This window comes from Equus asinus, chromosome 13, assembly GCF_041296235.1.
Source record: "Equus asinus isolate D_3611 breed Donkey chromosome 13, EquAss-T2T_v2, whole genome shotgun sequence".
Classification (NCBI taxonomy): domain Eukaryota; kingdom Metazoa; phylum Chordata; class Mammalia; order Perissodactyla; family Equidae; genus Equus; species Equus asinus.
In genome coordinates, this window is record NC_091802.1 from 21,712,709 (window position 1) to 21,838,387 (window position 125,679).

Consider the following 125,679-nt stretch of genomic DNA (forward strand, 5'->3'; position numbering starts at 1 on the left):
GGTATTATTAACTAAACAAAAAGGAGTGAGGAAAGGCACCCCAGGTGGACAAAACTACGTGGGGAAGGGTATAAGGACTTGGAGATAGAACCATAAGTGGCTTGTTTAGGAAAGGGGGAACCTACAACTTTGACTGGAGAGGTAGGACTGAATTGTACATTGGGAGATGAAGTTAAAAGACGAGTAAGGGCCATGCAGTTCAGGTTAAGAAGCTCTGACGTGGTGCCGGCCCAGTGGCACAGCGGTTAAGTTCGCACGTTCTGTTTCCAGGGCCCAGATCTCAGGAGCTGACATGGCACCACTTAGCAAGCCATGCTGCGGCAGGTGTCCCACATATAAAAAAAAGTAGAGGAAGATGGGCATGGATGTTAGCTTAGGGCTAGATTTCCTCAGTAAAAAGAGGAGGATTGGCAGCAGATGTTAGCTCAGGGCTAATCTTCCTCAAAAAAAAAAACAGAAGAAGCTCTGACTTTAATGAATAGACATTGAAGATTTTTGCATGTGCAGTGATATTTGTTAAACAATGTTTTAGGAAGATAAATGATAGAGAGGTGGGACTTGGGTCTGTCTTAAGAAAAGGTAGAGGATGGCGTAGAGTAATAAATACATAGTCAATAAATATTTGTTCAGTGAAATGAATATACACAGGATGGATGGAGGAGAATAAATAAGAAAAAACCACATGGCATTAGTCCAGGTATGATATGACAGAGGCTTGAATTAGGATGTGGGCTTTTACAGAGGTTTGACAGTAAAATCAGGAGAAAAGTTGGTTAAGTGGTTCAAGGAATAGGAGGATTTAAGCACAGACTGAATCAGTAAAAAAAACCCAGGATTTATTAAATGTTCTTGGACATAGTGTGTTCTGTGTCCTCTCTAAAGCTAATTGAACATAATTGGATCCCACCCTGGGTGGCTTTACTACGTGAAATTTTAAAAAACTAAAAGGAAAACGTCCATAAAGCCAAGACACTAATCTTAGTCTTATTCACCTTTATTTTCTTGAACTACTAACTGATGAGAGGCAGGATATATGTATCTAATCTATACACACTATACAAAAATACAAAGAAAAATGAAGAAAATCTTGTGAAACTGCTTTCCCCGGCTTGAAATTTTGGGATGCATTGTTTTTAACTTTAGAGCACAAATTCCTAAAGAGTAAAAACTCTGGTTGATAACAGAGAGGAAGACTGATCTGAGGTGGCAATGACAGAAGCCAGCAGGCCATCAGACAGCGTTTTACAGAGCTGGTATGTCCATGGCATTACACTGGTCTAGAATTGACTTTTCAGTGTACTCACAGGTGAGCAGATTCAGGGGGACAGACTCCTCATGCTAGTAAGACTCACAAGAAACAAACAAAGCAACTTGCTAATTTATTTATTTACGATAAGAACATAATTGCCAAGAAAACTGTAACAGCTGGAAAGTCAAGTTGTAACCAGAGAGTTGTTTAGTAAACATGGATTAAGTCCAGAATACTTTGGTCATCCGCTTAGTAAAAGCTTCCTCTCTCCTCTCTTCAGCCTCTTCTCAGAAAGCTCCTAACTGTACTGAGCACAAACTGACAACTTTTTGCTCTCTGACTCCCCTTTATGCACACAATACTATTAACACATTATTTAGAATCACCTAGCTAGAACTAAGTAAATCTTAGGACTTAGTTTTTGAATAGCAACTCATACAAAGAAATACTGTCCAGCAACCAAAATAATTGAGATAATTCTAATCTTATGCCTCTTTTTTTTTTTTTTTTGGTGAGGCAGATTGGCCCTGAGCTACTCTCTGTTGTCAATTGTCCTCTTTTTGTTTGCGAAAGATTGTCACTGAGCTAATATCAGTGTCCATCTTTCTCTATTTTGTATGTGGGATGCTGCCACAGCATGGCCTGATGAGCAGTGTGTAGGTCTGTGCCTGGAATCTGAACCTGCGAACCCCAGGCCGCCCAAGCAGAGCGTGCAAACTTAACCACTATGCCACCAGGCCAGCCCCTTGACTTGTGCCTCTTAAAAGATTTTATATGCTACATATGCTATATATGTTTAAATTTTGAAAACTCAAATTTACAGAAATCTCAAACTTACAGAGAAGTTGCAGATACAGTGCAAATTTTTTTTTTTCCTGAATAAACCATTTGAGAGTAAATTGCTAATATCCTACAGGTACATTCTCCTGCAAACTAACAAAGCAACCATCAAAACCAGGAATTTAACATTGATACTTTATTACCATCTAACACTCAGACTCCCATTCAAGTTTAACCAATTGTCACAAGGATGCCCGTTACAGCCAACAGATCTAGTCCAGAATCATGTGTTGCATTAAATTGTTGTATCTCCTGACAGTCTCCATAAGTCATAGAAACTCTGCTCCATATCCTCTTCTCCACACCCATTCTCTTATTCCCCATTGGTGCTCTGGAGTTTCTCCTTCAATCCCTTCTTCCCTTCTCAACGCGAACCTCCTGATACCCAGCTTTCCCCTTCCCACCTGTCTCTTCAGTGCCTTCTCTCAGCTCTGTACCACAGAAGCTGGGGAGCCAGGTCGATAACTTGCAGAGGAGGAGGTGAAGGCAAAATTCTCCTTCGTTGGTAGGTTAGGGGACCAAGGGGCAAGGCTGATATTATACATATGTCCATACATTTTGTTTTGTCAGTCTTTCCTGAGTTTATCTCAATGGCCTCTTGATTTATTCAGAATGTTCCTAAATATCTTTAGTATATATTTACATCTTTTACATAGGTCATTAATATCTTGAGCCTCTCTCGTTTTCCTTCTTTTCCTTTGCCTTCCTTTCATCTTGTAGCCTTTAGGATACCTTCAGTTCAAGTTACAGAAAACCCAACTCAAACTACCTTAAACAATAAAGGGGATTCATTATCTAATACCAACTTTAGGGTTAGTTTGATTCAAAGGTCAGACTTCTGCAACTCTCTTCTCTCCCATTTATACCATTACCTTATTTTAAGGCTGTTTAATTTTATACACCTTCTGGAACGAGTAGAACTCCTTCCTGGACCTATATCAGTAGTAGAAACATGCTTATCTCCCAGGGGCACCCAGAATATCTCTTCGCTTGTCTTCTGGGCCCAAACTAGGTCACATGCCCACCTTTGGACCAATAACTGACTGTGGTCAGGAGGCTGGATTATGCAGATTAGTTTGGGTGGATCCAGAGCCAGGGGTAGAGCTAGCTTTCCCCAAGTATGCGGTTCAAGTAGGGGAAGTGTAGATACCAGAACAACAGTCATGGTTATCAAGAGAAGGGGATATAATATTGGAGAGAAAATGACATTTTCCACTTTTTCTCCGTGTACTGACTACAGTGTGTCATTGCAAAAAAGCACAGAGGTTGAAGTTGGAGACTTGGTTAAACACTAACTTTGGAAATCCCTCTGAGCTATAGTTTCTACTTCTGTAAATTGACAATAATGTAAATATCTTCCACAGGGCTGGTGTAAAGACTGAATAATATGGCCATGTAAAAGCACACATTCATTTACAAAAAGTTGAAAGAGGGGCCAGCCTGTGGCCAAGTGGTTAACTTTGCGCACTCTGCTTCTGCACCAGGGGTTCACCATTCAGATTCTGGGCGCAGACCTAGCACTGCTCATCAAGCCATGCTGTGGCAGTGTCCCACTTGGAGGAACTAGAGTGACCTACAACTAGAGTATACAACTATGTGCTGGGGATTTGAGGAGAAAAAAAAAGACGAATATTGGCAACAGATGTTAGCTCAGGGCCAATCTTCCTTAAAAAAAAATGTTAAAAAGTTTAAAGAGTACAAGGTATGTGTCTGGCTCTGTGCTAGGTGCTGGGAATCAAAATAGGAATGAGACCAAGGACCTGCCTTCTTAGTCCAGTGGAGGGAACACACACATATAAGCAGAAATCTATAATATAATGCAGTGAGTGCAATGAGTACAAGCAGAGACCTGCCACCTAATCCAGCCCAAGGCAAACTGGAAGGAAGAAGATATCAGGGAAAGTTTCTTGGAGAAGGTGAACCCTGAGCTGTCTTAACGCTCTTCTTGGATTGGCCACATATGCTTAAAACCCCTTCAAAATAACACTTTAAAACTGGATTAAGGTCAAGCAGAACAGTAGAGAACATAAAAGAGCACTAGAGAGTTCCACAAATTTTTGGAAGATGGAAAGTGAATGGAGGAATAGTAATTCCTCTAGCCAACTGATGGAAGTTATATCCTAAACTGCAAAGGTGAACCAATCAGAATTGGACCACTTTTGCCCGGAGATTTCTGAGAAAGTCAGGCTAGAAGGCCTCAGATCCATCCTTTTAAAATTTTTAGTCACTTAAAAAAATTGCAACCCCATCTAGACATTTCTTTCCTTATCCTACTTCCTGCATTATTTTCTCCTCAGCATTTATACCTCTCACCATATATTTTACTTATTTATCATTTTTATTACATGTCTCTTCCAACTAGAATATAAACTCTAAGAGGATAGGGATTTTGTCTGTTTTTCTTTTTAATAGCTGCTTTGTTCATAGCTGGGACATATCAGGCACTCAATAGTATTTACGGAACAAATGGATGGATGGATGGATGGACGGATGGATGGATGGATGGATGAATAGCATAGCATAGAATAGAATAGCATAGTTCATGAAGTATGGACTGAGAGAAGGAGACATCAGTTAAAATTAGAGTTGATATTCCAGGTCCATTGCCCTGTTCCATACATTTAGGTGACCCCTTCCCATTGCTTCTATGCAACTGCACAAGATATAACCACCCCTGCCCCCAAAGAGATTGGAGCAGAAGCTGAATGGTCCCAGAGAAAAGACCTCACCTATTAACCCTGGGAAGTTCCCCAGTGAAAATCCCAGCTCATCTCCTGATCATTCTACAGAAGAGCCCACTAATGAGTCTGAGAGAAATGAGTCTCTGAGCATTCTCTCTGTGTACTTCTCTCTTCTTCAGTTCTCTGTCCTGCAAACTCTAGCCCCCTTGCCTCCCTACACTCTGCTCCATCTCCTTAACTCAGGGAGTCCACAGGCTTTGCCTGGATTCCCACACCCTGCACCAGGACCTGGAAACTCTCTCAAGACAGTGAGCAGGGACAACTGTGACCACCCACAAAGCTAGTGTTTCATTGAGTAGTAAAATTAAGGTAGAAAATGGCCAGATTTATCAAAACCCAGTCACCTGGCTCAAGGATATTCTAGGAGGAGACAGTTATGTGAATTATGCTTGGAGTAAGGTAACATATCTGGGAAAAGACTTCTAAAGTGTATTTCTGAGGAAGTACTCATACATCCAGAACCAAACTTGGTACCTCAGCAACATCAACCTTGTCTTCTAGGAACTTCCAGAGAGTCAATGCAAAGCATCCCACATTATCTATAAATAAATGAAATACAATTAATCAGCGATCAAGAATTTCTCCCATATTTAGTTATTTAAAAAACCCAAACCAAAATAACAAAACTTAGAAGACTGAAGGTAGTGCAGTCTCCCTTCCTGAAAACCCTAACCGAGGGCTAAGAATTTTCAAAGAAAAAGTAATTACCGCTAATTTCATTGGAGAAATTTGTACTCTTTATGTTGTCAGGACAATAGCAAATACCATAAACATGGACACAGTTACGTCAATAGTTAAAATTAGTTTGCGTAACCCGACCTAACAAGGTGGCCTGCCGTTATTATTTAATATGTTGTTTCAGCTCCTGCATACCGTGCAGTTAAAACTATGCACTCAAACAAAATAAACATACTTTATATTTGTGCAATTACAACTTCAATGTAAAAAAAGTAAAGGTTAAACAACTTCATGAAAACAATGCAAATGATGTATGAGATTATCATTGCTACAAACCAGCGAACTACTGGCATCCTGCGACGGCTCAACACACGCCAACCAGCTGAGCCAAGGACCTCAGGCTGCTTGAGCGGACGAAATCCGTGGGAAGAAATGCCCCCCTTAGCTAAATTAAGGGTAAAGAATCGAAATCTGCGACCCCGAATGGGCGTATTTCGAGGCAGGACCCTTGCCAAAATAATATTTATTCTATGTGGGATGAATGTAACCAATTATTTCCTTTTCTGTATCCTTCAAATTTCCACTTTTAAATCGGGGCTAGCCTGGTGTCTCAAAAGTCTAGCGTTTTAATTCTGCTACCAAGAATTTAATACTTTAGTCAAATCATGTCCTCATCCGTGAAACTGGGGGTGAGGAGTTCGAATCTCCAAAATCCCCGCTAATTTTAAATTCCACGGTAAAGCAATCCCGCCTCCCGTAGGTTCGCCAAAGAAGTATTCTGGCCCTCTCGGCGTACCGTCCGCACAGCCTCCGGAAGCAATCCTTAGCCCCGCCCCCTGCGTTCAGGACGGCGCGAAAACCCAATTGACAAGAACTCCCTCCGAAGCCGGTGGGTCCGATCTGCGTTCGGCTTGCTTTCCCCACGGGAGCCCGGGTCCCAAGCGCTCAGCCTGGAGCGTCCGCCTCTGGGACACCCCGCGCCCACCCGCCGCCCCCCGGGGTCCTCGCTGCCCGCGCTTTCTCAGCGCCTCTTCCCGCGTTCGACTGGGCAGAGCTGGGCCCAGCCTCCGCCACCGCTCCGGGCGGGTGGGCGTGGGGGAGTCCGAGACCGACCCCACGGCCCAGCTCCTCGCTCCTGCAGGAGCCGGCCGCCTCCATGGCCTCCAGGCAGGCCGGGCCGGGCCGCGCAAGGTCCTAGGAACCGGGATTCCAGGAAGCAGGGATTATGGTGGGGGTCTTGGCCATGGCGGCGGCAGCTGCTCCCCCTCCGGTGAAGGACTACGAGATTGAGGTGAGCTTGAGTGTCTCCGTCTGTTGCGGGTGGGAGAAAGGTGATCCCGACTTTGAATCTGTGAGGGGAAAGGAGGGATATGGTGAGGCCCCGCAGTTGTGACATTGTGTGGACCAATTGCTGGAGTATGCCTTTTCTGAAAGTCTTGGTAGGTCCTGACAAACAGGATTGTGAGATGTTTGCGGAGCTAGCTAAGTCAGGGCTTACGATATCGCGACCAGCGCCCAGATCCTGAAATGTTGCTGGAAGTTGATGTTTTGGACTTGTGAAGTGTCATAGAGATCCCAGGGTCAAGTCTGGGTTCATGATAAGGAATCATAGAATTTTAGCGTTGAAAAGAATCTTTAAGTTGAATTAGTCCATCCATCTACCTGTTCTAGGACTACCGTTTAGATTGTCATTTCAGGAATCAAACAGGGTACTTAATTGAAAAATCGGCTTCTCACGGCTTTAGAGCTGAAGATACCGCAATTAGGAGCCTGCTGTTATTGTCATGTGTTCGTCAAGTTTCAGTGAAATGCACTAAGCAGTCATTATAAAGAGATTCTAATGCCATGAAGTAGTGCAGTGGCATTTTAAAGTGGACGATTGCTATATTTTTACACTTTTTCATCTCAAGGTAACGTTCTAACTGAAGTATGCATACTGGTGTCCTTACAGTGAGCCAAGATGTATGTCCACTTAGTTAACTGGGACTCTTTCTTACTTTTTAGGATTGAGTAACTTTTGTCTACTTGCTAATAGTTGTTATGCTGATGCTTGCTTCCTATATCAAGGCAGTTGCTCAGCTTGTCTCAGGTGTGAAGAAGGACTTTTGGTGCTTGAATTACACAGTTCTTGATTTTTGTGTGGTCAGTTTTATCAATCGTTTCGTTACAATTTCTACTTTTGGTGCCCTGCCAGCAGAGCCTATTTCATAGTAATAATACTGTATAGTATTTTAAGGGTAAAGGCCTTATACATGTTATTTTACTTAATATCAACTCTGCGATGAGTTATTATCTATATTCTCCAGATGAGACAGGAAGTTTAAAAAGTAATTAAAAGTAAGTTAAGTTAGAAAAAGTAAATTAGAGAGTTAAAAGTAATTTGCTTAAGGTCGCACACTAGTAGATGTCAGAGCTAGCGCTTGAACTTAGATCTGCCTGACTCCAGAGCCTATGGTATAGTGCCTCTGATACCATCTCAGGGTAATAGTAACACTGACAACTCGTTAGCATTTTCTTGTAATACATTTACTATTTCGTTTAAACATATAAAATTTTAATGTCTGTAATTTATTTTGCCTCATATTTATCCAGATGGTTAGAAATGTGCCCCAATACCATTTATTAATTACTTCTTTGTCCACTACTTGAATGCTCCTGTTATCATACACCTAGTTCTTAAATATATACTTAATGTCTTTTTCTGGTTTTCTGAGCCCTTCCATTAAGTTGCCTGCCTATTCATGCATCAGTACTGTGCTTTTAGTCATGATAGCTTTATATGTTTTCATTTTCTAGAAGTATAATTGCCCCATCCATTACTTATCTTTTGAAAAATTACCTTGTTATTCTGGCAAGTTTATTCTGACAAATGAACTGAGGGAAGTTAAAGAAAAACTGATAGAGCTTTTTGTAACTAATAAGCTTTTTCTATTATGTGTGGAGATGACTAAGAGAAACCTCGACCAAGTTGGAGTTGGAAGGCCTGGAGGGGAAATTCTCATACCCTATTATATATTGTCAATTACCCCAAACAGCAAAAGACCCCGGCTTGCATCTTTGACAGGAAGTAAAACTGCTTTACTACAGAGGGAAAATTTCTCTCCCCACCGCGGGTCAAGCCTGGCCAATGAGAAACACTGCAGCTCAGCCAATGGGGAGCCAGTTGTACCCTGAACTCTTACGTTGGCCCAATTGACTTTAGTTTTGAACAGCCCCTCCCTATTCCCCCTTTTTCTCTATAAAGGCAGCTCCCCTCCTTTGTTTTCTGGATTTGCCTATGGTTTGCCGTAGCCTGCACATCCTGAGTTGCAATTCTTTTGGCTATTCCTGAATAAGCTCATTTTGAGGATAAAATAACAGGCAGATTTGCTTTTTAAGTTGACCTATGTAAGTTACTAATTTATGGCCCAACAAAAATGTAACTTTTTAGCATTATAGTCACCTTGGTATTCTGAGGATAGTAAATAATGGAGGAGGCAGGCAGTAACTGTTTTAATAGCAAATTAAAACACTGGACAGTTTTATTTGTGCTAAATGTCCTTCACCACAATTTTTACTTGATAAGTAAGTTTTGAGATCCTAGGCTTATTCACTATGTACTTATTTCTAAGAAACAGTTAGAATACTTTGTTTATTTTTAACAGTAAAGTAAAAATGGAATAGAATTAATATTTGTAGAGTCCCTATGATGCATCAGACTTCACATATTTTTATGTAATGTGTTCATTACAAATTCTGTGGGGTGGGTGGTACTATTCAAAGGTTATAGAGTAAACAGAGGCCAACTGAAGTGAACACATTTATGCATAAGTATAGTAGACTTGAGACTTTATTGAAGTATAGTATATATGTAGTAAAGCACACAAATTATTAGTGTATAATTTGATGTGACATTGAGACTTGAATATAGGTTTAACTTTAAAGCTCTTTTTCTTTCTAATATATATCATGTTTGTCACCTAAGGGAGCCTTCCCTTTTTTTATCCAATTACATAAAATATTAGATCTGGGGCTGGCCTGGTGGCACAGCGGTTAAGTTCTCACGTTCCGCTTCAGCAGCCCAGGATTTGCTGGTTCGGATCCCGGATCCGGACATGGCACCGCTTGGCCTGCCATGCTGTGGCAGGCGTCCCACATATAAAGTAGAGGAAGATGGGCATGGGTGTTAGCTCAGGGCCAGTCTTCCTCAGCAAAAAGAGGATGATTGGCAGCAGATATTAGCTCAGGGCTAATCTTCCTCAAAAAAAAAAAAAGTAGATCCATGTTTAAAATTTATGTTTTGTATTATTTTGCTTGAAATAAGTGCTTTTTTTCTTCTTTTAAATTGATAGGCATGCAAAAAGCGAAGGAAAGATGACGACAGATCTTCCTGCGAAACAATTACAAAATATTTATCACCAATAGGGAAAACCGGAGACAGGGTTTTCTCTCCACCAAAATCCAGTAACATTCTGCATTATTTTAGAAAGACTTCACCCACAAAGGAGAAGACTCAATCAGCAAAAGACTGCGAGATCAAGTCATCTCCACCATTGCCTGCTAACAGTGGCAAAGACTGTAAATCACCTTTGCAAGTGTTCTCAAATACACAGTTTCAGAAGAGAGGAAAGAGAGTTAACTTAGCTCATCAACTAAATAATATTACAACTGAAAATGAATCTCCAATTGAAATTAGCAGTGATGACAGTAAAGAACACTCTAGTTTAAATAATGATTTTGTGGAGAGTAGTACTTCTGTTTTACTTGACAAAAAACATGTAGAGGTACTTACAGAAAGGATTCAAGATATCAAAAAGCAGTCAAGCACTATGGCCCCCAAAAAGAGTTCTAAGAAAGTAAATTCTAAACAAAGGACCACAAAAAATCATTGCAAAAAATTGAGAAAAAGGAAGTACAGGGATGTAATAGACCTATCAGAAAGTTCGCCCTTGGCAGAGGAACTAAATCTCCTTCAAAAAGATGTTAAAGACAGTAAATGCAGTATGCCTTCCCTAACTAATGAAGTGGAGAGGATTGCAAATGATGCAGACTCTGGAGCTCCTGTAACTAAAACAGCCCAGTTAACTGATGGTATGGTCACTGTCTCATATGAGGAATTTTTAAAAAGTCACAAGGAGAATAAAGTAGAACACACACCAGACTCTGCAATGTCAATTTGTACTCCTTCTGAAACTGTTGAAGACGCAGTCAAAAGTGATTGTATAAGTGACACAGAAACCTGTGAAATTACCCAACCTGTACGTTTTAAGACAGTTACCATTCTTGCACAAGTTCATCCTATCCCCCCAAAAAAGACAAGGAAAATACCCTCAATTTTCTTGAAACACAAGCAGTTAGAAATGGAAAATAGTCTGTCTGATCCTGAAAATGAACAGACAGGTCAGAAAAGAAAATCTAATGTTGTCATACAGGAGGAAGAATTAGAATTGGCAGTGTTAGAAGCTGGAAGTTCTGAAGCTGTGAAACCAAAATGCACTCTAGAAGAAAGGCAGCAGTTTATGAAAGCATTTAGGCAGCCAGTATCAGATGCACTTAAGAATGGAGTCAAAAAGTCTTCTGATAAGCAGAAAGAGCTCAATGAAAAACCTTTAAATGAGGATGGAAGAGACAGTAATTCCAAAAAAATCATGAGAAATCCTAGTGTCGAAATGGTTTCAAATAATGCCAGTTCACAGTCACACACTGATAAAGGAAGTTTTCCTAGGGAGAAAAGTAAAAAGCTGAGGAAAAAGGGTAAGAAAATGCTAGATAGTGGTGCTTCTCTAGGTGAAAATAGAGAGGGAAATACTCAAAAGCAAGAAACAACTTTTTCCTTTAAAGATAAACAAAATCAAAATAGGCTTAAAATGAGTTTAAGACAAAAGAAAACAGAAGGTTTCAAAAGGAACACATTATTTAACAGTGAAAGTCTTGTTTGTGAAGGTACAGCAAATGATAACCCTCTAACTATACCTTCTTTGTATAACAAGAAGACTTCGAGAAAAACCAGCGTGCCAGTTAAGGATAAGGTTACACATTCTAAAGCTGAAACTGAGGACAGCTTGGTAAATATTTCCACACCCAAATCAACTAGAAGATCTGTAAGAAATAGCAGCACGCCTACTGCAACAGTCATTAGAAGTACTGATTCTGAAGATGCACAAGATGGTAGTCCCATAAAGGCTTCCACTCCAAAAGCAGCCAACTTATCAGAAAAGCACAGCTTATATACAGCAGAATTAATAACAGTACCCTCCGATTCGGAGAGCCCTATTAGGTAAAGTTTTGTTTTTGTTCTGAAGTTCTAAGTATTCTGCATGTATTATTCGCTGGGAAGAAAAATACTTCAAGCATTGGAGAATATTGTTTTTTCTAGAACACAGCTGATTTATAAGAAAAAGAAAACGGCTTCAAAAATGCTGCTTATTTTCCACATTTAGTTTAAAGTCAGGCATGATTCCAGAAGAATTCTGGATGTATATTAGATGAATTCTAAACTTTTATTCATCACAGTTGCTAGCCCCTGGAGAAATATCCCTCAAATTTGAATTCTGTACATTTAACAAAACAGGAGATTAAAAATAAATTATAGAACTTTATTTCTTGGCTAAACTGAGCCGTATACTGTGAGGTATATATTTGATGCTGATTCTGACTAATATAAGAGTGATCTTAGGGGCTAATTTTCTGTAAAGCTTATGATTTCTAAAAGGAAACATTTTGTATTTTCTAAGAGTTTAACATTGAGTTTGGCTTACTTTTGAGTCAGTAGTTTGAAACTAATGGGGAGTGTTTTTGTTTTTTAAAACTGTCCAGAAATTGGAGCCCTGGTTGGTTTTATTCTGTATTTAATTGAAATTTTTACACACCATAATCATGAAAATGCTTCTGAATATCTGTTTTTTCTCCAGAATGAAATTCACCAGAATTAGTACTCCCAGAAAATCTAAGAAAAAATCAAAGAAAAGATCGGAGAAATCTGAAGCAACTGATGGAGATTTTACTTCTCAGACTAGAAAGGTAATTGAAATATTAGGGAGTCTTGTAAGTGGTATTCTCTTTCCTAAAACAGCAACAATTGCTAAGGGAAGTAATACACTAAAGGAAGATTCGCATATTTCATAGCTTGGTTATATTAACTTCAGCCCTAGATTACTTGTCACTATTTCATACCTTTAGTTTATTAAGAAATCAACCTATCTGGGGCTGGCCCCGTGGCCGAGTGGTTAAGTTTGCGCGCTCAGCTGCAGGCGGCCCAGTGTTTCATTGGTTCGAATCCTGGGCGCGGACATGGCACTGCTCATCAAGCCATGCTGAGGCAGCATCCCACATACCACAGCTAGAAGGACCCACAACGAAGAATATACAACTATGTACCAGAGGGGCTTTGGGGAGAAAAAGGAAAAAAATAAAAAAATCTTTAAAAAAAAAAAAAAAGAAATCAACCTATCTTATTGTGAGATGAGAGCAATTGATAAGAACAGTGTAATTTACTTAGAAAAAGTTTTGTTAGTGAGAGTTACCTTCCACTCATTTTCCTTAAGGCTGCTTATAGGTCATGATTGAATTTCTGGTTTATTTCTCTAGAATAGAGGCTGGAAAGTGGGGTCTTTCAACCCAGTACTGTTGACATTTTGGGCTGGATAATTCTTCGTTGTGGGAGACTGTCTTGTGTGTTATAGAATGTTTAGCAGTAGCTGGGGCCTCTGCCCATGGGATGCCAGTAGTACTCCAGCTCCCCTAGTTATGATAACCAAAAATGTCTCTAGACATTGCCAAGTATCTCCTCAAGGGAAAACATCACCCCCAGTTGAAAACCGCTACCATGAAGGGAGCGATGGGATATATAAGGATGGTTTAGCTGCTTTTGCAAAATAAGCTGCTTATCCCCATCACAAGAGAATTAGGTTCTCTCCAGGGTAGTAGGTAAAGGTATGTGTGTTTTGAAAAAGCCACCAAGGTGATAATAATCCTTGGCTGACAATCACTGCTACAGAAAGTTGGCATCTCTTCTGTTTTTTATTTAACAGCTATCATTTTTTCGACTGCTTATCACATACTATCTTATGCTTAGTACTCATATTGAGCTCATGAAGTAAATATTTAACTCTGTTTTGAAGGACAGTGGGGCAAAGGAGAAGAACGTTTTTAGGAGTGGCTGAAGTGGTGTACAGTGGAATCTAAGCTGGGTGGAGGGAAGCAGGGGCTGATAAATAGGGAGCGAGTAGAGAGCTGTGAGGACTGAAGTTTCTCATGTAGTCAGGAGTGACCAAGTCAGAGCTGGGAGGATAGGCAGCCAGGTCAGAAAGTAGGGTGTTGGAAATGACTATTTTTGAGGTGATAGGATTATGGTTAATTTTAATTTTCTTTATTTTTCTGTTTTTCTATAAATAAGAACTTTTAAAAACTTATCAGAAAACTATTAGGAAAAAACAGATTTCAAGTATAGTCATGCACCGCATAACGACGTTTTAGTCATTGACAGACTGCGTGTACAATGGTGGTCCCCTAACATTAGTAGTAGGCTATACTATCTAGGTGTGTGCAAGTATGCTCTATGATGTTTGCACAATGACGGAATCACATAACAATGCATTTCTCGGAACTATCCCCATCATAAAGTGACGCATGACTGTGATATCAGAACCGCTTGCCAAAATGTATATGTGTATGGTTTTTTTCACACATTCAGTAAAACATATCTCTTTGTACTAATAATTTGTTTCAATGATTGCGTTGTTAATTTAAATTTAGGTGGATTATTTTGAATACTAACTTTCTATAAGGTTCATCAGCCTGCCAAAAATTTTGCTAGCAGAACAAGAACAAAAATCTATCACTCTGCTCCTATAGGAGCAAATCCTTAACATTCCGAACCTTCTTCTGTATGTGTTGAATGTCTATGCCTATTCTTTTTAATGATTTTTTAAAAGATTTTAAAGGTCTTAAAAACCAGCAAACGTTTGTTTAAAAAACAAACAGAGAAGTATGTAAAATTAAAAGTGAAGGGGCTGGCCCAGTGGCGCAGTGGTTAAGTTCGCGTGTTCTGCTTCAGCAGCCCGGGGTTCACTGGTTCACATCCCAGGTATGAACCTATGCACTGCTTGTCAAGCCATGCTCTGAAAGGCATCCCACATATAAAGTAGAGGATGATGGGCATGGATATTGGCTCAGGGCCAGTCTTCCTTGGCAAAAAAGAGGAAGATTGGCAGCAGATGTTAGCTCAGGGCTAATCTTCCTCAAAAAAAAAAGAAAACTTTTTTTTTGTCTTCTCACTCCTACTGTCTATGGGTGACCCACTTTTAATAGTTACTTGTTTATCCTTCCAGACTTTCCTATGCTTAAATATATGAAAGATACTTTCATATATGCTTAAATAGATATATGCCCTTTTTAAAGGGGATCCTACAATTTACACTGTTCTGCAGCTTCCTTGCTGTGTATTTTTAATCTACACATAAAAACTTGTAGAACTCAGAGTAGGAAAAGCACATTATCTGGAAGATAATATTTAAATGCACAAGATCACTTAGTACATCAATGGCAGAGCCAGGCCTGAAAGCCAGCCTTTATTCTTATCTAGTGCTCTTTTCCATGCCTAATACCTTTTCAACCTCTCTCCAAAGGATTCAGCCTAAAGGACTAAAATCAAAGAACAGATGCCATGAAGATGGTGGGGAAATAACCAAGAATTCTAATCTCTGCAGACATCTAATACAGACATCTTTCTGGGTGTTTTTCACAAATGTAGTTATATTTATCTGAATAAATTTCAGTTAGAAATAAAGGCAAACTAAGTATAACTGGACACATTTTAATTTAAGTTCCTTGGTAAGATTTGAATAACCATTTCTTTGTCTTTTATTTAACGTGATTTGTGATTACATTTTTCTTTTATATATATTTTTTTAATGGACTTAATTTTTTAGAGCAGTTTTAGGATCACAGCAAAACTGAGTGGAAGGTACAGAGATTTCCATATGCGCCCTGCACCCACACATGCATAGCCTCTCATTATCAATAGCAGAAGAGTACATTTGTTACAATTGTCCTACATTAACACATCGTTGTCACCCAGAATCCATAGTTCTTGGTGTTGTGTATTCTGTGGGTTTAGACAAATGTGTAATGACATGTTTCCACCATTGTAGCGTCATGCAGAGTTGTTTCACTGCCTTAAAAATGCTTTATGTTCTGCCTATTCATCCCTCCATCTCCTTTAGTTCTTTGTAACTACTGATCTTTTTATTGTGTCCAAACTTTTGCCTTTTCTGTTTTCTTCTATTATTAAATATAAAATGTTTGCAAGTAACCTAAATTAATATTTCAAATTTTTGTTTAGGCAAGCAGAGCTTCAAAAAATGTATCAAAAGCAAAACAATTGGTTGAAAAAGCAAAAGCTTTACACATTAGTAGGTCAAAAGCTACTGAAGAAATAGTGACACCCTTAAGGCGTTCATCTAGACATCAGACACTTCCCGAAAGGAAGAAATTGTCAGAATCAGAAGTAAGTATTACAATATTTATTGGTATGAATTCCGTCTTCTTCTGCTGTTTGGAGTGGGAGAAGGAAACCAGTGTAAAGTTTTAAGGTAGAATTGTAAGATTGCCTTGAGGTGGTAGAAAGAATATCATTTTCAGTTCTGGTTTAAAAGCCTTTGGCTCTCTTTTGCCTACAGAATACAGTCTGAATCCTTATCGAGTCATTCAAGATCCTTCATAGGCTGAACTAGCTCTTTTCCTCAAAACAACTGCCTTCCTCATTTACACACTTTCTGTTCTAGGCATGCCAAATGATTCATTTCTCCCCAAATGGTGCAATTTTTACTTTTTTCAGTTTGTAGTCTCCACTTGAAATGTACTTTCCAGGTACCTGTTTCTATCTAAGAAATTCCTACTCAGTTTTATTACCATACAATTCTGCATTTAAAGTGTGCAATTCATTGGTTTTTAGTATATTCACAAGGTTGTGCATCCATCACCACAATCAGTTTTGGAACATTTTATCACCCCAGAAGAACCCCTATTCCCCTTAGCTGTCACCTCCCAATCTCCCCTCCCCCAGCCTTAGCCTACCACTAGTCTACTTTCTGTCTGTACGGACTTGCCTTTTCTGGACATTTAATATAAATAGTATCATACAATATGTGGTCCTTTATGTCTAGCTTCTTTCACTTAGCATAATGTTCATCCATGTTGTAGCATCAGTGTTTCATTTCTTTTTTATTGCCAAATAATACCCCATTGTATGGATATACTACATTTTCTTCACCCATTTATCAGTCGATGAACATTTGGGTTGTTTCTATTTTTTGGCTATTATGAATAATGTTATGAACATTCCGCTACCTCCTCTTGAAAGCTTTGCTGATGCCTTCAAGACAAATTATTTCCTTCCTTGTATGTACTTTACTTTCATATGTTTTTGGTATTTTAGTTAATATACTGTACTGTAACTAGTTAAACTCTCTACTCATGGACTCGCCCTCCCTCTGTCCCCTAAACCCAGGTGTAACCGTGAAGCCAGCTCTGGGGTTTCATTTGTCAGTGTATTCCCAGGGCCTGCTATATTGCCTGACACATGGTGGATGCTCAGTAAATGTATGCTGATCATGTAAAAACATATCAGACTTCATCTAATACATTTCTAGCATTATAAGTCTAATAGGGTGTAGCCAGAATTTTTATAACTTGGTCATATTGATTCTTTCATCTGGAAGATAGTCTCTTAGTTGCTTCTTTAAAAAAGAAAACCCGTGGTCATAATAAATCCACTCTGATCACTTGACCTTGTATGCTATAAGCACAGACTGCTGCCATTCGTATCATGTGTTCTCAGTGTCAGTCAGATAGTGTCTGATGGGGAGATACATGGAATTGCTAATGGAATTATCTTATCTATGGCTTCTAGTGCTATAATCTTTTTGAGATCTGAATATCATTAATTGCATGACATTTAAAATTTTTTTTCTTGTTCTTAGGACTCTGTAATAATAATAGATTCAAGTCCTACTTCTTTAAAGCATACAGAGAAAAATCAGAAGAAACTTCAGTGTCTGAATGATGTACTAGGAAAAAAACTTAAGACTCCTAAAAATGTACCAGGTAATTAGATTTGATAACATTTATGATGAATATTAGAATGTATGGGGTATGATTCTATTGTTCTGAATGCTCTCATTTTAATTTAATCTATGTCTTATAAAATATAAACTTATACTAAATATTATTTCTATGTTAATAAGTGAAGTTACAGTGTAATGTAGTGAAGAGTTTTACAGGGGTAACTGAGCATATTTTAAGTTATTGCATTTTTGTATATCTATTTAGCCTCAGCTGAGTTAATGGTTCCCAGACATGACTGATTATCAAAATCATCTGGGTAAATTTAAAAAATTTTAAATCTTCAGGTCTTCCCTAGACATGTGGACTAAAAATCTCTAGTGGTGTCTTGTGGGAATCTGTAGTTAAAAAAAAAAAAGCTCCTCAGGAGATTCTGATATTGATATTGTCAGGTTGAGAGACCAGATCATTATATAGAAATTTTTTTAGTTAAAAAAATTTAAAAATAGTTAATTTTTTTAAAAGTTTTAAAAGAGAGATATAATTTTGAAAGTAGCTGGAGATAAGTGGAGATGATAAACATTGATACTAACTTAAGTATTTATTTTCCTAAGGAAAAATGAAAATTGCTCCTTTATTTCTTACCAGAAAGGCTCAAAAAACAGCTGATCCTATCCTTGGTTTTGATGAAAGCAGGTCAGTTCAATACAGATTTGAAAATTTCAAAATATCTTTTGGAATGTATTTTGTATTTATTCATTTACTTAGAAAGCATGTAAGTTATCATTTAAAGCTTAATAAGTTCATTTTAAAAGATGGCAATATTGACACTACTGCAACTGCAATTTGAAGATCTCGGTCTTTTGCAAACATTTCATGCCCATCTCTAGACAAAATAGTGGAAAAATAAGCAAACCAAAAATACCAAAAAACTGATCATGAACTTGTTCAGTAAATCTTTAAATACCTACTATGTACCAGGCACTGTTTTTGTTACTGGGAATATTATGGGGAACAAAACAAGATGCATTCCCTGTAGTCATGAGGCTTACACTCTAGAGGGAAGACCATCTATGATGAAACATTAGTTGGACCAACAAAAGAAAAATTACAGTTGTGCTAAGAAGGAGAAGTACAAAGTTCTATTAAAGTTTATATTAAGTAGATTTGGTCTGGTCAGGAAAGGCTTTGCTGAGGAAATGACACCTGCACTGAAGGATCAGCAGGAGGTCATCAGGCGGAGGAACAACGTTCCAGCCGGAGGGACCTGTCTGTGCAGCGTCCTTGTAGCTAGAAGGAGCATGGTACATAGAGCAGGTTGAAAGGATGCCAGTGTGACTTGAGCACAGAGAGCAGAGGTGAGAGGAATGTGAGATTAAGCTGGAGAGGTGGATGCCAGCCCGTGTAGGACCTTTAGGCCATGTGAAAGAATTTTATTATGCTAACAGCAATAGGGAGCAATCAAAGGATTTTAAACGTGAGTGTGGACATAAACATTTGATTTTGAAAGTTTACTTATTTTATTTAATTTGACCAGCTGGCATTTCGGGTAGCTGATTAGATTTTTTCAAATTAAATTAGTGTGTTTACTTTATAGATAGTTTAGTTTTTTGAAGTGTTTATAACCTTAGCTCTCCTTTTTCACATCGTTTTCTTAAAAGTCAAGGTACATCTGAAAAGTCTCAGGATTGTGGTGTGCAGTTTAAAGCGAAGCGTGACTTTCTAATGAGTGGTTTGCCAGATTTGTTGAAACGAAAAATTGCGAAGAAAGCTGCCGCGTTAGATGTGTACAATGCAGCGAGTGCCAGTTTCCAGCGAGTCGTCCATGTCCAACAAAAAGATAACGGTGAGCTTAGCATTATGAAATATTTGTAAATGTTAGAAGTAATATGAAACTATGGAAGTTGGTTTAAGATGAGGCTAAGGTGCAAATATAATTCTTATGGGGATTTTAGTGGGAATTTAAAGTGTGTGTTTCATCCTCTTTTCCTCAGCCTTGAACTCATTTTACTGAGGATGAGCGGTGGGGGCGAGAAAGCCAAAGGCATCCTCAGCCCTTATGCCTTCCACCAGGGAGAGCAGGCATGTGTGTGGGGCCTTAAGTGAATGTTCTTCTCCGGAGAGGCATCGTGTTCTAAAAGGAAGGCAGTTCCCTTCACACTCAAAGCCTGTGTGTGAACAGATCATCCTTAAGAATTTCTCGGCAGCTCCAGCTTTGTCCTCGTCCAATTACTGTTGAAGGTTCGAGGAAATCTGTTTGCTTCCTTTCCAGAACAGCTTTTACTGTTTAGTGCCGTGAGTGTCTCTGGAATGGGTAACAGTGCTTCAGCGCTCTAGTTCCCCCTTTCTCACAGGCACCGTGCGCAAGAGTGAGCTGTTCGCACAAGCCTCTTTTACCGTGCTAGTAGCTTGATCAGAATCTATTTCTCTTTGGATTCAAATGCTATAGCAACCACAATCTTCCTGTACTTGCGTAGTTTTTAGTTATTGATAAGGTACAAAGCCTTATATCTTTATTTTGTTGTTCCTGCCTAGAGGTTTTTTTTTTGTTAGCACAAAAACAGTTATATTCTTCTCAGCTGACTTTGTGGTTTGGTTTAGTGCACTCCCTCTACTCATGAAATGGACACTGTGTTCTGTTCTCCTTTCTCTTCTTTTTGTGTTTCTGACCTTGGTGCTTGTTGAGTTTTGTTCGGCCTCTCTTTTGTATGGGCAACTTCCCAGCCAGTCTTTCTAATAATATTCTATTTTTCCTTTTTTCCCCATCTCTGCCACTGGCCATTTGGTTGATGAAGGCTTTCTTGTTATTTCACTAGTTCAGTTTTAGATAGCATTTTCTAACAGTATGTTTAACTATAGAGATTAGTTATGCTTTTCTTCCCTGAGTTTGATAAACACAATTTCACAAGAGTGCTACTGTAAAGCTTAGAGTATCTATTTGTAGATGAGCAGATGAGGCAAGCACAGAGAGAACCTCTCTCTTAGAACCTTAAGAGTTCTCGAACATTTGCTGTTGTCTGGCATTCTGCTGAGCACTTCATATGCATATCTAGTTTAATCCCCATAATAACTCTAAGAGATTGAGTACCATAATTGTCACCCCCATTTTACAGGTGAAGAAACTAAGGTTAAGGCTCTTGCCCATGCTCACCTGGCTAGTAAGTGGCAGAGTCTGGATTTGAATCCAGGTCTGACTTCAAAGTTTAAACTTTAAACCAGGATGCTAATTGCCCCTGAAATTTTTACCCTGAATAGCAAGGTTGATTTAAAAAGAAAAAAACTTTGCTAATGTTTGCTTGTTTTTAAGAATTGGGAGGAAGACTAGGTAATTTTTATTACTTGTATTTGTCGGAGGTAAGGATTTTGTTCCCTTTGTACTCACTTAAGTTTCAGTACTTTTGTGTTAACGGTGTAGTTGTTGTCCAGTCTTTTCATGTTTACATACTTGGCATTTGATAAATGGGTAGTATGAATGAAGGTAATTAAGAGAATTTTTCTGTTTTTCTTTAGGATGCCATTTGTGGCATTTGAAACCACCCACTTGTCCTCTCTTAACTAAACTTAAAGAACTGAATACTAAAGTAATGGATCTCTCAAAATGTGTTATTGCTCTTGGTGAATTTTCAACATTGAATTCAAATCCGAAAAGTAGTAATCCTGCTGTTGTGGTAAGTATTAGAGTACCCATCCATTGCAGGGTGTTTCCTTCACATCTTTCAGAGGAAAAAACATTTTGGATGTCTACTGTTGTAGCCTGAAGTTCATTTTTTCTTAGAGTCCAATTTTAAAAAATAAATCCCAGTTGAGGTACACATCTCTTTTAAATACCCCTGGAGCTTTAAAAACATTTTAAAAATTAATGACAGCCAGTTTCAAAAGAATTTTAGATTATATAGCACATTTAGATACTTTGTAAGTCAGCATTATAAAGTAAATTTAGTTGAAAGGGAGAAGAATAAGAATATGAACTAAGTCCTTCGAAAGCTGTGCAAGGCCACTTTGCCATCAAGGTTGTGTTTAGGGACGAAAGCTAATCCTACATTGATCTTAACTTACTATAGACAGAAAGTAGTTGGCATTATTGTGATCAATATTAATAGACAATGTCGGTCTGTTATTGACCATTTTATTCTTTATTGCAGTTTACAGGGAGAAGGAAAGATTTGACTGAAGAAGTAAGAAATCTTTTGCTGGAGGAAATTAGGTGGTCAAATCCTGAATTTTCTTTGAAGAAATATTTTCCTTTGCTTCTAAAAAAGCGAACTGAGCACCAGGTACTTTCTGAGTGTCGTTGTAAACAAGGTTAGTGATAATTAATATCGTTATGTTAACATTTCAGTTTTGAAAACACTAAGACTTAGCCATTGACTCTTGAGAGTGGTCACCACAGAGAGGACACTGCTTATGGCTGGCAGAGAAAATTGTTCAACTGAAGTAAAGCATCTTGTGCGATACAGTGTTGGTCCCTGCCAGCTTCCAGAGACTCTGACCCAAAGACAGCTTTAATTATGTTAAAATATTAATAATTCGTTGAAGGAAAGCCTTAGAACTTATGTAGCTTGTACAAAAGGTATTTATTATTTATTTATTTATTTATTTTGGTGAGGAAGATTGGCCCTGAGCTAACATCTGTGCCAATCTTCCTCTACTTTGTGTGTGGGGCACCACTACAGCATGGCTTGACAAGCGGTATGTAGGTCCACACCTGGGATCCAAACCCACGAACCCCAGGCCGCCAAAGTGGAACATGCAAACTTAGCCACTATGCCACTGGGCCGGCCCCAGAAGGTAGTTTAAATAACAACGTATCCAGCTTGCTTTAGGTATGCCATATTTGATTCTTGCCTTTTCTTTTTTTTTAAAGATTTTATTTTTTTCCTTTTTCTCCCCAAAGTCCCCCCAGTACATAGTTACATATTCTTCGTTGTGGGTCCTTCTAGTTGTGGCATGTGGAACCCCCCTCAGCGTGGCTTGATGAGCAGTGCCATGTCCGCGCCCAGGATTCGAGCCAACGAAACACTGGGCCTCCTGCAGCAGAGCGCGCAAACTTAACCACTCGGCCACGGGGCCAGCCCCTGCCTTGTCATTTCATAGTAATAAGGCTATTGGATATTTTGAAGTGATATTAAGATTATTGGGTATGAAAATTTGTTTTTTGTTGATTAGTAAGCTCATGTTTTCCTTAATCCCCTACATAGAAAGTCCACAACTAGAGCCCTGTGTCAATCAAAAAGAGACCAAAAGGAAAAGAGTGGAAACGGAGAATCATAAGTCAAAAAGAAAGAAACCAAATGAGTATTCAGAAAGTCCAAAAAAGATACGTGGGAAACCAGAAGAACTTGAGAAAAGAAACATCTCCACTGGGATAAAGCTAGACTCTTCCAAAGGTCCATCATCTAAAACACCCAGGAAGAAACAAACATGTAAAGTGGAAACAGAAGCAGTAGAAGATTCTGATATTCTGATAATAGATGATGACAAAGAGTCTACATCAGAAGTATCTTCTATTGTTGGTAAATTAGATCTCCCTCTGGTCCTAGAACTCTTGGTTTTTTAACCTCTCATTTTTCCCCTCTCTTAATATATGCTCATTGCAACATTCAAACAATATATATATGTATAAATAAGAAGTGGAAGCCTCACTGATTAGAGTCTTACAGATAACCACATTTAACAGATTGGTGTTTGGTCTTTGCTTTTTCTCTGCTTCTATAAATACATACACTTTTTTAAAAACCTGGGGTCATACTGTACATATTATTTTATACCTTTTTCATGTATCTCTGACATGGTCCCATTTGGTTTATCTAGCTTTTCCAAAGTATTCTATTGCATTGATTAATTCATCCTTTTGTATAGCTTTAGAGTATATTTTGATTTTTTTTTTTCCTGAGGAAGATTTGCCCTGAGCTAACATCTGTGCCAAATCTTCCTCTTTTTGTATGTGAGCTGCCACCACAGCATGGCCACTGACAGATGAGTGGTGTAGGTCCACGCCTGGGAACTGAACCTGAGCCACTGAAGCAGAATGTGCCAACGTTAACCACTAGACCACCAGGGCTGGCCCTATTTTGATTTTTTTACAGCAAGTCTCCTATCACTTTTTTAAACTATTTTCATGCATCTACTCTACTAAATGAACTATAAGATTCTTTTTTTTTTAATTTCATTTTTCCTTCTTCTCTCCAAAGCCCCTCAGTACATAGTTGTGTATTTTTCGTTATGGATCCTTCTAGTTGTGGCATGTGGGATGCCACCTCAGCATGGCTTGATGAACGCTGCCATGTCCACGCCCAGGATCTGAACTGGTGAAACCCTGGGCTGCCAAAGCGGAGCGTGGGAGCTCACCCATGGGGCCAGCCCCCAAATGAACAGTTAGATTCTTTTACCCCCACAAATCCCATGGGGGTTTGACTTTGTGGTAGTGTCTGGATTAATTCGGAGTGAACTGGCGTCTCTGCAGTGCTCAGTCTTCTCAGTGAGGAGTGTAGCGTCTCTCTCCCTTTCCCCAGGCTGGCTTAGTGGGACATCTTAATGTTTCTTTTCAGTGGTCAAAAGAGGCTCAACTAAAATTATGCTGATTTTGTTCTTCAGATTATTTTTTGTGGTAAAAATTATTTTTCGTATGTCCTGTTTCTTGAATGGTTATTACAAATTTAAATGTGTCCTTTTAAACCTTACTGTCACAGACTTTATGGTGGTTAGCTTCTAAGGGGGAAAGGTTTTGATGTGAAGAATTTTAAATGTAACGTTAAGTTTTGAAATTGCCTTTTTGGCATTTTATAAATATAAATATTTGTACAAATACTTACTGTTATGTGAAACAGTAATGTAAATGTCTAAGAATGTATGCTTATGTCAAGGAACAAATACTTTAGTATATATTTTTTGCTTTAGATCTTGGAACTGAAGACATGCTTTGGACAGAAAAGTACCAACCCCAGAACTCCGGTGAACTCATAGGCAATGAGCTAGCTATAAAGAAGTTGCATAGGTGGGTAAAATTTGTAAAGGAACTGAGAAATCGTTTATGAATCTATTTTTACTATTTAGTTTATTTATTACTAAAACCTAGAAATTATGAAGTATTGTAGATTACCTGTAAAATCTTTAAAAAAATTTTTTTAAGTGAAAGTTAAATATCCCTCTTTTCTTCCATTTCTATTCCCCAGAGGTAACCACTGTTAAATATTTCTTATAAAACCTTCCAGAACAAATTATACGCATATACTAGTTCCTTTCTTCCTAACAAACAGAATCATATTATAACTAATTCAGGTTCATAATCTTTTGTCTATAATTCCCACATCCAAAAAGTTCTGAAAACTGAAAGTTATTAACTTTATTATGTAAAGTTTATTATGGTCTTTATTGATCCCATTTAGTAGGAGTTCATACACTTTTTTAAATAGAAATATCGATTGATTATGGAAGTACCACCACAGATCCCATTAGGGGTATTGTTATATGTGTTGTATGTACCAAATTTCCTTTCTAATATCTGAAATCTTTTGAATTCTAAAACTCCTGTCCCAAAGGATTTTATATAAGGAATTGGGACCCATAAGAATAGTTATCACTTTGAGCTTAGCACTGTTCTAAGTATTTGCATTGTTCTTAGCTCATTTAATCCTTAGAACAATACCGTGAGGGTAAATACTGTTATCATCTCATAGGTGAGGAGTGAGGCCTAGAGAGGTTGGGTTATTTGTCAAGGCCACACAGCTAGAAAGTGGTGGAACTGGAATTCAAACTCAGGCAGTCTAGCTCCAGACTAGAACTTGATCTTTCTACTTTTGCTTAGCATTGTCCATTAGACATCTTTCATGTCATCACACAATCTACCTCAGTTCTTCGTGGTTGCTCTATGCTGGTTTCTGACGTGAGTGTACCATAATGTGTGGCACATTTCTCTTCCTGAGGTACTTCTGGGTTTTTCCTTTTGGAGGCTAGTATGAACAGTGTTGCAGTGAATATCCTTGCACGTATAGGCATGTGTATTTTGGCAAAAATTGCTTCATTTAAAAATATTCAGACCCATGTAAAAATATTTTACTGTTTGGTTGGTTCAGAAACACTGTGGAGTACTTAAAAACTAATGGTATGCCATAAATTCCCACCAGCAATCATTTTAACATATAGTCTAAGAGGTATCTATATTCTGTGAATTATTTTTATTAACATACATTTTCTTACGGCAGTTGGTTGAAAGACTGGAAAAGAAGAGCTGAATTGGAAGAAAGACAAAATTTGAAGGGAAAAAAAGATGAGAAACAAGAAGGTATTTTGAGTCATTTTTTCCATTTCACTGAACATTTTTAGAGTTAGATTAGCTAAAAATTTTTAGGAAATTTCTTAATGGTATTTTATATTTGATTTTTTAGTTTGGGGAAATTAAATTTCCAGCATTTATTGGCAAGGTGTTTGAGAGATTTGATCATTGGGTTTTGTGAGGTAGAGTTGCTGCCTGAGCAGTTATCATCTTACATGTGTTTGAATCATTTTCCAGATCTGTCGGATAGCATAGATTTCAAAGGCAGTTCCGACGATGAGGAAGAGAGTCGTCTTTGCAATACTGTTCTTATAACTGGGCCAACAGGAGTGGGAAAGACTGCTGCCGTCTATGCTTGTGCTCAAGAGCTCGGATTTAAGGTTAGTGAGAGCTATGACTGAAGAGTGTTAATCGAATAATTATCCTTGAGTTAAAAGAAAACATAAACCCTTCTGCCTTTTTCTATATATTCTTCTTTTAGATATTTGAAGTGAACGCCTCTTCTCAGCGCAGTGGTAGACAAATTCTTTCTCAACTTAAGGAAGCTACTCAGTCCCATCAAGTAGATAAGCAAGGTGTAAACTCACAAAAACCGTGCTTTTTTAATAGCTACAGCATAGGCAAGTCACCAAGTAAGTAAATTATTTTCCTTAAGTCATAACCTTTTGAAAGAAATCTAAAAGAATTTTAATAATCAGCTTTTTGTCATTGATTTTTTATCTTTTCCTACATATGTACATGCCTTTTTAATTTTTTCCTGAACTGTTTTAAAACAAATCTCAAGACCATCATATAATTTTATCCACATATACTTCAATAGCTTTCTCTCACTGATAAGGACTTTTTAATAAGCATAACCGCAGCATCGTAGTCAGACCTAACAAAATTAACTATGTACCTTAATTTGATTTAATACCCCGTCTATTTTCAGTTTTCTGTTGCTTCAAATGGTTTGTTCAAATCAGGATCCGAACAGGGTCAGTGTCTTACATTTGATTAATGTCTCTTAAGTTTCTTTTAATCTCTCTAACAATTCCTCACCCTTTTCATGTCATTTGTTTGTTGAAGAACATGAGTCGTTTGTCATAAAATTTCTCGCATTCTGGATTTGGCTGATTGTGTCTTGGCGGAATGTGTTAACGTGTTCCTCTTGCATGTATTTCTTATAAACTGGCAGTTAGATCTGTGGGCTTGATTAGATTCAGATTCCATTTGGGGCTGGCACGCATGCAGAGGCGGGGCTGTGTACTTCCTATAACATCGTAGCAGGAGATACGTAACGACTGGTTTTCCCACTTTTAGTGATATTAAAATTGATTGATGAGTTCAGTTGTTTTCAGTCTAATCCATCCATTATAAAGGTGCCCCATCAATCTCTTATCTAATGGTATTTTGCAGCCATTATTGATCTTTGTTTAGTAGACTCGTTATTTCATTAGGGCTTAAAAAATGGTGATTTTGTAATTCACTCAGCCTTTCTGAATTTAATAGTTTGAATTTTAAGAAGCAATATTCTTCATCAATTGTTAGGATACTTTGAAATACAGTCTGTATAGGAAAAGCATGAGAAATGCTTCATTTTTTCCTTCCTTTTATCAGGTCTTAGAGTTATGGTGCTCTAGTAATCTCCAAAGTTGACCAATGAATTTTTGTGTAGTTTTAATTTTTTTAGTATTATTATGAACTCATGGATTTGTATATATTTGATGTGTTTCAATTCTTTGTGTTCATTATTTGCTACTTTTAAGATTTTCTCTTTATCACTAGTTTTAAGCAGTTATGATTATGATGTTCGTTGGTGTAGTTTTCTTCATGTTTTATGTGCTTGGGGTTTGTTGAGTTTCTTGGAGGTATTGGTTTATACTTTTCGTCAAATTTGGGGAAATGTCAACCTTTTTTTAACTGAAATATATTTGACATGTAGTGTGTAAATTTAAGATGTACAACGTGGTAATTTGATACATTTCTGTATTGTACTATGTTTGCCATTATATCAACAATTAGCATCTCTAACATGTTACAATAATTATCGTTTCTTTTTAGTGATAGTTTCTTAATTTTGGAATAATTAAGTTATAATCTCTTAGGAAGTTTCTTGGTTATCATACAATATCATTGTCTATTTTCACTATACTGTCCATTAAATCTCTACGATTTATCTGCTACTCATTGCAAGTTTGAACCCTTGAACAACATCTGTCCTATTCCCCACCCACCCCCATGCCCTGGTAAGCACCATTTTACTCCCCATTTTTATGAGTTTGACTTTTTTAGATTCCACCTATAAGTGATATTGTACAGTACTTGTCTTTCTCTGTCTAAATTATCTCATTTAGCATAATGCGCTCAAGTTCCATCCATGTTGTCACAAATGGCAGGATGTCCTTCTTTCTCATGGCAGAATAATAGTCCATTGTGTGTGTGTGTGTGTGTGTGTCTTCTTCTTCATTCTTCATTCACCCATTGATGGGCACTTAGGTTGTTTCTATATCTTGGTTTTTGTGAATATGCTGCAATAAACATGGGAGTGCATGTATCTCTTTGATATCCTGTTTTCGTTTCCTTTGGATATATACCCAGAAGTGGAATTCCTGGATCATATGGTAGATCTATTTTTAATTTTTTGAGGAATCTCCATATTGTTTTCCATAGTGGCTGAACCAATTTACATTCCCACCAACAGTGTACAAAGGGTCCCTTTTCTCCACGTCCGTGCCAACACTTGTTATCTCTTCAAATATTTTTTCTGTCCTCCTCCCTTCCTTTGGAAACTCCAATTATGTATATTTTAGACCACTTGAAGTTGTCTTACAGCTCACTGATTGTATGTTCAGTTTTCAGTCTTTCATTTTTCTCTGTGTTTCATTTTGGGTAGTTTCTATTACTATTTAGTCAAATTCACAAATCTCATCTTCTGAAATATTTAGTATGCTGTCCATGCCATCTGGTGTATTTTTCATATCACATATAGTTTTCATTTCTAGAAGCTTGATTTGGGTCCTTTTTATATCTTCTGTGGAACCACGTCCAATCTTTCCTGTAGGCTTTTGAACGTATGAAATACAGTTATAATGACTGTTTTAGTGTTTTTGTCTACTAATTCTATCATCTGTGTCATTTCTGTGTTGGTGTCAATTGATGATATTTTTTTCCTCATTATGAATTTGTTTTCCTGCTTTTTTGGATGCCTGTTAATTTTGATTGGCTGTCAGACTTGGTGCAGTTTACCTTGTTGGGTGCTAGATATTTCTGTATTCCTGTAACTATACTTGAACTTTATTCTGGGATGCAGTTAAGTTACTTAAAAGCACTGATCTTTTCAGGTCTTTTATGCTGTATTAGGTGACACCATGGCAGCATAAGTCTAGGGCTAATTTTGCCCCATTACTTAAAAACGCTTCTGAGTACTCTGTCCAATGCCCCATTAATTATGAAGTTTGCCATTCTGTCTAGTGGGAAGAGGAACTAGTCCCAGCTATCTGTGAGCCTCAGAGATTATTTCCTTTCATCCTTCGCTGATCATTGCTCAGTTGAAGAGTTGCGGGGGACCCTCTGCAGATTTCCAGAGCTCTCTGTGTGGTTCTCTCCTCTTTGGTATTCTGCCCTGTGAACTCTGTCTGCCTTGGCCTCCCCAGACTACTAGTTCAGTCTCAACTCAGGGAGGCCTCTGAACTGCTTCCTCCTCCTCACTGTGGCCTGGACATTCTCTCAAGGCAATAAGCGAGGCAATCCTTAGGGTTCACCTTATTGCTTATCTCTCAGGTTTGACTGTCCTGTGTTGCATGATGTCCAAAGTCTTGAAAAGCACTGTTTCATATATCATATTCTATTTTTTGTTGTTATTTCAGATGGGTGGGTAAATCCAGTCTATCTTGGCTAGGAGCAGAACCTTGTCTTTTATCATTTCTTGCTCGTATTGTCCCATCTTGTCTGTCTCAACGGCTAGCAGGAAACGTTTTAATTGGTTTGTGTCCTTTTGACATAGCCCCAGTAATCTTAGATATTTTCCTTGCTTTCAGCCTGGGTAAGACGTCCCAGATCTAGAATTAGCTATTTCTCCAAGGAGCTCATTCTTTTGGTGGGAAATCTTTAAAAATATATATATTGATAAGATTTAGCCAAGTACTTATTGAGTATTTTAAAGTAAAAATTAGCATGTATTTTCTAACACCAATCTTTGGACTGATGCCAGTCCATGATCAAGCAATCCTTGGTCTATGACAAAATTTAAAAACTAGGGACAAAATAGCGAGTTTTTAAATAAACAAATCTACTCAATATAAAGAAAGATTTTTTATGATTATGCACCTCTTACCTTCTGGTGTTAAAATGCCCTATTTTTATGAAACGATAGTGAGATCGATGATAATTTTTTCAAACTCAAAATTTTCAGTAGTTTTTTGAACACCTATAATATGCAAAGAATATGATAAGATCTGTGGAGATAGGGGTGCAAAAAAAAGAGTAGGACAGAGTCTTGGAATTGTGTATACTTGATGGTACATGAAGAAGCTGCTCCAAGGCCATATGATAGTAAGTAGGACATGTAAGGACTGAGTCAGGGCTCTCAGAGGGGAGAAAAGGATGTGCTCTGGAATGAAAGCTGGGCACGGTCAGCTCCTGGAGGGTAGAGATCAACCATTTATTTTTTAACTTTGTATTTATCCCTCATAGCATTTCTAGAAAACCATATTATTTGCTTGCAATATCACTTTCTGATAGGGTTAAGCTGAAATTGGACAACAAAGTTACATAATGTGCTCACTGTACTGTTATCACTTTTCCTCAGCCTCTTCTGACCTCTAGCAGGTGTAGAGAAAGTGAATGGAGGGGTTATGAACATTGTTGCTTCAAGAATGTATGTTTCTTTGGAAAAGAGTGTCTTTTCCAAATGACTGATTTTACCCTCTCTACTGGTAGAATAACTGTAACAATACAGAGTATTAAATGTAAGAATGAAGGAAAATTTCTATGTCTTTGATTTTTAGCTGGTAAGAGTAGAAATATAGACTGCGGATAACTCAATCTTGCCATCTGTTCAATTTTTAGAATATTTAAGTGCAATTTTTTTTGGCAGAAAAATTAAGCTCCCCTAGGAAAGTTGTGACATCACCAAGGAAACTGCCTCCACCATCACCACAAAGTAGTGGACCAAAGCGAGCACTTCCACCTATAACTTTGGCAAATTATTTTAAAGCGTCTTCTAAGCCAAAAAATAGTGAAGAAATAGGAGTGCTTCTGGAAAACAATAAAGGTAAGACATTAAATTGACAAGATAAACTTGACGTCTTTTTAATACTAATGGCCCTGATAAATAGAAATCTGATCATATTTCATGAGTTCCTATTGTTCTTTATTAAACCTCAGCTACCCCAAAGGTCCACCATATAGGAGTTTTGATATTTTGTTTCAGTTTTAATAGGGGATTTCAGTTTGAGCTTATTCTGTGGAAATATCTAGTGTTCTATTAAAAGGTGATTTTTATCTAAAATATTAATATTTTATTTGTGCAGGAATCAAAAATTCGTTTGAACAGAAACAAATTATTCAGGCTAAACCTACAAACACAACTAATTCAAATGTCAAAGAATTTGGAGCTGAGGAACCCAACAGGAAAAATGCAACATCTCTCATTCTTTTTGAAGAGGTAGGCTTACAGAAGTAGACATTTTTGATATCTCGTGATAAAAACTTATTCTAAAGATTACTGTATGTGTTACTATGAAGTATTGTAAAATGGCCAAGAAAGTCAGGAATACTTGAATCTATTTGAAATTAAAGTGAATGAAACTGTCAATCATAGAATTTTTCAGGAAGAGGATTAATGCAACTCACACTTATTAATTATTGTTCAATGATTGTAGAAATTATTCTGACTTATACTTATCCAGTTATAGGTGCCTGCGTTTCTTTGGTTTTAATGTTTGATAATTTTTTTACTCTTTTAAGAGTGTAAGGCATTGTAAGCTTTCAGCCTGGGCTGAATTCATACTGTTCATAAATTCATAAATTTTGTCTCTAACAAACGTAGTGTGTATCTACTATGTATACAGAACTGATTTCCAGCAAGTATATTGTTACTTAATACAATTAATTTTCTAATAAATGTTCTTAGGTTGATGTCATTTTTGAAGAAGATGCTGGGTTTTTGAATGCAATCAAAACATTCATGGCAACAACTAAAAGACCTGTAATCCTTACTACAAGTGGTAGGTAACAATGATTTTACAATTAATAACTTTTGGTTAAAATATTTTGGGAAAGCTTCTAATTTTAGTTAGAAATGTTCCTTTAAAAGGAGCTAGTAAATTGTCTTTTTTTCTAAATTGAGGAGGCTCCTAGGTCATTTTTTAAATTAAGAACTATTCAAATTTGCAATTGATTTGCAGCCTTGAAACATTATAAAATTAATATATTACCTTGCAAATAGCAGTGACTTTAAAAATGGATACTACTTTGAATCACTGTGTTGGATTTTTGATATTTAGGAAGCTGACAACAGCCTCGAATGCCGATAGAGATTCATGAACTAACTGGGGAAGGGGTTTTGGTAGGGAAATAAAAGATCCTTCTTTTTGCCTCTTCCGCATACCTATAATTAGATCACCAAACCTCATTCACTGGTCCAAATTTTTTATGGAACTCAACTTTTTTGCAGTTCCTTAATATTGAACTTAGCCATTCCTCAACCCCTGATAACACTTATGGATTATTGCATATTTCAGGTAAAGTAAGCTGTCATCAACCTAACAATTGGTTCAGCTTCCCAATAATTAGCATTAAATGTTTAATTTTAAAACTCATACAATTTCTTTTTTTGTTATCAATTTTGTATTGTAATATCATTTTCTGGTATTTTCATTGCAAATATTCAGTGGAATATCTCTGCTATGGATTTCTATAGGAAAATGTCTTTTATGTTAAATTCCACTTAGAAATTAATGGCCCATTTGACAGTTAGTGATTGTACTATAAAAATATCAATAAAAATCATGTTCATCAAGTTACCATACCAAGTTAAATGGTAGTTTACGTAAAAGATCTTAGTAACTTTAGGTCAAGACAGAAATTCCATTCCTTGATGATTTATAATTTGCATGATATTTTATTTTTATTACTGATGAAATACAGAATGTTTTAATAGAAAAAGTATAACTGGAAAAAGTAATTTAGTAGTCTTAGTGTTATTAAAAAAGTATTTTTTTCCCCTGTAGATCCAACATTTAGTTTAATGTTTGATGGCAGCTTTGAAGAAATTAATTTCAATACTCCTTCGCTGGTAAGTTTTGAATTTTGACAATCATAAATTACATATCACAATTATATAAAAGATAGTTTATTATGATAGTTACAATTTAAAAATCTAGCTACTAAGGGATATGTTAAAGTTTTTGAGTTTTAGGAAACTTCTGATTATTATATTTATTTTTTTGCTTTAAAAATATTTTTTTCAAAATTCAAATACTCAAATTTTTACTATATTCCAGTGTTCATTAGGTTTTTTTAATAATAATAGAGCTGTATTGAGGTGAAATTTGCATACAGTTAAAATGCACTTAAGTATACAATTTGATAAATATTACCATGTATAAACATCCCTGTAACCATCACCCAGATCAAAATTTAGAACATTTCCATCACCTCCAAAAGTTCCCTTGGGCCCTTTTTAGTCAGCACTCCCCTACCCACCAGAGGTAACCACTACTTTAATGCATATCAACTTTAATATTATTGTCTATTCTGAAATTTCAAATAATAGGAAACATTATGTGTCTTTTTGTATCTGGTTTCTTCCACTTAATGTTTTGTTGATTTATCCATGCTATTCTATCAGTGAAATTGTTGAGTCATATGCGTTATGTTATGTGTTTAATTTTTTAAGAATCTGTCAGATAGGTCTCTAGTGCATGAGAATTCTGGCAGCTATTGTCAGTCTTTCTAACTTTAGCCACGGTAGTGATATCCATCTGTGTGTTTGTAATTGTACTTGTGTGTGTGTTTGCATTTTGTTAATTAGCTTTATCTGAGTATAATTTGTATATAGTAAAATTCACCCACTTTAAGTGTATAGTTCAATGAATTTTCACAAATGTTGATATAGAATGTGTCCATCAAGATAGAGAACATTTCGATTTCCTCAGAAAGTTCCCTTGGGCTCCATTGTCTTGTCCTTTCTCCTAAACCCTCGGCCCTGGCAACTACCAGTCTGTTTTCTGTCACTATAATTTTGCCTGTTGTAGAATTTCATGTAAATGAAATCTTATGTTAGCGTTTTTTATTTAGTTTCTTTTATACACCATAGTGCTTTTTCAGATTGATTGATATTACCTGTGTCAGTAGTTCTTTCCTTTTTATTAATGAGCAGTTTTCCATTGTATGGCTATACCTCACATACATGAATTTGTGTCTGTTGTCTTCACCCGTTGATAGACATTTGAGTTGTCTATGGTTAAACTATTATAAATAAAGCTGCTATGAATATTCGCATTAAAGGTTTTATCTGGACATATAGTTCCATTTCTTTTACTTAAATACTTACAGATGGAATTGTTGTTCTGATTAACATTATAAGAACCTGACAAACTGTTTCTGAAGTTTTCCAACGATTTGCATTCCCATCAGCAAAGTATGAGAGTCCAGTTGTTTTTCATATACTCACCAGGATTTGGAATTGTCCATTTATTTCATTTTGTCCATATTAATAATTATGTATTGATATCTCATTGTGGTTTTAATTTGCATTTCCTTAATGACTATTAGGTTGAGCAACTTTTCATGTGTCCATTTGCCACCTGTCTTTGTTCTTTGGTGAAGTATCTTCAAATCTTTTGCCCATTTTTTAAATTGGTTGTCTTCTTATTGAGTTTTAGCAGTTCTTTGTATATATTCTGGATACAAGTTTGTACTGGATATGTGTTTTGTAAATATTTTCTCCCAGTTTGTGGCTTACCTTTACATTTTTTTAATTGTAAAGAGTTTTGTTTTTAATTTTGATGAAGCCCAGTTAACCAAGTTTTTCTTTTATGGTTCATAGTTTTTAGGAAGTCTTTAGGGGCCGGCCCCATGGCCGAGTGGTTAAGTTTGCGTGCTCCACTTTGGTGGCCCAGGGTTTCACCGGTTCAAATCCTGGGTGAGGACATGGCACCACTCATCAAGCCATGCTGAGGCGGCATCCCACATGCCACAGCTGCAGGGACCCACAACTGAAAATACACTACTATGTACTGGGGGGCTTTGGGAGAAAAAGAAAAAAAATAAAATCTTAAAAAAAAAAAAGGAAATCTTTACCAAACTCCAGCTTACGAAGATTTTTTCTTAGAAGTTTTGTAGTTTTAGCTCTTGCATACAGATCTTTTATCTCTGTATAGTAAAGTTTTATAGGTAATGTGAGGTAAGACATAAGATTCATTTGTTTTCCACAGATATCCAGTTGTTCCAGCACTGCTTGTTGAAAAGACCATCTTTTTTCTATTGAATTACTTTCCAGTTTTGTCATAAATCGATAGACTGTGTATGTCTTACTGTGTTCTCTTTATCTGTGTGAAATACGGCATTGTCTTGATTACTCTAGCTCTTTAGCAAGTCTGGAAGTCAAGTAGTGTAAGTCCTCCAATTTTATTCTTTTGCAAAATTGTTTTGTCTATCATATCATTAATTTCTCTCTTAATTTTAGAAACAATTTGTCAGTTTTTACAGTTTATTTTGGTGTTTTGGTGGAAATTGCATTGAATCTGTGAGTCAATTTCAGGAGAACTGACATTTTAACAATATTGAGTTTTCTGATTCATGAACAGTTTTTTTAGGAGAGGGGTTTAACATTCAGCAGTGTTTTGTAGTTTTCATTGTAGAGACCTTGCGCATATTTTGTTAAATTTAGTCCTAAAGATTTAATGTTTTTTGATGTTATTGTGAATGGTATTTTTAAGATTTCAATTTCCAGTTGTTTATTGCTGGTATGTAGAAATACAATTGATTTTTGTATCCTGTGAGCTTGTTAACCTGGTTTATTAGTTCTAGTAGTAGATTGTCTTTAGAATTTTCTGTATTGATGGTCATGTAAGTTAAAACGACTTTTGGGGCCGGCCCCGTGGCCAAGTGGTTAAGATCTCGCTCTCTGCTTCGGCGGCCCAGGGTTTCGCCAGTTCAGACCCTGGGCCCAGACATGGCACCGCTCATCAGGCCACGTTGAGGCGTCCCACATGCCACAACTGGAGGGACCCACACTAAAAATATACAACTGTGTGCTGGGGGGATTTGGGGAGAAAAAGCAGAAAAAAAAAAAAAGATTGGCAACAGTTGTTAGCTCAGGTGCCAATCTTTAAAAAAAAGAAAAGTCTTTTATTTTTCCTTTTTAATCTGTACCTTAATTTCTTTTTGCCACATCCCAGTGGCTAATGCCGGTGTACCTTCAGTATGCTGTCTAATGCAAGGTAGAACAGACATCTCTGCCTAGCTCCTGATGTTGAGGGGGAAGCATTCATTCTTTGACCACTGAGTGGATATTAGCTGTGTATTTTCATAGATGCTCTTTATCAGTTAGCTGAAAGTTTTTATCGTGAATGGTGTTGACTTTTGCCAACTACTTTCTCTGTTTTTTAAGTCAATCATGTGGTTTATCTTTTTAATTCTATTAATATGGTGAATTGATTGATTTTTGAATGTCGGATCAGTCTTACAATTCTTGGGATGATATGGTCCTGATGTGTTATGTCCTTTACGTCTTTCTGGATTTGATTTGCTCATATTTTGTTATGGATTTTTTTCTTTACATTCATGAAAGATATTGGTGTGTAGTTTCTAGGCTACATGAAATGGATTAGGACGTATTTTTTATTAGTTTCTGTAGAGATTAAAATATATGTTCTTAGCTTTTCATAGTGTATTTAGCATTAATATTGAATGAATTTATGGAGAATTTGAGAACCTTGCAAAAGTATAAGTCCTTTTACTATCCTTCTATCCTTTATGGTTTAGTTTTCAAATGTTTTACATTTACATACATTATAAACTCTAACTATTCTATTTTTTTTGCTTTAGCCAGTCAAATATGTTTTAAAGAAATTAAGAGGGTAAAAAGTTGACTTTTATGTTTACTCATATAATTATGATTTCTGATGTTCTTCCTTCCTTTCCGAAGATCTCACTTTCTTTGCTTTTGTTTCTCTTCAGCCTGAAGAACTTCACTGGCAATTCTTATAGAGCAGGTCTGCTGACAAAGGATTATATTAAGTTGCTTTTACCTGAAAATGTCTTTATTTTATTTCATTCTCAAAGGATGTTTTCCCTCGATGTAGAAATCTGGGTTCTCAATTTTTCCATCAGTACTTTGACGAGGTCATCCCACTGTCTTTTGGTCACTCTTTTTTCTGATTATAAGTCAGCAGTCTTTTTTTGGTTTCATACGTAATATGTCATTTTTTTCTGGATGCCTTCAAGATATTCTCTTTAACTTTGTTTTCAGCAATTTGCCTGTGATGTGCTTAGGTGTTATTTTTCTTCATATTTATCCTGCCTGTGGTTCTTGGATATCTACAATTCTTAAATATATGTCATTCCTCCAATTAGGGAAGTTTTTAACATTTTTCAAATTTATTTTATGCCCATTTTCTCTCTTTTTCCTTCCTGAGAATTTAATTTCAGGTATGTTAGACATTTTACATTGTCCCACATGTCACTGAAGCATGCTGTTCATCCTCCCTGCCCCTAATTTTTTTTTGTTTATACTTCTTATTTGATCATTTATGTTGCTTTATCTTCGAGTTTGCTGACGCTTTTTTTTCTGCCACCTCCATTCTTACATGTGGCCCTTCCAGTGAAATTTTTGTTCTGATATTATCATTTTTAGTTTTACAATTTCTTTTTACTTTTTTATAATTTCTGTTTTTCTGCTGAGATTTCCTGTTTGTTTATTATGAGCATGTTTTCCGTAAGCATAGTTTTACTAGCTGTTTTAAAACTCTTTGCTAATTCCAACATCTTCGTCATCTTGTGGTCAGTCTCTATTGATTGTCCTGTCTCTGAGGTCTTGGTTACTTTTCCTATTTCTTTTGTGTGTTTAGCAATTTTAGATTTTTATCCCGTACCTTATGAATGATATGTTGTAGATACTCTGAATTCTGTTGTGTTCCTTTGAACAAGTATTCTCTTGTAGTATGTAGCAGCTAAAATCTCTGTTTAGTTCTTTTAGTTTTGGTTGGGCTGCTTTGAGACAGGCCCACATACATGAAGTTCAAGCATCAACCAATGATTGTGTTCTCTTTTATGGCTAGAATTTCCATTTCTCTACTTTCATGGACCTCCCCTCTAGCTTTCCAGCTGCTGCAGTCATCCCAAACTCTGTCCTCTGGTTCAAACCAGTATCACTGTGAGTTTCTGTTTGAGTTTTAACCACCACTGCTGCAGCCTGCCTTCAGCCAGAAATCACCTTGAGAAAAGGGAGAGGGGGTTGAGGTTCTGACTTAATTAGTCTGAGGGGCAGCTTGGGCCTCCAGAGTTATAAAGGCTCATCAGGTGATTATAATGTGTAGCCGAGGTTGGGAACCACTGCTCTAAATGTGCTCTAAGCCTGGAGTTAGACTTGCTATTGAAAAGCGGGAAGCAGAGACTTCGTATGTACTTTGGGCAAAGCTGCTAAAGATTTGAGTGACTTGGTAATGTGGCTCTCTACTCTCCTCCTTTTAATATGTATGATAGTAATTGAAAGCACATACTCTAGAGCAGTCTGCCTGGGTTTGATCCTGGCTCTACTGTGTAACCTTGCAAAAGTTGCTTAACCTGACTGTTGCTTAGTTTCTGCAACTGTAAAATGTGGAATTAAACTGTGTTTGCTGTGGTCTGAATGTTTGTGTCCCCACCCCAAATTCATATGTTGAAATCCTAATGCCTGATGTAATGGTACTAGTACTGGGGCCTTTGGGAGGTGCTTATGTGGTGAGGGTGGAGCCCTCAGGAACGGGATTAGTGCCTTACAAAGGAGTCTCTAGAGAGCTGCCAGCACCTTCCACCATGCGAGGATGCGGTGAGAAGGAACCAGCTTTGAACCAGAAACAGGGCCCTCATGAGAACGTGACCAATGCTGGCACCTTGATCTAGGTCCTCCATCTTCCAGAACTGTAAGAAATAAATTTCTCTTGTTTATGAACTAAAATAATTAATTAATTATTTTTAAAAAGGGAGAGGGGGCAATTCACTCGGGGCCATTTCCTTTGTCCAAGTGTGATTTCCTTCATTTGTCTTCTGCCTCTGGTTGCTCTCTTGTGCTTTCAGGTAGTTGGTTTTTTGTATTTATTTGCAGTTGATTATAGAGTTTATTGTTATCAATGGCAGGGTCTGTCTGATAGTAGGTACTCCTTTGTTGTTGAAAGCAGAATTCCCAGTTTGTGGGAGCAGAAGTTCCAGAAGTGTGCAGGAGTAATGTACATATATAGAATAAAGTCAGTGATTTCATAGGGGAAAACATTTTTTTAATTGTCTTGTTTAGTAAAGTAAAAATGCTAGTGGTCTTGTAAAACCTGTGAAACATAAATATAATTTTGTTTTAGCTTTTCAAGGTAAAAAGCTCTCTATAAACAACAATGGGAAGAGAATTGTATATGTTTTTCTGTTTTACAAAAAATATTAGAGCAATATTAGTGGAACGTTAAATAAAATGAAAAAATTTACTTGGTCCATTTATCCTCCAACAAATCATAGTTTTTTCATTTTTTCCCTTCTATTTATTGTTTGCATACATTTATGCTTTTCTGTATGCATTGGTTCAATTTTCTAACTCTGGTTTAAAAAAATCATATAAAGTATTTTTCAGGCTTATTATAGTATTCATCTTTATAATTTTAATGGCTGTAAAATATTCCATCAAGTTGTACCATTATGTCATCCTAAGGGGTTTTCTCAAGTTTTAATAAAATTGCCTCCAGGGTTCAGGTTGGAGAATGTCCCATAAGTTTCCTTGCTGTCTTAGACTATATACAGTTAATAAAAGAAGTATATGTAAATGCTTTTAATTTGGTAGTATATTCCTTTATATCTTTCTAGATCAGTTTCATTCTCAGAGCTTAAGATACTGTGAATTTTAGCAAAATCTGTCTTTCTTTTAGATATGTATTATTGATGTATTTCTGTTAACTATGCAACTGAACATGTTTCTTTCCTCTCCTCTGTCTCTCTCTGTCTCTCAGCTAAATGTTGCCAGCTACCTACAGATGATCTGCTTGACTGAAAATTTTAGAACCGATGTAAAAGACTTTGTAACATTGTTAACTGCCAATGCTTGTGATATCAGAAAAAGTATCCTTTATTTACAATTCTGGATTAGAAGTGGAGGTGGATTTTTAGAAGAAAGGCCTTTATCCCTTCGTCGTAAGTTGATCTGTTATAAAAGAAATTTCTATAATGAGACCCTATGTTAAAATATATGCTATATCAAAATATTTCAAAGAGTATAAACATTTTGAGCATCCAGGTATCATGTCAATCTTAAAAGTAAACATGCGTATGTCAACTTTGTTGATGAAAAGTTTTGTAAACATGAAATGTGAGTAAATAGAATTAAACTGCACCTGGAACAAATTTATACAAACTTATACATTTATAAACATATAGTTTCTTATAAAAAAATGTAATTATATTATTTAGAAACTTCCTTTTTTCACTTATTAAAAAACATTGGTGATTTTTCCATATATGTAAATTCTTTTTATATGACTGTATTATAAGTTCCCTTTCAGCTTCTTCAATAGTCTATAGTTCTATTTTTCCTAAGAACTTTATTATTTCAGAAATGCTGTATTTTATTTCTCATTGATCTTCAGTCATCGTAACCTAATTCAAGTCACAGACATTTATTGAGGACTTTCTCCATGCCAGGTCCTGTGTTTACATGAATAAGACATGGTTCCTTCTCTGAAGAAGTTCATAGTTTGTGGTTTCCATGCTCCATAGTCACAGTTCTGTAGTTACAGATCCTGCTCTGGGAAATACACAAATATTTAAATAAAACCAAGGTGAAGTTCTGTAATATTAATCCCCTATCAGTTTTTTTCTTTGATTAGTTCAAATTTTTAATATATTCTTTTTCAAAGTAGACAAACATATATTTAATTCAATGTAAGCTAGTAGCTTTATTTCTTAGAAGTAAATATGATAAGTAAGACATGGAATATATCCTGTTATAAAAAATTAGTTAATAACTATTGCCATACGACTGGATATAAAATGCTATACCAAGAACTTCAGAAGACAAAAACCAAGCATAACGTTGTTTCTTTTCTTGAAGATCTTATATGCATTTTATTCCTGTTGTTTTTAAAAAACACAGATACACACTCATTGGAAATTCAAACAGTGCAGATGGATAATAAAGTAAAAAAGTCAAAGATCTTCCCCACTTCTTAAAGGTAGCCACTGTTAGACTTTTTATCTATGCATATACAAATATTGCTACCTACTGACTTAGCAAAATTGACCAATACTATATATATTGTTAAACAATTTGGTTTTTTACTGAACAATTTATTGTCAGAGCATACTGTTTTATCTCTTTTTCACAGCTGTGTGCTAGAATGGATGTGACATAATTTAATTAACCATTGCCTATTAGGGGACTTTTAAGTTATCTTGAGTTTGTCATTAAAGTATGCGGTGAATATCTTTATACATATATCCTTGAGCACGTCTGTGAGTATTTCTGTCAGAATTCTAGAAGTGTGGTTGCTGGGCCAATGCTATATACATTTTACATTTTGATAGGCGTTGCCAGATTGCCCTCCAAGAAAATTGTATGGATTTATGCTCCTATGAATAGTTTCTTATGGCTCTTTTATGTGTACCTCTGACAAAACTAGGTTTTAGTTGTTTTAATTTTGCCAATTTAAAAGGTGAAAAATAAAGAATATCTTGTTTTAATTTGCGTTTCGTGATCACTAGTGAAATTGCACATCTTTTTGTGAGTTTATTGGACATTTATACGTCTTCTGTGACTTGCCCGTTCACAGTCCTTGCACTTTTTCCTGTTGGATTGCTTTATAAGCCCCTCCCCCACCCCCCCACTTAACCTGTGCACACTAGAAATCAGGTTTGTATTGTACTCTTTATGAATTACATACATATGTGGAGAAGAACAAAATGGGAGTATAGGTCCACAAAAGATGCCAAAGAATCTTAGATTTTAAATAATTGTTTGCTACAATTTGTTAAAAATATAGATAGCTAAATTTTCTTTTATTAATTTTGTAGGAGGAAACAGCAGAAATGTACAACCTGTTTGCTCTGAAGATGGCCCTGATTCCAAAAATAACACTAAAAATACTAAAAGGAATCCTACAGACCTTCCTAAATGTGACACAGGCTGTGTTGAGACCTTGTTTGGCCTTAAGAACATTTTTTCCCCTTCTGAAGACTTATTTTCATTTTTAAAGGTATTTTCAGTGTATGGTTTGGAATGTTAAATTTATATTCCTTTTCATCTTCTCAACCCTCACTCTATGTTTTGAATCTTAGGGTTAACTTAAATTTAATGCCTATAATTTTTATAGGCTTCAGATTTCTTATTTTAATACATTGTACCATTTTGACAAATGGTGCACAGGCATTGCTCTAAATGCACATCACAGGATTTAGAATAGAACTTAGAAATAGCTCAGATAAAAAAGACAATTTCAGGGGCTGGCCCTGTGGCATTGTGGTTAAGTTTGGCATGCTCCAGGTTCACAGGTTTGGATCCCAGGCGTGGACCTACACCACTCATCAGCATTGCTGTGGCAGTGACCCACATACAAAATAGAGGAAGACTGGCATAGATGTTAGCTCAGGGCTAATCTTCAATAAAAAAGAGGAAAATTGGCAACAGATGTTAGCTCAGTGCAAATCTTCCCCAGCAAAAAAAGGAGACAATTTCATAAAAGTAGTTTTTAAACAGATGAGCTTCTAATTATTGAACTGGAGTGTATACTGAATATCAGAGAATTATAATTCTTCAAATTAACAGTCTAAATTTATTTTTTAGACTCACAGTGCTATTTTGATGTATTAAGGGATTATAGGTTAATAAAATTATGAGTAGTGACTCATTACTTTGAGGATAGAATAGGGATGACACTATATTCATATGTGTAGAAAAATGTTGAGAGTATGTACTGTTATAACATTTCTTTACTCAAAATTATTTTTCAGCAGAAAATCAGAACAAAGGAAGAATGGCATAAGCTCATCCAGCTTCTTACAGAATTCCAAATGCGGAATGTCGATTTCTTATATAGTAACCTTGAGTTCATTCTACCATTGCCTGTTGATATCACTCTAGAAACAGAAAACTTAGGTGGTTCATCAGTAGGTGTGGACACCAGTGCAGCAACAAAAAATATGAAGTGTCTTGCTAGGAGACATTCTGAAGGAGAGAAGCCATTGAAAAAGTCACAAAAAAAGAAACGTAAGAAAAAGATGGTAATCCTGGATGATAGTGACTTATTTGACACAGGATTGGACTTTCCTGATGAATTCATTAGCCTTTCCTCTGCATCTTCTTCCTCAAATTCAGAAGAAAGCAAAGCCAGAGACAAAGGAAGCAATCCACAGACAAAGAAACTAAACAAATGTTTAGAGTCTAACACTGAATCTGTTCCTTGTCCTTCTAAAACACCAGCAGAAAAAAAATGTTCTGCCCTGGTTTCTCACTGTTTAAATTCTCTCACTGAGTTCATGGATAATATGTCCTTCTTAGATGCCCTTTTAACTGACGTAAGGGAACAAAAGGAATTTGGTAAAAATGACTTCACTTGGACAAATGGGAAGGTTAAAAGCGGACTTTGTGATGAGTTTAGTCTTGAGGGTGGTGATGGATGGACGTCTCCGAGCTCTGGAGAGTTAAAGGCAGCTGTAGAAGCGCTCAGCTTCACTAAGTGTTCTTCTGCTATTTCAAAAGCATTGGAAACCTCCTTGAATTCTTGCAAGAAATTAGGAAGAGATCCCACGAAAGAGCTTACTTTTCGTGTTTCACAAAAGCGCAACAACGTACACTTCAGTCAGTCAGCCGCTGATTTAGAGTAAGTCTTACTTCCTTTTACTTTTAATTTTTCAATAATAAATGGTAAAGGGGAAATTATTAGTTTCTTTCTTCTTACTAATTTTGAAATGCTTGGCTTTGTTGATCATGGTAAGCCCTTAATATTAATAATCTAGCTTCTAATGAGACCGTTAAGGAGAGCAGCCTGATTGCTGGGAAAGGAAGTAGGAGATTCAGGGGCTAGGTTTGGGAGACTCGTGAATGACAGGGAAAGGGGTTGGATTTGCTGTGGCAGACGACAGGTAGTGTTAAAGACTCTTCAGCACGGGAGTGGAGTGATCGCTCTGTTGAAAGTGTTGTAAGAAGTTCCTCTGGAATCCAGTTAGTCTACTCGAGACCAGAAGCAGGGAGAAGCGGAGCCCAGAAGCTGTTGTGTTTGGGATTGTTGCATTTTTATTGAGCATTAAAAATAAAGAGTAATGCAATCCTTTTCATTGACAGCAGTGCTTGGAAGAGGATAGCAGTCATCAAAGGTGTGTTTTCCAGCCGATCTCTTCTGAACCTGGGTAATAGACAAGCTAGTGTAATTGAATACTTGCCAACTCTTCGAAACATTTGTAGGACTGAGAAGCTAAAAGAACAAGGAAAAAGTAAAAGAAGGTAAAGGCTCTATAAAAATAACATTTTAGATAGCTATTTCAATATTATTAAATATTTGCATCTAATGGAAATATTGATATTAAATTGTATTTTTCCTTGTAATTTTGACAGGTTCTTGCACTATCTTGAAGGAATTCATCTTAACATTTCAAAAGAGACTGTGAACACTTTGGCAGCTGGCTTCCCTTAATGTTCCCTATTAACAATGCCGTGTACAGATTATCATGTGGTCTTTAAGATACATTTTTATATTGATTTTCATGGAAGAGTTTAGTTCTCTAAGTGTACATTTGAAACAGACTTTGTATATTTTTATTAGTGTGCAAATATTTAAAGTGAAAATTTTGAGTTACAAATTGTATTTATGATTGTGGTAGTATTTTTTTAATGGATTTCTTGTATTATCTGATTTAGCTTTGTTGGACTATTTTTGTATGTGACTGAGCTGTTTCTAGGAGCTAGAGTTCGTTAAGATATTTGTAAAGATGTTTCAATGCTAAACTAATCTGTAATTTTTCCCTTTCCTGTTACCCTTAATCCACCTCTCTCCAACAAAGTGTCGGTACTCTGTCAAGTGGTAAATATGAATCACCTAGGTGATAATCTTTTTTTAAATAAGTTTACACAATCCAAAATACAAAATTACGTATGTAATACATAAGAAAACTTCTAGAAAAGACATTATGCTTCATTTTTCTAAGTAAAATCTTCCTGATCAGTTTTTCAGTGTGCTTCTCCAGCATATTTTACCATTGAATCATTGAATGTTGATAAAGTGAAATCAAGATTATAAATTGTAGTTTTCATAAATGTTTTTCAGCAACCATACATATGTGATATCTTGTATATTTTGCCAACTCATCATTTGCCTTGTACATTTTTCTTGTATTTTTATATCATTGATGTTTTATTTCATAAAGATATTAATGATGTTAATATATCTATTTTGGACAAACTGCTCTTCATTAAAACTGTAACAAAGAAGGTTTCAACTATAGGATTTCTAAGTAGCCATTTCCACTTGAGGTTGTTTTTGGAGAAAGTATGTATTTTTAATTACAAGATTTTAAAATCCCACATTTAACTTAAAATAATTTTTGCAATCAGATAATCAAGTGAATCTGAAAATAGTTTCCTATTTCAAGTGTTTATATTACATATTAATCAGTTATGTTATCTGGTGAATTACATTTTCAACTCAAAAGGTAGGGATCCTAGTTTTGTACAGTTAAAAGATAGAGATGTATACCTGTCTATAAATGTGTATGAAGATAAGTTTTTACCTCTTATTTGTTCAACTTACCTTTTCTTGTGCTGATAGTATGTTGATTTAATTAAAGGCTAAAGCTAAGAGGCTTTATGCAATATTTAAATAGGAGTTCTAGAAGTAATCATCTGGGTGAGTATGGATATTGTGCAGCTTTGGCTATAGGCTGTATCTTATATGTTTCATCCCTGTACAACAGAGAGAATAAGATCTGAAGCTTTTTTTATTTTTAATGTACAGATTTATTTTTTTCTACTGAATACAAGAGTTCGGTACCTAAGCACTTGCTTGTTAATTTGGCCTTTTTTCATTAGAAAATTATAATTCTCAATAATTGAGAAACCAAAAAAAAGCTCCATAGAATTGTATTTAAATGATGAAAAATCAAGAAATAATGTTGATATTTTCCTAAGAGACATGTTTCATATCTTTTTTTTTTGGTTTAGCATAATTTGGGGAAGACATTTTTTTCTCAATTCTTAAAGATAAGTTCCTGTAAGATTTAGATTCACTTTTGTGGTAAAAGTAACCAAATTTTGATGGCTTTTCAATACCTATAACTGTCTAAAACGGACACATTTTCCTTTTTTTGTGTGTGTGTGTGTGTGAAGAAGATTGGCCCTGAGCTAACATCTGTTGCCAATCTTCCTCTTTTTGCTTGGGGAAGATTGTCATTGAGCTAACATCTGTGCCCATCTCCCTCTATTTTATGTGGGATGCCGTCATAGCATGGCTGGACAAGCAGTGCTAGGTCCATACCCAGGATCCAAACCTGTGAACCCCGGGCCACCAAAGTGGAGCACGCAAACCTAAGCACTATGCCACCGGGCCAGCCTCTGGACACATTTTTACTTACAGCTATTTCCAGAAATACATGGGAGGTAGAATGCCATGTATCTGGCTTGAACGACTGGATGGTTGGTGAAGTTATTTACCAAAGTATAAAGCAATGGTAAAGGAGGTGGTTTGGAGGAAAGAGTATGATTTCAGACGTGTAGTTTGATATATCTATGTTTCCTAGGTGGAGATATTTATGTATACAACCATACGTGTAAACGAAGAGATTTACATGTGCATGGCAACAAGTGCAGAATGAATACCAAACTCCCTGGGGCATTGGAGGTGCTGGAAGGAAGGACTTCCACTTATTTCATTTATTTCTGATTTGAATTTTTGTCAACAAGTATATTTCACTTTTAGATTAAAGGAAAGAAAAGACTTAATGCTTTTTTTTTTTTCCTGAGGAAGATTCATCTGAGCTAACATCTGTGCCAGTCTTCCTCTATGTTTTTTTTAACAACTGGCACCTGAGCTAACATCTGTTGCCAATCTTCTTTTTCGTTTTTTTCTTCTCCCCAAAGCCCCCCAGTACATAGTTGTATATTCTAGTTGTGGCATGTGGGACACCACCTCAGCATGGCTTGGTGAGCGGTGCCATGTCCACACCCAGGATCCGAACCGGCGAAACCCTGAGCCACTGAAGTGGAGTGCATGGACTTAACCACTCGGCCACGGGGCTGGCCCTTAATCGTCGTCTATTTCTTATGTGGGTCACCACCACAGCATGGCTGCTCACGAGTGGTATAGGTCCACGCTTGGAAACTGAACCCAGGCTGCTGAAGCAGAACAAGCCAAACCTAACCACTAGGCCACAGGGCTGGCCCCAGACTTGATGCTTTGACATCAAAGAGACTTGGATTCAGTATAGATGACATATGGCAGCCTGAACCAAGGCAAATGTGATGGAAAACGGAGGGATGTGGGGAAAAAATTAAATGCTACTTTCTCAAAAGACAGTCTGTCAAGTAAGATATTTCAAAGTAAAAACAAAAAAGACCCTATTAGTTAAAGCTTGTTTGTTCTGGGCTTGATAGACTGAGCTTACGAAAATCACCTTTTGGAGGCAGTGCATTAACCCACATTCTACCTACAAATAAGAGGATTCTACACGTTGTGTTATCAATCATATTTAGCTTTATTCCCATGATGAGCACCACCCAGAAAAATCATTCCCTATTTTAACAATGATAAAACCTTTAGCAAAGATGGTATTTGCTTTTAAGAGGAGATAACTTTGCTTCTTGTTTTGGCTGTTTAGGGGGCATCTTACTATTTAACACTTAAACCTAAAAGTCACAGAATTTCATAACATATTTATTGATTTGGCCTTGGCTTATTGTGTAAACCATTCAACAGCCAAAAGTCTGACTTTAAACATCTATTTAGATGTATTTACACTCAGACATGTTTTCTTCTCCATTAACATGGTTGTTCAAAACAGTTGATTTTACTTTACAGCTAATAAATATAAATTAATATAATATTACAGTAGATAATATATTAACCTCAGAATCTTAAGGTTCAGTGTCAAAAACCGCTAATTCGTAGAAAGCAACAGCTTGTAGTAATGAATCATACAGCTCTTCCACCCTGTGTTGTTCAGTAGATGAAAACATCTGCCTGTAGTGGAATATCTTATCTGATGGGAAGAACACGCGAGGCTCCTTCAGCACAGACTCAGAGAGGAACTGCTTCACGAGTTCTTTTCCACTAGTCCGTGTGTCCCCGATCATCAGTTCAAAGTGCTTGCCCACGGCATTCCGGGTCATGCTCAGCACCTGATGCTGGCCGTCCTGGGCAAAAGTCTTATTTAATAAGGCGTACAGCATGGCTTCCATGATGTGGAAATGTAACAGTATAGGAAACAGAGATGAGTTCTGAAGTGAAAGTCCTGTTTTTTCCAGAACATAGAAGTCAGCTTTAGGTATCTTTGAAATGACTGAAGAAATCTGTGAAAAAGAAAAAAAAAGACAGAATAAGTGAGCAGAAATAATTCATCAAGTTTTATTGTTTGGGTCCTCTCTCTGTCCCACTTCTACTTTGAAATTCTATAACTTACATTATATTGCTACTGACAATTGTGAAGTCATTGAAAAAGCCGTTTAGAGGGGAGCCAGGACAGCCAAGTTCCAGTCATGGTTCTATCTGAAGCAAGCTGAGCTAAGACAAGCCATTTAGTCCTCCTAAGTACTAGTTTCTTCATCTGTAAAATGGGCTTCATAATTCCTAAAATCTCTATAGGCTTTAAGATTAGACAACTTAAAACAGTTTCATTAACCTTTTAGGAGTTTCCAGGGTAGAGCATAGGGTTAGAATAACCAGCCTAGAATCAGTTACCTCTGCAACTGATTAAGCACACCCGATGCTTGATTGAACCAGTCTTCTTAGGCATGATCAGATAATTTCTGCCCGTCTCCCAAGGTGTCAGAGACTCAAATGAGACAGTAAGTGATCATATTTTGAAAAATAAGCTTTATAAATACCACGAGGAAGTTCTGTAACATTTGAATACAACAGTCCCCCCGTTATTCGTGGGGGATACACTCCGAGTCCTCTGGTGGACACCTGAACCCACAGATAGTAAGGAACTCTATATATACTGTTTTTTCCTGTATATACTTACCTATGAGGAAGTTTAATTTATAAATTAGGCACAGTAAGAGACTAACAACAATAACTAATAATAAAGTTGGCTTTAGGCCATTACTAAGTAAAACAAGGGTTATTTGAACACAAGCACTGCGATACCAGGACAGTCAGTCTGAGAACAGATGGCTGCCAGGTGATTAATGGGCGGGTAGTGTATACAGCGTGGATACGCTGACAGAGGGACGATTCAAGTCCCAGGTGGGACGAAGCAAGATTTCATCACGCTACTCAGAACAGCACACAATTTAAAACTTACGAATTGTTTATTTTTGGAATTTTTCCATTTAATATTTTCAGACTGCGATTGACCACAGGTAACTGAAACTGTGGATAAGGAAGGACTCTTGTAATATACTTGACCACTGATTTTCCCAGTATGTGTCTTTGATACATAAGGCATTTCTTGAACTAAATGAAGAAAGATTCAATTTTTAAAAATCATAGGTAACAGAAAACCTAATAGGAATGGGTGAATAATAAGTACCAAAAGAAAATCTATCCTTACTATTTTATTATATTCCTTTTAGAATGAGAAGATTAAACAACACCAGGAACTCTGGCAGGTAGGAATTTGGAGGTGCAACTGCCTTACCTCTTTTAAGTAGACAGATGATGTGTATGTTCCTTTCGTCAATCGGCAGCATTCATTTTGCTGCCAGTCCAACACCGCCAATTTACGATCAAGGTGAGCCCAGGCAATTCTTCGAGTACCAAAAACAATGGATACGATACTATTAACTGCCTAAAACAAAAAGGCTAGTTTAATTATAAGTGTAAACATTTTAATAGAAAATTTAAGCTACAAACTCAGAATGCCAAATTAGTTTCTGTAATAGAAATATATTTACGGTTTATGAAGTGATAATTGTTAAAGAAATGCAGGAGTAAGTATGATTAAAAGATAACCAGGAGCAGTCAGTTCATAGACAGTGAGCCTTGTTCTCAGCACCCAGCTCAGAGTAGGCATTCAAATATTCAAATGTTGCTGGGGACTGCTGGATACTGGGAAACAAGGAACATAACCAGACATCATGAGAAATGCAACAGTGACACCGTAGAGAGGAGAAACGGTCAGGGAAGACGTACTGAGGGATTGGAGAATGAGTTAAAATGGTAAACGTGAAGTTATTTCACCTAGCTGTCTGCAAAGCAGCTCTTTGACCTCATACTCGGGCACTGGAAAAAAGAGCCATCGCGAAAGGGGCAGGGGGGCAGGCAGATTTCTGCAGAAAGCAACTTGCTTTACCCTGAGTTACAGGGAGCCACCCAAGCATGTAACATTCAAGCATAACATGAGAGTTACATTTCAGAAAGATCACCGATGGCTGTGTGGGAGATGGACCAGAGGAGGCTGGACTAGAGGTGGGGATTTGTGTTAGGTCCCTATTATAGGACAAAGTATTAAGAATCTAAGGGGCCAGCCCCGTGGCCGAGTGGTTAAGCTTGGGTGCTCCGCTTTGGCAGCCCAGGATTCACTGGTTCAGATCCTGAGCATGGACCTATGCACAGCTCATCAAGCCACGCTGTGGCAGCATCCCACACAGAGGAACTAGACTGACCTACAATTAGGATATATGACTATGTACTGGGGCTTTGGGGAAAAAAAGAAAAAGAGGAAGATTGGCGACAGATTTTTAGCTCAGGGCCAATCTCCTCACCAAAAAAAAAAAAAAAAGTCTAAGACAGTGATAGAAGGACAAGAAACAGATCAGAGATAATAGAAGTAAAAATGATACGCAAGATGAAGGAGGAGCCTAGAATAACTCCAGTTTTATGAGTGACTATATGGCATCTTTAATCAGGATGATGATAGGAAGCAGATAAACTTGGGAAGGTGGGGGGAGACTAGTTTTTTAACGTATTGAGTTCAGGCTGCCTATAGGGCCTCAAGGAGAGGTGTGTAATAGAGAATTAGACAGGTGGATTTCACTCTGTGCCAAGTCTGCGCTGGAGATACAGTACAATGGCATTACCTCGCTCCCACATGGCTCATTTACTTAGGTGGACAAATAAACTAATATGCTCCATGGATACACAGGTACATACGCAGGAACATTTTATAATTCTATACTCATCTCCCTTTCCCTGCTAAGGAATGGATAAATACCCATTAAAGGCAGAACAGTCTGGATGCCCAGACATCTACAAAATACAGGCCTTCGTTTAGTTCTTTAGCTCAATGATTCCCAAGCTTTAGTGTGCATAAGAATCCTGAACCAGGTTGCACACGGCACTTCATAGGGAAGAGATTTTTTCCAAGGACTTTTACTGCATGATTTTTTCCATAAAAACTGACTTTAGAACCTAGCCCTCTAAATAGGATGCAACTCCACTAAAATCTGAGTATAAACAGTAGTTTTAGCCATAAATTTGAATGAAAATCCAAACCATGAAAATTTGTTTCAAATAAGTTCCAGATCAATTGCAGCAGTTCTATCCGGAGTCCATGGATGGACTTAAGGAAATCTGCAAGTCTTCTGCAAGCATATGCAATGTTCTGTGTAGATATGCTCTATTTTCTCTTTTTCTGAAAAGAGGGTCCATAGTTTCATCAAGTTTTCAAAAAGTATACATAATCGCCAAAAAACTCAGAACTACTGGTCCAGAAAAAATTGTGCTTATTATTGTTATGGAATAAGAGACTATTTAATCAAATAATGCTACAGAGGATCTAAGTTCCTCAAAGGTTTAATGTTTGCTGTGCCAACTAATTCTAATATTTATTTTTTAAGACAATATTGAAAAAGATTTGCTTTTAGAATGCTTTTTAAAAGCAGGGAGAGGGGATAGAAAATAACTTTAAATCTTGCTGGAAAGACTGGTATAATGTTCTAAAGTTACCCCTTGGCCATAACCTATCTTTGCATCCTAATTTCTTATTACTCCCCACATAACCCTGAGACACCACCAGATTATCTCCAGCTCATTCCTCTTAAAGAAGCCTTGCACAGCCCTACTTCTCTACATCAACTATTCTTTCTTCCCAGAATGCCCTCCTCTTCCAGCTAGCCTAATTCTCTCCCTCCAAGATCCAGGTTGAGTTCTTCCAGTAAACTTTCCCCCCAACAATCACGGCCCACAGTTCTCTCTCCTCTAAATTGCCAATTTTCTATCTGTACATCTCATGCTTTGGTACTGATCACATACTACTTTATTTAATAGGCTGTTTATTTATATGTGTATGTCTGGGCCCACCAACTAAACTATAAGCTGCCTGAAGAACGCTGTCTTGGTGCCCAGAATGGTGCTCTGCAAAGCAGGTTCTCAAACATTTTGGCACTATAACACACAGGAAGAAAAAGGGCATATATACCTTAAGTCTCTCTCTTCCTATTTCTGGTTTGATGAGCTTTCTCAAGAGCCGGTTTTCCTGTAACTTTCCTTTTTTCCCTCCAGTCTCTGGGCAAAGAATGTTGTTACAAACTTGGACGGTAGTTTTATACCGGAACAAGGGCACATTCATTAAACTCTCCAAATTCTGAAATGGCCCAAACTTTTCTCTGTGCTCTACAATATTGGTGGACTTTCTTCCACGAAGCAATTTGAAAGCTTCCAGTTCCTTATTAGATGCTGTATTCAGCACACGCAGGATGGAAGCCTGCTGCTCCGCAGAGAAGAGCTTGTCGAGTGCATCTCCAGACTCCTTTGTATTTTCATCACAAAAAGCAACATTGGGAGCAGTTTGCTTAGGAGCAGTGGATTTTTTCCGACAGCAGGAATTCCGTAGGGCCTGGAACAAGGATGACCCTAACGGAACTGGAAAACATCTCCACCTCCCTAAAAGAGAATTTAGCAGAACATAAGTTGGGATGTCCTACTTCCTTCTAGAGTTACTTGTGGCTTGCAAAGTGACACTTTTCCATAATTTAAGAACTAGTGTACCATCGTAAACTCTCCTGGAGAATCACCTTTAAAATAAATTAAGTTTTCAAATTATATCTCTTTATTTATTCTAATAGGGCTTTTCGGTTTTATTCACAAGAGATGGCTACTGATTTTTGTGGATAAGCCCTAAGTTTTACTACCTAGATATCTTTTTTTATGCCCATCAAGAAGCATGTATTTAAAATGATTTCAACTGCTTAACGTTTTTACTATTTTTAACCTGAGGGATCTTTTGTGATTAATATCTCTTGTTAACTATTTATTTTCACTAATTTCTCATCTGGTGAGACCAAATAAAATTAAATTGTATACGTTCATAATAAGTGTTTTAGCTGAGTAGGAGATTTAAGAGCGGTTCTTATTTTCTTCTAGACCCTTTTCAAGATTTCTACCATGACTACGTTTCTGCAAGGAGAAGAAAAACCACACCAGGAACAACTCGTATGGTTGTAAAAAAAACAACAGACAGTCACTCTGACACCGCAGCCGCAGGAAAATAACGCAGGCAGAGGCAAGCAAGCGGCTGTCCGGATCTGACCCCGCCGCCCGCCGCCGGGTCCGGGAAGCAGCCGCTCGCGGACCCCTGGGGCGGCGAAGCACGATCGCTCCGAAGCTCGGGGACCGGAACCGGCCGGTCAGCTCAGCCGGGACGCCGAGGGAGGAAACACTCCAGGACCAGCGGCTAAGGGCGGGCGGGAAGTTAACCGCGTATATAGGCGTCCTACCTCCTGCCAAGAGGAGACTAGGCACGCTCATCTTCCAGCTTACATCAGCGGGCTCCCACAGTTCACGTCCTCCACTGACTTCCGGTTCCTGTGTGCATCGCCCAAAAGTGCCCGGCCTTTCGGCGGAAGGGTTCCGGTCAACGCGGCATTCCGGATTGCCTGGCGGAGCAGCGGCCGGGCAGCGGCTGGGCAGCGGGGTTCCGGGCGCAACCCGGGCGAAACCGTGTGCCCGGATCCCGAGCCCCCGGGTGCTCCGCAGACTCAGGGCGCTGCATTAAGGAGGCGTTCTCGCCCCGCCCGGCCGCGGAGAGCGGCTGGGCCGACCGCCCCGCGGGGAAGGAAGTGCCCCGGCAAGTTTTAGCCTGTAGTCGGCCGGCTCCCTCCGTCGGGGAGACTCCGTGGGTTTTGGCGCGGAGATTGATGCGCTCCTGTGGGGCCGTGCCTGGGGCGCCAGGAGCGGAGTCCGGGGGGCAGCGTAGACAGATACACAAAAACCCTCAGCAGCAGGTGGAGTGGAATAACTGGGGGAGATGCCAGGTGTTTCGGGAGCTCAGCCGGGACTCAGCGGGCAGGGAAGGGCGAGGCAGGAGGAGGTGACTTTGGCACGACGCCTTGATAGTCGCCGTATTCCATTTGGAGGGGACGCAGGGAGAAGAGGCTAGCGCCAGCCTCGGACCTTGAATGCGGCGTGGAGCAGGCGAACAGCTCCACCAGGGAGCAGGAAGCCGCTGAGGCTTTTGTGGAGTCAGACTAGAGATGTGTCTTAGGAAACTGGCCGTATGTAGAAGTGTGAGGCCAGACTGGAGGTGAAGGGCTTGGGAACGAGGAGAGATGTTGGGAAGCGAGTGTATCTTCCCAAGAGACAGGCAACCATAAGGAGTTGAACCTGGGAAATGTAAGGAGTGGAGAGAAGAGAATTCTTTCTGGAAGATGAGGGGCCTCTGGCTAGTTTTGTGAAAAACAGGGAAGTCAGGAGGGAGTTGGCTTTTGGAGGGAAGGGTCATGGATTTGTGTTTTTATGAGGTGGTGACGTCTGTGTAGACATTGTCCAGGAGGCAATGGGGATGTGGGGAATTACGCATGTTACTCATAGGAATTCTGGGAATCTTGCCAGTTTCTGGGGAATTTAGGAATCTAACAAGAAATAAAGTCAACTTTTGATGCAAAATCCTTCAACTCAATAGGAAATAATTTCCTCATAACTCCAGGGCTTATTCCATTTATGGACGTGTTAGAGGTTGAACTGTATCCCTCAAAGAAGGTAAGTTGAGTCCTAACCCTCAGTATCTCAGAGTGTGACCTTATTTGTAAATAGGGTCATTGGAATAGGGTCATAATTAGTTAAAATGAGGTCAGTCTGAGGTGGGGGGATGACTGATCCAATATGACTTGTGTCCTTATAGGAAGACAACATATGAAGGTCTCGTGAGGACGGAGGCCAAGACTGGAGTGATGCATCTACAAGCCAAGGAAGGCCACGGCTTGCCCGCGGGGCATCAGAAGCTAGGAGAGAGGCGTGGAACACATTCACTCTGGGAAGGAACCAGTCCTGCTGACACCTTGATTTCAGCCTTCTAGCCTCCAGAACTGTGAGAGAATAGATTTCTGCTGTTTTAAGGCATCCAGGTTGTGGCAATCTGTTACAGCAGCCCCAGGACACTAATACCTGAGGCCGTCAGGAGCCCTGGTGATGCCTCCAGAGATGGTGTGTTTCGTGGGCAAGATGCCACCAATCACTTTCTGACTGTGCAACCTTAGACAGTTTCTCATCTTTTCTGAATCTCAGCTTCCTCATTCATGAAATGGAGGTAATGGTACCTGCCTCACACGGCTGGAAAGGGGCTTTCTTGTTAATAATTGGATGCAGAGATACCAGCATATAATAAGGGTGCGATGAATGTTAGTTCCCCCATGAAAGCATCTCCTCTTCCTGGGAACTAATTATTGATGACCCTGGGGGAAACTCCCTCATTCCTCAGAGCGTTTGTTCAGAATTACACTGTCACTGGAGGCTGGAAGCGGTAGGGAGAGAGGCAACCACTGTGCGTGATTTACTGTAAACCAGAATCAGTGCGTTCAAAATGAAAGTCGTCCGTCGTCTTCCCCAGAAACCAGCTCCTCCTCACTTCCCTGTTTCTGCTCCCAGATGCAGTTGTCATTGGCTCCTCCTGTTCCTTTCATCATTATATCTAGCCTGTTATCTAGTTCGTATGTTTTTAAAGCTTTTTTGACCATGACTCAGGACACATAGATGTACAAATGAAACAAAAGCTTAAAAAAAAACTTGTGTTTTTACATATGATGCACCTTCAGATTTTCTATTGCTTCATTTTTTAAAAAAAATGCTGACCGTTTTTTTTTTTTAAAGATTCGCACCTGAGCTTACAACTGTTGCCAGTCTTTTTCTTTCTTTTTTTCCTGTTTTTTGTCCCCAAATCCCCCAAGTACATAGTTGTATATTTTAGTTGTGGGTCCTCCTGGTTGTGGTATGTGGGACGCCACCTCAACGTGGCCTAATGAGCAGTGCCATGTCGGTTCCTAGGATCCGAACTGGTGAAATGCTGGGCCGCTGAAGCGGAGCACGTGAACTTAACCACTCAGCCACGGGGCGGGCCCCTGCTGACCGTTTTTAAATTTTCTGGACATGAGGTAGAGACGTCTAGTAGCTAGTCAGATATGTGGGTCTGAAGCTAAGGGAGAAGACTGTGCTGGGGTGTAGATCTGGAGACTGGCAGCTTAGAGAGATGACTCTTTATCCCATGAGAATGCCCGGGATAAGCCAGGAGAGGGGTGCTGTGCAAAAAGCACAGTGAGGCAAGGAGAATGCTGGGGGCGCCAGCACTGGGCGTGAGTAGAGGATTCGGATTCCCCAAAAGATTGAGAAGCAATATTCAGAGAAATTTAAAAGGAAATGGGATAAAGCCAAGTTAAGGAGACTAAGGACATAGAGGATTTTGAGGAGGCAAGAGATTAAAAACAAGAAAGTTGGGTTAGTTGGAACCACTGAATTGATATTAATTTCATGACTTATGACTACGTGGCAACTTGCAGTGTAAAATACATGAAATTATCTGCTTTGCCTGCAAAATGTCTTTTTCACCTCTTCCTTGCCGTGAGCCCTAGTCAGAGCCTCATTGTCTCTCACCTGAGCTCTTGCAATAACAGCCCCCCACACACACACCTGATTTCCCAGCTTTGCTAGCCCCCGCTCTGTCCCTCACACACATGTCCTGACCAGAAGCCCCAGTGCTGACTAAATCAGCTCCTGCCTGTGGTGGGGCCTCACCTTCACCCTCCAGCTCTTTCTCTGCTCAGCACCGGGCACCCATTCTGGCACCCAACACCCACGGTGGTGCCTCTCCTCCTTGCTGATAGATGCCTGGTTGTAGGCAAGTGGCAGTGTCTTCAAGGAAGATGAACTAGTTATAGTGGTCCCATTCCCTTTTTTTTTTTTTTTTTTTTTGCTGGGAAAGATTTGCTCTGAGCTAACATCTGTTGCCAGTCTTCCTCTTGTTTTTCTTCCCTCCCCAAAGCCCTAGTATATACTTATATATTCTAGTTTTAAGTCCTCTAGTTCTATGTGAGCTGCTGCCACAGTGTAGCTACCATCAGAGGAGTGGTGTGGTTCTATGCCCGGGAACCAAACCTGGGCCACCTAAGCAGAGCACCCCAAACTTTAACCACTAGGCCATCAGGGCTGGCTCCCATTTCCCTTTCTAATGATTAAGATGAGAGTGGGTGTGATTCTGTTTGTGATGTGGGCTTGGCGAGCTGAGGAATCGAAAGAAATGTTTCTTGGACTCTCAAGGTCTGGTAGTAGTGCTCCTTTATTCAGAGAATAGGATGGGGACAGGACCCATGGGCAGTGAAGGGCTGCAGTGGGTTGAGGGTAGGGCTACATTTATAAGGCATAGGTATGTGCGTTATTTCTTTACTAGACAAAGGAAAGATCATGTAAAAAAGTCCTTAAAATAGTATCAGTGCAGGTGGAGTCTGGTTATTGGGTGGGCCTGTAACTTTGCATACGAGTCAGGTCGGGTCAGGTCAGGATGTCCTATGCTTCCCGGAGGATGGTATAGATTGGTGTATAGGGCAGGACACCTTGGGCTTCTCTCCCTGGGGCAGCCTTGATCCTCATCATTTGGGGCATATCAGGGAAAGACTGTATATGCTGATAAACAGTGGGAGGAGAAGCAGCCACCTTCCCTTTCTTGTGGCTGTGATCCGGGGAGGATGAGCTGGGAGGAGCAGCCACCTCTCCATGGACAGGCAATGCTGACAAGGGCGTGAAGAACAGAAAGAGGGATAGCGCCTAGGCCTTGATGACAATGACACTGCTTACCTGCTAGACCAACCCTGAAACCACCCATCTGCAGACTTTTGATTCAGTGAGGGAATAATTGATCTTATTGTTTAAGCCGCTTTTAGATCAGTATTCTGTTACCTGGAGCTCATAACTTCCTGATTAATACACCCACTCAGGAGACAAACTGGGCGCCTTGAAGTCCCGCCCATGTTCCATGTTGTCTTACCTCTGCACCTTCATGCCTGACAGTCCCCTGCCTTAGAATGCTCTCTCCCTCAAACAGTCTGAATTCTGCTCACCTTTTTTTTTTTGAGGAAAATTAGCCCTGAGCTAACTACTGCCAATCCTCCTCTTTTTGCTGAGGAAGACTAGCCCTGAGCTAACATCCGTGCCCATCTTCCTCTACTTTATACATGGGACACCTACCACAGCATGGCTTTTTGCCAAGCGGTGCCATGTCCGCACCCAGGATCCAAACCAGCAAACCCCAGGCCACTGAGAAATGGAACTTGCAAACTTAACCAGTGTGCCACCGGGCTGGCCCCTGCTCACCTTTAAGGGCCAACAAGGGTGCCTCCCACCCCAAGAAGCCTCCTTGTCTCCCAAGCCAGAAGTGATACCAAACCTCTTTATCTCAAATTCCTGTGCCAATGTGCAGTAAGCCAATTACTAAGACATCTGCTTGGAGATGGAGAAAGGTTTATTCAAATTGGCCAAAATGAGAAGGCGGGAGGATAGGTTCTCTCAAATCCACCTTAACAAAAGAAGAGAGCAGGAGCTTTTATAGAGGTAAGGGGCTTGGGAGGGTGAGTTTCATAGAAACAAAAGGGGGCATCCTATTTCTTTCACTCCAGATAAGCCCTTGGGCAATCAGACTTGGGGCATTGGCAGCTGGAGGCTGGTTATCTGGTGATCATAACTTCCTTGAAGACATTGTTTTTCTTCTACAAAACAAGCTCATAAATCCTTGTGACCCTTCAGTCACCCTTCAGGCTAAATAAGAAAAGCATAAATTAACAAGATTAACTTCTTTTCATCTGTGATTGTGTTTGAAACAAGGTCAAAGGGTAATCATGTTGGGGTTTTTTGCTAAGGAAGATTAGTCCTGAACTAACTGACGTCTGTGCCAATCTTCCTCTACTTTATACTGGGTCACTGCCACTGCATGGCTGACAAGTGGTGTAGGTCCTTGCCCAGGGTCTGACCCATGAACCCCGGCCACCGAATTTAACCACTACACCATGGGGCCAGCCCCAGGGTAATCATGTTCTTACTGGTTATTTACAGTCACCCTCAGGTACCAGGCTTCAGAAGCATCCGCTCCCTTCTCCCAAGCACTTGACTCCTGTCTCTCTCATAATACACACTGTTTTGAGACACAGGGGTTTTTTGGTCTTGTTTTGCTTTGACTACATGTCTTTGTCCTCTTATTTGACTCTATACATTTTCCCCAGGTGATCTGGAAGCTACCAACTGGAATATATCAAAAATCCATTCCTGGTGTCTCTACATTGCTCCTGGAGACAGGAGCTCAGTGATGATGCTCAGACTCTGGAATCCATCCAGCCTGTGTTTTAACCTGTGTGCCAATCCCAGCATGCTAACAGTGTGAACTGGGGCAAGTGAGGTACCTGGCAAGCCTCTTCAGATCTCTCCAGAGTACACGACAGATACAGGCCGTAACTATATCCCCTGTAATAGCCAGCACATTGCCTGGTGCACATGGGCATTCACTAAGTGTGTGTTGAAAAAAATAAATGAATGATCACGAATGCAGCATCCAAAAGGTTAATTTTGTTTGGGAAAAACATAAAAACTTAGTGCTCTATAACTTCATGACCTTGACATAGGCAAACATTTCTAAAACAGAACATAAAAAGCATTAACCATAAAGGAAAAAAACAGATAAATTAGACCTCATTAAGGTTAAGAATATCTGTTCGTTAAAAGACACCAGTGAAAAGGCAAGCCACAGCGTGAAAGAAGATATCTGCCATACATATAACGAACAGGAACTCCTATCCAGAATATATTAAAAAAAATCCTACAAATTAATAAGAAAAAGGCAGGGGCTGGCCCCGTGGCCGAGTGGTTAAGTTCGCGCGCTCTGCTGCAGGCGGCCCAGTGTTTCGTTGGTTCGAATCCTGGGCGCAGACATGGCACTGCTCATCAAACCACGCTGAGGCGGTGTCCCACATGCCACAACTAGAAGGACCCACAACAAAGATTATACAAATATGCACCGGGGGGCTTTGGGGAGAAAAAGGAAAAAAATAAAATCTTAAAAAATAAATAAGAAAAAGGCAGGCAAAGCAACTGAAAAAAGGGGCAAATGACTTGAATAGGTACTTCACCTAAAGAGGATATTCACCTAAAGAGGATATTCACCTAAAGAGGATATTCACCTAAAGAGGATATTCACCTAAAGAGGATATTCACCTAAAGAGGATATTCAAGTGACCAATTAGCTGATGGAAAGGTGTTCCCTTTATTCATCATCAGGGAACACACCGTGATGCCACTACACACCCACAAGAATAGCAGAAGTGAGAAACACGCATAACCCCAACAGATCAATAGACCGGAGCATTGGTGAGGGTGTGCAGCTTGCACACGTGCTGATGGCAGAGTGATTGGTAGAATGGCTTTGGAAAACCGTTTCCAGTATCTTCCAAAGCTGAACAGATGTATACCCGATGGCCCAGCACTCCCACCCGGGTATATATATATTCAACAGAATGCAAACCTATGTGCACTGAAAGATATGCAATAGGTTGAACTGTATGTATAAAATTGCCAGTATTTGACAGTTGTTGATTTACAAAAACTGCAATTTCACTTGGTTAAACCTAATACTAGAATGTTCATAGCAGCACTATTTGTATTAGCCAACACCTAGAATATCTCAAATGTCAAAAGATTATGCATATATTGAATAAACTTCAAGTACACCCAGCAACATGGATGAATCTCACAAACATAGTGTTTGTGCCTTGTTTGAGGAAGATTAGCCCCGAACTAACACCTGCCACTAATTCTCCTCCTTTTGCTGAGGAAGACTGGCCCTGAGCTAACATCCGTGCCCATCTTCCTCTACTTTATATGTGGGACGCCTGCCACAGCATGGCTTGACAAGTGGTGTATAGGTCCGCACCCAGGATCCGAACCAGCCACCGGGCCACTAAAGCAGAACATGCAAACTCAACCTCTGCACCCCCTGGGCCAGCCTCACACAAACATAATGGGGCTCTCAGCTCCACTCAATTCAACCAACATTTTTTAATCATGGCAAAATTCACATAACGTAAAGTTCACCATTTTAACCACTTTAAAGTGTACAATTCAGGCATTTGATACATTCACAGTGTTGTGTAACCATCACCACTGTTTAGTTCCAGAACATTTTCAACACCCCAAAAGGAAACTTTGTACCCATTTAACAATCACTCTCCCCACCCCCCCCACCCCCCCGAAACCACTAACCTGCTTCCTGTCTCTCTGGATTGGCCTGGGCTGGACATTTCACATATATGGGTCAACCAACATTTTTTGGCCCCAGCACTTGCTAGGCACCAAAGGTCCAAAGATGAGTATGACAATCTACTCTTAAAGAAATCATTGCCAACTCGGACAAAACAGATGAAAAAACCCATGGTACAACCTGATGGTGATTGTAATAGAAATACGAACATTGTGGCAACTTAGATGAGGGCGATGAGGGCAAGCTGTGGGAAGTAAGATTGAATTTGGGCAGGAGGCAGGAGTTTGCTAGACCAATGGGGGCTCGGCAGGAGGGTGGTGCGGAGGAGGAGGGAGCTGGAGTAGGAGAGGGAGCAGCGTGAGCAAGGCACAGCAGCATGGAGTTGGACATCTCTGTGCTCAAGGAGGTGGACAAAGCACACCCCAAGCATGTTACCACCCCTGGGACTTTGCACTTGCTGTTCCCTTTTCCTGGGACTGTTCTTTCAGATAGGGGCCTGGTTGGCTCAACCCCTTCCTTCAGATCTTTGCTTAAATGCCGACCCCTCAGAGAGGGCTTCCTTGACCTCCCTATCAAAATAGCATCTTCCATCCTCTCTACCCCTTAGTCTGTTTATTTTTCTCAATAGCACTTACCACTCTGGTACCATATTGTATGTAGGTATATTTGTTTCTCTGTTCGTTTTCTGTCTCCCCCACTTGAAGGTGAGCTCCACGAAGGCAGGACCTTTTGCTTTGGTTATAGCTATTTCCCTGATACCCAGAACAGTGCCTGGCACATAGTAAGTGCTCAAGAAATTTTTTTTAAAAGATTGGCACCTGAGCTAACATCTGTTGCCAATCTTCCGGGTTTTTTTTTTCTTCTTCTCCCCAAAGCCCCACAGTACATAGTTGTATATTCTAGTGGTAGGTCCCTCTGGTTGTGGCATGTGGGATGCTGCCTCAGCAGGGCTTGATGAGCGGTGCCCAGGGTCCGAACTGGTGAAACCCTGGTTGCCGAGGCAGAGCATATGTTTAACCACTTGGCCATGAGGCAGCCCCGTCAATAAATATTTATCGGGTGAGTGAGCAAACACTGCAGTATCGCAGTGGGGAATCCCTCTGGGCTCTGAGCTGGTTCCTGTTGAAGACAAAGTGACACAATATACAAACAGGTAAACTTGATTGAGTTCTTGTGCTTGATTTTCTGCTGTTTCGCATGCCTGCCTGTTATCTCTATCCTTCAGAAAAGAAAACACTTTTGTGATCTCACTTTATTGTTTATTATTTTATATGATTCAACTTAATGTATTGATGAAAAGGGCCCAAGGTAAACTTGGGCTCGAATCCCAGCTCCCGTACTATTTATTACTGAGTATGCATCGTCTCAGTTGTATGACCTTGGACGAATTTGCTTAAATTCCCTCTCAGGGCCTCAGTTGTCTCATCTGTAAAATGGGCCTAAAAATAGTCTGTACCCCAGGGTTGTATTGAAGATTAAATGGAATAACACATGTAAGGGGCCTGACATACATCAATCCCTGGATTAACAGTGGCCTTAATCGTGGGCGTTTTCTTTCTTCTTTATTGTATTTTCCAAATTTCCTGTGATTATAGTTTTCTTTTTTTTTTCCTAAAAGTATGCTTTTTTGGGGGGCCAGCCCAGTGGCACAGCGGTTAAGTGTGCACGTTCCGCTTTGGCAGCCCGGGGTTCGCCGGTTCAGATCCCGGGTGTGGACATGGCACCGATTGGCAAGCCATGCTGTGGTAGGCGTCCCACATATAAAGTAGAGGAAGATGGGCACAGATGTTAGCTCAGGGCCAGCCTTCCTCAGCAAAAAGAGGAGGAGTGGCAGCAGATGTGAGCTCAGGGCTAATCTTCTTCAAATAAATAAATAAATAAATAAAAGTATGTTTTTTTGGTGAGGAAGATTGGCCCTGACTAACGTCTGTTGCCAATCTTCCTCTTTTTTTTCTCCCCAAGCCCCAGTACCTAATTGTATATCCTAGTTGCAAGTCCTTCTAGTTCTTCTATGTTGGGTCCTGCCACAGCATGGCTTGATGGGCAGTGTGTAGGTCCACGCCCAGGATCCGAACCAGCAAACTCTGGGCCTCCGAAGTAGAGCGGGTGAACTTAACCACTACGCCACTGGGCCCACCCCAATAGTTTTCTAAATTCTATAACTAATAAACATAATTATTTAAATTTTCAAGGGGGCTGTGGTATATTCCCTGGGGATCTTGAGCCCGGTCCATGGCTGGGAATGTGGTCGAAGGCTTTGTTCCAGGCCTGCGGTTGGGCTCGGCTCGGCAGGCAGTGATCCCGAGAGCAGGGCAGGATGTTTGTGCTGAGGGACCCTGGGAGCTTTATTTACCCAGGACACTCTGTCCCAAGACCCAGACTGCCCCTTCACCCCGGCAGCTGCTGTATGCACTGAGCCCGCAAGGGAGGCTAACTCAGCCCACCCTGCCCCTCGCAGCCAGGCCCCTGATCCCAGAGCTCAGCGTCCACCCCTGTCCTGACAGCTTTCGGCACAGCGCTTGTCCCTTAGCCTGGCTTCTGGTTCCTGAACGCAGAGCAGGGCTCGACTCTTGTCACTTCCAATACATAGGAGAGGGCTGCAGAGCTTCTCTTTGTGGTGATGAAAAGCATTTGGAATTGGATCGTGGCGATGGTTGCACAACATTGTGAATGTAATTCATGCCACTGAATTGTACACTTAAAAATGGTTAAAATGGCCCACTTTATGTTCTAGAGATGTTGCCACAATTTTTTTTAAGTGAAAAAAAGAAATATCCAGGAATGGGAGGCCTAAAGCGAGAGGGGCTTGTCCTGCGGGGTTTCGTGACATAACCTGGGACCAGGGGACGCCACAATAGGGGACCTCGATGGAGGCCCCCGCTCTGCTCCTCATTTGGCTCTGTGACCCTGGATCACTTAACTCCTCTGAGGGCTGTCAGGAAACTCAAGTGTGATCAAATGGTGCGAAACTCTCTGTGAAACACTCACTAATTGTTAACCAGCATTATCCTTCTCTCCCTCCCCTCCCTCCAAAAAAAGAAGGAAGGAAAGAAACCCATCGCAAACAAAATACAATAGTACTTTTTTTTTCTCTGAAGATGCCTGAAATTCCACCTTAAGGCTTGGAATTACTGGAGATTAAATGGAAACCTCCAGAAATAAGGATGAGAGGAGGGGAAACAAAGTAATCTCTCCGTCTCTGGCTCCTCACCGTGCAGCAGGTGCCGTACTTTCCCTTGGGTTGGCTTTTGTGGGACCCCCAGGGAGGGGATGGTGAGACTCAAGTGCCAGAGGAGAGCGGCTCAGTGGGATAAAGGTGCACAGACTGGGGAAGGCACTGGGCAGTGGAGAAATGATGTCCTTGGCCTGTCCCCTCTTAGTCCCCCTACCTCCCCCTTCGCCTTGCCTTCATACCTTAGTTGCCTTTCCCATCTTTCTCCTGGGAGATTTATTTCTGTCCTTTTTTTCATCCAAAGCAGAGGAAATGAATCATCTTTCAGCCTGTTTGGTAAACAGCCCCATGCCCTCTGACCCCTGCTGGGCTTCTCTCACTGGTTCCTCTGGAGCTGCTCCTGGGCTAGCCCTCACCCCCCACTGTCCAGACCCTCCTGGCTGGTTATTCTCGGTAATATCCTCTTCCCAGCAGGCTGGAGGCTTGACCTCCCCCAGCCTGGGGAAGATGGGAAATGACACACAGCATTCCAAACGATGATCCCACGAGCTGACCAGAGGGGCAAAGGAAGCAAGGGAGCCACCATGTTTTGAGGGCTTTGTGTGCCATGTACTAGCACATCTCAGTGGCCCTATTAGGTGGCTCTCAAGACCCACATTTTACAGAGGAGGAGTCCAAGCTTCAGAGAAGTGAAGGAACTTGCCCAGGGCCACACAGCCAGTCAGTGATGGAGCCAAGATTCAAAGGCTGGATTCTTGGATCCATTCCATTATCGGAAGCTGCCCTGTGTGTTCACATGTGCACGTGTGTGCTGAACTGAGGATGCAGGCAGGTCAGCTGGAACATCAGCTGCGATCCACCAGGATAGAAACCTAACATCCATATGCATTAAGCCATGTGCACATAACAGCTGGGTGTTTACCTCCAGAGGGGAATGGCAAGTGTGTACCTTACTAGGAGCCTGTGGGTCCCTGAGGAAGGTGTCAAGGAAGGACAGGGATAGGGGAGGGGGACCAGGACTCATGAAATGCCCAGATTCAGGACCATTGAGGCCCTGCCCACATCTCACAGTGATGGAACTTCACAGATAAAAGAGCCCGCAGTGTCCATGTGGTGAAACCACACTTTCAGGCCGGCCTGGTGGCGCAGTGGTTAAGTGCGCAGGTTCCGCTTCGGTGGCCCAGGATTCGCCTGTTCGGATCCCAGGTGCGGACATGGCACAACTTGTCAAGCCATGCTGTGGCAGGCGTCCCACATATAAAGTAGAGGAAGATGGGCACGGATGTTAGCTCAGGGCCAGGCTTCCTCAGCAAAAACAGGTGGATTGGCACTAGTTAGCTCAGAGTAATCTTCCTCAAAGAGAAAAGAAAAGAAAAAAAAAAGAAAAGAAGTCACACTTCCTGGTGAACATGCCGCTATCTGTTGGACTTCTACAACGTGCAGGTGCTGCTCCTGGGAGCTATGTGGGATGCGGAAATTAAACCACCGACATCAAACTATCTAGTGTGGGCACGTGTGTGTTGAGGGGTTGGGAGTAACATAAATATACAGATAACTGTGATGCAAGGTAGATAGAAAGTGCTTAGGGCTGAAGGGATGGACGGATCCTGTAACGGTGTTGGAAGACCAGAACTGAAGAGATGACTCGAGGCTGGGTGTCAAGGAGGGCTTCCTGAAGAGGTGGCATTTGAATGTCTCTAAGTCTCTAGGTAGAGGTAAGCTCTGCATCAGTAGGACGCTTTAACAGAAGTTAGATCCTGTTTAATTTTCCCAGGAGCCCTGAGACGCAGACATAGGCCCTTATTCTGCTTTTACTGACTCCCAGAGAGGTTGACGAGGTTGTCCATAGTCACTTAGCTAGCAAGTGGCAGGTCAGGATTGATCCCGGGTCGGTGCGACGGTCTCCAAGCGCGGCGCTCGGGTCCCTCCCTGCTGAGCCCGCGGGGCTGGGGGCGGACCGCACGCGCCGAGGGAGGGCGGTGCGGCCGGGAGGGGCGGGCCGGGGCGGGGCTGGCGGCGGCGCGGCGGTCGGGAGGCGCGCGCCTCGGTCCTCTCCACCTGCTGGGCGAGCGCACGGGCCATGGGCGGCCATGGGCGACCGCGAGCGCAACAAGAAGCGGCTGCTGGAGCTGCTGCAGGCGGCGGGCACCGGCAACGCGCAGTGCGCCGACTGCGGGGCGGCGGGTAAGGGCGCGGCGGCGCGGGCAGCCCGCACCGGAGCCGGACCCCTCCCCTCCTTCCACACCGGTTCGCGTCCGGGGCCCCCGCCGGACCCGGGCATGACCCTTAGCACCCCTTCGGATCGAGGCCCCCGCCCACCCAGACTCTGAATCTCCGATCCAGGCCCCCGACCGCCCTGTCCTCATCCGATGTCGCCCCCACCCGAACTCAGGCCCCCTGTCCTCCCCACTCTGGACCCCGGCACGGATATTTCCATATCCTTGGACCGAGCCACTAGATCCCGGACCCAGGTTCCCTGACCATCCTGCTCACCTCCGCCTCCAGACACCCTACCCTCCCGGACCTCGGTCCCTGGCGTCTTCACTCCGGAGCCAGCCACTTCCCACACCGTCGGACCCAAATATCCCGGATCTCGGGCCCGGGCTCCCTGACCATCCAGTGCCCCCTCCCTCCCCACTCGCACCTCCCCAGGGTCCTCCCGCGTCCCTGCTCCGACCCTGAGGACGCCGGGGTCGGGGGAGGGGGGGGGGCCCTGACTCAGACTTCCCCACCTGCAGCTCCCCAGCCGGGCGCCTCGGTGCCGGTCCCTCCCCCTGCGCTCTCCTCTCGGTTCCCCGGAGACCTGTCACTTCCACATCGCGCCCGCCTCAGCCTCTGGCCCCCATCCCCGGGGCTCCTTTCAAGATCTTCATCCTGGTCGCTGGCCCCCATCCCCGGGGCTCCTTTCAAGATCTTCATCCTGGTCGCCGCCGCGCCATGGCCGGTGGGCTGACCAGAAGTTTCCATGCTGGTATCTTAGCTCACCCAAAGTGGGGAGACTAAGAGAGAAAGGGTTCCCGGCATGGGCAGAGCTGGACACCGCCCCAGGAACCCTAACTGCCGAGCCCTGCCTCTCCCAGCGCCCCCAGTCTAGCCCTGGCTTCGTCGCCCTGCTCTCCACCCGGCTCCCCTCCTGCCCTCTCGCCCCGCAGATCCCGACTGGGCCTCTTACAAGCTGGGCATCTTCATCTGTCTGAACTGCTCCGGCGTCCACCGCAACTTCCCAGACATCAGCAGAGTTAAATCCGTGAGACTTGACTTCTGGGACGACAGCATTGTGGAGGTAGCAAGAGGGCACCAGGGCTGGCGGGGAGGTGGTGGGCGGGGTGCTCCCATTCTGCGGGGGAGAAACTGAGGCCCAGAGACAGGCAATAACTAGAGAGTGAAAACACAGCCTACTAGAGTTGCAGCTTAGACAGAGGCCCTGAGTTCAACTTCCAGCTCCATCAACTTCTCATTGACAAGCTGTGAGGCCCTGGGTTGTTACATAACCCTGGCTGTGGGCCCTCAGTTTCCACATCTGCACTATAGGGCTACCACTGCCCCTTCACAGGGCTGCTGTGAGGGCTAAATGGAGGCTCAGTGCTAACAGAGTAAGTAGTCAGTTAACAGCTGCTGTTCTCACTAGCTGAAGTCCTGGAGTGGAACAGAAGCATCCTGATTCATGGTCTGTAGTCCTTCTTTGGCCCCCTAGCCAGGAAGGGGACCATTTTGCTCTCCTGACTTATACAGATAGAGGACTCCTTCAGCCTGGATGATAATACCGTTTTGGCCAGAAAACCTTCAGAGAGCAGGCAGTTCTGAGCTGTGCTGGTTGGCTTAGGATTGTGAGGACTGTTAGGGAAGCAGGCTGATGTTTACTGAGTGCCCAGAGTGGCCAGCACTGTGCCAAGACCGCTGGGCTAGATGCTTTACTTACTCCTTCAACACATAGTTACTGTAGGCCTACCATGTGCTGGGTATTAGGAGAGAGCAGTGAGCAAGATAAAGTCTCTGCCCACATGGAGCTCACATTCTAGTGCAGGAGAAAGACAGGAAACTCATAAACCAGCACGTAGGCCTGAAGGTGGTTCCTTTGTGCCTTTTAACTCCCCTGTTGTATTTTCTTCATTTTTGCAGGTGTGATCCCTGAAGTTCAGGGGGTTGAGTATTGCCCAAAGGTCACTCAGTAAATAAATGGCACAGCTGGGATGTGACCCCTGCTCTGTTGAGATCCAAAGCAACACGCAGATCCTATGACACAGCCCAGTGGTCCCCAGGGGAGGGGAGGATAGAATTCATTCTGCCCAAGGGGTGTGGATTAAAAAGCTGATGTTTCTTCCCACCTGTGCCCTCGCCCCAGATATGCCACTGCTGTTACTGAGGGCTGACTGTTGGCCAGGACCACTCTTGGCACATCTGCCTCTGGGTTGCTTGGGTGTCAGAGGGCCCCAGTGATCATCCTGACCTATGTGCTCTGTGGGGCCAGCACTGACTTCTTCCATCCTCCAGCTACGTGTATCTCCTGCAGTCTTGCAGGGACTGTTGCTGGGGGTCCGAGCCATCTGTGGAGGGGATAGGAGAAAGAACATGAGCTTTGAAGTTAGACAGGTCTGAGTTCAAATCCCAGCTCTCACTTACTAGCTGTGTCACCTAGGGTAAGTCACCTCACCTCTCTGAGTCTCAGTTTCCTCATCTCTGACATGGGGACAGTAATATTAAAATGGTTGAGGGGATCAAATGAGCTGATGTGTGAGAACTAGAAAGTGCTCTGCCTGTGCGAGGCATGGTTACTATAGCTCCTCATTGTTCCAGACTGGGGCTTCCCAGAAGCGTGGATGACCAAGCCCAGTGGGACGTGTCAAACTCCTGTAGGAGTGTCTCCTGACTCAGTCTAGGAGCCAGTGAGAACAGTGGCTTTCTGGGTAGACTGTGGTTTCATTTCACATTTTTTCAAGTTCTAAACTTACCCCAAGTTGCTGTTGTCTTGCAGTTTATGACCCACAACGGGAACCTCCGTGTGAAGGCCAAGTACGAAGCCAGAGTCCCTGCTTTCTACTATATCCCCCAGGCCAACGACTGCCTGTGAGTGGGTGATTTCCTAGTCCCCCGGCCCCACCCTTCCCCCTTCTCCGCTGCCTTTGTGGTGGTCTCTTCTATGGACCTGATCAGCAGGTGCGCCTGGGAGGGCACTTGGTGCTGTCCTGGAGAGCACATAAACCTGGTTTAAGCCCCTCTCTGCCTTTATTTTCCTCAGTTTCCACAGCTGTGAAATGGGACATTTTCTCTATGACCTGCCCCTTTGCCTCTGCTGTGCTTATAGCCTACAGGTGGTGGCTAACTTGATGGAGGAGAGAAACACTGGTGTTTTAGTAGAACAAACATATTTCAGCTACTTCCTACAGAGTGTTGTGCCCAGGACTGTCCCATCTGAGCTCAGGCAGCTCCAGAGCAGCTGCCTGGACCCCAGGCCCCTAAATAATAAGCATAAAAATAATAGTAGCTACTAATATCTATTGAGCTTTTCCTGTGTACCAGCCTCTGTGCTAATTAATTTGTTTAATTCTCTCAACAACCTTACGAGATAAATACTACCATTAACCCCAGGATATAGATGGAAAACCTGAGGCTTATAGAGGCACAGCTGGGACCAGCCCGTCTGACACCAGGGCCTGGATGACTGCCCCATGGCATTGGCAAAATCCAATACAATGGCTGGGTGGGGACGGGGGTGCTGTGAAGCAGCAGGAGGGTTGGAATTTCCTGGAGGTGAGGGGTCAGTGTGACACTGGTCCCTTGTGACCCCAGACCTCTGCAGGACTGACTGCCCGAGCCTGGGCCCCCCTCCCAGGGCCTCAGCCTCACCACCAGGGCTGCTGGACACGCCTTGTGTAGAGGGGGAGAAGGTGTCCCTCTGGGCAGACACAACCTCCTGGGGGCAGGGCTTGCAGGAAGCAGGCTGCGTTTCAGCCACGGCTGCCCTCTAGCCTTGAGGAATGCTTTTGGACAACGCACAAACTATACAACTGTACCTAGTGTCCTGAAATTTCTTAGTATTTAAACAACCCAGGGGGGCTGCTGATGCCATGTGTAACAGCAGGGGGGTCATAGCTTTCAACTCAGAAGACCCCAGTATTGTCTCCTGACTCTACCACTATCTAGCTATGAGAAGGCGGACAAGTTACCAAACCTCTCTGATTCATGGCATCCTCACCTCTGAAATGTGGGTAATGATGCATACTTTATAGTATGGTTGGCGAGATTAAATGAGATAATTTATGGAAATTATGGAAAACATCACCCAACAAGCTAGTTTTAATCCATTTCTCAGTGTCAGCTTCGGAATGCTGCCTGGTCCCTGGCCCAGCAGATGGATCTGCCACACTTCAGGGGGCCTGGCTCATCTTGCCTTCCTGCTGCCACTCAGCCCTTTGCTCCTAGGGGAAGGGAGCAGCCACTTGGTGAGCACCCACTATGTGCTAGGCTTTCTGCCGGCACTACACAGATGCTGTTGTCATGACTCCAACAGCAGCCCTGCCCATTAACCCCTTTTAGCTGAATACTAATTGCCCCCTCCCCCCCAATTCTAAAAGTCCTCTAAATTCCCCACCTCCAGGGCCAGGATTGGGGCCTCAGTTTCCATTTCTTCTCCCAGCTCTGATCCTGTGGCTCAGGACTCCACAGTGGGCTTGGGGGCTCTCCTCAGTGTGCTGGGGTGAGAGCTGTACATTAGGTAGGACTCTTGATTGTAAGTGACAGAAACCTAGTTTAAACCAGCTGGGGAACAAGGTGATTTTATGGGTTCTGGGGCTCAGACCTCAGCAAAGACAAGCCAGGGCCTCAAACACTGTCGGGTCTCTCACCCTCTCTCTGGCTCTCCTTCCCACCTCTTTCTCTCAGCCAGCCTCCTTCATGCAGTGGGAGCAAAGCCGCTTCCAGGTCCCCGGCTCCAGCTCCCAGCTTGCCCCAGAGAGGGCTTCCAATCCATTGCTCTCTCACTTTCCCTCCTTTTGGTCCACACAGCCCCGGGCAGAGCTCTGGTTGGCCGGTTTGGGCCAGGCACCCAGCTCTTGGTCATTCCCTGTGGCTGTGGGGTGAGCTCATAAACCTTGGAACCTTTACCTGGAAAAGGCGAGAGGGAACCACACAGTTGAAATAAGTCCACTCTTAGCTGCATGGTTTTTCTGCAGGGGTCATGGATGACAGTATCTGATTTGGCTAACATTAAATCTGCTATGTGCTGAGCGTGGTATGTACTTTATGTACGTTTAAACCTCTTAACAACCCTAAGGGGTAGGTAGGTATAATATTGGCATAGTCTCCAAATTCAGAGGAGTTAAGTAACTTGCCCTTGGTCACACAGTGGGTAAACAATAGAGTGGGACCAGGTCCCAGGTGGTCGAATCCCAAGACTACTGCTCTGTGCAGTGTAGCATGCCCAGATTTCATGAACGGGCCACAGGGAGAGGCTCGTGGGCTCTTCTGGCTTCAGCTCACGAGCATGCAGTGGGAGGAGGCAGTGTGGGTGGTCCAGGGGAGCCAGTAACTCTCCTGTTGACTAGAGGGCTGAGGCTGGGGTTGGAATAGCCCAGTGGTTTTCATGTAGCCCTTTGGGGGAAATGTTTCCTCCCAGGAGACACTGGCAATGTCTGAAGACATTTTTGGGTGTCACAACTGGGGAGGGGGTCCTACTGGCATCTACGGGGTAGAGGCCAGAGATGCTGCTAAACATCCTACGGAGCACAGGACAGCCCCCCACAGCAAGGAATGATCCAGCCCCAAATGTTAATAGTAGCGAGGCTGAGAACCCTTGGTCAGCGGAGCAGGCAGTGAGGCAGCTGCTGTGACATTCCCACCCTCGGCTATGGGGTCGGAAAGTTACTGTGGGAAGAGGCTGCATCGGATACAGCTGACCACAGGTTCTCTCTGTTTAGGGTCTTAAAGGAGCAGTGGATTCGAGCTAAGTACGAGAGACAGGAATTCATGGCTGATGGGAAGACGATCTCACCGCCAGGTAAAGTTATTTTCATCCCCTTTTGAGGTCTATGTTCTAATGAGTTCTAGAAAACAAGATGCCTGAGTATTAGGCACAAGGTCCAACCAAGAGATTCTTGCTGCCCTCGCTCTGGCCACAGAGGCCAGGGTGTGAGTTCCTCTCCCTTTGAAACAGTGACACATCAGCTGGCGGGGTTTTACGGTCTGCGTGGCCAGGAGGCGTATTTATCTCAGGTCCCTGCAAGGCCTCAAATGTGTATAGACTCTTAGTGTGAATTGCAGGAAGACTCAGTCCCCAGCAGACCAATGAGAAGAAGGCACCCCTGCCCCTGGCTGGTGTAGCCCCTGGTGTGGCACCAGGCTGGTAAGCTGCATGGGCTGCATTTCAGCCTCCGTTTTCCGCTTTGCGCAGTTTCTGCCCAGCGGCTCGGAGTCCAAGCTGACACTGACCCAGACAGCAAAGTGTACAAAACCACTCCTTGAGGACCAAAGGCAGCCGGTCCTAGCTACCAGGAGCAGGCACCGTTCTCCCACCAGCGGGCGCATACAGGTCACTCGTTGTTCCCGCACAATGGAGAGTTTCATTAGGCCCATGTCAACGTGAGGTTGAGCAGGACAGTGTGGACCTCTGTCAGAATCAGTCCAGTTTTCAGTCCTTAGCCTCCTTAAGGGTTTACTGTGTCTTCCCGTGAAACAGCCAAGGAAGGATGTCGAGGCGAGCCCAACTGAAATCATAAGACCTTGCAAATTTGGCCCCAGACAGGACCCCCGCGTCCTGCCCCTGAAATAGCTAAGTTTGCTTCGAGACATTTTAGCGGCACGTGGAGGCTGCATTCCACCCCTGAGCCCCTACGAGCTTCAGGAGCTGCTTGTTCATCTTGAGGCCACACGTGTTCACTCTTTCTCGTCCTTGGCGGCTAAGGTAACCGAGAAGGGTTCCTGTGGAAGCGGGGAAGGGACAACGCGCAGTTCCTGAGAAGGAGGTTTGTCCTCCTGGCAAGGGAAGGCCTCCTGAAGTACTACACTAAAGAAGAGGTAAGAGCCAGACCCGTGAGACGTCCCCTCCCTGAGCACTGGCTCTCACCCCTCATTAAAACGAGGTCCGCATTTTAATCCCTGGTGCCTTGTCTTGCGGGTGGTCTCGGCCACTGAGAGCTAGGCAGCGCACCCTGCCACTTTCCCCTGGTGACTCAGTCAGTCCAGTCCTCTAAAAAACACACCTTCTGTTCGCCTAGAATGGGCCTAGACTGGTCTGTGATTGTGCCTTTGATGATCGCTTGATTTTACTTAATTTATTCATGTTTAAGAAATATTTATTGAGCACCTACTATATCCTAGACATTATTCTGGGCAGTGAGCTAAACGAAGCTCCTGTTCTAATGGAGTTTTCATTCCAGTGGAAGAAGACAGGTGGGACCCCAAACATGCATCAATAAATGATATATCAGGTGTCAATAAGTTCTAGGAAGTAAAATAAAAGAGGGTGAAGGTTTACAGAATGATGGGAGTAGGGGGAGCTACCACGGGGTGGTCAGGGGAGGCCTCTCTGATGCCATTTGAGCAGAGGACTGAATAAGTGTGAGTGAGTTGTGCAGATATGTGGGGGAAGAGTAGGAGAAGTAGAGGGAACAGTGTGTGCAGAAGCCTGAGCATGGTCATGGCTAGCACAGACCTGTGTGCTCATTAGCAGAGATGACTGCTCGGAGAGGGCACAGCCCCTGCCTCCCAGGCTGGACAACTGGATCGCAGTTCCCACATGCACCCTCAAGGGCTTTTTGTTCAGTGCACAAACTGCTCAACCAGAAGCCATAGCCCTGGCCTGAGCTGGGAGTGGGTTTGGTGGGCCTGTAGAGCATCAAGGAGGCCAAAGTGATTGGTGCCGAGTGAGCAAAGAAAAGGATGGAGGGAGATGAACTCGCCTGGGTGAGGATCTTGTAGGCCATTGTAAGATGGGATTTTTTTTTTAAACAACTTTATTAAGATATAAATTCACATTCCATAAAATTCACCCATTTAAAGTATACAATTAATGGCTTTTAGTATATTCCGAGTTGTGCAACTTTCACCACAATCAACTTTAGAACATTTTCATAACCCCAAAAAGACTCCCCACACCCACTAACTGTAATCCTCCACTCCGCTCCACCCCCATGCCCTAGGCAACCTCTAATCTACTTTCTGTCTCTATAGATTTGCCTATTCTGGACATTCCATATAAATGGAATCATACAATATGCAATCTTTTGTAACACTCATTTAGCATTATGTTTTTAAGGTTCGTTCAAGTTGTAGCATGTATCAGTATTTCATTTCTTTTTATTGCCAAGAAATATTCCACCGTGTGGATATACCCCATTTCATTTATTCATTCATCAGTTGATTGACATTTGGATCCTTTCCACTTTTTGGCTAGTATGAATAATGCTGCTATGAACATTTGTGTACAAGTTTTCATGTTGACATATATTTCCATTTTCCTTGTAGTAGAATTGCTGGGTCATATGATAACTCTATGTTTGATCTTTTGAGAAATTCCTAGTTTTCCAAAGTGGCGGCACCATTTTATATTCCCACCAGCAATGTATAAAGATTCCAGTTTCTCCACATCTTCACCAACACTTGTTATTATCTGTCTCTTTGGTTATAACCATCTTAGTGGGTGTGAGGTAATCTCATTGGGATTTTTATTTGCCTTTCCTTGATGGCTAGCGATGTTGAGCATTTTCTCATGTACTTATTGGCCGTTCTTTATAGAAATGTCTATTCAGATCCTTTCCCCATATTTTAATTAGGTTATTTGTCTTTTTATTATTGAGTTGTAATAGTTCTTTGTATATTCTGGATTCAAGTCCCTTATTGGATACATGATTTACAAAAAATTTAGGCTTTGGATTATTCTGAGATGGGAAGCCACAGGAGGGTTTTGGGCAGAGAAGTGATATAATTTGACTTAAACTTGTTTAAAGGAACACTCTGGCTGCTGCTGGGGTGAGGGTGGGGCAGGGAGGAGGCAGGAGCGGAAGTAGAGAAACTAGTTAGGAAGCCACTGCAATAGTGAGGTAAGGAATAATGGATTAGACCAGGATGGTGGTGAAGGAGGTGATGAGAAGTGGTTAGATTCTGCATATATTTTGAAAATAGAGCCAATGGGATTTACTGAAGGATTGGACATGGGGTGTGAAAGTAAGAGGAATCAAGGATGATTCCCAGATTTTTGTCCCAGTCAACTAGGATAGATTTGCCGTTGGCTGAGATGGCAAAGACTTAGCTCTCTAATGGGGTGATCACGAGTCCTTTTTGGGGCCAGCCTGGTCAAGTTGGTACACTTTGCTTTCACAGCCCAGGGTTCACTGGTTCGTATCCTGGGCATGGATCTACACACCGCTTATCAAGCCATGCTGTGGCAGGCGTCCCACATATAAAATAGAGGAAGATGGGCACGAATGTTAGTTCAGGGCCAATCTTCCTCAGCAAAAAGAGAAGAATTGGCGGCAGATGTTAGCTCAGGGCTAATCGTCCTCAAAAAAGAAGAAAGAGTCTTTTTTATTTGAGGTGCTTACTAGTCACCCAAGTGGAGAATGAGAAGGGAGTTGGAAATGTGAGTCTGGAGGTTTAGGGAGAGTTTGGAGCTGGAGTTGGCAGCATGTAGACTGGTTTAGCAATGGGACTGGCTGGGTTCACCTATGCAGGGAGTGTGGGTAGATGAGAAAAGATGTCCAATAACTGACTATTTTAGTGATTTGTTGCTGAGTGACAAACCATCCTAACACTTACTGGCTTAAAACATCAATTTCTTATCCACAACTGGATGAATAAACAAATTGTAGTATGTCCATAGAATGGAATATTACTCAGCAAGAAAAAGGAACAAACTATTAATAAATGCTACAATGTGGATCAATCTGAAAAATATTTTTCTGAGCAAAAGAAGCCTTATACAAAACTGTGTACTATATAATTCCGTTTATATGAAATTTTGTAACAGGCACAACTACTCTATACCAGTAGAAAGCAGGTCAGTGATTGTCCGGGGTTGGGGTGGGGTGGGGATTGACTGCAAAAGGGCAGGAGGGAACTGTTTTGGGGTGATAGTGATGTTCTATATGTTGATTGTGGTGGTGGTACATGGGTATATATGCTTGTGAAAAATGACTGTATTCTTTTTTTTTTTTTTTTGAGGAAGATTAGCCCTGAGCTACCTGCTGCCAGTCTTCCTCTTTTTGCTGAGGAAGGCTGGCTCTGAGCTAACATCCATGCCCATCTTCCTCTACTTTATATGTGGGATGCCTACCACAGCATGGCTTGCCAAGCAGTGCCATGTCCGCACCTAGGATCTGAACCAGCGAACCCCGGGCCGCCAAAGCGGACCGTGTGCACTTAACCACTGTGCAACCTGGCCGGCCCCATACTGCATTCTTAAAATGAGTACCATTTATTGTTTATAAATTATGCCTCAATAAAGTTGATTAAATGAAAATTAACAATATCCAATTTCAGGGCTGGCCCCATGGTGCAGCAGTTAAGTTCGCACGTTGGGCTATGACAGCCTGGGGTTCCCCAGTTCGGATCCCGGGTGATGGGCACAGATGTTAGCTCAGGGCCAGTCTTCCTCAGCAAAAAGAGGAGGACTGGCAGCAGTTAGCTCAGGGCTAATCTTCCTCAAAAAAAAAAACACACACACAATATCCAATTTCAAACTCATCACATTAGCAAAAATGTGAAAAACTGGCAGGGTCAAGTGTTGGTGAGGGTATGGGGAAAGCGGAACTCTTCTGTGTGTGTGTGTTGTTTTTTGAACTATGGCCAATCATGTAATACTCATTTACAAAGACCGTGAATTCCCTTTTTTTTGTTGTTTCTTAGTATGCTTTTTGGTGAGAAAGATTGGCCCTGAGCTAACATCTGTTGCCAATCTTCCTCTTTTTGTTTTTTTCCTCCCCAAAGCCCCAGTACGTAGTTGTATATCCTAGTTATAGGTCATTCTAGTTCTTCTGTGTGGGGTGCTGCCAAAGCATGGCTTGATGAGCAGTGTTAGGTCCGCGCCCAGGATCGGAACTGGCGAACCCCAGTCTGCTGAAGCAGAGTGTGTGAACTTAACCACCTGGCCACGGGGCTGGCCCCTCTTCTGTGTTATTGATGGAGATAAATATTAGTGCAACCACTGTGGAGAGCCATTCGGCAAAATAATTTGGCAGTTTACAGTAAGTTGAAGAGATAGACACTTATGATCTAGCAATTCCATTGCTAAGCATAGACCGTGACCTAGAGAAATTCTCACGTATGTATACCAGGGACACCAGCTGACTGGAGCAAAAATCAGAAACCGTCTCAATGTCTATCAGCAGGAAAACAGATGGGTAACTTTTGGTGTAGTCATTTATAAGACCAAACTAGACGGGTATATCTCAACATGGATAGAACTAAAAAATATAATGTCAAGTGACAAAAGCAAGATATGGAATGATCCATATAATATGACACCATTTATGTAAATTGAAGCCACATATAACAATACCATATACTGTTCATAGATATGTATATGTGTGTGTAAAAGTATAAAGACTTAACTAGAAGGATAAACATCAAACTCATGAGAGTGATTGCCTATGGGGAGTGGAGGAGGAGAAGGGGACAGGCTGAATAGTAGTTAAAGGGATTTTGGCTTTATTAGTAATGTCATATTTCTTTATTTAAAAAGTTTGGAACAGGGGCCAGCCTGGTGGCGCAGCAGTTAAGTTCGCATATTGCGCTTCTTGGTGGCCCAGGGTTCGCTAGTTTGGATCCCAGGTGCGGACATGGTACCACTTGGCACGCCATGCTGTGGTAGGTGTTCCACATATAAAGTAGAGGAAGATGGGCATGGATGTTAGCTCAGGGCCAGGCTTCCTCAGCACAAAAGAGGAGGACTGGCGATAGTTAGCTCAGGGCTAATCTTCCTCAAAAAAAAAAAAAGTTCGGAACAATATTAACAAAGTTAGATGTACTTTTTAATATTTTTAGTATTTCTCATAGTAAGTATTTTAAAATGAAAATCTTCCAGTAATCTTTTGAGAAAACCATTGTTAAGGGTGTTGGTATAAATCTGTCTATACTTTTTATGCATGTTCGAACATAGATATAATATATATATATATACACATATGTGTGTATATATATAATGTACACACATTTTTGTGTGTATGTGTGTATAATTTTTGTATTAGTAGGTTCCTACTATACATCCTTTTCTGGGACTTGGTATTTCTCATTCGTAGATATCATGGACATTTTTTCATATTAGTAATATTGATCTAAATTATTCTTTAAAAAATTCTAGAGCCAGCCCTGATGGCCCAGTGGTTAAAGTTCTGCGTGCTCCACTCAGCAGCCTGGGTTCCGTTCCTGGGCGTGGATCCACCCCACTCATCTGTCAGTAGCCATGCTGTGGTGGTGGCTCACACAGAAGAACTAGAAGGACTTACAACTAGAAAATACAACTATATACTGGGGCTTTGGGGAGGGGAGGAAAAAAAAGAGAGAGGAAGATTGGCAACAGATGTTAGCTCAGGGTGAATCTTTCCTAGCAAAGAGAATTCCTGTGGCATTTCATTGTGTTGTTGTACCATGATTTATTTATTTAACCCCTTGTCCCTGACAGACCTTTAAATAACTTCTTCTTCTTCTTTTTGTTACTATTATAAGCAGCACAGTGACAAACATCTTTTGATGTACATGTTTACGTAGTAATGCAATTACTTCCTTGGGATAGAGTCTTAGATGCACAATTGTGGGTCAAAGCAAAACGCTCAACGTTTTAATAAACTTAACCAGATTTCTCTCTAGAGAAGACTGTGTAGTAGAAGTTGCCTCAGTGATGGGAACCTTCTACATCTGTGCCTGTCCCACATCCTAGCCACCAGCCACAGGCTGCTGAACACTTGACGTGGGGCTAAGTGTGACTAAGGAACTGAAGTTTCAATTTTATTTAATTTTAATTTTAATAGCCACATACGGTGAACGGCTACCACCAGTCTAGAGTGTTTTTATCATTTTTCCTTCTTTTTGGTTTTGAAGGGAAGCCCTTCTTTTTCCTTCCCTTCTTAGCATCAATTAGTGCTCAAACCGTGTTTCAGAACTCTGAGAACAGAGAGGTGAGTGTGGGAGTGGTGCTCCGAGACCCCCACACCTGCTTTTATCTGTTTGTTTTATCTATTTTATTTGTTTTGCTCCCGTAGATGATTTGCTCCAGAAAAAGTTCTATGACTAAGATGTTTGAAAAGTCCTCAGTTAAGGTCTTTCCAAGGCCCCTTCCAGCTCAGAGAGGCCAATCGGATTAAGTAGGAATGGTGGGATGGCTGCAGACAGGAGAGCGGGAGACTGTCTGTGCATCTTGACAGTAGAACAGGATGTTAAAATCCTATCCCAAGTTACAGATTGGTTGTCTGTTGGCGTTAGGGCATTAAGGCTCATTGGCGAAAGTGATGAGATGTCACCCTGCTGACTCAGCATCTTGAGTGTCCGCTTCCTCTCTTTCAGGGTAAAGGCCCCAAAGCTGTCATCAGCATCAAGGACTTGAATGCCACCTTCCAGACAGAGAAGATAGGGAACCCCCACGGGCTGCAGATCACCTACAGCAGAGAGGGTCACATCAGGAACCTGTTTGTGTATCACGAGAGTGGGAAGGTAAGATGACTGGCCTTGTCACACCAGCTCAGCGCCCCCAGACTCGGCAGACCTGGCTCCCGAGTGCAGCAGACTTTTGAGATTTGCTGCTGCTATTTGCCTTAATTAATTGTCACTTTCTGGTCTGAGACAGAGGTAAGAGTTAGGCAGAGCGAGACCAGGCAGAGGAACCTGGCTGGTCCCATGGGTGCATCTGGACAGTGCAGAGCCATGCAGGAGTCAGTTAGCAGAAGAGTCTATGCCCAGGGATGGCAAATCCAGGTACTGCCAGAGATTCTGAATGTGGGAAGAGGAATGGCTAGAAGATCAGGCAGCAGCGCGCTCCAAGGCCTTGCCTCTCAACGTGTGGTCCCACGCCAAGAGCATGAGCATCGCCTGGGAGCTTGTTAGAACTAGAGTCTCACGTCCAACCCTGGACTCACTGAGTTAGAAACCGCATTTTAATAGGACCCCCAGGTGATCCTTCTGCACATTAAAGTTTGAGAAGCACTACTGAAAGACTCAGGAAATCAGCTCCATCCTGCTCCGAAGAGCGGGTCAATATAGTCCAGGTCCAGCAGAGTAAGCTGGGTCAGAATGAACAGGGTCGTATGACTGGGCAAGGGACAGAGATGCTAAAAGGAGGTAGGGAGGGGTAAAGGTGGGAATTGACATTTTGTGAGCAACTGTTAATTCTGTGCCGGACACTGTTCTTGGTGATCACTATACATCATTTCTTAATCCTCAGAACTCTGGAAATGTTTTCTCTCCATGTTACTGAGGTATGGACATGTTAAGCAACTTGCTCAGAGGCACACAGCCGATGGTTCCTGAGCCCTGCTCTCATTTTACCACCCCATGTGCCTCTGCTGGAGCAAGAACCCATGGCAGCAGGAGCCAGGAACCAGCTACAGGGACCAGATCTTCCCAAGGCGCCCTAGCCCTGGATCCTGACCATGGATCACCTCCCAGCAGGCTTGATGCTTACCCCATAGTCTGGGCAGAATTCCTGGTGTTGTGGTCTGAAGAGCAGGGGTTTAGAGTCAGAAGCTGGGGCCCTGCTTCTGCCGTGTCATTGGGGCAGGTCCCTTCCCCTCCTAAGTCTGCTTGCTTATGGATCATAACACCCACCTCCCAGTGGGGGTTTGAGGGTCGAGTGACCACGAACCACGAACATGAAAGCTCTTCATTTTGGCGAAGTGCATTGCCAACATCAGTCACTACTGTTGTTATTTGCTCATGATTGTAGCAGATATAAAAGACAAAATCTCGAGCAAATTCACATCTGTATCATTTATTCATTCGTGAATTCACTCATTCAATGAATCTTACTGAGCTCCTGCAATGTGCAAAGCACTGTGTAGGCGTTAGGGAGTGTGGTAGTGAAGGGGGCAGAGCCATGAGGGCCTCAAGGATCTCACAGTCTAGAGAGGGAGACAGGTGGGGAAATAGGCGCTGATGATGCCATGTGATGGAGTGGAGGGCGTGCTGGGGACACACAGGAGACATGTAAGTGGCCTAGTCTTGGAGGGCGGGAGATGGTAAAAAGGCTTTCCAGAGGAGTTTCTATTGAAGAATTGTGTGAGTCTGCTGAAAAGGACAACACTCAGACTGGCTTAAAGGGGCCGTGAATGGGAAGGATACAGGGGTACGTGTTTCAATGGCAAGAAGTATGGCGGGCCTCCTAAGAGATTAGAAGCAGGAACTGGGGTGTGTATGTGTGTGAGAGAGTGTACACTCTTCTTTCTGACAGGAACACGTTGTGTAACACCAAGGGTGCAAGTTATGTCACACTTCTTTGTTGTTCTAAATTCAAGGACCCCATTTCCCAAATTGGCAAGAAATCTAGTATCTATCACCTTTCTCAGCTCCCTTCCTTGGCTTTACCAGAAACTTGGGACTTGTGCAGGCTGGCAGACATGGAGGAGAACCCTGATCCTTAGTCCATAGTGGGCTCTCTGCTGTTGCCCTGAGTCCAGATTGGCTGGATGCTGGTGGCCACCCTTCCATGCTGATCGCTGCCACGAGGACTTTTGCTGAGGTTCCCAAGGTCTCTGACCTGGCCCTCTCCCACTTGCCCAGTGGTGGAGCATTTGACAGCCTGGGTCTGGCCAGCTTCTCCATTAGATGGACATAACTAGGGGGCCGCAAACTCATGCCTGCAGGAGACAGGTAGGTAATTTAAAAGTGAAGTGGATAGCTATACGGCTGTGGCAAACAGGAAGACCTGTATAGAGGATCGAAACAAACAGACCTTCAGGAGCCAGACAAACACGTATGCAAGTTGGAACTGGCCCCAGGGTCACCAGTTTGTGACTGGAGAGACCTTCCAAAGTGAAGGGCTAGGTGAATCTTTCCTGGGATGACCCCATTCCCTTAGCCTAAGACCCAAGAAGGTTCTTAACTCCCAGGACAGGAGAGCTCAGAACTCCACAATGCTAGGCCTGCATGCTTGACCTATGAGAGATAAAAGGTAATGACTTCATTCTTCTGAAACCATATTCGAATGAATTTCTCAATCACCGTCTTACATCACAGTCCAGCACCGCAGCTATTTGAACACGTCTTTCAGCCTCTCACTTCCAAATTCCTAAGATGAAGAATCTGACAATCTCGGTCCAGCCTCTGCATTAGTCCGGCCCTGGCCCAGCTGCTGTGGCCAAGAAGGGGTGGGATCATAGCAGCAAATGTCGCTGCGATTGTGGGTGGGTGAGAATGGGTGGGGAAGTTCTCCTCGAAGCAGGGTTTGGGCTGAGCAAAATCTATTACAACATCTAAGCTGTCCTTCAGGATGAGTAGAATGTTCTAAGGTAAAAGGTGTGGGGGGGTGAGGGGAGAGAGGTGGGTGAGGCAGAGTGTTCCAGGAAGAGAGAACAGCATGTACTGGGGGAGTTGCAAATGGTTTGGTATGGAAGGAGCTCAGAGGGCAAAGTAAGTTATCCTAAAGAACTTAGACTTTCTTCCTGAGGGAAGTGGAGAGGACTCTAAGGTAGACTCAGTTAGTTTTGCAATTAGAAAATCATGCTGGCTGTCAGGGGGAGGACCCACTGGAGAGCAGCAGAGCAGAGGCAGAGCCAGCCAGATGAGCGGTTCACCGGGTGAGAGATGATGGCCCACACTGCCGAGAGATGTACTCTCCCAGCGTGACAGCAGAACGTCCAAGCCAGCTGTAGCCTAAGTTGCACTGCAGGTGGTGAGCATCCCCACTGAGGAGCATCCCCAGCTGTGCCTGCCCCACCTGAAAGCGGGTCTTTGACGACTCAGGACCTTTGCCCCTCAAAGTGTGTCGCACTGACCAGCATCACATCACTGAAGGCTTGTTAGAAATTCAGAACCTCAGGCCCCACCCCAAGCCCACTGAACCCAAATCTGCATTTTGACGAGATCCTGAGGTGATTCGTACACACGTTGGAAAGTGGAAGCACTGTTCTAGGCCACTGCATAACTCCCGTGAGGTTCGCTCTGGTCCTTTCTCATGGCTCTGGGGAGCTCCTGTCATTGGCTTCCCACTTGATCAGGTGAGCCCCCCTGGGTTCTAGCATTGTCCTCCCAGATGCCTGTGATCAGCCCACAGGCCCCTGAGTGCAACTGGGGGTGTGTGCATGCGCTGAATGCACGTGCCCAAACCTGAAGATCCAGCTAGCTTCCTGCCACCAGACGCAGCTCCCCTGATGCCGTCTCATTGGCTGTCCATTTGTCCTTTGCGTTTTCTCTGCAGGAGATAGTGGACTGGTTCAATGCCCTCCGTGCAGCCCGTCTGCAATACCTAAAAACGGCCTTTCCTGAACTCCCAGAGTCTGAGGTGAGCCAAACGTGGACCCCAACTTCCAAGTCTTCTCTCTGCCACCTCCTCTTCTCCTTATCTGCTGACCTCGAAGACACTCAGAGGCCAGATTCGGTTTGTTTGCAGGCAAGACCTTGAGACTTGGAGTTGGGTATTTCAGAGGGAACCAAAAGCTTTCTCCCGGAGGCTGGGGGATTTTGGCCTCACACAGGGCAAGGCGGCCTCCAGAAAGCAGGTCAGTCTCTCCCCTTCAGAATGCACAGCCACCATCCACAGTGTCAAAGGGCTCAGAATTTGGGCATCTCTTTCTGACCTCTTCTCCCACTAAAATGTATGAACGGTCCCTGACATATTGCTGACAGAGTGCTCTTGAGCGCGTGCTATCTTTTCATTCCTTGTATCTAGTGATCCCTTGTAGCAGGTGGTTAGGTGGGGGTATTCTCCCCATTTTACTGGTGAGGAACTGAGCCCCAGGGATAACCAAAGTGAACAACCAAAGGGGCTCTTCCCACTCTAACATCCCCCCTTTTGCCCTTTCATGTTCTGGTCTTAGAAGGCAGTAGGATCTTCCCCATTATAGTTCTAACGGAACCGTCTGCCTTTGTGGCCAAGGTACTGTTGGGCCCGAGAACTTCATTTTGATTGTCCTCAGACATCTGGGGCATCCATCTACATCTTTCAGGCTTGGCTGGGGTGGGCCAGAGGATGCTGTCTTGAGCCAGGAGGCCTAGGCTCTTGTGGATGCTCTGTCACTAACTTGCTGTGTGACCACTGCAGGTCACGTCACTTCTCTGAGCATCTGTTTCCACATCTGTTAAGATGACGGTTGGTCTGGGTCATCTTCAGGGTCCCTTCCATCTCAGAGGTGCTATGCTCCGGTTCCTGTTTTAAACCTTGCCTTAAGAAGATTTTGTAAGTGATCGAGGTGAAGGTACCGTGTTAATCCTGGGACTTTGTTATTCCAGATGGTAGACCCCCCTTGAAAGCCTAAATGTTCCCTAATTCCAAGGTCTGCAGGGAGCAAAGTATCTGGAATGGGGGTCCACTCCAGGCCCAGGGATCACTGAGATGGCAGTTCTCTGGGAGCAGTTCCAGCCAGGCCTGGGTCAGGGCCCTCCTGGTCTGCAGAGTCAGCACCCAGAACTGATGACTGGACTCTCCCATGGGTGGGCCTTGGGAGTGCTGACTGGAGAGGACAGGAGGACAAAGTGCAGACACTGGGCCTTATTTATTGGGCTAGCTCTCCAACTTTGCTGACCCCTGTGGAGGAAATTGGTCTTTGGCCAACGTCCTCAATGTCCTCTTGCCTCTCTCATCCACCATTGTTACCCCTCAGCCACCCCTGGTCTCCTCCCTGCCCGCTCCTCTCCCTGTCTTCCCTCCCCCATGTCTGTGGATGGTGTGAGGTTCTGGGCAATCACCCAGGCCTGGCTCAAGTTTGGGATCCAGGTGCCAGAAACCCAGGGAGTCCTGGTGGGCTTGTGGTCCTGTAATAAGAAATGCATGGACTCTGAAATCAGAGAAGCTGATGTGTTACCTAGGGCAAGTCACCTTACCTCTCTGAGCCTCAGTTTACTCATCTGTCACCATGGGGACAATACCTCCCTTCCAGGGCTATTGAGAGACTTGAGTGAGCCAAGGCATCTAAGGTACAGTAAATAGAACTCCATCCACGTGATTGTCCTTCTCCCTCCATTTGTTTCCCTAGGCCTAGACGAGCCCTGCCCTGGCTCAAGTTCAGATGATGGAGCTGTTAGGGACTCTGTCTTTTCTCTGCATGAAGGAATTAAAGCCTACAGAATGTATTTCAGGGAAAGGGGAGTGGTGTAGTTTATGTTTTTGTTTTTGGCTCACAATTTTCCCCCTTTCAGACTTCCCATTCCTGCTCCCCAGACCTCACTTCCCCTTTGCCTCTGCCCTGGGACCTGAGGCTCTGGAGAACCTCCTCTGTTCTCTGAAGCCTGGGCTGTCATTTGAAGCTTGAGACTTGCCAGTTTGACCCCCTGGAGCATAGGAGGCCAGCATCAATCTCTGGAAGCTTCTCTGAGCATAGGATGGCAAGCTGGGAGGGATCCTGGAGACCACGTATTCCAGTGTCCTTGTTACACAGAGGGAAACAGGCCCAAGAGGAATAAGGTTTTACCACGGTCACACGGCTGGTTGAGGTCAGAACTGGAGCTAGAACCCAGTCTCCTGAATCCTAATCCAGCGCTTTCTCTCCCTGCCCACTCTGCCATCACCTCGTGGGACCCTGTGTCAGAATCCCCACCGATGACAAGGTCTTGGCAGGGGCCTGATCATGTTTCTACTTCAGCAGCACAGAGTAGTGGCCGGAGGACCACCAGTGTCCATCAGCACTAGATGCGAATCCCAGCTCTTCATCCTACTGGAAATGTGGCTGTGCGAACATCCCCAACCACTTCTCTGAGGCCTGGTTTCTTCATATGCACAATGAGGAGGATAACATCCACCGGCTCACAGGGTGGTTGACAATGGCACCCAGAGCCTGATCCATGGGAGACCTCAGAATATGCCGCCTGACAGCAGGAGGGGCTCCTCAGAGTCTTGCCTATGTTCACCTCCTGGGGTTACTGTGGTCCTTAAACTCAGTCCTTAAACCCAGATCAGCTGTGCTGGTAGGCTCTGCAGACATCTGGGGTGCTGTTGTCTGGCTCTGTGGAAATATGAATATTGCATCCATACCATGTTCCAAATATAACCCTGTGAACCATCAGCAAACATCCTTCCTCATTCCAAACTTCCTCTTTGTCGGGGAGCCCAGTTCAGTGGGGAACCTTGAGCCCCTGGGGTGTGAGTCAGGGGGTCAATGTACATCTCTCTTCCCCCAGCTCGTGCCCCTCATCACCAGGAACTACCTCAAACAAGGCTTCATGGAAAAGACTGGCCCAAAGGTACATCCTACCACTCCCTGGGGGCCTTTCGTGACCCCTGTCCCAGTGGGCAGTAGGGCAGAATTTTGGAGGTGGGAAAATGGGGAACTAGGGAGTGGGAAGAGGGAGGGAAAGGAAGTAAACCAAAGTTTGTGAGTTCCTGGGGGGAAGGACCACGTAGAGACTGGTTAGGGGGTGTGGGATCCAGCATTGCAGGTACTTCTGCCTCTCATTGGGCATCCTCCCCCTTTATCGGCATCCCATCAGCTTCTTTCCTTTTAGCTCCGTCTAACTGACCCTACTCCTGGGAAAGCATTGCTGAAAATGAAAAGGACCCAGCTTTTGCATTTTCCAGAACCCTTGTGTGCTCTGTGCTGGGGGCTTACCAGGGCCATGCAAGTGCGACAGGGGCTAGCAATTGGTCTGAGAAAACACACCTATACACCCATGCTTGGGTGCCAGGGAGCCCCACATGAGCACCCCCTCCCCAGCAGACACCCCTCCCTCAAACTCAGCCTCTGCCTTCCCTTGCTAAACCTGCCCCAACAGCGGCCTGCTCATTCCCACTTGTCTATGAAGGAAGGGAAGTCTGGCTGCTTCTGGGCCTCCCATGGAGGGTCCAGAGGGCTAGGGGGAAGCTCCTGCTGGCCCAGGACATCTCAGACCCAGCCTGGATGCCATCCAAGCCAGAAGTCTGGCTGTCAGGGGAGGAAGAGGGGGAGGGAGGAGAAGGGAAAAGGAAAGGAAAAGCAGAGAGAGCTCCCTACAAAACTCCCAAGGCAGCAGCGTTGCCATGCCTTCTTTTCTTTAAGGTGCAATAGGTTGCAGGATGGTTGTTAAAACTACAGTGACGGGGCTGGCCCGGTGGTGCAGCGGTTAAGTTCGCACATTCCACTTCTTGGTGGCCCGGGTTTCACTGGTTCGAATCCTGGGTGCGGACATGGCACTGCTTGGCACACCATGCTGTGGTGGGCGTCCCATGTATAAAGTAGAGGAAGATGGGGACAGATGTTAGCTCAGGGTCAGGCTTCCTCAGCAAAAAAGAGGAGGACTGGCAGTAGTTAGCTCAGGGCTAATCTTCCTCAAAAAAAAAAAAAAAAAAAAAAAACTACAGTGAAAGGTGTTAGGCAATTGTATGAAAGAAAACCTGAGGCAGCTGGAAAACTAGTTGAAAGGTTGCACATTTGCTTTTCTTCCTTCACCAGCTAGTGGCACAGCCCCTCCCCGAGGTTCTTGCTCAGGGGCTTTCCTTCCCCTGACCTAGGTCAGAATTCGGGCTAAGGCCAGCACTTTTGGCATTACTGAGCAGTAGCCACTTCTGATTTCCCTAGCTTCCTTTTTCTGAGACTTCTTGCCCACAGTCTGAGAAGGAGCAAAGTGCCTCTTCCAATGCACAGCAGCACCTGGAGGCAGCAGGGTGCATGAAGCTGGCAAGGGGTGAGGAAGTGGGCAGGGCCTTCAGAGCTCCAGGGCCTCAGAGAGGAGCACTGGGGTGTCTGATGGGGGGCCGGGACTGGCCAGCTCTCTTGGCCTAGCCGAAGCTGGCCCTCTGACCTCTGTGCTCCCCAGCTTGGCCGACCCTGGTACGAGGTTCCCTCTTTTGCAGCAGAGAGAACCTTTCAAGAAAAGGTGGTTCGCCCTGGATCCCCAGGAACGGAGGCTGCTCTATTACAAGAACCCACTGGTAAGAGCCACTGCTGGCCCCTCCCCAGCGCACTCCCAGACAGAGGCGGGGTCTGTGCTGGTCAGGGACAATGGGGAAGCCACAGGGCTGGAGAAACCTGGTGAGGGGCACCCCTCTACCTTTCCTTGTCTCTAAGTCATCTCCTGTGCAGGAAGTCATCCCCCTCCTCCCCTTTGGGAAGTCCTTTATGCAAATCCAAAATGCTCCTATTTTAGCAGTTCAGCAGGTTGTTTCTCATCCTCCAGGCTCCAGGGTTCACTTCTAACCAGGAGCCTGTGAAGTGTGGTGACTAGGAGAGTGGGCTCTAGACCTCAGCTGTCTAGGCTCCAGTTTCAGCCCTGCCGCTTTTAGTGGTGTGCCCCGGGCAGCGTACGTAGCTCTCTGTGCCTCAGTTTCCTCCTCTGGAAAATAGTTGTAATAACAGTGCCTTCCTCAGAGGTTGCCATGAAGATTATACAAGTTACTACCTGGAAAGCACTTGAATTCCTGGTACATAGTTAACTTTCCACAAATGTTAAGTATAATTTTAACAGATGATGTGTGTGATTTCTTTTATGGTTTTAGCCTTTCCAATTCTGGGTCCCACCTAGCAGAAATCCCAGCAGGGACCCCCACACCTCTTTCTAAAATAGAGCCTGGTGGCTATCAGGGCTGCAGGTGCCCCTCTGATGATCATGTGTCCTCTATTTTCAGGACGCCTTTGAGCAAGGCCAGGTTTTTCTCGGGAGGAACGAGCAGGGGTACCAGGTATATGAAGACCTGCCCAAGGGCATCCGAGGGAATCGCTGGAAAGCTGGCCTCACCATCGTCACCCCGGAGCGGAGATTCATCTTCACCTGCCCCAGCGAGAAGGAGCAGCGGGAATGGCTGGAGAGTTTCCGGGATGTCCTCTCCCGCCCCTTCACACCCCTCAACATCCTCAGTAAGATGCAGGGCCTGGGGTTGGTTCTTTTGGCCGAGGGCGGAGGGCAGAGAGGGCTTCTTCACTTGGGTTCAGCTGTGAGCCCTGAAGCCAACGTCGTCAGGCTCCTGATTGCACACTTTCCATTTTCTTCTCTTCCCGCCAAAGAAAAGTACAGACAGTACACTTTGTTGCCAGAAAGCCCTCTCTGTCCACACTAAGTTCCTCTATCGGGAGCCCTTCCCCATTGGGCTCTGGAGGAGTTTCACCCTAGCAGAACCGTCCGTTAGATCCCCTTCTCTACCTGCTCAGTCCAGAGGCAGAGCGCTCTCTCTCTCCCTCCATTCTCCTCCCCTGAGTCCCTTTTCTCGTGAGAAAACTGTGGCCTGTTATTATTAGCTAAGGTCACCCAGCTGGCCAGCTCCCGGGATTTTGCATCCCTCCCCCGTCCTAGAAGGAAGGCTATTTTTAGTGCCCTTCTTTGCTCTGGTCCTCTCTTCTGTCTGCCTCTCTCCTGCTCCTCCTCTCCACTCCAGATATGTCACAAGGCGGCTTCCCTATCTGCCAACAGCCCTGTGAGAAAAAGGGAAACATTCTGAGCTGGAGCAAGAAGCTGCTGGGCTGGGGCCTGGCTTCCGAGATGCCAAGGAGAAGTTCTGTGTTGGGAAAAGTACAGACTGAGCAGGTGGCCCCACGTGACCCCTGGGGAGAAACACTCATGCTCTTTGAGTCTGACCAGTATAGACACAAACTCTCTTCACTTTCCAAAATCTCAAAGTCAGAGTGCCTCCAAAATGGTCCCGGAAGTTGTTAGTGAAGCGCATCAGCTGGTGCTTTCTCCTCCCTGGGGGCCTGTGGTCTCTGTTTCTCTCTGCTTCTGTGTCTCTCATGGTACTTTTCTCTCCTTCTCTGGTGTGTGTGTCCCCTCTGTCTCTCACCCTTTCCGTCTATTCTTTATTCTTGTTCCCTCTGTCATTGTGCTTCTGTCCCCTTGCTGTCCCTTCTCTCTGAATTGGCATTGGCACAGCCACCCCCTCAGCCCTCTTCTTGTTCCCCTTGCAGCTGCATCAACAGAGAGTGGCTGCAGCAGCAGGTGACCCACTGGCCGAGGAGCTGGCTGGCCACCGGCCACCTGGAGCTCCTGGCAGGAAGGAGAAGTTCTCGCCTTGGCCTCGGTTGCCCAGCAGGAGTGCCCCACAGTCAGCAGCCATCGCTGGCAGTGAACTCTGCCAAGACCAAAGCTGTGGCCTTTACCAACCGGCTCCCTGGGCCTCTCTACTGCCCAGCCCTGAGGGTCTGGGGATCTGGTACATGTCCTCAAGGCCCAGGACATCTGAAATGAGGGCGCTGTGATGGAAAGGCACCCACAGCATCATGCAAGTGGCATGCTTGCTCAAAAAGAAAAGAAAAGTTTAATCTGAATCTAACCATGAGGACATAATAAGACAAACCCACCTTGGGGACATTCTTTAAAACAACCAGCCTGGACTCTTCAAAAATGTCAATAACGTGAAAGATAAAGTAGCATGGAAACTGTTCTGGATTAAAGGTGGCCAAAGAGACAGCAACATGCAATTCATGATTCTCAATTGGATCCTGGATTTTAAAAAAACAGCTATAAAGGACATATGAGATAACGGGGGAAATTTGAATATGAGTGTACATGAACTAATAACATTGTATGATTGTGATAATTATGCTGTAGTTGTGTGGGAGAACGCTCTGGTTCTTAGGGGACACGTGCCGAAGCATTCAGGGGTAAAATGTAGTAATTTTCAGTCTGCAGTGACAACTGACTCTTAAATGGTTCAGCAAATAACTGTATGTGTACATGTATATAGAGAGTGTACACATATGGACGCACAGAGAGCGTCTGTGTAAGTATGGAAGACAGAAAGTGTATATATATATGCATGTGCACACAGGGAGAGGAAGAGAAAAAAAGACCACTGTGCAATGCAAAATGTTAGCAGCTGACAAATCAAGATAAAGTGTAAATGAGTATTGTCCTATTCAGGCAGGTTTTCCATAGATTTGAAAGTGTCCAAATTAAAAAGGTGCGAGAAAATCTTTTTAAAACATCCACTTTCCACTCCTCAAAAGCAGTGTTTTTTCACATGCGTCAAAAATGTTCCTAGGAGATTTTCATCTTTGTGTACATTTTAGAAGAAATAAAAGCCTAGATAATAAAAAAAAAAACACACACACACACACACAGTGTCTGCATTGATTCTCACCACGCTCTGGAAGGAAAGAAGCAAGCCAAGGAGACAACTCTGCTGGGCCCCAGGGCACAGAGCTGTCCAGCCTGCATGCTGGGTCTGGCCTTGCCACTAACTTGAGACTGTTGGAAAATTCACTTCTCCACCTCTTTGCCTTGGTTCTTTTCATTCATATGAGGAAGTTATACTAACTATTGAAATTCAATGGAAGCAAGAAGTATTTTTAAGCATCTTCCAGGTGCCAGGCTCTGTGCCAAGCCCTGGGAATAGGCAGGAACCAGATGATGTGTTCCCTGCTGTCACAGATTACAGACTGTTGGAAGGCAGCCCTTACACGGGGCAGGACAATGAGGTGAGTGTTCAGAAAGGGGAAGTACAGGCTGCTGTGGGAGCGTGTGGCCATAGGGTTTACCCTGACTAGGGGAGAGGGGAGCCTCCTTCCTCTCCAGAAAGTGACGTTAAAGTTGAGACCTAAAAGCTGTTTAAAGGTTAGCCAAAGAGAAGAGGGTGAGGAAAACAGTCTAGGCTGAGGGGAAAAAATGTTCAAAGACACCAAGATGGGAAAGAGGAACTGAAAGAAATCTTGAATGGCTGAAATGTTAGTGAAACAGATCGCCAAGTTCTCTTCTCCGTGATTCTCTTTGTCCCTTCAAGTGATGGTTCAGAAAGACATTGGGTGAAGTTCTCTCTTCCTTTCGGTGGAGACCCAGAGCGTTAGGAGGATCTTTGAGAGAGTCTCTGGTTTTTATGGGATTGTCCTTTTGGATCCCTGAATCAGAGGACAAGCAACATCACTGGAGCATCTTTCCTGAGCCTTCCTGACAGCCCAGGTGGAGATGTGAGTACTTCTTCCTCTGGCTCCTGGAGCACCTTGAAAATGTCTGTTTCAACACCTGCTATGTTGTGTATTAAAGGTCGGTTTACTTGTCTGCCTTTTTTTTTTTTTTAACCACCTGTGAGCTCTGTTGACTGTACTCTGCTTAGTCATGAAGATGAGAAAATAGATAAAAGCATAGGTTTGCGCTCAAGGAATTTATGGTCTAGAGGGGAATAAGGAAAAGTAAACAGGCAGTAACAAAACTGATTGATGAGGGAAATTGGGGTTCCTAGGAGCCCTTCAGAGGGGCAGAGAAGAGACACAAGAGATGGAGATGAAGTCCCAGTGAAATGGAGTACCTGATTTTGGTTGGTTTCTGAGGCCTGGCTAAGGCACTTCGTCTTTGGGTTCCCCCAGGATACCTCTGTACTCTTACATTAAATACTCTTCTCTCTTTATTTATTTTTAATTTTTTTAGAACATTCCTTTTTTAAGTATTTTTATTGAGATTATAATGGTTTATAACATTGTGTAGTTTCAGGTGTACATTGTTGTTTATAAATTCCTGAATACACTTCATCGTGCTCACCCCTAGTAGTCTAATTTTTATCCATCACCATACATATGTGCCCCTTTGTCCCTTTCGCCCACCCCTCAATACTCTTCTCCCTTTTGACTTGTTAGTACACGGACATTTCTGTTACTTGAATCAGCCCTGACTAATGATGTTCTCCAAAAGAGTTGATATCTTTACTGAATTCTGAACAATGAGTAGAAGATACTTAGATTGGGGTCGGGGAAGGCAGAGAAAGAAGTGTGTACAAAGGCCCAGAGACAAGAGAAGACATGGCCTGTTTTGGAAACTTCAAATAATTGAATATGGCTAGAGCACAGATTGTTGTGGGGAGGAGGAGTAAAAACAGATTAGATTGGAGGAGGGTCTGCTTCCAATAATGGCAGAGTAGCTCATATAGGAATAACCCTTCCATAGATAACAATTAGAAACTGTATAGTCTATAACAAAACAATTACCTGAAGGCCCTGGAAGATGACATAAAGCAGGCAGAAACTAGAGAGGAGTTGGCACTAGGAAGCAAGGAATTGCATGGGTGAGTTTCTCATTTTTTAGTTTTTCACCTGAGGGCAGGCCCTGGTCAGTGCCTCAGGGGACCACTAAAACTCTGATGGAAATCTGCAAGTCTTACTGATTGAAAAATAGAGGACAGAGCTTAGGGTGACCATAGCAGCTGGAAAGTGAGAGAGGGAAGTCTGGGAGGAGACGGCCACAGACGGGGAGTTCTGAATTCTACAAATTATCGGCCTGCTCCCTGGAGGAACATAACAGAATCCAGAGGTTTGACAATGTATCATTCACAATATCAGGATATAACCCTAAATTAGTAGATATACAAAGAAATAAGAAAGTATGAATCATACTCAAGAAAAAACATCAATCAATGAAGGCTGATTCTAAGATGTCCCAGATATTGGAATTAGCAGGCAAGAATTTTAAAGCAACTAATGTAACTATGCTCAATAAGTAAAGGAAAATACAATCCTAATGAATAAACAGATATGAAATCTCAACAGAGAAATAGAGACTGTAAAGAAGAACCAAATGGAAATTCTAGAACCAAAAAATAAAATATGTGAAAAAAAAATTTCAGCTCAACAGTAAATTTGAGGTGACGAAGCGTCAGCAAACTTGAAGATGGTTCGATGGAAATGATCCAATCTGAAAACAGGAAAAAAAAATGATGTTGACAAAGTGAAAAGAAAACCTCAGTGACCTGTGGGACAATATCAAAAGCTCTAATTTACATGTAATTGGAGCTCTAGGAAGAGAAGAGAGAGAGATTGGAGCGGAAAAAAAACATTTGGAGATATCTTGATTGAATGTTTCTAAGTTTGGTGAAAGACACGGAGAGACTCAAGGAGCTCAGCAAACTTCAAGTAGGATAGACACAAAGAAAACCACACCCAGGGACACTGTTGGCAATCTGCTGAAAACCGAAGGTAACGGTAAGATCACCAAAGCAGCCAGAGGAAAATGATCTATTACAAACAGGGAAATATTGTTCTGCATCAGAAACAATGGAGGCCAGACGGCAGTGGAAAGACATCTTTAAAGCATTAAAAGAAAAAAAAAACCCATCAAGGCATAATTCTAGAGAAGATATCTTTCAAGAATAAACACACACTATATATATAATGTCAAGCAAATAAAACTTCAAAAAAAAAGAACAAAGGCAAAATATCACTGAATTGTACACTTAGGAAATGGTTAAAATAGTAGACTTGTTTATATTTTACCATAATAAAAATGCAAAAAAGGGAATTAAAAACTTTTATTTGAGTTCATAATAGTTTACATCATTGCGAAATTTCAGTTGTACATTATTTCTTGTCTGTCACCACAAAGGTGCTCCTCTTCACCCCCTGTGCCCACCCTTCACCCCCCCTTCCCCTGGTAGCCACTGAACTGTTTTCTTTGTCTGGGTGTTTGTTTATATTCCACGTATGAGTGAAATCATCTGATGTTTGTCTTTCTCAGTCTGGTTTATTTTGCTAAGTATAATTCCCTCCAGGTCTTTCCATAATGTTACAAATGGGAAGAATTTGTCTTTTTTTATGGCTGGGTTTTGTATATATTGTATACAATTGTATATATACACCACATCTTCTTTATCCAACATCAGTTGATGGGCACTTGGATAGCTTCCACATTTTGGCTATTGCGAATAGTGCTGCAGTGAACATAGGGGCACATATGTTACTTTGGATTGTTGATTTCAAGTTGTTTGGGTAGACACCCAGTGGTGGGATAGCTGGGTCATAAGGTAGTTCTATTTTTAGTTTTTGTGGAATCTCCGTGCTGTTTTCCATAGTGGCTGCACCAGTGTGCATTCCCACCTGCAGTGTATGAGGGTTCCCTTTTCTCCACACCCTCTCCAACATTTGTTATTTTTAGTCTTACTGATTACAGCCATTTTAACAGGTGTAAGGTGGTATCTTAATGTAGTTTTGATTTGCATTTTCCTCATGATTAGTGATGTTGAACATCTTTTCATGTGTTTATTGGCCATCTGTATATCTTCTTTGGAAAAATGTCTGTTCATATCCTCTGCCCATTTTTTGATTGGGCTGTTTGGTCTTTTGTTGTTCAGTTGTGTGAGTTCCTTATATATTATGAAGATTAACCCCTTACCGGATATCTGATTTTCAAAAATTTTCTCCCAATTGGTGGGTTGTCCTTGTGTTTTGGTCTTAGTTTCTTTTGTCTTGCAGAAGCTCTTTAGTCTGATGAAGTCCCACTTGTTTATTTTATCTTTTGTTTCCCTTGTCTGAGAAGACATGGTATCCGAAAACATCCTTTTAAGCTCAGTGTCAAAGAGTGTACTACCTATGTTATCTTCCAGGAGTTTTATGGTTTCAGGACTTACCTTCAAGTCTTTGATCCATTTGGAGTTTATTTTTGTGTATGGTGTGAGATAATGGTCTACTTTCATTCTTTTGCATGTGGCTGTCCAGTTTTCCCAACACCATTTATCAAAGAGACTGTCTTTTCTCCACTGTATGTTCTTGGCACCTTTGTCAAAGATGAGCTGTCCGTAGATGTAAAAAAGGGAATATTTTTTTTAAGGCAAAATAAAAACATTTACAGATAAACAAAGATAATTATTGGTTTCCAACAGAACTGCAGTATAAGAAATGCTAAAGAAAGTACTTTGGAGTAAAGGGAAATGATAGACAGAAACTCTGATCTGATATTTAGGAAGCAATAAGTGTAATAGAAGTGGTAAGCATATAATAAAAAATCCTGTCTAGTAAACATGTGCTATATGTTTTATGGTTTATAGCATCTGTAGAGATAATCTATATGACAATGTCAGCATGAAGGTGGAGGAGGCAGGAAAGGGAACTGTACACTTTCAAGCTTCTTTTATTTTACACGAAGTGATACAAAATTAAGTCTAAATAGACTGTGAAAAGTCAAGGATGTATATTGTAATCCTTAAAACAACCACTACACATATAACATGAGGAGGTATAGCTGAAAAGCTAACAAGGAAATTAAAATGGAATTTTAAAAAGTATTTGATTGATTCAGAAGAAGGCAGGAAAGGAAGAACAAATGAATAAGAAATAGACGGGACAAACAGAAAATAAAGAGCAAAAAGTAGACCTAACCATACCAATAATTACATTAAACATTAGTAGTGGATTAAACATTCAAATGAAAATGCAAGATTGTCAGAGGGGATAAGGAAGCATGACCCAATTACGTGCTGTTTGCAAGACATTTTAAATCTAAAGATATAGATAAGTTGAAGGTATAAGTAAGAAAAAATATATACCTTGCAGACAGTGACTATAAGGCGGCTAGAGGGGGCTGGCCAGTGGCGCAGCCGTTAAGTTCGCATGTTCCGCTTCGAGGGCCCAGGTTTGCTGGTTCAGATCCTGGGTGCGGACATGGCACCACTTGGCAGGCCATGCTGTGGTAGGCATCCCACTCATAAACTAGAGGAAGATGGGCACAAATGTTAGCTCAGGGCGAGTCTTCCTCAGCAAAAAGAGGAGGATTAGCAGTAGTTAGCTCAGGGCTAATCTTCCTCAAAAAAAAAAAAAGTGGTGTTTTGGGGCCAGCCCAGTGACACAGCAGTTAAGTTCCCATGTTCCACTTCTGTGGCCTGGGGGTCCGCCAGTTCAGATCCAAGTTGCAGGCATGGCACCGCTCATCAAGCCATGCTGCGGCAGGTGGCAGGCATCCCACATATAAAGTAGAGGAAGATGGGCATGGATGTTAGCTCAGGGCCAGTCTTCCTCAGCAAAAAGAGGAGGATTGGCAGCAGATGTTAGCTCAGGGCTGATCTTCCTAAAAAAAAAAAAAGTGGTGTTTTATAATAATAAAAGGTATAATTCATCAAAAGACATAACAATCATAGATGTGTATGTTCCTAATAATAAAGCTCCAAAGTACAAGAAGCAAAAATTGACAAAATTTGAGAGAGAAATAGACAACCATGGATCAAAAGAGAAACCACATGGGAAATTAAAAAGACTTTGGATAATAATAAAAGTGCAACATATCAACATTGAAATGATGCAGCTAAAGCAGTAATGAAAGGGAAAGGCGTAAGAATGAATGCCCCACAGCTGTACTGCCCAACATGGTAACCACCTCCGACATGCTGCCATGGAGCATTGAAATGTGATTAATGCAGATGAAGAACTGAATTTTTTTATTTTACTTAATTTTGAATAATTTAAATTTAAAATAAAAAAGCTGAAGTAGTGTAAAACATTCTTCCTTCAAACACAACTTAGTTATTTTGGTAAGATTATATTTCATTTCAGCCATTACATTGCATAAGATGTTTATTTAAGTTGTGGGAAAAAAATTTTTAATGATGAGGAAAAGACTAAAAACTAAATCTTAAAGATCTTCAATTAAGCTGCCAAACCATTGTCTATAGAGTCCAAGATCTTTGTAATAATGTCAAAGATCAGTTGATTAAATTTGAAACAATGCAGGCACTTTTCTTTAGCTTTAGGTGAGTTGTATGATACAAGACCAAGAAGGCATAATCTGAGTAGGTTTTGTTTCAAAGGACTTTTAAATTTATGAGGAAGTGTCAATTTGCTACCTAAAAAAATCAAACTCATGGTGCACATATTTTTGAATCTGTTAAAGAAGAATTTCAGGTAGATATGGAAAACTTAATTTCTATTGTGACAAATGTTCTTTAGCGGTCAGAGGTCAAAAATTTGAATATGTTGAAATTTTAAAATAAGAGACTGACGGGCCAGTCCTGGTAGCCTGGTGTCTAAGTTCGGAGGGCTCTGCTTTGGCAGCCCGGGTCTGGTTCCTGGGCATGGGCCTACACCATTCGCTGTCAGTCGCCATCCTGTGGCAGTGGCTCACACACAAAAAGACGAAGATTGTCTGCAGATGTTAGCTCAGGGTAAATTTTCCTCAGCAAAAAACTAAAATAAAATGGGGCTGGCCCAGTGGCATGGCGGTTAAGTTTGCACATTCTGCTTTGGTGGCTGGAAGTTCACCGGTTCAGATCCCAGGTGCGGACATGGCACCGCTTGGTGAGCCATGCTGTGGTAGGCGTCCCACATATAAAGTAGAGGAAGATGGGCATGGATGTTAGCTCAGGGCCAGTCTTCCTCAGCAAAAAGAGGAGGATTGGCAGCAGATGTTAGCTCAGAGCTAATCTTCCTCAAAAAAAAATAAATAAATAAAATAAAATAAGAGACTGACAACTGTCTTATTGCTTTGTTCTGTCATATGATATGGAGTGAAAACATTTGTGTTTGGTTTTCTGAAACTGACTCTACAACGTGTCATGAATATACTTGTTAAAACTTTTCAGCATGTACCTGCAAACACTATGAATCATTGCCAGTTTATGGAACTGTTGAAAGAGACAGAAGATAATTTAGTGATCTCATGTTTTTTAACAATGCTTTTGGTTGTGTTTTGGACAAGTTTTGCAATTATTTATTGCACTGTTTTTCAATGCAAGATTTTCTTGAAACTGAAGGAATGCTTGTAAAATATTCAATCATCAAAGACATAAGGCAGTGGGATTATGTTTTCTCACTGATGTCACACTGCATATGGATTAGCTAATTTTGAAGCTCTAAGGAAAGGAAAAGCTAATTTGTGACCTAGCTAGACAGTTACAAGAATTTACATTGAAACTAAAACACTTAATAATACAAATCAATAATAATTTTACACATTTTTCTAACATGAATCAATATGCAGAAGATTTTAATTATAATTAATAGGGATATGTAAATTGGCCACAAAAACTGCAAGAAAAATTTGAATAACACATTATTGATATTGAAGTTGCTTTTAAATTTACACACTTATCCCTTTGAAATGATACTGAGTTCACACTAGAGTTAGGGAATTGATTCAACTTGGACAGGCACCATTTCCATGGTGGAATATACCTTTTATCGTTATATAATGGCCATCTTTGTCTCTCGTTATACTTTTTTATCTTGAAGTCTGCTTTGTCTGATATAAGTTGTGGCTACACTCACTTTCTTTTGCTTGCCATTTGCTTGGAGTGTCATCTTCCATCCCTTCACTCTGAGCCTGTTTGTCTTCAGAGCTGAGGTGTGTTTCCTGGAGGCAGCATATTGTTGGGTCTTGTTTTTTTGTTTTTGTTTTTGTTTTGAGGAAGATTAGCCCTGAGCTAACTGCTGCCAATCCTCCTCTTTTTGCTGAGGAAGACTGGCCCTGAGCTAACATCCATGCCCATCTTCGTCTACTTTATATGTGGGACGCCCACCACAGCATGGCTTTAGCCAAGCGGTGCCATGTCCACACCTGGGATCCGAACCAGCGAACCCCAGGCCACTGAGAAGTCGAATGTGTGCACTTAACCACTGCGCCACCTGGCTGGCCCCAAGGGGTCTTGTTTTTTAATCCATCCAACCACTCTGTGTCTTTAGATTGGAGAATTCAATCCATTTCCCTTTAGAGTGATTATTGATATATGAGGGCTTAGTACTGCCGTTTTATCTTTTGTTTCCCAGTTGTTCTATATTTCCATTGTTCCTTTTCCCTTGTATTTCTGCCTGCCATTCCAGTTTGGTGGTGTTCTGTGATTTTTCGTTTGGTGTTTACCATGAGGTTTGTACAAAAGATCTCACAGATGAGATAGTCCATTTTCTGATCGCCTCTTATCTCCATTAGCCTGTGCAAGTTCCATCGCTTTCCTCTTCCCCTTCTGTGTTTTTGTTGTTACAAATTATTCTTTTTCGTGTTGTGAGTCTGTGACCAAATTGAAGTGGTTATAGTTATTTTTGATGCTTTCTTTCCCATTTTCCTCTATTCTATAACTGTTTGCTTATCTCTCCTAATAGAGAGCTGCAATTTTCTGATTTTATCTGTTTATCTCCTTGCTCAGAGCTTGGAAGCCTTTGCCTTTTTGTTTCTGGAGAGCTGTCCTCCTGTTCCTCCGCGTCACTCTAGTTCTTCCTGGTGTTTGCTGAGTTGATCCTCTACTGACACGTTTGCAGTAGTAACCACCTTTTTTATGTGGGTACAGCTTTGGTTACTTTGGTTCTGAGCTGCTTCTGGCTGTGTTTGAGAGCCTGCACTTTCCATCCTCCACTGCCTCTGCTGGAGGCGCTGTCAGTGCCCTCCTTGTGCCACTTGTGCCTCTGAGGTTGCTGGTGCCTTGCTGCTCTTATTGTTGCTGCAGTCTCACGTGTTGCTGCTGGGGTCCCCAGGCCGTCAGCACTTCTGCTGGGGGTGGGTGGTGTTCCTCCGCTTGCTCTCCGTGGGCTTTCTACGGGCTCGGGTGCTGCATCCCTGTGCACCACCTGTGCTGCTGCTCCACGGTTATCTGCGGGTGCTGGCAGCACTCCTGCCCAGGGTGCTGGGTTCACAGGCGTCGCTGTTGCTGTCAGGGGCCTGGGTTATTGTATGCAGCCCCCCTGCTGATGGGGGGGGGGAGTTTGGGGGTGCCACGACTAGGGGCTGGGTCTTAGGTTTTGCTGTGGTTCCTGAAGATTCAGGTTACAGGTGCCACCTGCCACTGCTGGGGGAGGAGTAAGGGCTAAGCCGCAAGTGTTTTTGCTGGCCTTGCAGTCTCTGGCCACCAGCGCCCACTGGTGTGCTTTTTGAGACCTCAAATCAGGGCACCCAGCTCCTGCCAGTAAAATCCGCATTATTGTTGCTGTCCCCACTGCTGGAGAGATCAGCGCCACTGCCAGAGAAGGAGGAGGAAGCTCGGTCACCAGCACCGCTCTGTGTTCTGAAGCCTCAGGACATGTGTGTCACCTGCCACCACTGAGCGCCGGCAGGGGCTGCAGCCTCTGGTTGTTGACGCTGGCGCACGCGCTGATGACCTGCTCTGAAACCTGGGAACAAGGGACCCGCCCCTGCCAGGGAAATTCACACCTTGGATGTAGTCCCTGCTGCTGGAAAGACCGGCGCCACTGCCAGGGGCAGGAGTGGGGGTGGGGGTGGGGTGTTGGGGACAGGACAGGCGGCGGCGGGCGTGGGGTGGGGGTGCGGAGCGGCCGACGACTAGAGGCACAGTTTTCAAACTGATAGGCTTTTGTTTCGAAGTTAAGTCAATTTTCCCACAAAGATGAAAGAGTCTGTCAACGTAGATGTGAACACTAAAGGAAGATGACGATGGGCCAGCCCAGCTGCGTAGTGGTTCAGTTTGCCCTCTGCTTCGGCAGCTTGGCATCCCAGGCCTGGATCTGCACACCACCCATCAAGCCATGCTTTGAAGGGCCCACATATAAAATAGAGCAAGATTGGCAACAGGTTGGCTCAGGGCCAATCTTCCTCACCAAAAATAAATAAAGGAAGATGATGTTTTGACAGTTGATCCAACTATCAGAAAACTTTTAAGCATATTTGGAACAACTTGGATATATGAACCTACTTTTTCGACTGTAAAATTTTATGAAATCTAATTGCAGATCAAGTATTTCCAATGAAAATTTAGCATCCAAATTGAAATTTGCTGTAAGTGTAAAATATACACTGGATTTCAAAGACTTACTACAAAATATTAATGTAGATATCTCATTAAAATATTTTATATTGATTGCATTTGAAATGATAATATTTGGATATATTGGTTAAATAAAATATATTGTTAACATTAATTTTATCTCTTTCTTTTTACTTTTTAAAATACAGGTACTGAAAATTTTATATGGTGCACATAACATTTTTATAGCTCAGCATTTGACTTAAGGTTCCACCTTAAGAAGCTAGAAAAACAAGAGCAAAGTAAATCCAACATGAGTAGAAGGAAAGAAAGAATAAAGCAGAAATCAATGAAACAGAAAGCAGACAAATAATAGAGAAAATGACCAAAGCCAGAAATTGTTTTCTTTTTTTCCCTAAAGATTGGCATCTGAGCTAACAACAGTGGCCTATCTGTTTTTTTCTCCTATGTCTCCCCCAATGCCCCCTGGTACATAGTTGCATATCCTAGCTGCAGGTCCTTCTAGTTGTGGCATGTGGGATGCCACCTCAACGTGGCCTGACGAGCGGTGCCATGTCCGTGCCCAGGATCCGAACTGGCGGAACCCTGGGCTGCCGCAGCAGCGCACAAACTTAACCACTGGCCACGGGGCTGGCCCCTAGAAATGCTTTTTTTAAACACCAATAAAAATGAGAAACCCTTAGCTAGATTGATCAAAAACAAGAGAAAGAATGAGAGAGAGAGATGGAGACAGGGAGAGAAAGTGCAGCATTACAGATGAGATTGAAGAGTCGGGCAGCCGATCAGGCAGGGCTTTATAAACCATTTTAAGGTAGTTCTACTAATAACGCTGAAGGCATTAAGCAGGGGAGTCACATGATCAGATTTGAATTTTAGAAAAGCAGTGCAGCGATGTAGAGTATGGGTAGGAAACAGAGAGACCAAGGGGGAGGCATTTCAGTAAATCATGAACACCACACATAGTGATGTGTAATCATGGACCTGTGTCCACGGGATGCCAGCTCTCCTTCCCCACCTCTTCTTACCTAAACATCCTTCTCCTATGTAGAAAAGAAAGGCATATTTCTCACCCATCCCAAATCTTACTGAAGTGTATTGCTCCTAGGCATAAACATCATTGGGATGCCAAATAAAGAAATGCTTTGAAATACAAGTGACAATTAAGGCTTCTTAACCTTTTATTTTTCACACTATTAAAGGGTAAAATTGACTTTTCCCTTTGTTGTACGGTTCTATAAATTTTAATATGTATATGCCTTCATGTAACTACCATCACAGAGTAAAGAATGGTTACATCTTTACTCAAAAACTCCCTTGCCCTATCTCTCTATAGCCACACTCTTCCCCTGCCCCCGACAGCTAATGACCTGTTCTTCATCAATACAGATTTATATTTTTCAGAATGCCATATAAATATATAATGGAATCACTCTTTTGAGACTGGCTTCTTTCACTCAATACAATGTCTTTGAGATTCATCCTAGACATTGCATGTGTCAATTGTTCTTTCCTTTTTATTGCTGAGTAGTAGTCTATTGTATGAATGTACCAGTTTGTTTATCCAATGAAATCGTATTCAGCAACAAAAAGGAACAAATTATTGATATATGCAACAATATCCAGGAGTGGGATTGCTGTGCCATATGAGAGGTGTATGTTTTAACTTTATAACAACCAACCAAATGTTCACCAGAGTGGCTGTCCCATTTCACGTTTCCACTAGCAATGTATGAGAGTTCCAGTTACTGTGCATCTTCACCAGCACTTGGTATTGTCAGTATTTTTAATTTTAACTGTTCTAATAGGAGTGTAGTGGTATCTCCTGTGGTTTTCCTTTGCATTTCCCTAGTGATGATGTAGAACATTTTTTCACACGCTTATTTGCCAACTCTCTATCTTCTTTGAGGAAATGACTGTTTGAGTCCATTGCTCATTTTTTAATTTGGTGGTTTGTTTTCTTATTGTTGAGTTTTGAGAGTTCTTTATGCATTCTGGATACTACTCCTTCGACAGATAATGGGATTTGCAAATATTTTCCTCCAATCTGTAGCTTTTTCATTCTATTTTTTTTTTTTTTGAGGAAGATTAGCCCTGAGCTAACTGCTGCCAATCCTCCTCTTTTTGCTGAGGAAGACTGGCCCTGAGCTAACATCCATGCCCATCTTCCTCTATTTTTATTTATGGGACACCTACCACAGCATGGCTTTTGCCAAAAAGTGCCATGTCCACACCCGGGATCCGAACCGGCGAACCCTGGGCCACTGAGAAGTGGAACAGGAGAACTGAACTGCTGCGCCACCGGGCTGGCCCCTCATTCTCTTAACAGTGCCAGTGAAATCTTCTCTGATCAAGGCATTGAGGTCAGAGTTCATAACTTCCTTGGTCTCATGCAGATTTTTGTTGGCAACAAAGTTTGGCATTAAAAATGGGGTATTTTGGCTTATGTTTGAACGTTCTGAGTTCATATATTATAAAATGGAGTGAAAGTAAGGATGACGTACATATAACGACCTCTTCCTTCCCCTGACAAAATATGCTTTGTTCTTGAAGGAGTCCAGGAAGAGCGAAGCAAATCAAACACTGGCAGAACATGTTAACAGAGTTGTACCTTATTTCATCCAGCCCGCAAATTCAAGGACCTTGTCCTTTCTCATCTAACTTAACATTAGAACCCAATGTCACAGGGATGTGTAGCAACACATTTATTTGAATTTAACAGTGATAGACTCTCTGACAGGAAATGAGTATGATTCGACTGACTGGTCTGACAACGAGAACTGGCCTTGCCCATTAGGTTATGTGGCAAATATATTGCATAAATTGAGCTAAATCTGCAGCTCCAAACTGTTTTTTTTTTTTTTAGGAAGATTAGCCCTGAGCTAACATCCGCTTCCAATCTTCCTCTTTTTGGTGAGGAAGATTGGCCCTGAGCTAACGTCCATGCCCATCTTCCTCTACTTTATATGTGGGACGCCTGCCACAGCATGGCTTGATGAGTGGTGCATAGGTTTATGCTGGGGATCCAAACCGGCAAACCCCATGCCACCGAAGTGGAGCGCATGAACTTAACCGCTATGTCACCGGGCCAACCCCTGCAGCTCCAAACTTTTGAAGAAAATATATTTCAAACATATAAAATAAAAGTACTCTTCCAAAAAAATTAGATTGACAAAGGTATCTTGAAATGAACAATATTCTACTATTCCTAGCCCTTTCTGAATCTATCAGGTTAAATAAAGTGCCTCTAATTGATAGTAATATGATAAACTTTGGTAAGTTCTGTTTAGCATACTTCCTAGGAAATGAGGAAGTGAATACTTCTAATAAGTTTTGCAACGTAGGTAATTTCAAATTCTTTTCTTTCAGCAAAAATTAAAAGAAAATCTAATCAAATTGTCGGCTGAGAGGTTATTAAAAATAATTTCTGAGGCCAGCCTGTTGGCGCAGCGGTTAAGTGCACACATTCCACTTCCATGGCCCAGGGTTCGCCGGTTCGGATCCCGGATGCAGACATGGCACCACTTGGCAAGCCATGCTGTGGCAGGTGTCCCACATATAAAGTAGAGGAAGATGGGCATGGCTGTTAGCTCAGGGCCAGTCTTCCCCAGCGAAAAGAGGAGGATTGGCAGCAGATGTTAGCTCAGGGCTAACTCCCCGTAAAAAAAAAGAAAAATCTCTGATGACAGATCACTTCGTGATTTTTTTTGCATATGTCTCAGAAAGTGTTCAACAAAATGTGTGACGTTGTCATCTATTTATGTGAACAAGCTTTCTTAGCACTAACACTTATAAAAACAAAAAAATAGGGGGACTGTCCCCATGGCCGAGTGGTTAAGTTTGAGCACTCCACTTTGGCAGTCCAGGGTTTCAGCAGTTCAGATCCTGGGCGCAGACATGGCACCACTCATCAGGTCACGCTGAGGCAGCGTCCCATATAGTATAACCAGAGGCACTCACATCTAGAATACACCACTATGTACGGGGCGGGTGCGGGGGGGGGGTTGGTGGGGAGGGATGCTTTGTGGAGAAGAAGAAGAAGAAGAAAAAAAAAAGACTGGCAACGAATGTTAGCGCAGGTGCCAATCTTAAAAAAAAAAGGAATAGAATTTATTGCTTAACCTTGTTTAATTCTAGTATTAAATAATGTTCATCACTCACTTAATAGCAAAAAACCCCAAATAATCCAATTTTTAAAAGGGCAGAAGACCCGCATAGACACTTTCCAAAGAAGACATACAAATGATCAACATGAAAAGATGCTCAACATCACTAGTCATCAGGGAAACCCATATCAAAACTGCAATGAGATATCACCTCGCACCTGTCAGAATGGCTATCATCAAAACGAGGAGATAAGCGTTGGTGAGGATGTAGAGAAAAGGGAACCCTTGTGCACTGTTGGTGGGAATATAAATTGGTATAGCCACTATGGAAAACAGTATTGAGGTGCCTCAAAAAACTAAAAATAGAGCTACCATATGATCCAGCTATCCCACTTCTGGGTACATATCTGAAGGAAATGAAATCACTATCTCTAAGAGATATCTCCACCCTATGTTCATTGCAGCATTATTCACAATAGCCAAGACATGGAAACAACCTAAGTGTCCATCGGCAGATGAATGGATAAGGAAAAGGTGGTGTATATACAACGGAATATTATTCAGCCATAAGAGGGAGAAATCTTGCCTTTTGTGACAACACAGATGGGCCTTGAGGGTATTACGCTAAGTGTAATAAGTCAGACAGAGAAAGACTTTTGAGTGTGATCTCACTTACACATGGAATCTAAAAAGGCTGAACTCAGAAATACAGAATAAAATGGGGGTTGCCAGGAGCTGGGGAGTGAGGGAAATGTGGACATGTTGGTCAAAGGTTACAAACTTCCAGTTATAAGATGAACAAGTTCTTGGGATTTAATGTACAATGTGGGGACTATAGTGAACAATACTTTACTGCATAGCAGGACTTTATTGCATACTTGAAAGTTGCTAAGAGTATGACTCAAATGTTCTTACCACACACACACAAATGGTAGTTACGTGAGGTGATGGAGGCGTTAACTAACCTCACTGTGGTCATCAGTTTGCAATATACACATGTGTCACATCATCACATCGTACACCTTAAACATACACAATGTCTTATGTCAATTAAGTCTCAATAAAGCTGGAGCAAAACAAAGTAATGTTCATCCACAGATAAATGCATTTTTAAAAGAAACCAGCCCATCCATCTCATTAAGAGCTGTAAGTCCAATAAAATTTGTACTTTTTGTTTAAAATTATTTATATAAATTTACAATATGTTTTGTTTTGATTGATGGTTAATAATTGTAACGATAAATCAGTCCAGAAGAAAACAATTAACAAGAGCCTTTTTGTCATAGGAAGTAAAAAAGATCTGAAAATTTAATATATATATTTTTTTTGTTGCAGGGAATTATTACAAAGTGATAAAAGTGATTTTGTTGGTCTTAGTGCCATCAAGTCAGTCCCAACTCCTAGCAACCCTGTGTACCCCACAAGGAAACCCTGCCTGGCCTTTTTCTCATTTTCTCCTGCCCGCCATTTTCTCATCTGCCAGGAGCTGTACCTACCAGCGCTCTGCTGCTGCTATTCGTAGGGTTTTCATGGCCAATTTTTTTGGAAGTGGGTGGCCAGTTCCTTATTCCTAATCTGTCTTAGCTGCTGAAACCTGTCCCACATGGGTGACCCTGCTGGTATTGGCCCAGCTTTAGCTTTAGCATTCAGCATCACAGCAACATGCAGCCGCCACCGTCTGACAACTGACAGATGAGTCGTGTGGTTCCCTGACCAGGGACGAACCCGGGTCGTGGCAGTGAGAGCACTGAATCTTAACATCCTAATCTGGGGATCACAAAGTGATAAAAGACTTTCATGCATAAAATATATTACCTTAGAATACAGTTCTGTGGAGAGAGTGGAATGGAAATAAACACAAGTTCAAGAACAGGAAAGAATGATAAAGTTTCTGATGTAAATGAAGAACTCGCTCATATATTTTTACAGCTAGGGCTGACTACGCCCATCCCTCCCCTCTTTCTTGTAAATACTGCATGTTTTTGCATAAAACTTTTAGGAGATGTACAAGAAAAAATGTTTGAAGAGCACTGGTTAATCCATTCTTCCAAGAAACTTGGGTGTGCAGTGGAAGAGAAGGAGAGACAGCCAGAAGGACGCTTATATCAAAGGAGATTTTATTCTTTAAGATGGAATATTTGAGCATGCGTGTTTGGTATCACGCCTATTTTTCAGAAGGGAGGTGCAGAGAAGCTATGCGTTTACTTGAGATGAGGAGACTCTGGAACAAAATCCAGGTAATACCTCAGTGAGGATAAGTGAAGTTATGCTGCAGCAACAAACAGCCACTAAATCTCAGTAAGCTTAACATAGCTCATTTGTTTTCCTCCTTTACCACACGTCCTAGTGTGGGTCTGCAGGGCGGCTGCTCATCTCAGCCACCCAGAGACCCAGGCCACCAGATGATGGCTTCATCTCCATAGTCAGGGAAGCTGGCAGAAACGGATACAATGACTTACCAGCTTTTCAAGCTGGTGGGAAGTTAGTAAGTATTACTTTTGTGTGTTTCAAGTCGATCAGAGAAGGGCCAATCCTACCAGGTGCCTCATAAGAAAAAGAGGTGGAACCTTGGATGAGCAGCACTAATGACTACTACCTGTCATTTCCAGTATTGGAAATAGCCACACATTTGTATTATCCGGTACCTACTTTGAGCCCAGGCAAGACGGGGTAAAATAAAACATTGTTAGTTCAATTCAACAGATCAGAGAGATATGGGTTCTGGTCTCTGCCACTTAGTTATTGCTATGCAAGCCTGGAAGTTCCTTTGCCTCTTTGGGTCTTTGGGGAGGATGTGATGCTTTTCTAGCTCTTACGTTTTCTGGTTGTAACGCGCTTAGGAGTGGATTAAGAGGAGAGGAGAAGAAAACAAGCCCAACCAGGGCCAGCAGTGCTACCTCAAGACGCCAGTCTTTCTAGTATTTTTGTCCCGATGCCTATTAGGTAACTGTGCTCTCAGCCAGCAGAGAGCAGTAAGGAGACAGGCGCACAACTCTGCATTGTAAAACCGCTTTTAAACGTCTAGGGGTCACTCGACTTTGGCTGCGCGTTAGAATCATCTGGGGGGAAGTTTTTAAAAACACGCCTGCCGGGCTCCACCCCAGACAATGAAGTCAGAATCTCTGGGAGTGGAGCTCCAACGTCGGTATCTTTGAAGCGCTTCCAGCTACGTGCACCGGATAGTTCTTAACCCCTTACTTCTTGTTGGAGGGGCTGGATGATCCCTAGGGGGCGCATTCTCACAAGAGTTCTTGAATCGAAATCCTCTCTGTTTTTTTCTCCCGAGATTTGTCGGGGTTGCATTTTAATAGGGGAGGGAGGGGCATTAAGCTAAAGCATCTTTGGGACGTCAGCGGGTTCCTAGCGCTTGGGGCGAGGTGACTTCCCAGCGCAGGAGACAGACTGAGGGTCAGCTCGGTCCCCAGGGCGCCGCGGGCTGGGCGGTGGATGCTCTCAATTGGCTTTCAGCAAGACTGGAGAAAGGAAAACGGTGGACCCACGCAGGGAGAGGAAGAGGCAGCTAAGGAGGAGGGGAGAGGAAGAGCGAGGGAGGAGCCGGAGGAGACGTAGCCCTGGCGGGCGGGCGGTTCCTGGCGTGGCCCTGACTTCCGCGCCCCAGAGCCGGTGGGGGGCGGGCTGCTCACCATGGCGGCTCGGGACACCGGCACGGCCATCCCCGTGTGGCTGGCCGAGGACGACCTGGGCTGCGTCATCTGTCACGAGCTGCTCACCTGGCCCGTCACGCTGCCCTGCGGCCACAGCTTCTGCCGCCACTGCCTGACGCGCGCGCTGGGCGAGGGGCGCGAGAGGCGCCACTGGTCCTGCCCCACCTGCCGCGAGAGCGCCGCGCAGCAGCCGCAGCTGCGGAAGAACACGCTGCTGCAGGACCTGGCCGACAAGTACCGGGAGGCCGCGCGCGAGCTGGAGGCCGGCCCGGGCCGCACCCCGAGCCCAGCCCCCCGCCCCGCGCCCGGGCCCCCGCGCCGCGCCGCGCCGCCGCCGGTAGGGACGCCGGACCCGCCGCTGCCCTGCGCCCCATCCCCCCGGGGCCCTTCCTCCCTTCCCTGTCCTTTCCACTCTTCCAGGACTTCTTTCCGTCTCAAAGTAGAACCCGCTGTTTGGAAAGTTCAGAAAAGGATGAAGAAGCAGAAAAAAAAAATCCACATCTGCTGAAATCCTTTCAACCTCGCTGCTGTACACCTTGGCTTATTTCCACGTCCTTCCAGTCTTTCCGAAGTCTGTCTCTATGAAAATTTTTTTATTATGGTAAAATATATGACAAAATTCGCTATTTTAACCATTTTAGGTGTACAATTCAGTAGCATTAGTTATAATTACAGTGTTGTGCTCCCATCACCACTATTTCCAAAACTTTTGCGTCACCACAAACAGAAACTGTACCCATTAAGCAATAGCTTTTCATTTCTCTTCCCTCCTGTCCCTGGTAACCTCTAATCGATTTTCTGTCTCTATGAATTTGCCTAGATATTTCATATAAGTGGAATCATGCAATGTTTGTCCTTTTATGTCTGGCTGCTTTCACTTGCCATGTTGGCAGGGTTCATTCATGTTGTAGCATGTATCCGAACGTCGTTCATTTTTGTGGCTAAATAGTATTCCCTCGTATGTATGTACCACATTTTTCTTTTTAATGCTTACATTAATGGACGTTTGGATTGTTTCCACCTTTTGGTAATGTTGCGGTGAACATTGGTAAGTATCTGAGTCCCTATTTTCTGTTATTTTGTAAATACCTAGGAGTGGACTTGCTGGGTCATATGGTAATTCTTTATTTAATTTATTGAGGAACTGCCAAACTGTATTCCATGGCAGCTACACTATTTTATATTCCCATCAACAAAGTGGGAGGGTTCCAATTGTCCCCAGCCTTGGCTTCCACCACAATCTTTTGCCCTGGAGGTAGGCAAGTTTAATTCACTTGCAGCACTTCCCAGCATGTCCACCACCTTTCTGGCCCGAGCTTCGAGCTAGGTGGAAAAAGATGAGGACCCTGTGTCATTCCTTCAGGCAGCCCAGCCGGGTTAGAACAGGCATACACAACAAATGTGAATAAGATGCTCTGCTCCTTCTGGAACCGGAACCGGTCGCACACTGGGAATCTTCAAGACCTTACTGAGGCAGGGAGGGAGTGGGGCAAGGGCAAGTAAAAACACCACAAAGCTTTCCTAGGCCAAGTTGCTGTTTTTTCACTCAGTGTTTTCCGGAGTTCTGACGAAGTTGGTCCTGTCAGTCTCTGCTTGTTTTGTGATGGTTGGGGGTTGGGGGTGGGGGGAGGATTGGAGCTGCCCGCTGCACCCTTCTGCTGTTCCCTGCAGTCTTTTTAAACAGAGTCGAGGTCGTGTTGTATAGCCAGGTTATGTCTTCTTCTTCTTCTTTCCAGTTAGTTAATAGACTTTATATTTTAGAGTAGTTCTAGGTTTAGAGAAAATTGAGCAGATAGTACAGAAAGGCCCCAGATACCCCTCACAGTTTCCCCTGTTGTTAACATCTTGCATTAGTGTGGTACATTTGTTATAGTTGATTAACCAATATTGATACATGATTACTAACTGAAATCCATAGTTTACATTGGGGTCCACTCTTTGTGTTGTATGGTTCTATGGGTTTTGACAGATGCATGAGGTCATGTATCTACAGTTACACTATCCTACAGTTACACTGCCCTGAAAATCCCCTGTGCTCCACCTATTTATACCCCTCCAACCCCTGGTAACCACTCATCTTTTTTTCTTTTCTTTTTTTTTTTTTTTGAGGAAGGTTAGCCCTGAGCTAACTGCTGCCAATCCTCCTCTTTTTGCTGAGGAAGACTAGCCCTGAGCTAACATCCAGGCCCATCTTCCTCTACTTTATATGTGGGACGCCTACCACAGCATGGCTTTTGCCAAGCAGTGCCATGTCCACACCCGGGATCTGAACGGGTGAACTGTGGACCACCGAGAAGCAGGACGTGCGCACTTAACCGCTGCACCTCTGGGCCAGCCCCCCCTCATCTTTCTAATATCTCTATAGTTTTGCCTTTTCTACAATGTCATATAGTTGGAACCATACAGTATCTAGCATTTTCAGACTGGCTTCTTTCAGTAAACAAAATTAAGGTTTTTGGCTTGATAGCTCATTTCTTTTTTATTGCTGAGTAATATTCCATTGCAGATGTACCACAGTTTACCCATTCACCTTTTGATGGACGTATTGATTGCTTCTATTTCTTTGTAATTATGGATAAAGCTGTTCTCTTCTTTTTGATTATAAATACAGCATTATGTCTCAGGTCCTCAAAACTCGTTGTTAACATAGTTTATACTGTAGTGACTGAATATACTTTTGAAAGGCTTTCAAATTAAGATGATTGTCTTTGGATAGTAGGATAGTGGATGATTGAAGACATTTCTTCTGTCTCATTCTCTGCATTTTTTTTTTAAAGATTTTATTTTTTCCTTTTTCTCCCCAAAGCCCCCCGGTACACAGTTGTATATTCTTCATTGTGGATCCTTCTAGTTGTGGCATGTGGGACGCTGCCTCAGCGTGGTTTGATGAGCAGTGCCATGTCCGTGCCCAGGATTCGAACCAACGAAACACTGGGCCACCTGCAGCGGAGCGCGCGAACTTAACCACTCGGCCATGGGGCCAGCCCCTCTGCATTTTTTAAATTCACCACAATAAGTGTGCATTTGTTTTATGGGTAGAAAAAGCAATGCGCTTATTTTTAACAGTTTTTCATTTGCTCGGGTACTTGGGTAAGGGCTCCATTCCAGAGTTCCAGCTGCCTGAAAATTCAGGAGTGGAGCCTGGACATTTAAGAGCAAACAGTGTTACTGGTAGTCAGCCACCTCGCTCTCTACAATAGCCTGATTATGGCTTCCAAAACACATGCTATTTTGAGGGACATCAGGGCTTATTAAAGATGTAGAAGGTCCTGGGTCCATTCCAGTTTTTGAAGTTCCAGCATAATTTAAAAAATGAAAAATGTCAATACAAAGTTATACAAACTCTGGTTTATTTAGACTCGGATAAAGAACATCTTGTATTTCTGTGGCTCCACATAGGACCCCTTTTGGGGGTAGTGCAGTGTTCTCCATTTGAGGCCTGGGCCCAGCCTGCCTCTGAGGAGTGTCACCAGGTCTTGAGGTAATTGCTAGAATATGTTGGCTGCAAAACCTGCTCCCACTCCCAACCAGGCAGTTGAGCAGATTAAGCTCTTGAAGTGGAATTGTTTAGTGCTGTCATCTAAATAGTTCTTTAAATGGGAAGGATGTACAAAAAGAGCTTACATCTATATGTCATTTTAAAGTCTCCAAGATCCTTTTGCAGTGAACAGTTTGATTCTTGTCACTGTTGAAGAGGAGAAGGGGCGATGGTCGCTTTCATTTTTGAAAGGAGTGGTGAGGACACAGGATGAATCAGAGGTGCGAGTGGAGCTTAAACCTGAGCCAAATGCCTTCTACTGCACCCCTCACCTTATCATCCACCACCTACCACGCCAAGTCTCCAGGCTCTCACCCTGTTTCCTCTCTGACTTCCCCTGTTCAAAATGACCCCTAGGATTCCCTTAACGCTTCACTCCCACCTCACCCCCCTTCCTATGGATGAATTCTGGTTCCCTGTTATGGCCACTGGACGATCGGTAGGGGGAAATGGGTGTGCAAAAGGTCTGGGGAGTCTATCTCCTCGTGCTCTGGACATTTTTGTCATTTCCTTGTCTGATTCCTTTATCCAGTGTTTATGGCTCCCTCCGTTTAAACCTTGTTCCTGGGTCCAGCCTTTTGTTCTGCTTTGCTCTTTTAAAGGCGGCAGCAAAGAAGAGCATCACAGAAGTTGGTCCGGAGCTGGTAGATCTGGTGGAACAGCTTATAGACATTGTCAAGAACCTTCAGAGTCAGAGACACCTCCCAGAGTCTGGACGAGACAATGAACTGAGCAGCCTGGGCACGGTAGGCTCAGCTGGGAGAGGAAAGGATGTGTTGGGGGCCAGGCTAGGGACAGCTTCCAATTGGAGCAACAGGAATATGTTTGCAATTGAAGGATGCAGTAGTTCTTAACCTTTTACCATCCTCTTTACTACCAAACGTGGATGATTGGAAGTTTGGAATGCTTGAAGTGACGTAGGGAACTTCAAGTGGGCTAGATTCCTTCCTTATCACTCCACCTAACCAGCTCTAAGGTCACCAATGACCTCTGTGCAAATCCTGCAGACATTCTAGTCCTCATCTTCCTTGGCCTTTCAGCAGCTTTTGACACAGCTGACCAAACCTTCATTCTTGAAGCTTTCTTTTCCCGTAACTTCTGGGACAGGAATCTTCCAAGCTTCCCCTGTTTCTCTCTGGCTGCTCCTTCTCAGTCTGTTTTCAGGCTCACTCCTCAGCAATGAAATGCTGGAATTCCTCACAGCTGAGTTGTAGGTCTCTTTCTCTTCTCCGCTACGTGGTCTTCCCAAAACCCATGGCTTTAATTCCCACTTTTCTGCACAAACTTAGCTCCAGCCTGGACCCTTCTCTGAGCTCTAGTCCAGTGTCTTCCTTCTCATCTTTTCTTCGTGGTGTCTCAAAGGCACATCACACTTAAAATGTCCTAAACACTTCCTCCTCTGGGGTTCTCCATTGCAGTGACTAGCCCTATTACCCTTCCAAGTGCACAAGCCAGAAAGCTGGGAATCATGTATCTCTCCTCTCACCAGCTTAAACACCTCTTGAATCAATTTAATATTTTTGAGCTCCTTTGAGACTTCTCTAATCCAAGTCTGTGATCATTTCTTGCCGGGATTGCCACAATAGCCTCCTAATTGCTCTACTCTGTTCCCTCTAGTCTGCTTTCCTCGTGGTCATCCAAGTGATGCTCCCAAATGCAAATCTGATCACATAACTCCTCTGCTGAAAACAGTCCAAGGATGTCTGTGTGGGTAGGATTAAGACCCAAATCCTCACAGAACCCACAGGGCCCCGTAGGATCCCATCCCTGTCTGCCTCCCCTGGCTCACTTCACCCAGCTCCCCCTGGCTCTTCAAGCTCCAGCCACACTGGCCCCCTCCACCCCTCAGGGGGTCATGCTTCTTCCCATCACAGGGTGCACTCCATGGGATGTTCCTCCTTCCCCCTGTCACCTAGGTAACGCCTGCTCATCCTTCATACCCCAGCTAGAGCATCACTTCCTCGGGGAAATCTTCACTGATTTCCTTGAACAAGTCAAATCCCCCTTTAGAGGCTCTTGTGATTTCATGTACCTTGCATTTGTAGCTGTTGTCACAGTTGCAACTTGATAATGATGCCATAATTTATTAATGTCTTTCCTCCCTCTGCTCTTACACTGGACTCTAAGCTTCATGAGGCTAGAGACCTTGATGGCTTTTGTTCTTTTGTTTACCCTTGATCCCCAGGCCTAGCACAGTGCTTGACACGTAGTAAATGCCCAAGAAGTACCCACTGAATGAGTGAATAAGTGCATCCTCAGGGATGCAATGAGTTGGGATGGAAAGTCTGAGAGTCTGACTTTCAGTACTGCTGTTGCGACTCACTAGTATTATGACCTTGGGCGGGTCCTTTCATCTTTCTGAGTCTCAGGTTTCTATCTGTAAAATAGGAATCCTGTTATGTGGCCTGCTGCCTCACTGGTTTGATGTGGGATTAGAAGAGATCTTACATAAAAAAGTGCTTGAGCGATGTGAAAATGTAGGATGATAAAATTAACTATGGCAATTGAGTTAACCTCCCTGAACTTTCACCTCTTTTGTAAAATGGGGACAATAAAGCTACTTCGGGAGCTTGGCATGCAAAGTAGAGGTGAGCAGTAGAAAGTACTCAATAAGTGGTGCCTACTACCATTAGGATTGGTGAAAAGAATGGGGAATGGACTGTGCAAAGTAGGGAAGGAAAGTCAGGTGCTGAAGGTGGGAATGTGGTGAGCAGAGGAGAGGTTGTGTTGGGGAATAATAGGGCCTGAGGTTAAAGAAAATCAGGGAGCATGTGTTGGAGGCCTCAGATGCAGGCAACATGTTTACGCTGGCTCTTGAGAAGAGACGTGATATAATGATAGCAGTTCAGGGAAGATAATTCTGGCCTCTGCGGCTTATCTCAGTGACTATCTGTATTATTTATTTTATAAAGCCCCTATAAGATGGGCCTAAAAATTTTAAACGTTTTTTTGGTATTATCTAGAAATCCATATTTATTGTACAAAATACTAGAAAATACATAGCACTAAAAAAAACAAATGAACATCACTCATAATCCCATCAGCCAGAAATAACCACTCTTTAATATTTTTGCTGTCCCATGTATTATTGTAGATTGTTTTCAAGGCCTATATTTTGAGGGCCTTATTATGTTTTTAAAAACTTGTCAGGAGGTAAGTAGAAAACTACAGATAGACGGCAGAACTGGAACATACTATCTAATACACTCCTTAGGAGACTTTTGTTTGTTTATTTTTTTATGATTTGTCAATAGGCTTTTTCTGGTGGGATGGACCTTTCCTTGGCTTCTCCAAAGGTGGTAACTTCCAACACACCTGAGAGAAAAGTGAGCGACATTCTGCATGACCTAGAAGAAATCCTGGGAAAATTACGAGAAAACTTCACGTGGAAAGAGGCCCTTGACTCACAAACACGGGGTGAGTTGATTTTATTTGGTGGAGGAGATTAAATATGGAAGTTGGGGGAAAATGACAAAGTGTTTCGCGGCTTTGTTTTGGGAGACAGGACCCCAGAGCCCAGCTGCGTTACCACTGTGGTGTTGTAAATATGGAAGGAGTGGGCTGAGGTGTTTTGGGGCTGGATACATTTTCGGACGTGACTGGAGGAGTGATGTATCACAGGCCCTTAATAGAAGGAAACTTATTTTCTAAGGCCTGTAACTCCAGTACCTAGACCGATGTTGCTAACTTACCACTCATCTGTGTTAGCTACCTGAGGAGGAAACCAATTAGAACTGTATTAGTTAATTTGTTCAATAAATGTGCATCAAACACTTCCTGTGTACCTGGCACTGGACTAGAGCCTTAGAACATGGAGATGAACAAGGTCTCTGCCAGCAAGGAGCTTAGAGCTTAGTGAGGGGACAGTAGAAAAGTCCTCAGTGAGAACATGAGTCTGGACTGACCTGAGCTGGGTGGACTGTCTGGTCAAGTCCTGACGCTAAAAAATGTGCTGCTATGAGGAAGACAAGTCGGGAGCTCTGATCATGATGTTTGGATACCTGCTATTTGCCTTTTTTTGATGGGACTCTCTCCTCCTCCCAATTTTTCTGGTTCCTTAGTGGAAGTCCTGGAAGCTCCATCTTCCTCTTCATGCCCACTGCCTGACCAGAGCCGCCCTACGCCCAAGAGGGCCTCCAGGTTTGCTCAGTGTAAGTACGTGGTCTGCTTAAAACTTGGGTTTGGCCTGCTGCAGGGAGGAGCTCCGAGAGCATCCTGTGTTCTTCTCCCTGCCGCCAGGCCTACTCCTTAGCTCACTACCCCCAGACGAGGTCCTTCCACATGGGGAGCTGATGACAAAACCAAAGGGGATTGAAGACTCCCAAATTCCAGGCTCAGCCAGACCCAGAGCACTCAGAGTCCAAGCAATGTTGGGGCATCTGTGCTGGGGCCTCCACGCACAGCCAACTGCCTGTTCCCCAGCCCATTTAGATACTATCATTGTCTCAGTCTGGAGTAGTCCTTGAGAGCATGCATCCTGGAGCCAGCCTGCTTGGGTCTGACTCCGAGCTCCTCTACTCACTAGCTGTGTGGTCTTGGACAAGTCATGTAACCTCTTAGAGCCTCAGTTCCCTCATCTGTCAGTTGGAGATAACAATAGTACTTCTTCCTTCGTGGGACTGTCATGAGGGTTAAATGAATGAGTGTGTGTCAGTGTGTGCCTAGAGTAGTAATGCTATGAGTGTTAGCAAGTATTTACTCACTTAATAGGAAACATATGAAATACACAAAATGAATAAGACATGGTCCTCAAACAGAAGCCTATGGATAACTGGAGTGATATAAACAACCGTGGTCATAAATCACTGTACTACATGTAGAAGATGGTGAGTATCATTAGAGAACAGGTCAAGCACTAGGGGTGTTGAGAAAAGGAAGAGGTGACTTTTTGCTGGGTGGGATGCAGAGAGGGCTTCCTGAAAGAGGGCTAATGAGTAAATAGAAATTAAGGTGGGAAAGGGATATTGTTAATAGAAGATCAGGAACAGGTACAGAAAACTGCAAGTTGATGTACCAATCTCATTGGCAGTACCAGTAAAACTTTATCACACCCAAAAATACAAAGGTGCTTTCTGCTCTCTGAGGACCTTTTAACATGGACCATCAGAGCTGGAGGGTCATGTTCTTCTTTTCTCCCCAGGGGCCATCAGTCCAACCTTTGACCTCAGGAGCCTCTCCTGTAGCCTGGGGGTGTCCCAGGATTGCCGGACGGTGACTGTATCTCATGACTCACAGTCCTATCCCTGGAGTCATGAGAGGTTTGCGACCTGCCAAGTTTTATGTTCCCAAGCCTTCTCTTCTGGGCATCAGTACTGGGAAGTGGACACTCAGCAGTGCAGCCACTGGGCAGTTGGGGTGGCTTCCTGGGGCATGAGCCGTGACCACATCCTGGGAAGGACCAAGGACTCCTGGTGTGTCGAGTGGAAGGGGACTAGCCAGCTCTCTGTGTGGCACATGGTCAAGGAAACTGTCCTCGGCTCAGACAGACCTAAGGTGGTGGGCATCTGGCTGGACCTTGAGGAGGGGAAGCTTGCCTTTTATTCAGTGGCTACTCAGGAGCAACTTCTGTATGAGTGCTCGATCTCTGCCTCCTCTCCTCTGCACCCTGCCTTCTGGCTGTATGGCTTACATCCCGGAAACTCTCTGACTATAAGGCAAGTAAAGGTATAAAAGGTTCCTTGAATGTTAAAACACGGTGTTTCCCTGGTCTCTTTGCCTTCAAGCAGAGACTTGACTTAAGAATCCCACTTCGGAAGTTAATAAAGGGTTAACTCAGCAGACTTGGGATGTTCAAACTCTGCACATTCCAAAGAAAAGACAGGCCCATGACTGGCTCCTGGGAGATAACTTTGAAGCCCTTGGAATATCCTGCCCGATAAGGTCTTTGTTTACTAGGCGGCCTTGGGCCACACGGTATCAGCTTGACCTCTAGAGGGGCTGGAGACTAAGGTCAGCCCTGTGGGCAGTGAGCCTGCCTACATGCTGGACTCCCAGTAAAAGCCCTGGGCACCAAGGCTTGGGTGAGCTGCCCTCGCTGGCACCATGTGAGTGGTCACACATCGTTGCAGGGAGAACTAAGCATTGTTCCCATGACTCCACTGGGAGAGGATAACTGGTGCATCCTGGCCCCTGCCCCATGTGCCTTTTTCTATTGTTGATATTACTCTGTATCCTTTCACTGTAATAAACTGTAACCATAAATACAACAGCTTTGTTGAGTTCTGAGTCCTTCTGGTGACTGAATCACTGAACCCAAGAGTGGTTTTAGGGACCCCCAAACACAAGGGGCATGTTATCAATCACTGTGTGATATTACTGCAAACTTAGTGGTTTCAAACAGCGCATTTGTTATTGCACAGTTTCTGTGGGCCGGGAGTCAGGGCACAGCTTAGCTGAGGCTTCTGCTTCAGAGTCTCACAAGCTGCAATCAAAGTGTGAGCTGGGGCCCTGGTGTCACCTGAGGCTCGACTGGGGAAGGATCTGCTTCCAAACTCACATGCTTGTTGGCAGCATTCACTTCCTCGTGAATGAATGTCAGACTGAGGGCCTCAGTTTCTTGCTGGCTATCACCTGGGGGCCACCCTCAGTTCCTTACCCCATGGGCCTCTGCAACATAGCTGCTTACCTCCTCAAAGCCAACAAGGGAGAGAAAGTCTCCTAGCTAGATGGACATTAAATCTTATATAATGTAATTGCAAAAGCATATCATCACATACATCCCCTCACTTTTGCCTTATTCTATTGGTTAGCAGGAAGTCCCAGGTCCTGCTCACATTCCGGGGGTGGGGATGACTCAAGGGCAGGAATACCAGGTGGTGGGGGCTCATGGGGGTCACCTTACAGTCTGGTCGGCACGGGGCATCATTTCATACTTGATTTCCCCTATTTTAAAAAACCATTTATTATATAGCAGAACAGATACCGAAAACTACACAAAACACATATGGAGTGTAAGGAATTATTATAAGGTAAACACCCTTGTAACTATCCTTCAGGTCAAGAAGTAAAACTTTGCTACCCACCCCAGAAGCTCTTTCACATGCCCCATCCCGATCACAAAACCCTCCCTCCACCTGAAAGGATTCCTGACTTTTATAGTAATCACTTCCTCGCATTTCTTTAGAGTTTTAGCACCCAAATATGCACCCCTAGGCACAAGAGTTTTGTCTTGCCCATTAAAAAAACCCTGGTATGTCTTTTTCTTGGGGCCGACCCTGTGGCATAGTGGTTAAGTTCGTGCACTGCGCTTCAGTGGCTCAGGGTTTGCAGGTTCAGATCCTGGGTGTGGACCTACACACTGCTCATCCAGCCATGCTGTAGCAGCGTCCCACATACAAAATAGAGGAAGATTGACACAGATGTTAGCTCAGGGACGATCTTTCTCACCAAAAACAACAAAACCCTAGTATGCCTTTTTCTTAACAGCTTTGTTGAGATATAATTTACATAGTATAAAATTTACCTATTTCAAGTATACAAATAAATTTTTAAGTATATTTACAGTATATTATAATCTAATTTTAGAACGTTTTTATCACTCCCAGAAAGAACCCTCATACTGTTAGCAGTTGATATGTCTTTTAAGTTTCCTGATCGACATGCCTCTCCCTCCTCTTCTTTTCCTTGCAATTCATCTGTAGGACCCCAGGCTGGGTTACACCTATTTTGAAGATGTGAAAGTTCAACTCTGTTGAACTGGATCAAGCAGAAAGCCTTGCCACACACACCACCAGGCAACCTTTGCTAGTGCATTTAACCTCTCTGCCTCTCTTTTCCCTGTAAAAGGGAAATAATTATGCTTTGCCCCTCCTTGCCTTCCTCAAAGGGTTGCTGAAAGAATTAAATAAAGTAACACATGAGGAAACTGGAAAAATGCCAGGGTGTTTAAAACCCCAGCAACAATGGCAGAACAATATTTTAATGTGCACCTTGGCCTCTAACCTCTTGAGATTCATACCTAATTTCCATACATAGCCTTGAAAACAGAGGCAAGCAGAATTCTGCACGATCCACTAATTTGCTCTCTGAGTCTCACGACCACCCTGTGTGATGGGTATTAACACACAAAGAAGTGGAGGCCTGGACAGGGTTAGCAGTTTGTCCAGGGTCAGTCAGCTGGGGTGGCAGAGCTGGGAGCAGGCCCAGTCTTCACGCTCGGTCTCTAACCTTAATACCCTCTGATAAGGACTGTCCTGAGACTAGGACCTGGCCTTCCACCTTGATCGGACACAGCTAGCCGTAAAGCCATGTTGTGCTCTTTTTCTGGTTGGTGGTGTTGGCGATCCTCGGTGAGTATAGTGGCCTTGGGTTGTCTAAGCAAGGACAGTCCTCCTCTCTTTGTGCCAGATGACCATTAAAAGTCTCTCCGTTCTCACCTTCTGCATTTTGAAGCTCCTATCTTCTCACCTAAGCTTTTATCTTGATCTTTGCCTTTTAAAAGTGCCCCGAGTTTAGAGGCCAGAGTTTTAGCCTCTTAAGGTCCTTTGGTTAAATACCATCCTTTCAGGTGGTTTGGATAATGGGGCCTCTGTGAGAATGGAGTTTATCAGCTGGTCACAAGATTCCCCCAAACTGGAGCCAAAGCACAAGAATCAGGAAGGTAAACAATGAAGGTTATCACTTTTGGCTTCTTTGCTTTTGTCTCGAGTTTTCTGTCAGCATATCCCTTTCAGTCCACTGTGGCAAATGGCACGCTTCCCTTGAACTAAACAAAATCCTCCAGAGGAGAAGAATTGAAGCTGAAATGCCAGTGGATGAAGGACGTCTCTCTCGGGTCTGCACTGTATGGAGAAGGAAATCATCCACCCACCGATCGAGCCGGAAAGTCTTCCCCTGGGGAGCAAAGGCTCATGGGAAGAGCACCAGGGACTCCTTGGGCAGCTTCTCATCCTAGCTGGAGATGTTTCTCTCAAAAACTTGTGTTTTCTTGTAGGCCTTGTCTCTGTTAAGTGCTTTTTTTCTGGGAGTCAGGGAGAAGGGAGTAGCGTTGTCAGTGAGGAAGGCTAACTCTGTATCTCTCTCCCTCGCTCTTCTCCTCCATCTCACACACTCGCCCGCTGGTGAGGCAGCTACTGGAAGGCATTGTGGGCCCATTATTGGGGTCCAGGACTTTGGGATCCTAGAATAACCACCTACTAAGCAGGAAGTCACCACCTTCTTAGGCTCACGGCAACCTCTAATGCGTTTACGTCTATCAGTCCCTTCCTTCTCCTCCCTCAAGCACATTTTTTCTGGAAAAGTTTAATTTGAAGACTTTACTTCCCAGCTGATTGTAGAAACAAACCACAAAATGAAACAATGCTGCTCTCTGAGGAGACTTCTCAGGCCCTCTTGCTCTGGTCGAAGGGGAAGTTCCTTCCCCAGGGGCACTTGGGGCTTTTGACAGAAAAGGGAGAATCTTCCTTGGTATATGCTCGGCTCCATCATCCCTGACTCCTGCCCGAGCCCTCAGCCCCAAGCCCCAAATTCATCCTCATTTGTCATTGCTCAAAACCCTCATCACTACATGGTTTTTCTGTCCTTCCAGAGGATTTAGTCTTCTTCTTTGATTATACATAGGTTATGCTGAAGATTGGTTTTGATTTGGGATTTCCCTTCCTAACCAGCCATAGGTTTCTTTTAGGACAGGGTTTCTCAAACTTCAGCTTTTCATGTGCCACGATTCTCGTTACATCTGCATATCTCCCATACCATTTTTTACTTAGTATTTTTTCCTAAACCAACTCCCTCTTCCCCCCTCAGGTACATTTATTTCAAAGGGAAACTTCTAAAAATTTATGTAAATGGAAATCAGAATCACGTGTCTTAAATAGAGAGGTAACCCTAACTATATGTTTCAAGGACAACGAAACAATGCGAGTAGCTTGGTGCTGTCGTCTGTCTAAGGCTCTGAATCTGAGGCTTGCTCCGGAGCTCGCTCGTCCATGCGTGCTGTCTCTCTCTCTCTCAAAAGGAGATTGCCAAGTGTTACAGGTTTCGGAGGTTTTTAGTTTGACTTAATCTGGATAGAAAGATAATAGAAAAGGGAAAAACTTTCTGGCCACGAGAGTCAGTGTTTCCAATGTCCCTGCGCCATCTATAATTTCTCTTGTTCCGTCACTTTGGGAAGCATGATGCTAAGAGGTCTGCCGCCGTAGGGAAGACTGTGTCTCCCTTCCCTGCTGGGTGAAATTGTTTCACCTTTATTTTTCCAAATAAATACGTCCTAGGGGAGGAAACCTATGACTCTGATCAGTGACAATCTCCAGGACACAATGTCTGGGAGTTGCCTTAGATCTTTTCTCTTACCTCCTTCTGTCCAATTAGTCACCAAGTTCTGACACTGGATTCTGCCTTCTCAAATCATCTCAGCTCCGGCCCCTCCTCTTCCCTTTGTATCTGTACTCTGGGGCATACTCTCATCACTTCTGTCCCGGATTATTTTAATTCAAGCCCCTCTATCTCTAGTCAGAACCCCCTTCTTATCTATTCTCATTTTGCTAATGTGAGCATTCCAAAACACAAATTAGATCGCGTCGCTCCTCTGCTTAAAACGCCCCCGTGCTCCCCGGTGCCTACAGCAGAAAGTTTCACTTCCTACCTCTGCTCTTGATATCCACCTAGGACAAGGTTGACATGAGGAAAGCCATATTGTAACTTAGAATAACCTCTAACCAACTTTGCACGTAGCCTAGGTGATAAATAGCTACCCTCCAGGAAACATGCATACTCTGTAGATTTTATAATCCTGGCTGATGCATGTACCTCTCTGTAGTGATAGATGGTACTTTGTTCTTTTGAGAGTCTTAGGAATATGATGACCTCCTCAGAGAAGAACATCTCTGCTGGCATCCATCATCGATGACAACTGAAAGATCTGGTATGATGTCTCCAGTCACCGATGCCAGATTGTCAACATTCCTGAGCCCCTCTTTCATAGCCCACTAGCCCTATATAACTACTTAAACTTTGTGCTTCTTTAAGATGGTCTTTGGGACATGAGTCCACCATCTTCTTCTTTTGTTTTTTTAAATATTGGCACCTGAGCTAACAACTGTTGCCAATCTTTTTTTTTTTTTTTTAATTCTTCTCCCCAAAGCACCCCAGTACATAGTTGTAGATTCTAGTTGTGAGTGCCTCTGGTTGTGCTATGTGGGACACTGCCTCAGTGTGGCCTGATGAGCGGTGCCATGTCCACGCCCAGGATCCGAACTGGTGAAACCCTGGGCCACCGAAGCAGAGAGCGAAAACTCAACCACTCGGCCACAAGGCCGGCCCCCTAATGTCTTTTTTTTTTAAAGTCATCTTGGCAGAGTTACCTATGAAGGTGGTATAGGTTTTTTTTTTAAGGATTGGCCCTGAGCTAACATCTGTTGCCAATCTTCTTTTTTTTCTCCCCAAAGCCCCAGTACATAGTTGTATATCCTAGTTGTAGGTCATTCTAGTTCTTCTGTGTGGGATGCTGCCACAGCATGGCTTGAGGAGTAGTGTGTAGTCTGTGCCCAGGATCTGAACCATTAAACCCTGGGCCACCCAAGCAGAGCATGCAAACTTAAGCATTACACCACTGGGTCAGCCCCTAATTTATAATCTTTAACGCATTTTTTTCTTTTCTTTGTATTCTTTATCTAATATTTGTGTATGTGCATTAGTTTTTAATTATCCAATTAACCCATGTGCATGCTTATAAAAATTCAATATTGCAAAAGTATAGTGGGTAAAAGTTGCATAAGTAAATAGACCATACTAGTTTTTGTACAGTTATAACTGTATATATGATTTTATATTTCTGTTTTTTCAGTTATTTTGTAGATACTTTTCCATATCTTTAATAGTCAACAGTTTTAATGACTGCAAAAGTTCCGATAATTTTGTCATAATTTAGCTATTCCTCTATATGTTTTTCCATTTTTAACTATTGTGTAATGTTGTTATAAGTAGAATATATATATATATATTTCTTCTTTTGGATTATTTTCTTGAAATATATTTAATTGTGGTGATTTCTTTGCAGAGATAAACAGAAATTATAAATTTACTATCCTATGGAATTTTTTGTTTTGCAGAAATAGCCTGTGGCCTAAAAAATTTTGAGACTCACTGGTTGGTATATATAATAAGTCAGCAGAAATTTTAATGTCTCTACAGTGATTAAAAATTGTATTGA

The 125,679-nt window shown here is 42.6% G+C and overlaps 4 protein-coding genes across 9 annotated transcripts; 3 read left to right on the top strand and 1 right to left on the bottom strand.

The window, feature by feature from the left end:
• The first annotated feature begins 6,333 nt into the window (after positions 1–6,333).
• On the top strand, positions 6,334–45,747 carry ATAD5 (ATPase family AAA domain containing 5). 3 transcript variants are annotated; one of them, XM_014862155.3, is made up of 23 exons: positions 6,334–6,799; positions 9,840–11,764; positions 12,399–12,507; positions 15,830–15,994; positions 17,469–17,592; positions 18,165–18,246; positions 19,212–19,396; positions 21,061–21,218; positions 21,693–21,852; positions 22,749–23,063; positions 24,448–24,544; positions 25,752–25,831; positions 26,060–26,202; positions 26,304–26,454; positions 30,900–31,076; positions 31,336–31,469; positions 31,938–32,031; positions 33,037–33,101; positions 40,000–40,180; positions 42,056–42,237; positions 42,992–43,860; positions 44,322–44,480; positions 44,592–45,747. In XM_014862155.3, exons 1-23 carry the CDS (start codon positions 6,734–6,736, stop codon positions 44,668–44,670), a joined length of 5,700 nt encoding a protein of 1,899 aa, XP_014717641.3. In that variant the 5' UTR covers positions 6,334–6,733; the 3' UTR covers positions 44,671–45,747. The 3 variants fall into 3 exon arrangements, with proteins under 3 accessions (XP_014717641.3, XP_014717640.3, XP_044601365.2); XM_014862154.3 differs by having other exon boundaries at positions 44,325–44,480; XM_044745430.2 differs by having other exon boundaries at positions 42,995–43,860.
• A 2,110-nt stretch (positions 45,748–47,857) lies between these two features.
• On the bottom strand, positions 47,858–53,977 carry TEFM (transcription elongation factor, mitochondrial). Its single transcript, XM_014862156.3, has 4 exons — positions 53,847–53,977; positions 52,550–53,013; positions 49,829–49,978; positions 47,858–48,536 (listed from the first exon to the last, which is right to left on the bottom strand). Exons 1-4 carry the CDS (start codon positions 53,875–53,877, stop codon positions 48,102–48,104), a joined length of 1,080 nt encoding a protein of 359 aa, XP_014717642.1. The 5' UTR covers positions 53,878–53,977; the 3' UTR covers positions 47,858–48,101.
• A 12,829-nt stretch (positions 53,978–66,806) lies between these two features.
• On the top strand, positions 66,807–91,879 carry ADAP2 (ArfGAP with dual PH domains 2). Of its 4 annotated transcripts, none has more exons than XR_011493702.1 (11): positions 66,807–66,989; positions 67,958–68,088; positions 69,778–69,869; positions 72,719–72,798; positions 73,702–73,814; positions 80,295–80,441; positions 84,139–84,222; positions 87,054–87,116; positions 88,665–88,779; positions 89,473–89,701; positions 90,743–91,879. XR_011493702.1 is itself a non-coding variant. In XM_044744526.2 (11 exons), the coding sequence occupies exons 1-11, from the start codon at positions 66,896–66,898 to the stop codon at positions 90,775–90,777; spliced, it is 1,146 nt and encodes a 381-aa protein (XP_044600461.1). In that variant the 5' UTR covers positions 66,807–66,895; the 3' UTR covers positions 90,778–91,879. The 4 variants fall into 4 exon arrangements, 3 of the variants coding, with proteins under 3 accessions (XP_044600461.1, XP_044600463.1, XP_044600462.1); XM_044744526.2 differs by having other exon boundaries at positions 88,702–88,779; XM_044744527.2 differs by having other exon boundaries at positions 66,808–66,989; positions 88,705–88,779.
• A 17,808-nt stretch (positions 91,880–109,687) lies between these two features.
• On the top strand, positions 109,688–119,759 carry RNF135 (ring finger protein 135). The gene is made up of 5 exons (XM_044745443.2): positions 109,688–110,333; positions 114,137–114,280; positions 116,789–116,951; positions 117,596–117,685; positions 118,675–119,759. Exons 1-5 carry the CDS (start codon positions 109,977–109,979, stop codon positions 119,202–119,204), a joined length of 1,284 nt encoding a protein of 427 aa, XP_044601378.1. The 5' UTR covers positions 109,688–109,976; the 3' UTR covers positions 119,205–119,759.
• Positions 119,760–125,679: the final 5,920 nt, after the last annotated feature.

Coding starts and splice junctions, on each gene's coding strand:
- TEFM (XM_014862156.3), bottom strand. CDS start 53,877: ATGAGCGTGCCTAGTCTCCTCTTGGCAGGAG. Junction 49,979..52,549: donor TAGGAAGAGAGAGACTTAAG/GTATATATGCCC, acceptor TTTTTGTTTTAG/GCAGTTAATAGTATCGTATC. Junction 48,537..49,828: donor CATCTGTCTACTTAAAAGAG/GTAAGGCAGTTG, acceptor TCTTTTTCACAG/ATTTCTTCAGTCATTTCAAA.
- RNF135 (XM_044745443.2), top strand. CDS start 109,977: ATGGCGGCTCGGGACACCGGCACGGCCATCCCCGTGTGGCTGGCCGAG. Junction 110,334..114,136: donor GCCGCGCCGCGCCGCCGCCG/GTAGGGACGCCG, acceptor GCTCTTTTAAAG/GCGGCAGCAAAGAAGAGCAT. Junction 116,952..117,595: donor CCTTGACTCACAAACACGGG/GTGAGTTGATTT, acceptor CTGGTTCCTTAG/TGGAAGTCCTGGAAGCTCCA.
- ATAD5 (XM_014862155.3), top strand. CDS start 6,734: ATGGTGGGGGTCTTGGCCATGGCGGCGGCAGCTGCTCCCCCTCCGGTG. Junction 12,508..15,829: donor TTACTTCTCAGACTAGAAAG/GTAATTGAAATA, acceptor ATTTTTGTTTAG/GCAAGCAGAGCTTCAAAAAA. Junction 31,470..31,937: donor CTCTCATTCTTTTTGAAGAG/GTAGGCTTACAG, acceptor AAATGTTCTTAG/GTTGATGTCATTTTTGAAGA.
- ADAP2 (XM_044744526.2), top strand. CDS start 66,896: ATGGGCGACCGCGAGCGCAACAAGAAGCGGCTGCTGGAGCTGCTGCAG. Junction 68,089..69,777: donor GGGACGACAGCATTGTGGAG/GTAGCAAGAGGG, acceptor GTTGTCTTGCAG/TTTATGACCCACAACGGGAA. Junction 89,702..90,742: donor CACACCCCTCAACATCCTCA/GTAAGATGCAGG, acceptor TTCCCCTTGCAG/CTGCATCAACAGAGAGTGGC.